Raw genomic sequence first — 144179 nt, 5'->3', positions numbered from 1 at the left:
TTCGTATTTGCATTGAACTGAGGTCTTTTTCTGTGTCTTTTAGGTGCCGCGACGTTTTCAGCGTGGATGCCGGTTATGAAGAACAAATGCGGTGGGTAAGCGCAGTATGCGGCGCCTCTAGATGTTTCCACGCTAACCTGGAGTGTCTTTTCCCTCTTGCAGATGGATGAGAAGTTCCGGAGACAGAGTTCCTCCCAGAGCGGCTGGGATTCAGGTAAGCGTTTGAAGCTCGTACAGTATTTAAAAATAAGCGAAGATTTGCAGAATGATTCCTAATGCCTTTTTTCTGTTCTTTTCCCTTTTCCTTAGGAAGCGGCTTGCCAGGATGGGAATGACACCGCCGAAGATGCCCGCAGAACAGAAGTAGCGATGAATGATGGGCAGAAGAGCCGCAAGGTAAGGCTGTTCCTAACGATGTTCTTGTTCTTGCAGGAGCTGAGCGCAGAAGAAATTTGCAGGCCTACTGGAGACCGATCCGAACACGGTGAGTGTCACGCTGCAGGTGCAGAAAACGCAAAGCATGTTACCCAGCCTGGGTGTGGCTTAAATAGTCTTTGGGTATCCTAGGTGTCACTGGGCTGAACCATACCCAAAAGACTAGACCGCACATGCAGTTATGGGAACCGAAATATGTGGGGGCATCCATCTTGTCCCCATGAATGCACTACAAGTCCAATTCCCAATGTTATCCTATGGGAGTGAGTGAGTCTGGTGCCACAAGCACCAAGTCTGACTCCAAGTGGGTCTTTGGAGGGATGGAGAGGCCCTTGAGAGCCATGTAGGTGATCGTGGCATGGCTCCAGCCTGACATCTTGGAGGGCTGGGGACATGAGGGGCAGGAATCATGACAATACCGAACTGAAGCAACACACCATCATTACAGCCCTTACAACTGTGCCCTGGCGAGAGAGTCTACATGATAACAAACAACAGCAAATGAAGAGAGCCAGAGCTAATGGGACCGCACAAGGTGGTGTTCGCCACACCAACAGCAGTGAAAATGAAAGATTACCACACTTGGGTACATCTAACTGAGGATCAAAGGGACATTAACACAACTTTGGAGCCTCAGCAAGAAGCAGACACATGAGAAAGAATCAGAAACCAGCATCACAAACCAAAGGTGAGCAGACCAGAAAAAATGAAAAACTGTACAGACTCAGTGCACCCATTTGGGCAAACAGGAATACAGAGGTCAGCACAGATTTCTGAGACACAAACAGAGAATAGCCAAAGAATGAAGAAAATGTACATAGGGATTTGTTGTTTGTTTTTCTCGCCTCTCTTCTCTTACTCTATGATTAAATAATGAATTTAGGGATTAGGGGTAGGAGGAATAATGGAACCAATGTAACACATTTTACAGCAATGGTTAGAAACCTTGTGACCAGACAACGAAGAGAAATTAAAATAGAAGAGAATACACATGCTAGTATCATAGATGAACACCATTCGGAAGAGATGACTGTGTGATATGACCCTATGAAGGAAATAGGTAGAGACCAAAATAACGATTCATGCTACATTTATGGGTTAATACTGCATGCATATGGCACCCCTAGATTGTACTGAAGGAGGTGTTACCCTTAGAGGCACAGTACTTGGCACACTTGGTTCTCTGCAAGATACATGGGCAGTTCCAGGGACACACAGTACAGGCAAGGTTGGAAAAACAAAGACGAATGTACAGGGGAAAAAAGGACAAGATTACATATGTTGTACAATCAAGCCACACATATACATTGAAAGACCAAATTACTGGAATAGAACATGGGAATACGAAATGGGTAAAGGGGCAGTCAGTGTTCAAAGCAGAGGGACTGGTGAGATATACAGAAGATGTGATAATGGCTGCAAATGAAAAATGCAGAAGTATGTGAACCTCACATGTTGCTAGATTAACAAGTTTGCAGCAGCATGAACCGCCTGTAAGGCACAGAAGCTCACTCGATCTTCATTCTTTTTCAGAGGCAAAGGAAGTATGCCAGTGGGACAGAATCATGAAAGTGCATAATCCATTCCACGACACTGGAAAGTGGAAATAAGACTTGATCCCACACTGTCAGAAAATATCCATTTGAGTGTGAGTGCTATCACGTTTGATTACTTTCACTCAATAACTTGTGGACAGGAATGGAAGTTGAAGAAGGAATCACCAAAGAGTCATATTTTTTGGCCAAATTATTTTCCTGGATGCCAAAGTGGCTAACCATCATATGCAAAGGCTACTTTTCCCTATTCCTGTCCTCTTCATTTTTATTCTGTGTCTATACTAAGCAGTACTGACCTATTTTGTGTCCCAGGAAATAATATAAGAGTGCTTGCAGTAAGAACAGGAGATGCCACTTCCCTTCATAAAGATGAAAACCCCCAGACAGATGAGATTGGCATAAAAGCAAAGCCAAAGATGGTATGCATAGAACACCCTATAGGACCCTCAGGTGGTGTTTGTTCCCCACCACCAGATCCAGAAAACTATCTAGCATGCTATATCGATCCTGCATCAGATGGTGATTGTAATTTCCTGGGATGCAGCCCCTGGGATTATATTAAGTGGGGAGGAAATTTAAAGTGAACTATGCAAAATAAGGGTGCCAAAGACTATCTACGAATGGGCAAGGGTGCACGAACTGAAGGACATGTTGTTAATGAAAGAGGTCATTTTGGAAGGAACGAAAGGGGGGAATGTTGGGATGCACCCCAATGCCCCAATCATGAGAGTAAGTACACATTAAGAAAATCCCTATAGAGTGGACTAGGGGCCTGTTAAAATGCTAGTGGCCCCAGTTACAGGCACCCTTCCTGCTTTTTGTGAGAAGCAAGGGTGAGAGATGCATTTCTCAAAGCACTCCATTAAGAAATGTAGGGCAGTAATATATAGCAGAAACACACATTGGCCCTCATTACGACCCTTGCGGAAATCAACCGACCGGACCGCCATAGCGTAAATAGCGTTTCCGCCATTGCACGATGGAGCAAAGTGCGGCTCATTCCGACCCATCGGGCACGAGCACCACGCCATGGCGGAAGTGCAAAGTCCGCGATGGCGGAAATGACCCCAAAACGGCCCATACCGCCGCCGTACGGCGCCCTAGGTGCAATACCGCCACCCATCTCAGCGGACACCACAGTGAGCGCCAACCGGAAAGTACGGTGACCGTAAATATACGGAAACGGAAGTAAAAGCATGGTCCCGGAACGGGAAACATCCCGCCGTACACCTATAAAACCACAAAATCCACACAACCATTAAAAATACTACCCTGAGACACATCCCAACCCGTCATCCACCCTAGTGAAACCAAGAAAAATGGGAAAAGTAGCGAAGAAAGCGTGCGACCGCAAGCGGCAGGTCCACTTCTCCCGTGAGGAACTCACCGTGCTCACGGAGACCCTCCAGGAGAATGCTGCCGCCGTCTTCTCCACGCAAATGACCAGGACGGCACTTGCGAACAAGAAGGCCATATGGGCCCTGGTGGCACAGCGGGTAAGTGCGGTGGGGACCGCACCCCGCAACCCACAGCAATGCAGAAAGCGATGGGACGACCTGCGGATACGCGTCCGTAGCATACTTTCTGCCAACCGCAACATTGCCACAGCTACCAGGGGAGGATCGGAATCACCCATCAAGTTGACCCCCTGGGAAGAAATCTGTGCCTCCACCATTGGAATGGAGAGCATAGAGGGAGTCGGAGGGATGGAGAAAGGAGTGCAGACATCCGAAGATTCAGGTAGGTGTCCCAAATAAAACAATGCCAAAACCACAACGTCCAATCATGTGAAGTACCACGTGCCCACATAGTGCAACAGGAACACATGTCCAGGAGAACGTCCACATACATAGGCCTGATAGCACACTTTAAAACTCACATCAAATACATAAATAATTGAAAATCCTAAAAACACCCTCTACACGTGCAGCAGGCACACCCTAACTGCAGGCTGCCAAACAACTGCACCCACACTCCACACACAAATGAAACCACCTCCAAGGCCCCGACCCAAATCACCCTCAGGTACCACCCCAATGCATGTGATACATTGCCATTCCAATTCCCACAGACCCATTAATAACGCTCGGCCTCCTTTACTCCACCACAGGGTCCGATCCAAACGACGAGCTCAAGGACACCCCTACCAGCACACCTGCAAAGAGGGCCAAGACCAACGGCCAAAGACCCTCCACCTCAGCTGCACGCATCAAGACACGGCAGCAGCACAAATCAAGTGACAGCACACAGGAGGGAACTCCAACAGGCACCCCAGCAGCCAGCATGCCCACAACACCACCACCACAGGTCCCCCCAATGGATGCCACAGTAGGCACTGCTTCTGGTGGCAGCAGCACCATAGGTGATACTGCATTAATGGCAGCATGCTCCGACACAGAAAACGGGGATGTCGAAGTTAGATCCATCCATGACCTGTCTCAATCCCCCTGTCTGTTCCATCCCGTACACCATGAGGATACCACGCAGGGGCACCCACAAGACGACGACTGGCCATCCCCCACAAGCCCTGTGGCAAGGCAACATGAGGTGACCAGCCCCTCTGTGACACCACCGCAAATGGCCATGGCCCAGCAGAGGCAACAGTCCCTCGACCAGGTAATCGTGCAACAGCAGCAACTGGCCACGCTCCTCAAGGACCATGCCGATGAATGTGGGGGCACTAAGGCAGACATAGAAACATCAACTGAGACACTTAGGGCAGAAATGGAGAGAAGTACAGAGACACTAAGGGCACAAATGGAGAGTAGCACCGAGAGCCTGAGAGTACAAATGGAGAGAAGCACCGAGAGCCTGAGAGTACAAATGGAGAGAAGCACCGAGAGCCTGAGGGGGGAACTGCATGCGACGTCCAAAGACGTATGTGCCGAACTTGCCGCAGTGCGCCGTGTGCTCACTGAGCTCTCACAAACCCTTAGCGACATGCATGGACGTGAGCAGGCAGAGACATCATCCGTTGCAAGTTCCGTCCAGGGCAGACCCCAACGTAGATCTGGGAGGAACCTGCGCTCCACAGGCAGGGGTGCCCCTGATACCCGCAGAGGGGGCTTGCAATAGCGACTGCCCACTGACAATGAGCATCTTTGGACACTGGTGTTCGGGGGGGAGGTAGGAGGGTGGAGGGGGTGTGTTGGGCTCACTTGGGTGGCGGGCCGATAGGGTGTTTAACATGATATCACATATGCCATAAACAATGCACGATCATGCAATGCGATGTGTGGACATTGATCTTTGTGTACGAGGCCATTATAGGCGTACAGTCCATATTGTGCATGTTCCAGACACACACAGTGCCACGAGTCCCGTGTCCATGTATCAGCCACCAGGCGTGAGTGCTAGAAGCATGCATCTATGAGATGCTGACGAATGTCACGGCCCTCCTGTGCCTCGCAGACTCCTTGAGGTGCTGCCACATCCCCACCCTCATCATGACCATCATCAGGTGCTTGCAGTTCTGCGTCAGGGGGCATGGGCACATTTCTACGTACGCACATGTTGTGTAGCATGACACATGCCATGACCATCTTTGCAACCTTCACATGGCGGTACAGGAGTGCCCCGCCAGACCTGCTGAGGCAGCGGAAACGAGTCTTCAGTAGGCCGAATGCCTGTTCTATGACTACACGGGTACGTGAGTGGGCATGGTTGTAGTCCTCCTCATGCTGGTCCCGTGGGTTCCGGACTGGTGTGAGGAGCCATCTCTTCAGTGGATACCCGGCATCACCTGTATGTGGACAAGTAAGGAATTTTGAGGAATGCCATTGCTACGTACGCACCCCGCCCCCTTCCTGCCAGGTCATTGCCGCATCACATACCCCACATCATCATGCATGAAATGAGACTCACCGAGTAGCCAGGATCTGTTCCCTGCGTGTCGCTCCATGTAGCGTGGTATAGTAGAGTTCCTCAAGACCATAGAATCATGGGTTGATCCAGGAAATCGGGCACAACAATGTGTAATGATCCTGTTGGAGTCACACACCATTTGTACATTCAGAGAATGAAATTGTTTTCGGTTGCGGTACTGGGCCTCCATGGCATGTGGGACGACCAATTCCACATGGGTGCAGTCGATGGCACCAATGCAACCCGGTATGCCGGCAAGTGCATGGAATCCCACTTTTGTGTTGGTAATTTCCTGCTCTGAGCGTGGTAGAGAGATGTAGTCGTCTGCGTGCTTCAGGAGGGCATCGAGCACTTGCATTAGTGTCCGTGAGAACAGTGGCTGTGATATGCCATGCAACTGTCCGACTGTGTGCTGGTAGGTGCCTGTGGCCAGGAAGTGGAGTACAGATACCACCTTCAGTAGGGGTGGGATGGCGGTTGGGCTATCTATCATGCTGACAAGGTCAGCCTGTGTCATGTCCACAATGGCGGTTATGGTGTCCCGGTCCAAACGGTAGAGGGTGTGGATCTGCTCATCAGTGAGGTTGAACGGATGTGCTCGGAGGCGTGGGATTGCGGGCTGCCTGCGTGGTGGTAGTGGCTGTGCTGGCGGCCCTTGCTGGCCCTGCCTTGCCCTCCTCCTCCTCCTGCGTCTCCGCCGTTCGGCCGGTTGTAGTTGGTGTTCGTCTTCTTCTTGAAGTTGGAGTACTTGCAGTGCTATCAGGTCCCCCAGGGCCAACATAGCTAGTCCTGCCGGTAGCATTTCGGAGTGGGTGTGGTTGTGGGAGGAGGCTGGGTGTGCAATTTATGTGTTTTCAGGCTGTATGGCCTCCACCTGTGGTGATTCATTCCACCTGTGCAAGCTGCACTCCCCTTTGGGCGAGCACGTCCCGCACACAACGCTGCAATTCGACGAATGGCATCCTGCTATTGCAATCATGTATTTGTACCCGATGGCAGTGTAACATTGGTTGATATGTTCATTCGGCTATGGTCCCATTGTTTCACATACTATCTTTGCAGTCGCGAACAGACTTGTGAAGGGTCAGTGGAACGTAGTACTCGAGTAACGGTGGACCCTCATGCAACACTGTACCGAGCTTCACCGACGGGCGGGGCGTCCCATTTGTGAGTGAAGGCAGTTGCCATTTTCACACACAGCCGCACTAGATGGATTAATTTGTGATTTCAAGCGGCCACAGTTGCCTTTTCGACGTGATGTTGCAAATGAGGAATTCGAAGGGCGGCGCTTTCGGTTTTCAGCTAGCGGCGAGGAGATGCCCACAGGTCTGACTGCAAATATAACGTTCTATTGTTCAATGTCCTTGGGACAGGGGCCATGGCGAGGATGCAATGATTGATATGAATAGTTTGGGATGCGCAATAGCGACGTGGGCGATGAGGCCGGACGTTCCCAAATACATGTTACTTCACAACACTGGAATTACGGGCTGGGGCACAGTGGATTTTGCAGGCTGCATAACGCACAGACTCAATGGAAATTTCACATGTTATGTGAGTATGGAGACAGGCGTTTTCATTACGGGATGAGGGAATGATGTATGGATGCATGGACAGATGATTTGATACAGAGTTTGCCATGTACAGGGCTTCTTGGAATCTATCCGCCTCCCTTGCGCTATGTGATGCAGGGCTGCCATAGTGGGACCATCGTCTATCTGGCCTTGTTGAGCCCTCCCTGTCTCGACGCGCCTTCAGACACTTGTGTCTATGCACGTTACCAATCCCATCAGATGGATTCTGTTTTAACAGACGCATGCACAGGTACACTCGTTTGTGATAGTGTTTTCACCTCGATATAGATAGTTATGATTCGCAAGTGGTTTTTGGGTGGTGATGATCCTTTGGAGTGGGCTAGCATGCATATGGCTGTGGATTTGGTGTGATCATTGAAGTGAGTAATTCAAATGTAGTTCTGATGGCCATACTATTCTTTTTCATTTCATTTGGTTGACAGGTATCTCCTCCCCTTTTGCCACTGCCATCTGTATGCCACTCCTGCAGATGGATTTTACTCCCGACACCTGCTGCTTCGTGTTAATCAGTGGAGCAGCATTACGATCTTATGGGACGATCGCCAATGGGCCACATGCCCTTACGCAGTACTAGTGGCTAGGAGCAACATTTCGGCCTTTCAGCTGGACTAGTGCCTCCCTATTGGGACGGCCCTGCGGTTCTAGGCGCTTCCATGTTGCCTTTTCGTACGGGAATGTAGCCCCTGTGTACCATGAAGGAACAGGGCGTCACACAAGAAGAAGCTGGTCATTTATTGCGGATGCAGCCCACAATAATGTAATATATTTTGGGGTTCATGGCCTAATGGCTGTATGGGCTTGGAGAATTTATTGTGCATTAAATTTCTATTCTGATATGAACCGTGTAGCGTTCTTCTTTGCAAGTGATGTGGCATATTACTATTTGGGGAGTGATGTATTGTGAGGAGATCTGCATTGGGTTCCAGCTTCGGGGTATAGTTGCGTGGTACTGTGCTGGGCGCGTTTGCCTACGAAGCCCAGTGAGGTCAGGGATGAGGGCTGCCATTATGACTGTTTTGATGATGTCATGCTCAGGGGCGGGGGATTAGCTTTTGTGTAACAGATGCCGGTCAGCCAGTTGGATAGGTGGAATGATGTGATTATCGGAATATTGCTGGTCACAGGTGCCTGTGTTTGCGTGCGTTTCTTGGTGGGAGACTGAGGTCATGTCCATTTGTATGGCTTCTGTATTCGTGCCATCTGTGCCCTGCAGCTCCCATTGGGCCCTCTTGAGATTCATTTGTTCGTTGGCAGGCATGGATGACTAGTACATTTCACTGGTTGCATTGTGTGACTTCATTGCACCTACGGGGGGTTGCACAATGTGGCCAGGGAGCGGTGTACAAGCACTCAGTATGGCCGTTTACGGTTGGTTCGCGATGCCGTACTTCTCACCATGGCGGAATGGTACTTTCCGCCGTGCTTGATGGCGTTAGGTGCATGTCCGCTAGGGTCGGAATTCGCGTACCGTTGCGCCATGGTGCTAATTACGGTTTGGCATGGCGCGCGCGCGCGTACTTGGTGCAGTTAGCGTTGGCGTTCACTACGGTGTCGCTAATGGCATCGTACTTTGCGGTGACGGGTCATGATCGCACCGAGCGCTATTCGATGGCGGTATTGCATTTCCGCCATCGTTTTTCGATTTCCGCCAGGGTCGTAATGAGGCCCATTGAAAGTAAAGCCCATGTCACATACTGTAGTATGCCAATATTAGGCAGTAGTGCATTAGGTTTGACTCATATGTATAAGGAGAGAAGCTTTTGTTTAGTAATGTCACAGGTAGTAACTACAAAGCACAGTGCACATCTGTCTTACAGCATATTTATTGCAATAGAATTTAGAGTGCACATACACAACTATGGGCCCCATAATATATGCAACTTCCTGGACCATTGATAAGTTATAAGGCCGAAGAAGCACATGGGTCTTTCCTCACAATAAAGTTCACTTGATTCAAGTCTATCTTAGATAGTGCACAAACAAGGTCAGAACCTTCAGAGCTAGAGGCAAAAAAGCCACACAGGGATTGGTCAGAAGCGCAGTGTGAGGAAGGTCCCCAAGTTCTATGAGAGAGAAAATATAACAAATAGTGTTCTTACACAGTAAATAAAACATGCAAGTTGAAAGCCACAGTTTGATGAGAACAAGAAAGCATGCAGAGTAATAGACAATTACAGCAGAGTAACACACTGCCCCATGTTGAAAGAAGGCCAATTAGACTGAAGCTGCAAGTACCAAGCAACAAGTGTACTTCATCAATAGAGGCAAAAAGACACCTGTTCAAATGCAGGGAATGAAGTAGAGTGTCATGGAAGGGTGGAGGAAATGAGTGAGCCTACTGTCCCACTACCAAACATATTCATAAAGCTTAAATAAGACAGACACACACACACACACACACACATAGATGTATAATTTAGATTTGCACGTGGTCCTGGAGTAGCACAATAAATATGTCCCCTGAGATCATGTTGGCACACGATGGAAAAGGAAGGAAATGTTCTGAAAGGTGAAATATGTTTCTGAAGAGATGTCGCAATATCAGACATCATTTTTACAGTCGCAAGGCTGAGAATCATAAGAAGGGGCCAACATTTGGGTACCATGAAAAAGTGATGAGGTATTCGTTTTTTGTTGCCACACTGTCTACACCTCACAAAATGATGACACGTTGAATGATGCTTGTATTATTCCCAGCCGATACTGCATTAAATAAACATTTGTTTTTTCTTGCTACTTTTGCACTTTTATTGCTCATTGGATTGATGTTTTGGCTAATCAGGTTTTTGGGCCTACCTTATAGAAGGCAACATATTTTTTACATCTGTGGGAGTCCGATTGTTGTGTCCCTACGTGGTATGATATGGCCAGTCAGATATCACAGCAAGCTAAGCGCTTGTTTCTGACATCTGTGTCTAGCCTGCTGATGCAGGTTCAAATCCCGGCAGGGCCAACTCAGCCTTTCATCCTTCTGGGGTAATTAAGACAACTATTAATACAGTGCTTGGTTGCCCTCAGGTGAGCTAGCACTATATAAAAACTTGCATTGTTATTATTATGGGGGGCATCCAGTAAGCTGTTGTCAGACAAGTGTTGTGGACAAGTAACGTGGGAATGTGCGTGGTCTACTTTGGTGGGAAGGGTATTCATCATGGACCTCTACAAACAAGATGGTTCAGTGGATTTTCAATCAAACATTTCACATTTCATCCAACTCCTGGTGTCAGTGCTGTGCACTGTAAGAGTGGACATTGGGGTGATTGGTTTTTTGGGGTGCATTACTGTGATGTGGTGCCTTGTTGTGGCAGGTACTGTGTGGGAGTGTAGTTGATGCAGATTTCGGGGTGCAAGTTAGTTAGTGGGGGTACTGGGACGAGGGTTGACTCGTGGGTGCTGCCTAGATGTAGGGGTTTGGGTGCAGGATAGTGGGGTTACGGGGATAAGGGCAGACCTGTGGGTGCTGCCATAGTGTAGGGGGCTGGGGAGCACGTTAGTGGGGCAACTAGGATGAGGGCAGACGTGTGAGTGCTGCCTAAATGTAAATAGGTGGGGCGTAGATTAGTGAGGGTACTGAGAAGAGGACTTGTCATTTGCAGGAGAGGAATAGAAGTAATGGTGGTTGCTAGTAAGTAATCCTTGATTACTTCTTTTCCATGGGTCCAGTGCAAAGGTTGTTCAACAGTGCTATGTTCTGTTTGCCATGGGGGGGTGTTGTTGGTGTTCTGGGCACCACCTGTTTTTCTTTATGCTGCCTGTTTCTGTGTGGATTTAAGTCCATGAATCTGCTCCCAGCACTGTACATTTGGTCCACGGAATGCCCTTGCTCACGCTAACTTCTTCGCTCTTTTTTTGTAAATTACGCCATAAGAGTATCTATTTTGGATACCAGAAACTCAGAATCCCTTCAGCACATTGAAAAAGATACTCTGGGAAGGTTTGACACTCCTCGCCTCGTGGATCTACGTAAAGCTCTCATGTGTCTCTAGAGCAAGGGGTCAGGGAACTAAAATACTGCTCATTCTTCAAACTATCAGCTGGGATCCATATTTCCCTGAAGTGGTACCAGAGAGAGAAAAGGGTGGGTAGAACAGGCAGAGAGATTACCACAGGAGATGAGAGTAGGAAGAACACACCAGCACCACTCCTCTGTACTCCCCTTTATCTCACCCTCAGAAACAGAATAAACTGCCAGAGCTGCTGCTGCTCTCCGCTGCAGGTCAGCAGCATTTTAACATGGAGCTCAGGAATCAGGGATCCCCAATTCCTGGTGCACCTCACACTCGTATACTCAAACACAGCTTCCACACACAGGCTGTCCAAAGTGGCAAGGCTGCAAATTATGTTAATTAATGTTAATTGTTTAGTATTCATATGTAATTTCTTGTCAATTATTGCCATTTTGTTTGTCCGTTAGTTTTGATTTATGTTAATTTATTTTCGTATTCAAATGTTATTTTGTATTATGTATTACTATTATTTTTATTAGTGTTGCCTATTATGCGTACTAAAATTAATTTGACAATATACTCATAACGCATGTATACTTCTTTTTTTTCTCTTCCAAATAAATAGAAACATCAATCAAGATTCAATTTGCTTAGAAGCCAAACTGAGAAATGGCACCTTAAAACAAGCTTGAAAAAGCAAGAAAGTTTCACCTCCATAACAACAAGCAATCTGGCCCAGTTTGGGTTCAAACCATCCAAATTCCTCTTTAACAGTCTATTGTAGAAGTTGCCTTTTAGTGTTCCTTGTGCATGCACTGTTACTTGACCCAGTAGTGCACAAGATGATAGTGTTCCTGAGCCTAAGGCCACCTCGCATGTGAATCATGGGGAAAAGAAGGGGCTGCTGGTGTAGGGAGACAGTCTTATGGGGCTGAGGCCAAAGGAAAAGGAGCGCAAACTGCTAAACCCCAAGAAGGTACAAGCTATGGTTTCCAACAAGTTAATTTTGTCAGATAAAGGCATGAATGGCGGTGAACATGAGGAAAAGACAAAGGAAATTCATTGCTCACCATCACCTCATCGATGCTAGAGATAGTCTCTGGAGCCCTTCAAGTCCTTGTAGAAGGAAGATGAAAGAATTGACAATTCATTCTAGTTATGGTGATTATGGTGATAACTCGGGTGCTCTCAGTCCTGGGCATTTAAGTGAAATTATGACTGAGCAAAATAAGCTCAAGATATAGCAAACAGTGTCTACCGTAGCTGCCAGTGACATTTCTCACCCAACAAAATAAATTAAGCCAAAGTTCAGAGCAGAGTAACAGAAACAGACAGAAATCTAACACACCTTGGGGTCCAGGATTCTTTTATGCGCATTGCATCTGCCATCATCTACACCAAATTAAGAAGGAGTGCCACTGGGCCTCATTACGACCCAGGCGGTAAGTTACCGCCTGGGCCGTCACTTTACCACCATGGCGTAAACTACGTTTACGCCATGGTGGTTGGCGGACTTACCGCCCCATTCCGACCTTGGCGGGGCGGTAAGTCCCCAATCCCCATTTACCCTTCCCCATTCCCATTTTTGCCCCATAGGGCATAATGGGAGTGGGGAAGGCGTTAATTACGCCACCGTAAATTACGGTGGCGTAATTAACTCCATGGTCCCTTAGCGCCATGGATTTTAACACCCGCTAAAAGCGGGTGTTAAAAGCTCCATGGCGCTAAGGGACCTCGTAATTGGCGGTAAGGGGTCGGCGCAGCTAACGCTGGCGTAAACCCCTTACCGCCAGGGTCGTAATGAGGCCCACTGTCTTTGCGATGCTGAATTGCCCACAACACGAGCTTGGCATTTTTTCCACCAATGATAAGAACAAAGACTGCATTGCAATTTGCACTTTCTGCAAAAAAGGTTGTGTATTGTAGGGACCCCAACATAAATGATGGCAACAGGAGACTGTGGAGTCATTTTTAAGGCTCATCAGGTGAAGAGGAAAAGTGGGTTGGCTGCTGGAAATCTCGAAGAAGCAGTGCTTACCGTGAAGGAATAATGGAACCAATGTAACACATTTTACAGCAATGGTTAGAAACCTTGTGACCAGACAACGAAGAGAAATTAAAATAGAAGAGAATACACATGCTAGTATCATAGATGAACACCATTCGGAAGAGATGACTGTGTGATATGACCCTATGAAGGAAATAGGTAGAGACCAAAATAACGATTCATGCTACATTTATGGAATAAGGAATAAGATATAGATGTAGGAGCAGTCACAACACTTCCTAATCCAAATTTGAACAGGTCATCAAACCCCATGCCCCCCACATCCTCTGAGGCACAGAGATGTCACTGTTGCTTGTTTGTGGTCATCCTTTGTGATCCAGATACCCCTCAAGCCAGTACACTTGTGTAGCCTCTTAAGCCAGTATCAGTATCAAGACTTTTCAGTATCAAGATTTCTTTTTTCAGAAAGTCTACAAATGTACCCAACACCATATTTTGGTGCATGAATATTTACAATGGGAAACTGGCCAAAATGTTGGCAGTTCAGCGACTACTCTATGCTTTAGCAGACACAGAAGGATTACAGGAATTTGTGAAAGCTGCGTGTCCATATTATCAAGTACCCACCCTCACACACGTTTACACAGTTGTAGTGCCTGATTGTCACAAACATCTTTTACGAACCATTGGAAAGCCACCGATGGAAACCACCATCCACACCTTCCATGTGATAAGGGGCATGTTGACCAGTGGACAGGCAACAGACTGTATGTGCAGGAATTAACGTTTCGCTTAATGTACTCAACGGCATTGTGAGGAAATGGGATATGTACCTCACTATATTGTTTGAATATCAGCTATTAAGTGCTATAGAAAAAGAGATGAATATGTGCTACTGTAGCTCACATGTCGTAGGCCCTCTGTTAGCCATACTCCATGCCATCCTATACATTGGACATTGTTGCACTTCTCCAGCTGTTCCAGGTAACATGAAATATTATTTTAAGGGGTATGATCATGCCTTAGTACAACATACAAAATATTTACTGTTTTCTCACTTCCACACAAAAGATGCAAAAAGAGTGTTCAGTCAAAAATAAATAACTTAGAAACGAAATGTAAAACAATGAAACACCAGATCTATAAAATGTAACCCATGTTGGAGGCCCAATCTAGCTTCTTCTCAATCCGAGTGATCATGGATTGCAGCTGAACCCTCATTGGCGGAAACTTCCCATTTCGTTTGCTCATGGTTTTGCACCAGAGAAGTGGCGGGGAAACTGCTGGATTGATGTTGAATTGTACTTATCGTCATCATTCTTGATGGGGGTGTTTCAAGCTGCTATGTCAGCAAGTACTATTTAGCTTAGAATATATAGCATATAGTATAGTTTATAGGTTAGTATATAAAACATCCTGTTATCAACAGAGTACCTACATGCACCTACATCTCACGCCCAAAGCAATACTTTAACATGGTATTTGCACAGTGCTATTAGGAGATACAAATAATCTTGTACAGGATAACATTTTAAATCCCTGGTGCTATGTCCCCCAAAAATCACTGACAGTAGTTCTCCCCCAAGGGCTTTCATGGTATGCATTTACGGTGACTGCTGCCTTCCACTTCCTTCTCCCTCTCTCCCACTCATACTCTTGGTCAATAGCTTCACCCCAGCAAATTCAATCTTCAACAAATGGTAAAGCAAAATTAGAAAGAGTTAGGATTTTAGGGTTTGAGGTTTACAGTTAACCTTGTACAGTGTATAGTTTACCGTTTTACAGTTAAATACAATTTTAAAATGGTTTCAAAAGTTAAAAAAGCCAAAGTGGTTCACAACGTTTTAGGGTTAAATGAAACACACGTCACATTTCACATCTTCTCACTAACTTGCACCTTGTCCTGCTGTTGAGGATCACTTTTAAAAGGTGCGTTTCAGGTCCGGCTCATAGGGACGCATATCATTGCAGTAAAGGTGCATTGCACTCTGGTATGTATTTCTCCCATGTGATCTTCCTATACTGGAGAGGGCCTTCATTCCTGCACTGCTCCAGAATTATGTGCATGAACCTGTGCATCTTGCCAGATAACAAATGAGGCAAGCATCCTTCATCTCATCTCTTAGGGAGCATCTCAGAAAAGGAAATACACAGCTTCCATGGACAGAGGCCGTCACCCAGAAATAGTCAGGGCAGGAGGTATTGCTTGCATGGCATATAGTTTATAGCTGGATTTCCCAGCTAGATAGGTAGAACGCTTATCCCTATCCCAAATCATTGTCTTTTTTTAAAAGTCTCAGTACATTTTGTGGCCAGGTTGTCCTCTGGCAACAGTGCACATCCGATATCGTCCAACAAATGGTCAATCTCACTGTGCCATATTTTCAAAGCTGGAAAAAGGTATCTATTACCATTTCGATCACTAAAATTTGAATATATGGAATCAGTGTTGCCAGCATTTCATCTTATTTTGAGATATAGGTTACAAGCTGCAATCATTTTCTGGTTAGTCAAAAAGATGAGACCCAGCTCAAAGCATATTGCTTCTGCTGGTAAACACTGAGGTAGACCCAAGGCACTTCTCCAAAGTTTCCCTTCTAAGAGTTTCAGCCAGTCAGTCTCTTTGGCAGAATAAACTTCCAGCCCATAGAGTGCACTAGGAACAACACAAGTCTTGTATAATTTCAGAAGGCCCTCTACAGAGTGTCCACCAGATTTCGATATAAAAGACAGGTAGCCTTAAACTTTGTAGTGGTTTTACAGATAATATTTTTAGATAGGGTTTCTTTGTTTAAGTTGTTCGTAATGTGCATTCAAAGATACAGGAAGCTGTCTACTTCTTCCAAGACATTATCATCAATTGTCCATCTAAATCTCTTTATTTATTTATAATTAGATTTAATCATCATGATTTTAGATTTGGACAGAGTGATCGCCAGACTGTACTGTTTAAGTATACGGCTTATTTATGCAGACTGTGTTGTTGACCTATTGCAGTCTGATGGAAAATTACAATATCATCTGCGTAGGAAAGCAAGACAATGGGAAAGACACCTGTGTGAGGAGGATGGTTATTGCAATCATTAAAAGCTCTTTCAAGGTATGAGAGATAAATGTTGAAAAATATAGGGGCCAGGGTACATCCCTGTTTTAAACCATAATTAACAGGGATTAGTTCACTCAGTTTACCCCCTTGGTCAATTCTAAAATGTATCATATTGTCAGTATACAGTGATTTGACAAAGTATTATATTTGAGAATGTAATCCGCCTTTCTCCATCGTTTCCCAGAGAATTTGACGGTTAACAATGTAACAAATATACATCATTTTACTTTTTGATAGCAAAGTGTACGTATAAACTGGATTAAAACCCAGACATTAGACATGGTACTGTAACCCTTTTTCGAAAGCCAGATTGTTGGCTACTGAGTACCTTGTTTTCTACTAACCATGCATTTATATAATATAAAAACAATTTGCTAAAGATTTTGGCACTGGAGTCTATAATTGCCAAAATTCTGTAATTAGACAGGCTGTCTCTAGCTCTTTTTTGTAAATAGGGATTAGCACTGAGAATTTCCAGGACTTCAGTATTTGTCACGTGCATAGGATCTCACTGAAAACTATATTCAAAATTGAGGCCCATACATCTATGTTTTCCTTATATAACAAATTTGGTAGTTCATCATGGCCAGGGGCCCTTGATGGCTTCATGTCCCCGATTTATTTTTCAATTACAGCTACCGAGAACTTGAAAACTTCTTTATCCCCTATATTCCAATAATCGCTGCTAATCTCAGTGATTTGCTCTCGATAATAGAGAGACAATATATAGGTTTTCCATCAATCAATAGAAATAGGGTTGATCTCTCAAATGCCTAGCATCCCAACCATCAACTAAATCTACCATGGCCTCCCTGCTGCCGCCTATATATGAATCCCAGCCCTGTAGCACCAATGAGAGAAACAAAAAAAGACTCCGCGCAAGACATACAGTAAGAACATCTTGACTTCCTAGTGATCACAAAATCTTGGCTACATGCTGTCGCTGGACAAGACCTCGCTCTGGCTATCCCTAATGGCTACACTATTTTAAGATCTGACAGAACTGAAACTCGAGGAGGAGGCATTGCCCTCATTGCGAAAGATAATCTACCAATCAGTCTTGTGCCACACCATGACATTAAATCATGTGAGAATCTCACAGCCAAGCTTAATAAAAACAATGCCCAGACTCTCACAATCCATCTGATTTATAGACATCCAGGCCTTATCGGTACCTTTGAGGAGGATATCTCCAATATCCTATCTAATAACCTAAAAACTCGTCTCAAGTCCTACTACTAGGAGACCTGAATTTAGGCTTTGCTGACCCTACATGCATCCAATGTGGCCAATACCTTAACGGAACTAGGTTTCACCCAGAGAGTGCTCCACCCCTCCCATAATAAAGGAAGAACACTCGACTGGGTGGCAGAATACAACTGTAATGGCTCCATTTCATCCATATCCCCTCAGATTTGGAAAAACCACCACCTTATAACCTTCTCCTTAGCAACTGAAAAACCTCTTAAATAGGCACGCCCACAATCAAGGATTAAAGCAAAGCCTAGGCAAGGAAAAATACAGATTTAATATAAGTATAATAGGTATAAACAGTAAATATAAGGTGATTGTTGTATATGCTTCACCTTGTGGTACTTTCTATACCCATATCGCTAGCTCCACCTATTCCTACAAGTAACAAAAAGAACATTACCTACGACAACGTACTCCCTCTTATTCTCCCTTCACTCAACGAGCTCCCTGAAAACATGGGGCCTGAATCTTTGGTTAAGGCATATAATCAAGTTATGTCCACCTCACTAGATGTAATAGCACCACTTAAAATGAGACAAAGCAAACCTAAAGCACATCCCAATTCCTGGTACACACCACACCTGAAAACATTAGGTACAAAAAAAAGACAATGTGAGGTATCCTGGAAACTACTACCATCCGAGGAAAACAAGACTAACCTCAGTAATATATCAGCTTTATACGAAAGGGAAATACTCCTATCTAAATGTGAAACCTATAACATCAGAATATCACAGGCCAAATAAAGTATGTAGGAGCTATTCATCATCCTGAAAGAGCTAGAAGCCCCTATCCCAGTGCCAGACAACTGTATAAAAGATAAACTATAGTGCTCTAACATAGAGCAAGCACTGGCCAATAAAGTCACGACCTTACAAACAAAAATTGCTAAGAAAAAAGCAGCACTAACCAGTACTACTCCACCTATAATCACCCCTGCACCACCCAATATCAGCGCAGATCCACTCCGCTTTAAATTCTCTAAACTCACCATAATCGAAACTGAAAAGATCATATTATCGCTGAAATCTTCTAATTGTCAGGGTGACCAATGTCCAGCACAATTTATAAAAGATGCCACCAGAGACTTGGCCCCATTCATCACAAAACTCATTAATGCCTCATTCTCATCAAGTACTATCCCACCTAATCTCAAGGAATCATGGGTGCTCCCTTTATTGAAAAAACAGACCCTAGACCCTTTGATTCCTACCAATTACCGCCCGATTACCACAGTCCCTTTTCTTCTGAAAATGTTAAACAAAATGGCCTACTCACAAATTCAAAAATATCTACAATCTAACCTTATGCTAGGTGCACAGCAATCCGGTTGTAGGCCTCAGCATGGGACCGAAACAGCTCTAATAGATCTGAAATCCCAGATTGACGAACTCAAAGATAAAGGGAAATCAGCCCTTCTTCTGCCCTTGGACTTATCGGCCGCATTCGACCTTGTGGACCACAAGGTCCTATGTAGCCATTTGGACTCTGCAGCGCACTTCTCAGCAGAAGCTACAGCGTGGATACAATCCTTTCTAAGCAATCGGACTATGAGAGTCTTTTCACCTACTCCAGCCGCAGACCATATCCCCATCACTTGTGGAGTGCCTCAAGGATCTTGCGTCTCACCTACCCTATATAATATTTTCACGAAGCTCATTTTCGATGATCTGGATCATCTTGGTATCACCTACACCAACTATGCAGATGATACAGATGACATGTTTTTGGCCTTGGTAAAAAGGCATATCTCATCAATCAGGCATGGATGGCCACCCATGGACTATGCCTGAATGATGACAAGACTGAGATCATCATCCTGGGCACGACCTCATCCGTTAATAAATTGAGCCCCAATTACTCTGATTTCAATATTGATAACAATATTGTCACTGTCACCAAAGACGTGAAAACGTTGGGTTTCTACTTGGACTCAACCCTATCTTTCAACAAGCAGGTCAATGCCACGGCTTCGGCTACAGCATATACCTGTAAACTGATTAGAGCAAGTAAGCCCTTCTTGTCTAACAACAGCTGTATTACCCTTGCCAGGGCGCTCATTTTGTCAAAGCTTGACTACTGTAACCCACTGTACATAGGGGCGAACAAACAAATGACTAAGAAGATTCAACTCCTTCAAAATAATGCCCTTAAGGCAGCTTTGGGAATCTCTAGGAGAGAACATATCTCTGAGATCAGAAGAGCGAATAACTGGCTTTCAACATATGACAAAATCAAATTAAACGTCGCCTCACTTACATACAAATGTTTGAACAATGCGGCACCGTGCTACCTGATAGACAGATTCACCATGAAAACTTCTTCAAGAACCGCCAGACTATCTAATACCAATTGCCTCTTAGTCCCTAGAATTAAGCTATCTAGAGTAGGGGGGAGTAGCATCCAGGTCAAGGCAGCCCAATTATGGAACACTTTACCTACCCCACTGAGGGCAGATCAATCTTACCTAAACTTCCGTCAGAGTATAATAAAATGGCTCAAAGAGTCTGACAACTAGGCCTACCTGCACACCTGTATATGTATGACCAACCTGCTCTGCCTCGCCTCTCCTGTAAAAATGATTGTTCAGCTACCAGCCTTATTTGGACTGTCTGTTTATCTGCTGTATCTATCCTCTCTTAGGTCTATGTCATGTTGTATTTGTATCTGTCCTCTTTTAGGACTATGGGGGTCATTACGACCCTGGCGTTAAGGGTTTAACGGAGCCGTAAAAGGTGTCGGCGCCGTTAAACCCTTAACGCTTGATTACGAGGTTCCTTTGCGGGACCCGACCTTAACGGCTGGTTTTACCAGCCATTAAAGTAGGGTGCCACAAAGGGACCTCGGTGCTAATTACGGTACCGCAATTTGCGGTACCGTACTTAGCGCCTTCCCCAGTCCCATTGAGCCCTATGGGGCGAAAAATGGGAATGGGGAAGGGCCATAGTGAAATGGGGAAATACCGCCCCGCCAACCTTGGAATGGGGCGGTATTTCCCCATTCCACCATGGCTGACTCGTTACAACACCGGCACCAACCATGGTGCTAATAGCGCCATGGTTTAGCGCCGGGGTTGTAATGAGGGCCAATGTCACTTCGTTGTTTCCATTTGATTTCTATCTGTGTGCTCACTTTCCTTGCTCTGTATTTTTCATATGTATTATGTTATCCCTATATTGTATTGCATTATCCTGATGTGTAACCAAGCTGCAAATTATCTTATGCTATGCACCCTGATACCTTTGGGTCTGATGCACAATACAAATAATAAAACAAACAAACAAACTATATCATTCATCATTTTATCAGTGCGACTCGTACTCTTACTCTGCACTCTACTTATATTTGCTATGTGCTCCCTAGGAGGCTGGACCCTCGCAAATTAATATGCAGGCTCTCAACAAAATGGTGCCTGTATCATGATGAGTTCCGCTATAATGTGTGATACCCAGTGTAGTACAGCCCAATTTGGGCCCCAAGATGACCACAGGATCTCAACTCTTTAACTCATGGGATGAAATCTTGCTAAAACCTGGGAATTGATGAAGCAATTCAAGCATGTTAGAGCGTTTTAAAAAAGGACTCACGGTGGTGGTGTATATATCTGTTACCAAAATGTTTTCTGTACACATAGAATTTGGAACATCATCAAGGTTCAGCATCGAGTTTTTTAAAGGCAAACTTATCCCCGCTTTAGGTGGCATCTGTTCATCTCCCTCCACCAAACAGTTATTTGCAGGAATATATTCAGGTTGCTCAGTGTCTGGAACCCATTGTACAGTGCCACTAGAGCGACCTGTATCATCATGTCCCATTCTCGTATTTTGTACTGACTGTAGGAAATTGGCGCATGTTTGCAAAGCTCCAGCCATGGACTGTTTGTTAAATAAACTGTCCAAGACAAGTTTTAAGCCGGTGATATAACTCTGATCTTTTTTAGATTGTACCTTCTCCACAATTTCGAATCCCTTGGGGGTTTCAATACAGGTCATACTCTTGTGGAAGACTGTAGACAGTGCCTGGGCTGCTATCCCGATATTGTGGGGTTAGCACTGCCAGAGTTAGCATTTAATTTGTTATGTTTCTATTTTTTAATGTGCTTACTGCCAGGAGTGGGGACCGTCTTACCACCTTTCATTATCGGATTGTCCCGCTGATTATGTGTTTTTTGCTCTGTATTAACAGTACAAGGGGACCTTATTAGATCCTGAGTATCCAGTATAGTCATGGTAGGAGCACATATTGTCCCCCTCTGGGTTGAGCTTCCCGGATGCTTGTACTTTCGCTGGCTATTTTACAAATGTTTCAAGTTGGGATTTAATAAATAAATAAATAATTGATCCATATGAATCATTTTCCTCAGGTCAAGCAAAGAGCAAAGAGTTCAATATAATTAAAAATTCTCCATACGACAAATCTCAGGTCCAGAAGAGTCTGGAGATAAAGGACTCTCGTGGATATCCACTGATGATTTCGCATATGCGTTCTGGGCAATTGCAGTAAAATTTGGGGAACGTGTCAAATCTGCAATAGAATGGTTTATGGCCATAGCTTGGTAAAAGTTGGAGGGTATTGATAAGTCCATATTTGATTCAGCCTCTAAACTCATAGGGCCTCATTACACGGACGGCGGTAACCATGGCGATATTAGCGCCATGGTTGTCGCTGGTATTTTACTGAGTCCGCCATGGTGAATGGAGGAATTACCACCCTATTCCAAGGTGTGTGGGGCGGTAATTCCCCATTCACCATGGCACTTTCCCATTCCCATTTTTGCCCCCATAGGGCTCAATGGGAATGGGGAAGACGGTAATTATGGTACCGCAAATTGCGGTACCGTAATTACCTCCAAGGTCCCTTTGCGGGTCCCGACCTTAAAGGCTGGTAAAACCAGCCGTTAAGGTAGGGTCCCACAAAGGGACCTCGTAGTAAGGCGGTAAGGGTTTACCGGCACTGATCCCCTTACCGGTAAACCCTTAGCGCCATCCGTGTAATGAGACCCATAGTGTAATCTTGAGTTGTGGTAAGATCTGAGGCAGCAGATGTATTCAGAGGAGGGCTGTTTTTTCTATTGGGGTTACAGTTATGTTTTACAAAAGGTGTTATCTTTCCTCTTTGACACCCCTCAATGACATTCAAGTCAAAGATGGAATTGGTAATCCCCACCATAGTGGATTTTGCTTGCTTTAGGAATCTCTTAGTTGCCTGTTTTTTTAGGTCATGTGCAGTGTTAAATTGACCCATGCATACAGCATGATCGGCAGAACATAATGGGCGGCTCCTAGTAACCGCAGGCATATTTAGTAGTACAGGAGCACGTGATAGGAAATTATGCTTAATCAGATGGCTTAATGCAGGAGTGTATTCAATGCAGCAGCGTTAGAAGCTCCAACAGATATTAAGGCTCCAATGTACCAGTAACAGTGGTAGCCCTTTGAATTCGGTGGATAGTCAAATTAACGTGTAATTAGAAGGCTCCAAGAGGAATGTCACCCTGCGGTCACCTTCTTGAGGCTGAAATGCACCATATGTTGTTTGTGCGCGTTGATTAAAAGGACTCCATGACTTCAAAGGAGAAACGAATGTGGGCACCAACATTTAAAAGCCTTGCGGTTGCCTTTTAAATGTAAAGAGATGAATAAAGCAGCAGTGCAGCAGTGGTAAAGTTCAACTTCGGGGGAGCTAAGAATGCCCTCATCAGGATTTAAAAGTGGAATTCAAGAACAATGTTGTTGTGTCCTAGTTCCACGGACACGTTTATTTAAAGTTTCAGTCCTCTCTTAATGTTCATGACCGGCTGTGGCGTGGCCACAGGAAAAGGGAAGAGGCGGGGTTACCGCCTCTAACGCCAGTACTGGCGTAGTTAATAAAGTGTGTGCATCTACTGATCTGGCTCCCGCGCATCATTACATGACTCATTGTCGGAGCCTGATTTAATTTACTTTCGCTTCCGACCGACGTCGGAAGCCAACACTGGCGACGAGGAGTTTCGACCCACGCCCATCTACAGGCAACCCCAGCGTCGCGCGGGGACTGCACTACACCGCCTCTGCCTCCGGCATCCGCCCGCCTGCAGGCAACTTCAGCGTCGCGTGAGGGCCGCGCCGCATTCACTGCCTTCGGCGCCTGCTGCTCGCCACCGGCCCGCCCACGCTCGCTCGCAGAAGACTGCAACGTCGCGGAGGGGCAGTGAAGGAGCACAGCAACCGTCGGCTGCACGCATCAGCTGGCAGCCTGCATATTACGTGTGGCTCATCGACCACAGCTGCTGCCTGGACACGGCAGCCCCCCTTATCAACCTGTTTTATTTCTCAAGAAGGAACTCTGCAGCCCGACATCCAAGGGCCTACTCCTGCACATGATGCCTTCATGCTGCCAAAGTCACCGCTAGCCCCTACGTTCAGCGGGCGCGACCGAGCCGCTACAAGAAGTGTCGCAGGTCCCTCAACACAAGCCATTCCCGTGAGTACAGCATCACAACAGAGCAGCCAGGCTACATCATCCACCGACATGTTAACGGACAATATTGACAGTGGCCTACAGAGCCCCCAAGCCAGCTCCACTCCGAGAGCAGTCAATAATGGAGAGGACACATCCTCTGAATCTCTGCAGCTACAAGCAGTCCCTCATTTCGACATGACGGACACCAACAGCCTGGCGCCCAGATGGGCCAGGTGGCTGAAAGAACTTCACATTTATATCGACGCCTCGGGTGTGCGAGAAGAACGCCGCTTGAGGGGCATCCTACTTCACTCTCTGGGCCCTGTGGTAAGAGACATCGTCTTTGAAATGCCCGAGGACAACACCAACTCTTTTCAAGGCATAATTGACGCATTGAATGCATACTTCGCACCCCTACGGAACGTCGACTATGAGAGACATGTGTTCCACACCACGACGCAAGACAAAGATGAAACCATGGACAACTTCGTCATGAGACTGAGAAAAAGAGCTAAGTACTGTGATTTTGACAAATATTCTACCGAAGAAGCCCTGAAATCCCAAGCCATAGCAGGATGCGGCTCTCCTGATTTTCGCAAGAAATTACTACAAAAGAGCAGAACACTAGAAGAGATTCTTCAAATTGCAAGAGCCGATGCTGCACTAACCCTTCAAACAGAGTCTCTAGGCAACATTTCCATCACGCATAATGCCAAATCAGCCTCTCTTTGCCCCCTCCGCACGCCTGCCAGCCCGTCGGACCAAAAAAAATGCTATCGTTGTGGTTTCCGCTTTCCACATACAGGCCCGTGCCCTGCAATCGGACATCAATGTGATAAATGCGGAGGGGACAACCACTTCCACTCTGTCTGCAGGAACATCAAATTCCTTCAAACTGCGGGAAGCAGCAGAGAAGGCGGACGCCCAAGAAAGGAAAGCCCGCGCAAAAACTCACATCGAGGCTCCACATACGGAAGGAGGCGCTCTCACAGCTCATCCAAAGAACAAGCGCTTTCGTCAAGGAGGCGAGAAGAGAGGAGAGAGAGAGAGACGTCCACCCACCGAGAGAGCAGACGCCACTCTCCACACCGCAGACCAAGGCACAGGATAAGGTACGTCGATGACTCGCCGCAGGACAGACAGCCTTTAAGGTCATCCTCATCCAGTGGAGAAAGGAAAAGAGCATATGTACATGCCATTGGAAATGCCACAGCGGCCGAATACAGCCCGACCCTACTACTCCAACTAAATGGCCAAAACCTAGAATTCCTGATAGACACCGGCGCCACTGTGAACGTCATCAATGACATAATATACAAATCGCTGGAAGTCAAGAAAGACCTGAAGACAGCCGACACACTGATATACCCCTACGGATCCAACAGGCCGCTAGATTGTATCGGAATGTTCACTGCACGCTGCAGCTACAAGGAGCAGAGCCAGAAAGTAAAGATATACGTAATCAAAGGTGAAGTCCCGGGAGGAAGCATCCTGAGTTTCCGCACAGCGATACAAATGGGCCTCATCAGCATCATGTATCAGATCATGTCCGCATACACCTCTGGCGCCAAAGACATGATACAAAAGATATTCCCGTCACTCTTCAAAGGACTAGGGTGTTTAAAGGACAAACAAATCAAGCTGCACATTAATCAGCAAGTAAAACCCATCGCCCAACACTACAGGGGCATTCCCCTCAACATACAACGGCAAGTGGAAGATGAGATTCACTCACTGCTCCAACAAGGCATAATTGAACCAGCGTCGGGCCCGACCCCCTGGGTGTCACCCATAGTACCGGTACCCAAGAAAGACGGCACCTCCAAAATACGCATCTGCGTAGACATGCGGGCCCCAAATGTAGCCATTGAAAGAGAACGACACTTGGCTCCACGCATGACGGACATGATACACCTACTACACGGAGCCACCGTCTTTTCGAAGCTTGATCTAAACAAGGGCTACCACCAACTTGAACTTCACCCGTCCTCTCGATACATAACCACTTTCTCAACCCATCTAGGACTTTTCAGATACAAGAGGTTAAGCTTTGGCGTATCATCTGCAGCTGAGATCTTTCAGAACGAGATACATCAAATAATAAAGCACATACCGCACTGCTTGAATTACAGCGATGACATTCTCATCTTCGGCACCTCCCAAGAAAGCCACGATGACACGTTACGAAGGGTCTGCATGGCGCTAGAAAACGCCAATCTCACGCTCAACCCGGAAAAGTGTGAGATCAACAAGACCACCCTGAAATTCTTTGGCCACATCTTCTCAAACAAAGGCATGCGCCCCGACCCTGAGAAAGTGCAAGCCCTGGTGGATGCCCCCACTCCCATTTCGGCATCCGGCATACGGTCGTTCCTGGGCATGGCCAGCTATTGCACGAGATACATTCAAGACTTTGCGTCTGTAAGCACCCCGCTAAGAGCCCTCACCGGGAAAGACCAGGCATTTGAGTGGACAACAGAATGCGAGGCAGCATTTCAGGAAATCAAAAGGCGCATATCCTCTGCGTCATGCATGGCCTACTATGACCCCAGTTATGACACGGAACTCACTGTGGACGCCAGCCCGGTAGGCTTAGGGGCCATTCTAGCCCAATCCAGACCGGGAGCGCCGCCCAATGCACCCAAGCGCATAGTAGCCTACGCCAGTCGGAGCCTATCAAAGGCAGAGTGCGCATACTCGCAACCCGAAAAGGAGAGTCTTGCCGTGGTATGGGCGTGCGAGCACTACCACCTTTTCCTATATGGCCGCCCCTTCACGGTCGTGACTGATCACCAAGCGCTGACAACGATATATGGCAAACCCACGGCCAAAATGCCACCCCGAATCGCCAGATGGGGTCTACGCCTACAGGAATATTCCTTCAAGATCACACATCGCCCGGGCAAAGAGAACAACCCAGCTGACTTTCTCTCCCGACACCCACTACCTGCTCAAGTAGAACCACAATCCTTGAAAGCAAATCAATACCTTAACTTCCTAGTCAACAATGCACTCCCCAAACATGTCTCCATTGCTCAACTTGTGGAAGCCACCTCTACTGACAAAATGCTGCCCCTCATAAAAGAATGCCTGCGAACAGACCGGTGGCATGTCAAAGACCTGACCGAAGCCGAACAGGCTCAACTCCGCGTTTTCAAACTAATACGACACACCCTATCTGTGTCCCCAGAAGGCCTGCTGCTCAAAGAGAACCGAATTGTAATACCCTCCAGCCTGCAGAAACAAATACTGGACATAGCACACGCCGGACACCGCGGAATAGTGTCCACCAAGAGACAACTGAGGACAAAGGTCTGGTTCCCCAAACTAGACGAACAGGTGGAACAGATCCTAGGCAAGTGCCTTACCTGCCAAGCGGTGGGTCACCGAACCTTCCCGGCACCCCTACAGCCGTCGGAGATGCCTCCACAAGTGTGGGACCGAGTGGCTGTAGATATGTTTGGACCACTGGCAAACGGGAAATACGTGCTGGTAATTGTGGACGAAATGTCACGATTCCCGGAGGTGCACCTCATTCACTCAACAAGTGCTCAAGCAGTCATACCCGCCCTGGACAAGACGTTCGCTGACTACGGCATTCCATCGGTAGTCAAGTCGGACAATGGCCCCCCATTCAGCGGGCATGACTTCGCAATGTTTGCGGAACATCTTGGTTTTCAACACCGAACAATCACACCGTTGTGGCCGCAAGCGAACGGAATGGCGGAAAAATTCATGAGCTCTCTCAAGAGAACCCTCCAAGTATGTTCCATCACGAATCGGTCATTCATGCAGGCCATTTGCACCCTCCTACGTGAATACCGGAACACCCCACACAGCACCACAGGGGTGTGTCCGTCCACCCTAATGTTCGGGCGCATCCTACGAACCCAACTGCCCCACAATCCTCACGCCCGTCCGTCACCAACGGCCGTTGAAAGGAAGCGCCCCCAAGTTAGCACGATCCTCCCCGCAATGGGAGACAATAATGGACACTCCCGTAATGGGAATAAGGCCAAGACAGAGTGCGGGTGAGCGTAAGTGGGAGTTTATCAAAAGAATATGGCATGCAAAGAACTCTGCAACCTCCGAGAGCGCTCTGTCCGACAATAGCAAAGACAGGCGTATTTCTAGTACAAAAAACGTCATCAGAACCTACACACTATAGGGGGCACAAGTTAATTGGGATTGGGTGGCGTCGACTAACTATAGGTGTTGCTGCAGCTTGGTTGGTCCGGGTGGGAGGACGTCACTGGTCAGCCTCGTGGGTAGGGTTGGGCCTGCCAGGCCGGCTTGAGGTCATCCGGGCGGTGTTGGTTCGCTGGGGCAGCCTGTGACAAAGATGAATACCTTCCCTGACTTGGGTGCCCTAGATCATGCACATTGCAGTTGCTTAAAACCCCATATCTAACTTCTACAGTAAATCTTTCAGTCAATGAAATACAACACAGGAGGAATGCACCTTGTGAGGGGTCTGGTGGTCATCTATTGGATTTACCGGTATTCTGACGTCTGGTATTTCAGGTCGAGGGGCTGGGCTCTGGGGCCTGGGCCGAATGATACATGTCTGTCTGCTGCGTTAGAAGTTATTATATAAATGGGTCTCTGTGTCTTGTCCCAGCGTTGGGGGTCGTCTTTGCACAGGGTCATGATTCTTGGGGTGGTCTAGGGGGGTTATGGGATTTACGAGAGGGTGCTGGTAGATATGTGGATTCAGACGTGGGTTTATTACCGTGCTGTAAATAACACAAGTGGCGGGCTGTGGCCTTGGGTGCGGTACTGGGGCCTCTGACTCTCTGAAGCGGTTCCAGCTTGGTTGGGGGAGGTGAGGGAGCGCGGCACATGCCTTAGCTTCTTTATCTGGCAGGCTTCGTAGGGTGGGAGGGAGAATGGCCTTGCATATATTCACAAAGGTTTTTTCCTCGTGCGTTGCTGACTTTTGAATGCAGAACTTTTATAATATTTTGCCTTATTTTGATCTTATTTAAACACACATCTATATTTCGACTTCGTTACACATTTCTTTAATACAGTCGATTCGAGTACCTTTTCATTACATGGTATTATATGTACTGCAGTGTTTAAGTATCTATATACATTCGACGGTACATGAGGTAGAACTATATTATGGACCACAGAGATTGACGGTTGCCACTATGGGTGACTTAAGGAGACATATAGGGGTTCATGTGTCTACATATGACTTAAAGACACTTTCTCTGTGATCTAGCAGCATTAGTACAATCACAATGTGAAGTCATATAAACATTTCACTTTTATGGCTAATTCATGGTTTGCAGATTCTGTTTAAGAAAAGTAGTTCACTAATACCACTATTTGAATTCATTTCTGCGTTGCCCTGGCCTCGCGGACCAGGTCGCACGGGATGCAGTATTACATTGTGAACGACGAAATGTTACAGTGTTAGCATCTCGGGTTTTCTCATACCCGGCTTTCTCATGGGAACGCGCTCGCAGCGGATCTACCATAGTGCTGCGGCGGCAGGGATGCTTGGAAAGCCCTCCAAAGGTGGGGGGCCGCGCTACAGTGTGCTAAACTCACGCCATCTTTGCTAGACAAGATGGCTTCTAGGCCTAACTGAATTTTTGTATATGCAGGGAACGGATACGTGTGGGCAATGTCGTCGGCGGGTGAACCCTCCTCCACCTGGGCCCGGGTGGCATGAGGGGACGCCCATCGAGTCATGGTCCTCACCTGGGGAGAAGGCTGTAGGTGAGGAGGGCCTCGCGGCCAGTCCTCCCCTACATTTCCCCCCTTTCGTTACTAAAGTAACGAATTCTTTAGCTCTTCCAATCTTCTACATTCTTGTTCCTTTATCACTGCGTCATCCCATGCAGGTGTTCCTTTTCTAGGCATCCATGCCCTACATACTCCGCCTCAAGCTCTCACCTCTTCTAGCATACTCGTCTGGTGTACATGTTAAATATATACAGTCACCACTTCCTTCCAAGTCTACCCAGACCTCCTCATACCATTCCAGTTCCACATCTCGGGGTTCTTTGATAGTGGTGTGCCATAGTTTGTCTACTATGTACTTATCACGGTACATAGGCACTAACTGGTACCTGGGAGTGTTATCTGTTCCTGTCTGTACATGCACTTCTTGTGTCGCCTTAATTGTACCACCAGAGTTGCCCATTGTCACCATCATCATTGCGCCGTTAGGGACCGCACTTGCACAACATCGGAGGCCCACCTGGCACAGGCAGAACGCCACGAGGAGAAACACCGCAGCTGGTACCAGAAATTTAATTGTCATTCCAAGCCAAGAGGGAACCCAGGAGAAGATATTGTCGAACCACGTGCTGGCTTCTGCTCCACCTTCCATCTTCATCTTCTCTCCCAGATTGTGTACTGCTTCGATCACGTGGGATAAGGACCCATTCTCCGCGTCTTCAGAAGGTACGAAAGTGCAGTAGGCACTTCCTATTTTTCGGCAAACACCTCCGTCCATCGCAGTCAACAGGTCCAGAACATACCTGTTCTGCATGGTCATCAGACGTAGAGCTCGCAGTTCTACTTTTATTATGTTGAACCCTTCTTCAGTGTCATTGGCTAACTGAATTAGTTCCCACCGTGTTATCTGGAGCCATTTTGCATTTGCCCTTGCTTGGACACTTGAGATCAGCGAGGCAAAGAATGTTTCTACAGAGCTGAACAGTCGGTACCTGTCTGGGATCTGTGCCAATAAATCGGATGAAGCTTGGGATATGTAATTTGATGCCCGTCTGTTCCGTGATAGCTCTTCTCCCTTCCCTCCGGAGGACAGGACATAGAGGTGTGATTTTGCAGTAGGAGGAACCACACCCTGGGGCATGTTCTCTGGCGTCCTTTTATTTTCATCAACGTGGCTTTCGGGAATCACCATTAGGGCCGAGTGCAGTGTGGCCATCGAGCAGCTGCCGCTCCATGCCTGGGGAAGGTGCAAGTAGGCCTGGTTCCCACATACCCAGTATGTGTCCATTAATGCGGCTGTTCCTTTTCTCATGTCTGGGATGGTGAGAGTCTTGTTGCAGCTTTTATTCGTCCCTATTGCCACTTTTCCTTCTCCCTTAAAACATAGTTCGTTCTTGATCTCACTTTGTAGTTTGAAGGGTTTCTCCATTGCTGTTACCCATGTCAGTTTGGAAATGTGCTCCTTCCATACTGGTGTGCATGTTTCTTCTATCCATCGCATCCTGGCTGGTTGGACACCTCTCAGTGCTTCCGCTTTGCACAGTACTTCTTCATCTTTCCATTTGTTTTCAGAAAATAGTGTCCCTTGTATCGCAAAAAATGGTTCTTTGAGACATACCACTCCAGCTGCTTTTGGATAGCACGTTTTTTCCGTCTGTATAATCTTGAAAGTGACGCTGTGTGCCTGGAAGGTGTTTTTTATTCGGCATAGCGTGAGATGAAGGAGACACTGGGCATCTACAATGGGCAATTCTCTGGGCAACAACACTTTAGGTGTGCCTGATGCATGGGGAATAAGCGAGCAGACATAACAGCTCTCATTTGTCGTTTGTTTTGCTGTGGCACTCATATCAGCATACCATTTATTTGCTTGGTGGGGGTGCCGGGGGTCTTCCATTTTGTCTAAACCTAACCCATAGTACTCATCATACCCCCTCCTGCTTGTCTCTCTTTTCCGCCTACTATCCTTGCTTCTCCTACGTCTGCTTTTGGTAAATGAAAAAATGGGCCCCCCTTCCTCCTCCCCACCCCCCTTGTCAAACTTCTGATATGTTTCCTTAGGTTCTGTCATAGTTATAACATTCCCATCTTCCTTAATAAACAACAAATCACTTTCTTCTAATGGGGTGGGGAGGGTAGTGGGGCTGCTATACATTTCAGGTGTGGACATTGTGTTGCTTTCCATCTCTGTTTGTATACCTCTTGAGTTTGACAGGGCGACAGTTGGTGGTTCAGTGTAGTAACCCCATACAAAGTGTGATCCATCCCATAGTAAAAAATCACCTTCTTTTATATTTACACTTGTAGTTGTATTGCTCCCCAGAGCTCGGGTGATGTTACTCCCCCCTCCCCCCTCGGTCATCTCGATAGAGATGAACGCTATAAACCAATACGTCACCAGGCAAAACATTGATAGGAAAAATATAATAACACAAATTGACAATCCGCATTCGTATGAATATGTAAGTCTATCTATCAACACTTCTCTAATCCTAACAAATCTATTAGTTGCAGGCTGCCCATTAGATGCCATGGTAATTCCTGTTTGAGATACAAAAGTGCATTAAGTACAGACATGTAAACATTTCCCGGACGTTATTAACTTTTTTTTTTTTTTTTTTTTTCATAAAGCATGGGCGTGGGTAGGGGAAGGGTTTGTTTCCACAGACAAGGGTATTTGCAATCAATACGTTTAGATCATTGTACAATATATATAAAATCTTCTTCAAAAGAAAGAAAAATTTCAAGAAATGAGAGAACAAGGTTTTTCTTTTTTCGTACGAATGCCATGTGATCATTTGCATTCATTGTCAATCGCTGCACATACACAAAATCACCCTTACTCATTCTCCATAACACCACTGTCTGCTGTTGCCTGTGCCTCGTCCTGCACCTCACCTTCCACGGCGCTATAAGCTCTGCGTACGTCTGTCAAATGCACCCAGTATCTTAGGCCCTTTACCTTTACTGCTGTGGGCGTGCAAAACACTACCTCATAAGGGCCATGGAACCGTGGCGCATTCCACCTTCGTACAAAACTTCTGACATATATAAAGTCACCTGGCATTAGCTGTAATTGTTTGTCAGGCAGTGGTACCCGTTCTGTTGTATTCCCCTCCTCTCTTGTAGAGGGGGGAGCGAGTTGTTTCGCTATAATGCGTGCTGCCCGTGTTAGTTTTTTCAAGTACTCTGTGAACTCCTCTCCCAATATTGCTGCGCTTCTGTGTGCATCAGAACGTTCACGGAGAGGCGAGTGCGCTGTGTGCATTCTCCTTCCCGTGACGATCTCATGCGGGGACAAATGGTGGTCTTTGCTTGGCTGATTGCGCAATTCGAACAGGGCCAAGGGTAGGCAGTACATCCAGGTCTTTTTAAGGGAAAAACACAGTTTTGACAATCTGCTTTTTAGCAGGCCGTTCATCTTTTCCACTACGCCATTACTTTGAGGATGATAAATCGAGCATAATTTGTGCTTTATTCCCAATAACGTAGTCACTTCTTTGAACAGTTCATTAACAAAATGTGTGCCATTGTCTGAGCGAATAACTTCGCAAATTCCCCAGCGCGGGAACACTTCCCGTACTAGGAACTTTGCGGCGCCCTTCGCATCAGGACGCGCACAAGGACCTGCCTCCACCCACCTTGAAAATGGACATACAACCACAATCATGTAGCGGGCCCCATTACATCTTTCTCCCATGTCTACATAATCGATGTGGAGCTCTCTGAATGGGCCATTTGGTTTTGGTATCGTACCCCTTAGTGTGCGCAATGTCATACCTGAGTTATAAATTTGACATGTCGTGCATTCCAATGCCAGTCGTGTGATGTGTTCCTGGAGGCAAGGTGCAAACCAATCTTCTTGTATCTCCGCCATTATGTGTTGTTTTGCGTTATGTGCGGGGAAGTGTAGTTGTTGAAATGCTATTTCTAACAATGTGACTGGCATCACTGCTTTTCCTGAACTTTCTTGTCGCCACAATAAATCCGTCGGCGATTTGCTGCATCCCCTCTTATTCCACAACACTTTCTCTTCTGCACTTGCTCCCTCTTGCAGCTCTATTATTTCTTGTGTAGGCATCATGTTGTATCCTGTGGGGACCTCTTGGCTTGCTGTGTGGTGTAACATGTACTCTCCTACCTCACCTTTCTGGAAATATGAAGCTTCTTTGGCGGCGGCGTCTGCTGCCGCGTTCCCCAAAGATATAAGATCTGTATTTGTAGTGTGGGCTTGGCATTTTACGATGGCCACTGCCGTGGGTTCTTGCAGGGCCTCAATCAGTTCTTTCAATAATTCTGCATGCTGAACCGGTGTTCCATCTGCTCGTCGGAACCCTCTCCGCCCCCACCGTGCCAGCCCTCCGTGTACTGTTGTTGTCATGTATGCTGAGTCTGTATATATTGCCACTGCGCATCCCTTAGCTGCATGCAATGCTTCTATTAGTGCTATTAATTCTGCTGCTTGGGCTGAATAGTGTGATGGGAGGCGGTGTTGCACTAGTGTCTCGTATTCACCTTCCTCTAATCGTACCACTGCCATACCCACATGTTTCTCTCCTGTCTCCATGTCTATTGAGGCTGACCCGTCCACGAAATACACCTCTCCTTCGTTGAGGGCATTCTCAAAAATCACCTGGTCCTGACCTTCGTCACCTGTGTATGTTGCACAGTTGTGGTTGTGCATGTCTTCTATGGTGCACGCCTCTGTGATGAATGTGGCTGGGTTCACTGTTTTGCATCTTACTATATGTATGTTTGCACTGGACAATATTATTTCATATGCTGTGGCGCGTTGTGTTGTCAATGTGCTCTTTGATCGCTCTAATATTGCAAAGAGTGAGTGTTCCACAAATAGCGTCACAGGACAGCCCATTACTATCGTGGCACTTTTTTCAATGGCGAACGCGGCTGCAGCTAGTGATTGCTCGCACGCGAAATGACCTTGCATTACTGCATCTTGGGTGCCACTATAGTAAGCCAGTGGCTTGTGCCCTAACGATGTCTTTTGTGTCAGCACTGCTGTCATCAGTGTTCCTTTGCAGTGCGAGAATAGGAAGAATTCGCGCCCATAATCTGGATTTGCCAGTACTGGAGCGCTTGATATCAGCTCTTTCAGTGAGTTAAATGATGTGTTCATTTCTTCTGTCCATTCTATGTGTTTGTTCTCCTGCTGGGCTTCTTTGAGTGCCTGTAATAAGGGCCTTGTGTATGCTGCATAATCCAATATCCATGCTCGGCAGTAGTTGCACATACCCAGAAATTTCTGCATCTCTTTTACTGTTTTGGGCTCCCCAACTGCTCTAATTGCCTGTGCTCTGTCTGGTATAATCCGCTTGCCATCCTTTGATATCAGCTGTCCCAAATATAGGACCTCTGTCAGGCAGTATTGTAACTTGCCCTTGTCCACTTTGTACCCTTTATTGGCCAATAATATCAGGAGTGTTATTGAATCCTTTCTACACTCTTCCTCAGTTCGTGCACAAACCAACAAATCATCAACGTACTGAATCACCGTGCTTTCTACAGACAAGTTCCCCAGATCTTCATGTAGTATCCTGTTGAATATGCTTGGGCTCTCGCAATATCCTTGTGGTAATCTGCAATGTTCGAACCTCCTCCCCCCTAGTGTAAACGCTGTTAAGTACCTGCTCTCTTCTGCTAAGGGAATCGAAAAAAATGCATTTTTCAAGTCAATGACCGTGAAGTGGGACGCTGTCTTTGGAATATTGCATAGTATTGTCGCCGGGTTCGGGACTAAAGGGAACTCCTTCTGAATCACATCATTGAGTGGGCGTAAATCTTGTATCATCCTCCATGAACCTCCCTTCGCCTTTTTAATCGGATAAATGCATGTGTTACATGGGGAGTTTGAGGGCACTATTATTCCTTGCGCTAACAGTGCATCTATTGTCTCTCTGATCCCTTCTTCTGCTTCGCGTGACAAGGGATATTGTTTTACCCGGGGTAGAATTGCTCCCTGTTTCAGTTTTATTACCACAGGCTGAACCCCATGTAATAACCCCACATCATGGGGGCCATTTTGTCCATATGTTAGTGGGTACTAACCTCATGTCGTCATCAAAAAATGCATGTGGTGCTCCTACTACTGCCATTAATTCAACTTGAGTTTTTCTGGCTGTAACTACAATGTCGCACGGCATTGCTAGTTCCATCACTATTTCGCCATCTCTCTCAGTGTCGGAAAATAGCTCCTCGTCCGATAGCTCCCGCAGTGGGATATTTGCATTTGTACACAGTACTGTCCGCCACTCGCATCCTTCCATGTCAATGCCAATCACACATATTCTGTTTGCTGACACGTGTACTGCGTGTAAATCCAACGATAGCACTGACCCGGGAGCTGTGTCGGCGCTCACTATGGGGCGAAAAAGGAATTCGGCTGGGATCCTCCAATCCATCCTTTTTAGTTCTGGTACTATAAGAGCCAATGTTCTCATGCCCTCAATAAACATCTCCTCGTTTCTTGGTAACCCTCTGATCTCATGCATGATTGTGTGGCCATGTATTACTGCCATTATGCGGAGGGGACATATGCCAGGTGTTGAACATACGATACCACTTTCTGTGAATGATATTGTCATATTTAGTTTGCTTAAGAGATCTCTCCCCAGCAAATTAATGGGCGAGCGTTCATAATACAGTAAGGGTGCTTTCACTGTTTTACCCCCCACTGTCACATCCAATGCCTCTGTGTAAGGAACTTCAATTACAGCCCCAGAGAACCCCTGCGTCTCTAAAGTTTTATTAGATAACGGGAACCGGCCCTCTTTAATGCATGATTTTTCCGCTCCCGAATCCACCATGAATATGAATTGCTTGTCTCCTATCTGCGCTCCTACCAATGGTTCCTCTGATGCATTGTGGGTCGTAGATAGTACCGGACACGCAAGTGCTCTCTGTGGGCTGTCCTATGCGGACATGCCCCCCCTTGATCAAAAATGTTCCCCGAAACTACTGACACGCCGCTATAAGGTGCGGGGGCAGGCGCTCCATTAGCTACTGTGGCGAAAGTGTTACCTGGCGTGTATTGTATATTGTCATTACTCTGTGGGTGGTTTTGTGTTCTGTACTGATGTCCGTGTAGTTGTGCGTTACTTCTTTGTCCTGCATTTTCTGGTTGCTGGTATTGTCCCATGGGGAGGCCGTATGGGCTTCCTGGGTGGGGGTGACCGTACTGCTCTGTCTCCTGAAACCCGTTGTTTTGTCTGCTTCGGCACTCCCTTGAGTAATGTCCCCATCTCCCACAATTCCAGCAGCTCCCCTGTGGACTTCTAGGACCCTGCCACCCATTTCCTCCCATTCCTCCATACCCTTGTCCTCCTCTTCGGCCCCTGTACCCACCTCTACCCCCTCGTGGGGCCCACTCTTGCCACATTGGACCTCCGTTCTGCTCCTGCTCAGTCCACTGTCGTTGTCCTTGCCCTGCCCAATTTGCTGCTATTCTTCCTTGTATTGCTATTTGCCCCTCCTCTCCTTCCTCTCCCTCCCTCATGAGTGGGAGCCCTGCTACCGCTGCTGCAACCTTCACCAGTTTTGATTGTACCAACTTTGCCTCGTCTGCCAACCTTTTCTGTGCTACTTCCCTCTCTCTCTCTTTTATCCTTTTACAATGGTGCACTATTATACTTTGGATCTCTGGCCACCCCTTTGCCTCAACGCCCGCTATCTTATCGAGTGCCTTCTGCACCTCTTTTGGGAGCCCCCTCTTAATGATAAAATAAAATAGAGATGTGGATTGGTGCCAGGGTGTGCCCGTTTCCGCTCTCCACATCTCCTGCACCCGGAGAATGTAATCCATAGCATCCTCCCCGTCATTCATTGTACACTGCATTACTGATTGTAAATCTGGAGTATCTGGGAACGTCTCCCGCAGCGCATCCCAAACCCGTGCCCGCACTGTATTAAAAGACGCTCCATCATGACGGTCACAATCTAATGTCACGGCCGGGAAACCAGCCTTAACCCATACTCTGTCTGCTTGATCTCCTACTGCTGATACTAGTAGGCTTTTCACATCGCCTACTGCCAGCGGTATGCCGGCAGTATGTTTCTCGAATGCATATATCCACTTGCTCGCCCCTCCGGACAACGGGGGCAATAACTTCATCAAATTAGCTTTATCCATCTGGGCCCAGGGTATATAATTTGGCCTTCCTCCCCCTCTGTGTATTAGTGGAAGTTGTAGCTTTCCTTTTAACGTGGCGCCCTCACCCACTTTGGTCGTTGCTGACCCCAATGGCGCCATCCTCCCCACTCTATTCCTTAGTCGCCCCATCCACTCGTCATCTATTGTTCCTAGTGAGCATCCACCGTCTAGCTCCTCGCTTTCCCCTCCTACTGCCATGCTCAACCTATCACTCTCATCTACTTCGCCTCGGACATCACATAGCAGGTCCTCTCTGATCCCTGTCTGCCGTGATACATCACCGATGCTCCCCTCTGGTGTTTCCACCTGTATTATTCTTGTCGGTTCTTCCTCTATTCTGAACAATATTTCACCCTTTTTCCATCCTTCCTCAATTTCTCTACTTTCACTTGATGTTCTGGATACACGTCCTGATCGAGTGGGAGTGCCTGCTGTACGCTCACATATGTCTTTTATTCTTGAGAGTTCATCCTTTGCTATCGAGAGCCTTGATTCTAAATCGCTCGTTAGCTTTTCTATGTCCCCTCTTTGCGCGCTTCTCTGGGCACGCTCTCTAGTGCTTTCGTATGGTGGGGGGGCTGTTGGTCTTAGGGGTGTAGTAGTTGTAGGGGGAGGCACATAAGTAGGATCACTATATCCTGCTGCGGGGGCCGGTTTATGTAATATCGGGTACAAACTAATCACCTCTACAGGTTGTTCTGTATTTAGTTGTTCCTTCTCCTCTCTTGGAATCATCAATGGGTTATCTGTGGTGGAAGGTAGATCGATATTTGGCGCCGGAGCTTTGGGTGGGGGTATTTCCTCAAATAGTCTCCAGAGATCTAATATCTCCTTCCTGTTTTGCCACTGTTTGCCCTTGTACTTGAGGTGAATGCACGTTCGTACCATATCTAGGACGCTTTTTTCAAAAGACCCCCCCTCAGGCCAAATCTGGGGCAATCCTTCCCCTTTTAATTCTGTTACCCATTGATCGTGGTATTTCTTGATTCGTTCAGCGTATCCCGGTAAGCTCGTACAAATATGTGACAAGGGAGTTTCTGCCCCCATATTCTAAATCAATAGCACTGACCGTGTTCACCTACTTTACTTTTGAGTACGTATAGATATGTCTACGTATATTTTTATGGCCCAGGCAAGAGCAGACTTCTCAATGATATCACGCAAGTTAAATTCACTACTAACATTCTTTCTTACTCGCCATTCCTCATTCTCTTCGCATCCCTGTTCAAACCCGCGCAATTTTCATTCACAATCAACCACCTGCTAGTTATGGTCCACACTCTCTGGCACCCCCTCGCGGTCAGTCGTTCTTCTTCACTATTCACACGGTGCGCGCACCCCTCACAATGCTTTCCCACTCACACCTCACTTTTCTCCTCCCTTTCCTCCCTGGCCAGCTGTCCCTGTTTTTCTGCTATGGTTACTGTGTTCACGTCTGTACGTGCTACTACTTAACCCCCACTCCTACAAATGTGCTCCCTACGTTATAATTCTTCTACAAGTATATTTATCTTATACCCTTTTCACTTTCACCCCTTACCCCGTAGAACGGAAACAAAAGAAATAGAAAGAGTAGCAATCACTAAAAGTATCCTAAGTGTCTCCCTTTGCCAGACACCAATAACTTATTTTTTACTTCTTCATAAATTCCCAGTACTAGTTTAGATAGCACTATGCGGCGCCGCCTTCCACCCCCTTTCGGAGCTAGGTTTCCGTCACTTCTACTTCTTCATTCACTTCTTACTCCTAATGGCCATATGCAAAGAAAAAGATAAAGAAATTTTCAAGACCCGTCTTTAGTAGACCCCCATTATTCTTCTCCTCTACCTGTCCCCGTTCCTCTGTTCACAATTTCCCCTCCCTTCCCCTTTACGATCGCTCGCACTCGGTACTCACGTGCCCGTCTTGAGCCGATAGTCTCCGAAACTGGGTCCGTCCAGGCAGTGTCACCGGTAACTCAACGGTCAGCCCCTGGCTCCGGCGAGCGGCACTCAAAGGGGATTTTTTTCCAATCGGGATCCCGTACCCTTTCTCATTGAGTGCGCACTTCTTATTGTGCCGGTCGCCGTTGGCGGGCAGCCTCCCGGAGCCGGCTCACCGTGCGTATCCCTTCTCGACCGGAGATTCTCGTGCCACAAGGGGGTCGTTAAAAAGGAGTTAGGAAAAATAATTTGGAGATATCACGCTATCGGGGTCACCACTGAAAGGAAGCGCCCCCAAGTTAGCACGATCCTCCCCGCAATGGGAGACAATAATGGACACTCCCGTAATGGGAATAAGGCCAAGACAGAGTGCGGGTGAGCGTAAGTGGGAGTTTATCAAAAGAATATGGCATGCAAAGAACTCTGCAACCTCCGAGAGCGCTCTGTCCGACAATAGCAAAGACAGGCGTATTTCTAGTACAAAAAACGTCATCAGAACCTACACACTATAGGGGGCACAAGTTAATTGGGATTGGGTGGCGTCGACTAACTATAGGTGTTGCTGCAGCTTGGTTGGTCCGGGTGGGAGGACGTCACTGGTCAGCCTCGTGGGTAGGGTTGGGCCTGGCAGGCCGGCTTGAGGTCATCCGGGCGGTGTTGGTTCGCTGGGGCAGCCTGTGACAAAGATGAATACCTTCCCTGACTTGGGTGCCCTAGATCATGCACATTGCAGTTGCTTAAAACCCCATATCTAACTTCTACAGTAAATCTTTCAGTCAATGAAATACAACACAGGAGGAATGCACCTTGTGAGGGGTCTGGTGGTCATCTATTGGATTTACCGGTATTCTGACGTCTGGTATTTCAGGTCGAGGGGCTGGGCTCTGGGGCCTGGGCCGAATGATACATGTCTGTCTGCTGCGTTAGAAGTTATTATATAAATGGGTCTCTGTGTCTTGTCCCAGCGTTGGGGGTCGTCTTTGCACAGGGTCATGATTCTTGGGGTGGTCTAGGGGGGTTATGGGATTTACGAGAGGGTGCTGGTAGATCTGTGGATTCAGACGTGGGTTTATTACCGTGCTGTAAATAACACAAGTGGCGGGCTGTGGCCTTGGGTGCGGTACTGGGGCCTCTGACTCTCTGAAGCGGCTCCAGCTTGGTTGGGGGAGGTGAGGGAGCGCGGCACATGCCTTAGCTTCTTTATCTGGCAGGCTTCGTAGGGTGGGAGGGAGAATGGCCTTGCATATATTCACAAAGGTTTTTTCCTCGTGCGTTGCTGACTTTTGAATGCAGAACTTTTATAATATTTTGCCTTATTTTGATCTTATTTAAACACACATCTATATTTCGACTTCGTTACACATTTCTTTAATACAGTCGATTTGAGTACCTTTTCATTACATGGTATTATATGTACTGCAGTGTTTAAGTATCTATATACATTCGACGGTACATGAGGTAGAACTATATTATGGACCACAGAGATTGACGGTTGCCACTATGGGTGACTTAAGGAGACATATAGGGGTTCATGTGTCTACATATGACTTAAAGACACTTTCTCTGTGATCTAGCAGCATTAGTACAATCACAATGTGAAGTCATATAAACATTTCACTTTTATGGCTAATTCATGGTTTGCAGATTCTGTTTAAGAAAAGTAGTTCACTAATACCACTATTTGAATTCATTTCTGCGTTGCCCTGGCCTCGCGGACCAGGTCGCACGGGATGCAGTATTACATTGTGAACGACGAAATGTTACAGTGTTAGCATCTCGGGTTATCTCATACCCGGCTTTCTCATGGGAACGCGCTCGCAGCGGATCTACCATAGTGCTGCGGCGGCAGGGATGCTTGGAAAGCCCTCCAAAGGTGGGGGGCCGCGCTACAGTGTGCTAAACTCACGCCATCTTTGCTAGACAAGATGGCTTCTAGGCCTAACTGAATTTTTGTATATGCAGGGAACGGATACGTGTGGGCAATGTCGTCGGCGGGTGAACCCTCCTCCACCTGGGCCCGGGTGGCATGAGGGGACGCCCATCGAGTCATGGTCCTCACCTGGGGAGAAGGCTGTAGGTGAGGAGGGCCTCGCGGCCAGTCCTCCCCTACACCGTGGACGACGCCATCACAAAAGACACGAGGAGCAAACAGCTGACCAAGACATACACTGATCAAAAGAGACAGGCCAAGCCGTGCCACATCCAAGTGGGCGACGTGGTGCTGGTGAGGCAAGAACAAAGCACCAAGGACACTCCTGCATTCAGGCCCGAACCCCTAGAAGTGACGCACGTAAATGGCTCCATGATAACAGCAGCCAGCCCCACAGGGACTATTACGAGAAACTCGTCATTCTTTAAGAACTTTAAGGGACACTCGGAACCGATCACCGACCACTCGATGACTGACCAGGAATCCTCAGAAGTGGAATCGGAATATCAGGTCGAAGTGGAAGACGCGGACGACAGCGACAGTGACACACCAGTGCGGTGGGAGAAGACCCCACGGAAAAGCCCCTCCAAAAGGACCATTCGCCGACCCCCTCGGTGGATAGAAGAAATGTAAGGTTATGAGCTCCTCATTTAAGTGGGGGGGAGATGTTGTGTCCTAGTTCCACGGACACGTTTATTTAAAGTTTCAGTCCTCTCTTAATGTTCATGACCGGCTGTGGCGTGGCCACAGGAAAAGGGAAGAGGCGGGGTTACCGCCTCTAACGCCAGTACTGGCGTAGTTAATAAAGTGTGTGCATCTACTGATCTGGCTCCCGCGCATCATTACATGACTCATTGTCGGAGCCTGATTTAATTTACTTTCGCTTCCGACCGACGTCGGAAGCCAACAAATGTACAATTTCTAAGGCAAAAGTATCAAAAATGCAAATGTGCACACAATAGGGGACCAACATGCGTGGTCGGCTCCTTGCTGTCCACAGAGCTCTTACTTGTCCTGCATCCCAATCACGGACCACCGCTGACCACCTTTCAGCCAGGTGGAAGGGGCTTAAGAAAACGCATGCAGGCATAAATATCAAGTGGATGCTGCACCCACACCCTAAGAACCCAGCAAAACTCGGGCTTGAGACTGCAGCCAACGGGGAAGGACCGATTAGCTATTCCAAGGGCAACTGAGAGGGCGGCAAAGAAACACACAAACACCCAGACACAGGGAACAGAAGAAGGGAGCAGAGGGAGCGGGAACGAGGGTGCACAGCACACAGGGCACGGCCCACTCAGGGAGTGAAAAGAAGGCTGAAACAGACTCACCGCCAAAGGAAGCGGTCAGCCGGCACCTGGAGATGACTACTGCAAGATAGCCTTGAGCGACAGAAGGCAAGCTGTGGCTGTCGCGAACCAGCAGACAGCACTTAAGCCAGTGCACGCGTGCCAGTGTGCGCGCAGTGCCTCTTAAATGGGATAACGAGGTCAAGGGGTGTCGCAAAGTGTAGCAGCAACAGAAATGCTGTTATTTCTTTTCGCTCTTGCAGGAATATTAAAAAAGGGGTCGAGACGGCAAACAGGACTTCTCCAAGCACATCCACCGGTCTGCGCATGGCAGTGTGCGTGCGCTGCCTCTTAAATGGGATAATGAGGTCAAGGGGCGTGGCAAAGCATAGCAGCAACATACATTCTGTTATTTCTTTCCGCTCTTGCAGGAATCAAATAAGGGGTCGAGTCAGCAAAAAGCACTTATCCAGGCACTTCCGTCTGTGAGTGCCCCAAATATGAATGCGTGCATTTTCTTTGCCAATAAATGGGCTTTAACCAGAAACCAAGTTCTCGCGTGTGGTTATGCGTGTCTATTTTCCGCTAAACGTACCTTGCCAGTGAGTAACTTCACAAGGGGGCTGTACTTTAATTTCCAGCACAACTATATATTTGTGAACCATGATTTTCAGCCACAATAAAATTGTCGGCAAATGTCAACCACTGCATGAATGCTCACAGACAACCCTTGCTGTCGTCATACCTGGATAACCCCATGAAACGTTGCATAACAGGGGAAGCGGGAAATGTACACAATTACGCAGATGGAAAAAAAAACTTTCCACACCCCAAATACTACCCCCTTACAAAACCACTGCATTAATAAATAATACATTAAATTCACTGAAAATAATCGGCCTGTTTGTTGTGGTTATGTAGGTGCTACACATTGTAATTGTAAATGAACAGTTTTTACAATTCAATGCAAAGAAATTAAGATCCATGGATGACGTAGAGCGGCACAGAGGACGAACCACATGAGAAGAAATAGGTTTGATCCATGATAGAAAAAGGTCAAACTAATTAAGCATGGGATCCAAGCTAAAAGAAATACCCCAGCAGCGGCAAGCGCGCCAGTAACCTTATATTAAAAAATCTTTATAACAGGGATTACATGCTACTAATCCGTCTTCTAAAGACCCATTCATTGCTCAAAGGTGAATACAAGCAACCGCAGCTGGAACGGAGGAATGCCAATAGAAAGGATTGCTGCTGTCTAATGGCAGGTTTTAATAACCATCCCCAGTGTGGCACACAGCCACACAACTTTCAATGCGACTGCCAAACACTCAAAGGAAACCATCCAACGTGACGGTTTAATTAGGAGGTTTGATGAACATTTGCCTCTGATGTTAGCTTCTTCGCAAGAAACCAACGCACACACGACTTGCGAAGAGATCAGTTTCTGTATTCATCACTGTGAAAAGGCAATTAATTAAAGATAACTCGCCTGTAATTGATAGTAATAATGGGTGTTCCAACAGTTTAACATCTTTAGTATATTTAGTACTGTACAATTAGAAGTGACCAGGTGTAGAGTATGAAGTTAAACAGGTAAGTTGTTAGCGTTCCAATTGTTGACTGAGCAGAGTGAGGGAGGTTGTCCAGTCTGTGGGTGTTGTTAAATGCAATCACGTGAGAAGTCGTTAGGATGCTGAAAGAAGGGGGATGACGGGATTAGAAGGGCATTTTTGCAGTAAGGTCTTGTTTTGCCCTTGGTACATGTTAAGGACTCAGGGATTTGTAAGGTATATAGGCTTGTATATGAACTTGTACGTCCAACACAAGCCCTTTAAGACAAGATAACAATACTTTTAGATAGATGGGTTGCAGAATATACTCAAACAACAATAATCAAAATGACTCAGGAAGTTGGCAAAGTACGTCTGTTTTAATATCAATTGTCTAAAACAGGGAGTTACAACGAACATCAACGAACTCGCTCGATCTTCTCACTCAACGCATTTCATAAAAAATGTAGCTTATATACTAAAAACTCATCATCATTTACATCAACCTATGTGGCAAACTACAAAAAGCTACTTGGGAAAGTGATAGGTTTACAGGGAACATCTAGGTATACATTCCTTGCTTGTCAGGGAAGGTGAATGGGTCTATAACATACCGTGGGGCACCTAAGCCCTCCTCTAGTGCAGGTTTCTATGAATGTCATCAAATACACAAAGTCCCATTGGTTGTACAAACTATAGGGCTCTTCTACGACATGGCCCTGTATAATTGCTTGGCACCCTCGTACCCCTCTGCAATATTCCACGCATGCAAGCAGCATGCAGGATGTCATCCAGGTGCTGGTGGGCTGGTCATGACTATAGCTCCTACCAATTAGCCTGCCATCTATTATCACTCTTGCCTTCTGCCAGTCAATTAAGGCTTTAAACTTGGCATTGGAAATGTTCTCTGCACCTGAGAATAAGAGGGAGTATAGTCACACTCTATCTCTCGGATTAGCTCATCCCAGTGTCTTATTTTCACCAACAACGTGACTGCAGACCATGTTTTAGAGTCTTTCTACATTTAAAATACTATTAAATGATGAACCTCTGACGTCTTCAATATTCCCGCTCCTCACCTAAGAAAGGAGTTTTGTTCTTTTCGCACATTCTGTAACAACTGCACGAACATTCAGGTTCACAGTGGCCTTGACTTCCTGGTGCTGGGCCAGCCAAGCCTTTCTTTGATCCACCTCTGTAATTCAATTGCTTTCCAACTGCGACATACTAAAAGCCTTTCTGCTCACGGGATCCAGCTCTGCTAAAATATGCTGTGGAATCCTCCATAGTCCATACATTCTTATGCATATATGGTGGCGCATCGCCGCAATCTATTCACTACATAGCCAGCCTTTAAGAATACTTTGTCTACTTGCATTACTGCATCTGAACATTTGTAAAGTGACTTGATGTCTTCTTTATTATTTCTGTAGCAGGAGCATCTCCATCTCAAGCCTGAAATGTTGCTCATCTTTGACACCTCCTCTTAAGCGCCTCTTAAGAGCCTATAGAATGTCTATGGTCTTCAGCTTCTTGTCTCTATTCTTAGTGTGTCGGCTCTGCTTTTCAAGACATCACCAATGTTCTCTTTTGCTCAGTTTTCACACTTCCTACGGGATTTCAATCAAATGGCCATCATATTGTTGTGAATGCAGGTATGGCCTCCTCAATGGGAACCTTACTTCCAAGATTCTTTTCGGTATAGGTATTTTCACTGGTACTGCACGTGTCTCACACTCTGGCTCTGAACATAAAGGCAGCATGGGGGAGGAGCTTTGGGTGTGAGTACTTGACTCCACATCTACATATACTTTTGAATACATTGATAAAACATTACATTAAGAAAAAGCAACTTTTTTTCCTGAAAAACTCTACTTGCTTAAGGTACCAATGCAGAGATATGTCACTGATGCATTATAAAATGTAATTGTATCTGTAGAAAGTCAGTATTCAAGTCCATAAATATAATATGAATGCCAGCGGATAATAATCTGAATATGTATTTGACTTTTTGCCTGTGATTTAAACGTCAATGTGACGAAGCTCAGTTTCCAATAAACGAACCTCCCATCTGTGATGGCAGTAAAAATAGGGAAAGCTGTAGGGGTTTCAACGGTAAAGGTCTCGCCAACATGTAAGTATGCCTGTTTCATATTGTAAACAGTGTGCAAAAGCATACATTAAATGTTATATAATCCCAAGATTTGCAATGTTTGCAAATTAGTTATCCAGTGAACACAATAGTAAATGTGTCTTATAGTCCATGCACACAAAAATGGCAAGCTTTGTCAAAGCATATACGTCCATCTTTTTCAAGTGTATTTCTTGTATAGTGTATGACTGTTGCATTAATGGAACGGATAGTGGTGTTTGGCAATTATTTTTGTGTTTGGCTAGGTGTGGGCATATGATTCCCCTCAACTGGTACCGATAAGCACATGCATGGTTGAATTTACATCTCAAGATGTGTATTGCTGTTGCAATGTAGCCAAGCCACAATGACCAGGTAGCCTCATCATTAGGACTCGGTACTCTACTTATAAGTCAATATTGACATTATATGGCTGTTTTTTTATAACCATGTCTATTGTCACCTCGTTGTCAGGTACTCCTAATACATCCCAGGTATTGGCATCAGCCATCTCATGTCGGTATTGCTATCAAGTTCTCAGGGAACACGTTCATATGCCAGGTGTATCAGTTATATGCGTGTACCCAGTAACTACAACCATAGACCTTGCATTGGCATCACATACACGAAAATGTGTATAGTATATCCATGTAGTGCCATCATATGCCCTGGTACTGCCTTCAAATTATATCTGGATATTAGCTAATTTACCCATTTATAGACACTATTGCTTCCATGTAGCGGGTAGAGACATGATGATATCACCAGGCACACACACTATATTCACGATTTTGAGAACATCTTCCCAGGTACAAGCATTATTTGGCATGAACTTCCATAGTTTGCCCATATACTCACACCATATGTCTGGCATTAACAATATGGACAGGTTCTTGCAAAACATGGCATATAGTGCTGTTATATGCAATGACACTATTGGACACTTCTGCAATATGCCAAGAATTACAAACATGAGCAGCCTTCCTGACAGTGTTTGTCTGATCAACAACCATATGTTTTTCTTTTGAAAGATTCTAAAAATGTACACTAGCTGCTTTCCTTGCCAGGGCTCGCTTGGAACACACAGTGCTCATGATGCATTCTTTGTTTCTCTAATGCCACGATACTACCGAAGGAGACAGTAGCGTGATATGATAAGGTCGTCCCTTCATATCGGCCTAATAGTCCCTCATATGCTCTACATATATACTCAGCAAATAGAGACTATTCACATCCATACCACAGGTTCCCTGCCTATTTGCATGCAACCCCTACCACTCACGAGCCACTTGTAGCCACATTCGTTGCAATTTTCACACTACCTTTTGTGACTTGGTAAAACATACATCCCTATCAAATTTAAAGAATGTCTCATTCACACACAAAATAAGTAGTGTGAATGTTGGAAGCACTGTGATGTGGTGCAAGCAGTGTGTTAGTAAAGGAGGAGCCTGAGGGGAACATTGTAGATATGTGATTTACCAGCATAGCAATGGGATAGAGGCAGAGTGAGAGGACAGCTGCAGAGTGTTGTTGTGCATTAGCAGACAGACGGAGGGAGAGAAAGATGGATCACAGATAAAGACATTGGGCTGAGTAATTGAGAAGGTAGGGACAAGGGATACAAGGGGTAGGCATCAGAATTGCCATCTGGCAGGGGTATAGGAGCCCTGGCTTTATGACTTTTATTAAATAATAAAATGATGTGGGTAATTGATCAGATTCCCCTTTCATAAACTCCATGCCAAAAGCATAGTGTGTATGTGTACCCTGCTTCATCAGTATCCTAATTTGCAGTACCTGCTCTACCAGTGGCATAGAGCAGGTTCAGAGGTCACAGTTGCCCTCTTAACGGCGGCATTGACAGCCAAGTATCAACTGCGCAGGAAATGAATTTAAGATATGCACCCTGTTCCAAAAACTGCACAACTCTGGGAATCCTGGCCTGGTGGCACGGTAACAGTACATATAATCTATACCTGAGTTAGGGAATGGTGGCCAGCATCTCCCATAGTTATCCCCACCACATTACATTGACATCATCCATGTGTAATTCATGTGGGCCCAGTTCAGCTGTGGAATAATCATATGTATTCATTCCAGACAAGGCTCCACCTGCCCACCTTTAGGACTATTGCCTTGGGAGATTGCCTCGCTTTGTTGCTTTGTAAGGGAAGGTAACAGCCTTTCCTCAGAGACAGCCACTCCACAACAAACTGGCCTGGCAACAGGATTCAAAGGGCACACCCGTTCACCAAGGGCTAGGCCTCACAATAGGGTGCTGCATATCTAAAGGCTGTTGATTCCATTAAGAACAGAAGGGGATGGATGAATGTAGGCAGAGACTGATCTGTACAGTTGCAAGAGCGTTCTGCCAATGTGGTTCTCTCTGACTAATTTTCTCTTTCCTGTCCCCTCCATTTCCTGTGGCACAAAGCTCTCTGGGTGTAATGTCAGAAGGGCAATGTCCAATCACTTTGAGATCAGGGATTTGACCCCTGGAGCAGGCTAGCTTTAGTTAGTCCAATCACCTGTGGACCTTTCCCTTTAAAGGAAGCGGTCTCATACCACTTCTTGGACTCATCCTTTGGATCCCAATACTGAAGGAAGATTTTGTTGAATCCCGCTAGGAAAGCATCCCTTACAGAGTCCTCCAATTGTGAGGTGAAGGCAAGTGTCCCCTAACAATCCTAACAATAACAGCCACCCTCTTGCCTGGGGCTTCACCATTTTGCAGGGCCCCATAAAATGGGTGCCAGCCTCCCCCATGTTTGGGAGCCCAACAAAAGGAGTAACGTTGGCTCTTTAGACCTTGGAGTGAGACTCACAGCACCTCAAAATGTGAACAGCCAAGATCCCAGTTGTCGATGTCGACCCCCTGCATGCTGTAACTAGGGCACGCTCAACATAAAGCCAACTATCAGGACCTTTCGATAATGCCTTTGGCGTTCATTGTTCTTCGAATGTTGCATGCCTGTTCGACTCCATTCGCTTCCACACCGTGCCAACTGAAGAGCGTTGTTGCCTCAGCAGAAACTAAAAAAGCACTGCTGCCTTGCATTGCTAGAGTCTCTGTCCTAAGCACCAACCTTATCATCAATGTGCCTGTAAGTTGACTGACCCAATCCTGGTGTTTCCTGAACAGCAACCTCCAAGCCCCTGCATCCATCCTGGTGACTGCCCGAACCACATTGCACAAGTAGATAATTCAAGAACACAGCCACCTTCCGTTCAACCCCGAACCAACGCCAGGTTGCCACTGGACCACCATGCCTGCCGCATCCTCGAACTGTAAAGAAACTGCAAGCGAGGCTGAGAAGCCTTGTTCTACCCAGTCGAAACACCAATACTTTTTCAAGGGTATTATTGACTAGTATCTGCCCATCCTCCATATTTGGACCCTAGAGACTGGATGTATCATTTTAATTCCTTTTGCAACCCCAAGAACATATCCTTTTAAAAAGTTGGTCTTTTGTTGTTTTTTCCTCCCCTGTCTCATTACCCAGAGTGCTCCATCTATTCTAGAATTGCATATTTTGTGTTCTTTCTACAGGGGTGGGGTTCTGGTTAGTTATTACTGTAAATATTGTGTTTAATAAAGTATATATTTGTATAGAGCCTTGATTGGTCATTACTTTATTTTGGACAATTATACTTCGCTGCTTGGGTTGCTACTGAACCACATTCACAGCCCTCTTAAGAGCATATCCTTCCTGCAACCCACGTAACCACAAAAGGCAAAGGAGGTATATCTCTTAACTATGCCTGTTTTACCTTTATGATGGTTTATGCTCTTGGTTTGTAGAAGTGTGATGGCTGAGTGGGAACTTGAGCCTCTACTCATCCTCGTACTTCTGCTGAGCAGAAATCAATTAGTCACAGAAGGATCAGCTTTAGCAAGAGGATAGAGGTACAATGAATAAGGAAGTAGGGACAATGTCGTTGAGATGGTATGGACCCAAGTGAGCAAGCGGTCTGGGGCACAGAACATGTAAAGATAAAGGCAGAGTGAGAGAAGATAGTAGCTGAGTGATGATTTAAGAGCAAATTAAGGGTAGCAGCAGTGTGTGGGAGTCGACACGGTGTGCAATATGGTATGAGCAGATTAAAGATGCAGGAGATGATTGAGAGGGTGAGAACAGTGTGCCATGATAGAAACCGTGTAGGAGATGAAGAAAGTGAAGGGGTGGATGAGGGGTGAGGTGGTATTATCAGATTGATGGGGTAAGATCAAAGTGAGCCATAGGGGCACTATGAGGTTGTAGGAAGAAATGAAGGTAGTAGTGACAGAATTATTAGTCATAGATGGTGTGAAGGAGTAGCAGCAGGGTTGGCAAGATGAGAGTAAAGTGGCCGGGCAAAGTGAAAATGTAACTGAAGCACGAGAAAATAGTAAAAGAGCAAGATAATGGTAGTGGAAGAGCAGAACTAGAAGTATGTACATGTAGAGGGTGTTGGAACAGGGGTGGGAAAGTTGAACCTTTTGAGTGAGCTGGGCATAGGAAAGAAGAGAGTGGTTAGGAACAAATCGAGGTGTCTATGTTCAATCAAGGAGGTGGGATCAGAAATAAGTGGTAGAAGCTAAGCATGGAGCATCAGTAGAGTGTGATGTTAGTGAAATGGTAAGGGCAGTGTGAGGTGGTAGGCCCTGAGTTATGGTGGAGCAGCCAGAGTATATTAATGGAAATATCATTTAGTTGAGGGCCTAATCTGACATATATGGAGTTTTTCATCTTGCTCCTGATGTGTGACATAATGCCCCCCGCTGTATCTATTGGTGTTGCTGTTAGAGGTGGATAACTCACTCCTGATGCCTCAAACTTGACTGCCACGCAGCACTACCACAGCAAAGTAGAGCTTCTTCTGGTTAGCTGGCTTTGAGGGCCAAGCCTTTGCCCTCTAGTAGTGCATGTTCCCTTCAGGGGTGGTGGAGGAATGTCAATTAAATAGGATTGTGGAATGGCTACTGCTCTACAGGATTACAGGGATGGACAGTGAGTAAATCATCTACTCAGCCCTGCACTACCATTAAACTTGCACTGAACCCAATCATAAAGATGAAACTGGCACATCCACACAGGTATCTCACCTTTGCCACTTTTGGCCCGATGGCAGGCTATAACATTCAGCAGGTGTTTAAGAAGTAGAGAAGCAATCCAAACAATAATAGTACAGTGGTACCAAAATAAAGGATGGTCCAAATAAAGAACCAAAGTTCTATAAAAGGATGTAGGATCTTCAATTAAACCAACAGAATTGCGCACAGCTAATCACAATCCTGGCTAATCCCTACATGGAAAACATAGAAAAGCAACATTAAAATTAGAGGGTAATCTGGTCTTTGGGTGTAGGGCCGGCTACCGCCTGCCGGCGTGAATTTTTGGCTCTATAGGAATAAGAAGGGCCAATCGCAGCATGCGATAGGGGTAAGGACAGCAACATTAGAGAACAAACACAACAACACATAAATAAGATGCTGACACACTCATTCTCATTTATTTTTATACATCTAAGAGAACAAATTAGCCAAAGCAAGTGAAGCAAAAACATTGCAGGCATTGCTTAATTTGTACCATGAACAAGCAATTGGGCCTTGAATTTTAGATAAAAGATGAATGGCAAGTGGGTGCCAACTTGACTTATTTAAATTGCAGTGGATTTTTTTAAACATTTGAAAGTTTTTTCGTCAGATGCTTGTGTTTTCTTTTTGTTATTGTAGGTATGATGCAGCATGGCAGCTAGTTCACATGAAGTATGGTATAGGACAAGTCAAACTACAATGTCATTTTATTTTTTAAAAGCCTCCCAAAATAAAACCCAATCACAGTTAGGCAAAGAGTACTCCTCAAGCTTGGATGTTATTTTGCCAGCATCATTTTGTTAACCACAGGCCTTTAAAAAAAAAAATAGAAAAATGTATATTATTTTTACATTGTCTACACCATGGAAGCTACCCACATGCCAAATTTACGGTTTGTAGCATGTTGGGAAGTATGGTGAACATTTCAAACAGACACACACACGTATCCACACATATCCCCACAAAAAATAAAACAAATTAGATAAAGATACATTTATATATCTGTTTTACTTTTTACATTGTCTACACCATGGAACCTAACCACATGCCACATTTCAAGTTTGAAGGATGTTGGGAAGTATGCTCAACATTTTACACAGGCACACACACATATCCAAGCATTCCAGGCCGCTTAAAAAAAACGCTGCCATATTTCTTCTTTGAAAATGTTCATGTTATGTGTCTTACATTATCTACACCATGGAACCCTGATGCTAAATTTCAGGTTTGTAGCATGTTGGGAAGTATGCTGAACATTTCAAACAGACACACATTATCCCCCAAAAAATAAATTAAACGTACATTTATATTTTATACCTTTTACATTTTCTACAACATGGAAGCTAACCACATGCCGAATTTCAGGTTTGTAGCATGTTTGGAAGTATGCTGCATTTCAAACAAACACACACACACACACACACATACACACATAGCCAAGCATTACACACCGCTTACAAATAAAACCATACAAAAAAATGAAAATGTTAATGTTATACTTTTTACATTGTCTACACCCTTGAACCTATCCACATGCTACATTTCAGGTGTGTTGCATGTTGGGAATCATGCTGAACATTTCAAACAGAAACACACACATAACCAAGCATTACAGCCCGCTTTAAAAAAAATGCTAAAAAAAAACAAAATTAGAAAAATGTATATTATTTTTACATTGTCTACACCATGGAACCTAACCACATGCCACATTTCAAGTTTGAAGCATGTTGGGAAGTATGCTCAACATTTTACACAGACACACACACATATCCAAGCATTCCAGACCGCTTAAAAGAAACGCTTTCATATTTCTTCTTTGAAAATGTTCATGTTATGTGTCTTACATTATCTACACAATAGAACCTACCCTGATGCCGAATTCCAGGTTTGTAGCATGTTGGGAAGTATGCTGAACATTTCAAACAGACACACACATATCGACACATTTCCCCCCCAAAAAAAAAATCAAACGTACATTAATATGTTATACCTTTTACATTGTCTACAACATGGAAACATGGAAGCTAACCACATGCCAAATTTCAGGTTTGTAACATGTTGGGAAGTATGCTGAACATTTCAAACAGACACACACATGCACACATACAAAAGAACACGCTTTGCGTAAACTGCACAAAACTAGGAAACATTTCAGTGGCAGAGGAACCATAATGCTGATTTCAAGGACAGGGCGAAAGCAAATTCCACACTTTTTGCTCCGCAGATGAGCATTTCACTCACCCCTAGCCTTATCCATGAGGAAATCTGAAGCATGTTTTACCTGGGGCAGAACTGAAACAGACTAGAAGGGGCATACAATAATTTCCCTGCCAAGTCCATGGAGAGGTAGGAATTGGGGGGTGGGTACCAACATTGGACACTGATCCCAAATAGAATGCCTTTGCGTTATTGTGGGACATGCAATATTGCTTTCTCAACATATTTAAAACCAACCGAAATCTTTTTTGTAGTAGAACTGATACCATTTCCCTGTGCACAGCTTGCAATGGCTCATACACTATCACCAATAGAATGATAATAGGATGTTGTAGCTTGTTAGTGAAATGTCCTGTTTTTACTGTATTCAAAGCTGAGTGGGTTTACATTTAAATAAGAATACAATGCCTGTTTCTGCCATTCTTTGTGCTGTGTGTGCAGTATAGAAAAGAAAGCATTTCCCAAAACAGAGAGTGTAACCTTTTGTAAATCATAGATAAATACCTTGAATCCTGCTATTTTTTACATGTGTAGCATGACACTGAATATGTGAAAGTGTGTACAGCTTCCACATTTCCAAGATCGATTGATAAACTGCAAACTTTGGAAGCCTAGTCATTTAAAAAGAGATATTTGTCTGAAAGGGAAATTAGCTAGTCCATTTCCAATGAAAAGATGATATTTCGAATGAACATTACAATTTCACTAATGACATTGGCCCTCATTACGAGTTTGGCGGCAGCCATGGAGCTATGAGCTCCATGGCTGCCGCCAAACTGGGCTCGTTTACCAGGTTCCTGCAATGAGGAATAACCAGGTCATTCCAACATTGGAGGACCCGGTAATTCCTCCTTGCAGGAACCATTCCCTATTCCCATTTGAGCCCCCATAGGACTCGATGGGAATGGGGTTGGAGGTAACAACTGGCACATTTTAAGTGTCCCATTGTTACCTCCTTCTTCCACTCGCGGGACCCGGAAAGTATGCCTGGTTTTACCAGGCGTGCGATCCGGGTTCCAAGATGGGAAGCTTGTAATAGGCCCTGACGGAATGAAGGGGGCCAGTCCCGTACTGCCCCCCTTCATTCCGTGAGCGCCAGCCTTATAATGAGGCCCATTGTGAAGAAGTGATCGGACATCATGTTAGATACACCCAAATCCTTCAAGAGAATTAGGGGGGTAGTTGTCCTTTCAAAAAATCATAATGTTTGGTAGATACATGGATCGATAAATCTATATTCTGTGTGTTCAAACGTGTTAGCACAGCTTCTATAAACACAAACCTGCAGACTGAGATGCGCTCCACAAGAGCTTATATTTCATTTACATGCATATCTTACAAACCAATCACAACACATAGTACATGAGAGCACTTTGCTAATGGGAAATATCTTTTCTATGCAACCTTTCTCTTGTAGCAATACTTTCTATTGATATTGGAGAAAATAAAATACATTTTAAAACCTGTCTTTTTAGTAAAGAAAATCAGCTGTTTATATGTTGTGCCACGTATTCAAACTCACTGGCCAAGAAGCTGTAACGTAATTATGCATTTATCTTTTGCTGTCTAGAAGTTACAGCATCTTAGGTGAAGTAGATAGTTAGACATATAATTAATGGATTCAAGGAATGACTGGATGCGTGCACTGTATTTTATTAAGATTTTCACATGCAGGCCATTTCTTATTTCTATAAACCAGTTAGCAATGGCTAAATATTTCACTGTGCTGACTTGCCTAGCATAAAGTTTGAGAACCACCTCTGGTACTGTTTTATGTAAATAAATTCGAGTTTCAACTCCAAATACAGCCAGTTTCTTGTCCCAGAATTTCTTGTTGTGGTCTGACAACAGGGAGGTATGAAATCAGCAGCTGCTCCTAAGCGATATCTATAATGGGTTCAACAAAAGATCTTAAACATGACTCACCACATCCACAGGTTACAGACACACTGCTGAAGAAGGTGTGCACACTTGAAGCCATCTATACTCTTCCCGCCACAAGTTCAATATGGTAATAGGATTAGTCAAAGAAAGATGGGGAACCTCTTTTGGGGGTATCCTATGGTGGACCTCAGCGCCCTTGTTTCCTCGAGATCAACTCCTTTTCAGGGTCGCAAGGGATAGGTAACAACAGAGTCTCTGGCTCCCCAACTCCGTTCAAGTGGAATAAACTGTTATATGCTGTTACGTTAGCAGGTTACCCATGCGCCCACGTTTTACCGAAAAAGAAGGCTGATGACCCCTTTTTCAGTGTTGCAGTTTGAATTTTAATGCAAAGTGAAAATGCCCTATGTGATCAAACGTGTTTCGATGGCACGCCCGTCTTTCTCAAATCAGGGCTAGTGGTGGTGAACAGATGCAAGTAACCGTATATTTTTTGTACGCTGTAAACTAACATCAAAAAATCATTTATATGAAGTAATCAGATAAACAGTGATTGAGAAAACAAAATTTGAAAGGCATTTGAGCAAAACAACCATGTTTGTAAGTTCATTATTCATAATAACATAAAGTAGAGAGAATGGCCGTTAGGGAGGGGTAGGGGGTAGGAGTGTTAGGGGGTGGTACAAAAACCATCAAAATAAAAGTATAATGTAAAAAAAAAGATAAAAAGAAAAAGAAGAACATTATTGTCGGGCGCCGTTTTTCTAAAACGCGGGCGCATGGGTAACCTGCTAACGTAACAGCATGTAACTGGTAATAGGCTTAGCATGTGTTTGTGCTGCCCAGTTGCTGTCGCAGATACTGCACCTACTGTGTTTTGAGATAGATGAGTAAACATGCTTTCCTATTAGCACTTCTATATTAAATGTACAGAGTAGAGGAGTAGTGGTGACTGCCGTGTTACAAGTGGTGGGTAAAAAATTCACCTGTGAAGTGGGATTTTGCCTATAATTCCACTTCACTTAATTAATTATTGTATGTGTTTGCCTTTGGGTGTGCAACTATTTCAGTAATTTAGGAGGCTGACAATTTTAAAATGGCTGAAGAATATGCACGCCCAAAAGCCAAAAAAACACAAAAAGCAATATTGTGCATTAATAAAATGGCTAGCATCATTGTTCATCAGAGTGAGAGGATTTTGCTAGAGGTCAGCCATTATATCTGTGGGCCAAATCCACAATGTACAGGAATCAAACTGCTGGCATGGGCCCCTCTCAATGGCAGATGGCATCGCACACAAAGTCATGATAGTTAAATGGAATTTTAGATCTTTCAGATTTAGGGATATGTCTCAAGTCATAGGTTGATGCTTTCACCCATAAACTAACGTAGGAAAGTCCAAGCCACCTCTTCCGTTAACAGTCTGGAGTGTATGGTCTGGTTAGTCAGTGCAACAAACAATCCATGAGTACATGTCCCCTATGGATGTGTTTTGTCAGTCATTCTTACAGTGGTCCTCTCAGAAATGTTGTATGATGATTGTTGTAATTGTCTTAGGTATATATGTACATTCCCCTTTCTAAAAACATTGGTAGGGGGGTAACAATGTTGGTGTAGCTGGACATAGAGAGCTATGGGATTGCTATTGTTTGGTTGGCTTTTGAAGGGTTGGGCCTCGTTCTGTAGCTATTCAGTAATTTACAAATCTATCAACCTACCATCTTTCCCTTTGGTAGAGGCTTGCAATTTATGCTTTGCTCTCTATGGGTTCTGGACTTACACTCTCATCAGCCCTAACCAGTGTAGTCAATTATGAGGGATCATGGGAGTTGTAGTTCAAAAAATATGAAGAGCTGGCTCATCTAGGCTAGTACCCCATGGATACCACACGACCTTTTTATAGCATGCATGCATGTGCATTTATTCATGGGCCTCATTCCATGTGTTCCATCTGCCTCATTTATTATGTGAAGTATCATGTTATAAGACCTAACCTGCAATTTGTATGACGTGTATCAAGCGTTACCCATTTGCACATGCTCTAATACCACCTTCATTTCTTCATGGTCTGGCATTTCACATTTAACAGGAGCTCTGCAGCTTGAAGTGCAGTCCGTTTGTCATCCTTTGTGGGATGTGTGGAGAATGAGTTGGTCCATCGTGATTGCTGCATGCGATCAATGGAGTGTCAGCGTCTTGGTGCCTGCTCAGTGTTTTTTTAATTGGGCCAGCATATCTGTAGATGGATTGTATATAACTCTGCTTCTTCCATCTTGTGCTTCTTTGCAAGCAGCCTGGTCACCCGTTATTCGTTTTTGATTCTGTGCTCCCACCTAAATAGACCAACGATCAGAAAACCCCTACATACTGCTTGGAATGGCTGGCACAGCCTGCCACTTCAGCCGTCTCTCCACCAGCGTGCACGTTTAGAGTCTGAGTGGCACAGATGATGTGTACTATTTTGCTTAATGATGGCTATTAGGAATTTCTATACCACTCCTTAGCCATAACGAGAGACTCACCCGCTTTGCGTGGGACTATGATATTGTACAAAACGAAAGGAGGTGGAATACATTCTAAATGTGCCTTGACTCATCAGAAACAGGGCTAAGGGACCATACACTAACAAAGTAGGTAGAGAACAGCCAAATGTTCAAGACTTTTTTTACCCCTTTAATTACCCTCAGGATGTTTTATGTACCCTAATTTCCATTGGACCGAATTGATGTCCCCGAAGTGAAATGATATTAGACTGTAAGGGACGTGAATTTAAATCACAATGTGATGGCAGGAAGTATACCCATGAACAAGAAGCTAAGGTATAGGCTGCATTGGAAATGAGCGTAGTATGATGAGTTCCATCACTTGAATGGACAGGTTGGATAAGGAGATGATTATCCAGGAGCTCCTTCATCTAAACTGGGCCAATCCTGAAGATGCACGGATGAACCCAACTCATGACCTTAAAGGAGCTATAACCTTTGATTGTCAGCCAGTGTAGGGATGTCTAGTAGGGATGTGTAGTGGGGATGTGTATGTTCTTAGTTATGTCATATCAGCAGCAAAGATAGATGGGCAGATGAGTTGTGAACATTTCGAAAACTTTTCATCAGTCAAATGGGTAACTCGACCAAGACAGTAATTATGTAGCCTATACACACAGATATACAGGTGCAATCAACTTGGCCAAAATATCATCGTCAGCAGGGAATACTAACTTCTAGCAGGCCGTGTGATGTGGTATGTAAAGAATACGGAAAGGAACCAGGAAACTGAAGCAAAGAGAGTGGTTGAGGTTCTTGACCTAGAATCGAGGATCCAGTTAAGGTGTTGAAGGACCCATGGTAATAGATTGTGTTTTAAGTTTGAGCTGTGCATCTTCCCTATTTTTCTCCCATGTGATTTAGGACTAGGTGCACCAAGATGCCTGCTGCAGGGAGCACCAGCCCATTCCTGGGGACAATAATGTTTCTTTATGTTAACATACTATTAGCATCCCGAGACCCACGTTTACAGGAGGGCTTGGTTGTTAATGGCCATAAGAGCTCTCCTAGGTCCGAGCGGCCCTGACCTGTGCTAGCTGGCAGCCAGCCAAGCCCTCCTTAACTGCATGTCCAAACACTACATTAACGTTTCAAAAAGCGCTTATAGTCCCATTCGATTGAAAAATAGTATACTCTATATTTTCCCCTTAACATTTTAAAGGACAAGAGATGTTTGCTGAAGCATCCAATCAGGAGTTGTATAGCACCTGGCAAAACTCAACGTTGCATTACATTGCATAACATCACTGCACACAATTTGTAGCATGCCCCTTCTCTATGATCCTTTTTGAGACACCTCCTATTAGAATAACTACCATCCTAATTGCAAGACCCAGTTTCTGCTCCAAGGTCGAGGTGCATGTAGCCACAAACTAACTGATAATAATAATTGGTGTTCTCATATAGCGGTTCATGCTGGATTCCTCTTGCTTCGAATTGCTGTAATAATTGCAATTGGTAATTTATAACACACTTAATACCCAGAGGTTTCTAAGCGTGGACCCGAACATCGAAACGTTGCTCTACCGTCATCTTGTTTCTAAGGCGAGCGAGTTGCCCCTGAGCTCTCCTCCCGAGAATAACATGCATTATCATTATGCAATTTTTAATGGTACTCAATGTTCAACCCTAGAACGATGTAGGGTGGAATTAGCACTGTCACTGGATTAGAACTTGTGGAATGCAAAGTGGCCAATGTTGGAAGCGAGTGCTGAAAATGTGTGAGGACTGTTCTGAAGTCAACAAAATCCTGGAGCATCTCCAGTATAGAATCCATGGGACAGGTAAACGTTCACTAAGTGTGTGCGAATGGGGCCGGTCTCTAGGGGAGGCCCCTGTTCCTGTCAATACTCAGCTCTTTCTGGAGCATATTTCCATAAATGGGCAAAAATCTCCTGTCTTGCATGAGACTGCAGCTAGTGTCACAGCTGTCAGGAGACAATGGGTGAAGGAAGCTGCGTAGCGGTGCAGTCTGGGCAGCGTTATCCCGGTCTTTGGAGCACCTGTTCTGTTTTTTCTGCTCATTGTTTGGCTGCCTGGCAAAAGAAGGAGCAAACCTCTTATAAACATCTTCAGTCCGCAGAGCGGCGCAGAGCTGCGCAGAGGTACAGTCTGGGCAGTCCAGGCAGTCATGCTGTTGGTCCAGCACCTTCCATCTGGTAAGACCCTTGACTGATTTTGGGCAGTGTTAATGGGCTTTAACATCAATCCAGTTTCGTTTGAACATGTATGACCTTCGGCGCAGCAAGTCCAGCATGCATTCTATGCCAAACCATGCGCTTATATCAGACGAGCAAATACTGGAAGCGATTAGGCTTCCGTTCCCACTCTCGCCTGAGATGATTAGATTTGTCTACCCATTGTGTATGAAAGCAGGAAATGTGGGTAATGAGTCTTGTCCTGCAACGTCTGTTATTGACAAAGCAAGCAGCAATGTCACGAAAGAAGTAACGAAAGCTTCTTCTGCTAATTCCCCAAGGAAGATCACAGCATTTTACCCGATTAAGGACCAGGTGGTTGTAAAAGCTTCAAAAGGATTGGTGCCCACTCAGCTAATACAAACTGGCTTTCAGGGGATGATTGAGCAAGCCCTTCAGCTTTGACTATGGATACTAACTTGCATAGGTGTCTTGACTCTCCCCCGGACATGGGTCAATTATACGCTCTGGATTTTGATTCTTCTTTCTCATCTATTGGCTCAACATCTCATACTGTGCCCTTTAGAAATTTTTCCACCACACAGTCTAAGTTACAACTTGATGGGCATTCTTCTGTGGCCCAGTCATTAGTGGAGATTAATCAGGTGCTGTGCATTTTGGTTTCTCTTTACAAAGGAATAAAAGCAGAAGCCAAGGTCAACAGAGTTCTCTTGGAATCTCTACTATCTACATTTGATAATATTAAGTTGCACGTGTTTGCAAAGGAATTTTTGTTTAACCAGTCACTTTTTAAAGCAGATGTTACTGCATTACCTCAACCAGCAAAAATACCTCCGAAAACAGATATTGGGAGGGCCTGTGATCTCCCACTTGTACTTCGAGGAGGTAAGCTCACAGACTATGTTTCCAAAGGAGCTTGGGCAAAGTCAGTGCAATTGGACACTATTGGTGAAAATCGTTTAGAGGTGGTTACTTCCTCAGATCCTGCAGACAAAGTTGTCCTTATGAAAGCTCTGCGCCCAAATCCAATTACTACTGGTTTGGCCGTTTTCCACACCTTGACAGTGCCTTCAAATACCTCTGATATTATATGTGTCGAAGAGTCCTCGCCCCTCCAGGTGAGGGAGTTGAGACTCGGCCCCACAACTGTATGAACACCAAAGGGCCTAGTGGGGCAGCCACCATTCCTGCGGAAAAGAGAGGCCAATTGAGGAAAATATGGCAAATAAAATACAGGTTTGAAGATGAACAACTCAGCATCCCGTCAATTTTTGAGACCTTTCTTCAAGCATCCAGTAGTGAAAACGTCTCTGACCCAAAACATCAATGATATTTTGAATGTTGGCCAGTCAGATGTGGTCTTTGTTGGTCAATCTACAACCTAGGCTATTCCCCCGACAAGCTTGAAGGTGACTAAACAGCTGGAGTAGGTCACTAAATTGGCCTCTGCATACTCTTTGACAAGCATAGAGGACCAGGTAACTCTAATGATGTTCCTTTTCCTGCCGCCAAGTCGTAAGCTTTGGCTAAGGCTGTTGAAAATAGTCCAAAGACAGCTTTGGATCGTGGGTTCGGCCCAGCTCTGCGCTTTGTGGAATGATAGGAGAAGTCTACGACAAGGTTAAACTTTGGTGGTGTTGATTCATCTCAGCGTTGGTTGCCCTTTGGGCCCTAGAGCATTATTAACTTTGTATAATCATGTTAAGGGCATTCTACAGGAAATTAAGGAGTCAGCTTATCCATTTAGGATGTTGTTGAATGTGTTCTTCCTGAGAATAGATCTTTGGTCCTTGACCGCTCTAATATTCTTCACTTACTCTCAGAGGTACCTAGCTTGACAGGTATCTCTTCGAGTGACTTTCAGCGAGTGGACTTCATTGATCTCTACAGGACTGAAAGGGCTGTGGTTTATTTTAAATCTAAATTAGTCCATGATCTTATACTTCAAGAATGTGAATCTTTCCAGGCATTTGGTTTTGATCCGTCCCCCTTATGTTGAGAAGTCAATAACTGATGTTGTAACTAAAGGGTTTGTGAGTTGAAAAATGCTAGTGAATGAAATTCAAGCCCTACATCACATAATGAAGGCCTCGGAGGAAACTTTGGATTGGTCTTGGCTGTTGAGTGTGACGAATTGCAACTAAGGATCAGCTTCCAGTTTCTTTATCTGAGCGGGAGTGCCCACTCTCAATTTATTTACTAGGAACACTCACGGTCACACACATTTGTTTAATAACCCTGCAGTAGGTCTGGGATTCAGGCCCCACACAATTGTTTGTTTACAGGAAACGTGGCTATAACCTCCTCCTTCTATTGATGGTTTCATGGTGAATTTTCAGGCTGCTAGACGAAGCGACATGGGTCGCCTGTATGGGGGTCTCTTAGTCCTGGTCAAATCTGGGAAGGATATTCTTGTACAATCGCTCATGCACTCCTATTTTGGTGTTCTAATATCTCAGGAAGTACATCTATTGCGATTTTAATCATTAATTTATATTGCCATGTGGGTATGTCTGGGTTGATCTATATCAGTCCATCATGACGACTGCAGATGCGTTAACGGCAGCATTGTTCGCAGCAATGGCTGCTGTGGTCTCCCCAATGGCAGTAGCAATGGCCCTCCTGGTGTCCTCCCCATCGGCAATATACTGCCGCATTAGATCAAGCATTGACTCCTGTCGTGCCTCCACCCTGGACAGGCGAGCCTCAAAGGTGTCGCTGGTAGCCGGAGTGCTGGTGTCCGGGCTGGTAGTAGCCGCGGTGGTGGTAGCCGGGATGGTGGTAGCCGGGGTGGTGGATGGCGCTTGTGTGGGGCCCACATCCATGGTGCTGTCCTCCTCGAAGAGGCACATGTCGGAATCTCCGAGGTCGGAGTCGTGGAGGCAGGGACCGTCAGTGCTGTCGGCCTCCATATGGGGTGGGGAGGTGGTCAGGAGGCTTGGGGTGGGTGTAGTGGACACGACTGTGACACCCTCGTTGTCCACGTTTGCATCTGCAACGTCCGCAGTGGTTGGTGGTGCAGGAACGGAAACCCCTCCCACTGTTGTGGGTGGCTGCTGCTGGTCTTGATGTGTGTGGCCCACACTGCCAGCAGATGTTTTTTGCTGGGTTTCAACCTGGTCTGGCACACTGCGTGTTGGTCTGGCCTGTTTCTCTGGCTGGGGATGGTGGTGGCAGTGGCCCTTGTCCCATGGCGTGATGTTGATGCCCTTGTGCCCCTCCCCTGACTGGCATCTTCCTCATCGGTGCCTGGGGGTTGGAAGAGATGCAGTCATCAGTGATGGTGTCACATGCCAGCGACATACTACTGCACTGTGATATATTCATAAATTCTTGCATCCATTTATTACAGGAGTGTGGCAAATGGTGTTCTGAGGGGGCATGCATGCCATCAATGCATGGCAGGTGGCATGCCATTGATATGGGGTCTGTGTGTTGAGTTACTTGGGCACGGTCATGTTATGTTGCCCGTGTGTTGGGATTGGGATTGGCACTCAGCATGCATTTGTGTATGGCAGGGAGTGGCACGCATTATTGACTGGATATGTTGATGTGGGTCTGGGACATGCATTGGCTTGCCTAGTGTCACTTCCACGTCACTTGTGCTATGTCATGGTTTCCCCTACAGGGATGTGCAGGGTCACTCACCTCCTTCTGGGGATGATGCGGCGCCCATCTCCATCTCTCCGAATCCCTCTATTGAATCTGGATCAATGAATGAGCTGGCAGTTTCCTCCCAGGGCATCAGCTTTGCTGGTGAGTGTGGCCCCCCGCCTGTCGCCAAGGCCGCCCTCCTGTTGACTGCCAGGATGTTCTTCACCCTCAAGCGGAGGTCGTCCCACCTCTTTCTGCAGTCACGCACAGTGCGTGGGGTGGTCCCCACAGCCAACACCCTCTGGGCAACCTCCTGCCAGATTTGCTTTTTCTTCATCTGGGCAGCATGCTTCATGTCATTTGACTTGATTATGTCTGCATGCTGGGCCAGAGTGTCCGCCAGCATGTTGAGCTCAGCGTCAGAGAAACGCTGTTTCCGCTTCCGGGGGGTCATCTTCTGGGTAGCCTTGGACATCCTCAGGGTTTTCTGACGCAGCACGACATGAAAAGACTGGTGTTTGGGGAGGATGGCAATGGATTATGTTTTTAAAGATTGCCACCGGCCCATTTCCGGTTCCTGCCCGATGACGTAATTTCCGGGTCCGGTTTTGCAAACCTGGTATTAGCATGGTGGTATTACTGTGTCGGTATTTAGGGGTTGCTCTGAGGCGGTGCCGGTATCGGCGGGTCCCGCGATGCCCCTATAGGGGGGTTGGAGGGCCTTAGGGGCATGCCGGTATTGCCATTACCGGCATGGGGCTTTGCACGTGCTCGCGCACTCGTAATCACCCGCTATTGGCGGGTTCATACGAGCACGAACCCGCTCTTACCGGCATGCCGGTAAAGAACCCGTTTTTACCGAGCTACTCGTAATGAGGCCCTATGTGTTGTAATGTTCTGAGGGCGGAATTGAGAATAGAGGTCCATTATAGGCTGCTGTTGATGTTCCTGATTGGTCTGAAGTCATCCGTATCACCTGCTGAAAGTTCCCTGGGCTTGAAGGCATATTCTAAAGTGAAGCAAGCTTGGTTCATGTGGGTGTATCTTTAAACCAGCCGATGGGCACTGCGAAGAGTTCACACTCCACCGTGGCTCGTCCTATTTAGACTGGGCTAGAAGGCTGCAGATAACTTTATGGTCTGCAGTCTCCAAAATCCACTTGCATCAGTATGCAGTGCGTGTTGTTTATTTCCTCCTACTGAAGAGTGATTGCAAACACAGTGTTTAACTGCAATCAAAACTAAGACCTAGTACCTGCATCCCACCTACCCTCATCTCAGCAACACAGGTGTCTCTTCCCGTCCGACAAACACTATAAACAATTCATGCTTAGAAGTGAGGTGTGAGGTTTAGTTTTCGTTTTTAGGGAGTGGTGCAGCACCTTTTAAAGTCCAATAACACTGCAATAGCGAGAACAAAAAAAAATAATTTATTGCAGCCAGTGTCTCTCAGGACAAGAGATGGAGCCACGTGTGTCAGTGGAGCTCTCAAAGAAACAAATGTGTCAGTGCAACGCACTCCACTGGTAACACACCAAACCTACTGCAACAATGAAGATTTCAAAACACAGGGCCACCCCAGACGGGGGGGAGCCTGCTCCTTGGAATGTAGAGGAAACTGTGGTTGGGGTCCCAGACGCTTAAAGGCTGCCAGTCGGTAGCTAGGTGGGTAAATGTAATCCCAGAAATGCACCCACCCTCGTGGGAGGCCACAGTCAGTTTCTGTATGGGGGTGCTCAGCGGGTCCCATTGACCCTCCTGCCTCTTCCAGAAGAGTATCCAGAGGAACGCACTAAGTCGCCACCACTTTCCCATTTGGGAACATTCAGTGACCACCCATCACCCCTTTCCTTAAGGAATTGCAATCGCTACCTCTTTAAGCAAACATCACCTGCAAAGCAGTCCCTCACAAAACCTCACTCTAGCAAGGTGAGCAACTCACCATCGTCAGGGCCAGAGAGCACCTCCACAAGCCACAACATTGCCAGACCTGAACCAAAGTATTGCAAGCGGGGAGAACAGGAAACACGCCTTTTCCTGCTATGTATACTGTCTTTGGAACCATGCAAATGGAGCCAATATGGTGCCCCTCTTTCCTGCACATTATAATTGTTTTTTTATAACGCGCTTAATACTCAGAGGTCTCTAAGCACGGACCGCGGATCGAACGTGCGTTGCACCACGTCGTCTTGCTTTCAAGGTGAGCACGTTGCCCCTGAGCTATCCTCCCGAGATTAGGAAGGACCCAAAGTCCCTACTCTTCAAAGAAACACCTCTCTGATCGTTGATCACTCCTATTTACCCAAGTTCTCCCCCTACTCCCCTGATATTCTCATCTCCTACTTGTAAACACCTATGGCGCACCCTATGTTCAGCACTTTATTGCTTTCCTGATGAGATGGCACTTTATAAATCTCATGCATCCATACTTCCCCCTCTGTCAATGGAAATGGAAAGTTAATGGCAAACTTAACAATTTGACAGGTCCAGCTTTAAAAATGCAATGGTGCGCTGTTTCATGGCCACCATTTGGGTGCTTAGCTGCAGCCGCTGTATCCATTTCTTTAGGTGCATCTCATTGTTTGAGAGACTAGTGGTGCCTGCTTTGCTAGGAATGTGGACTGGGGGTCTCAGGTGAATTTTATGAACAATATGTAATTTGTTAAATGTATGACCTAAATGTAATGCTTATGATTTTTTTTGTAAACAGATGTTTTTCACTTTAGGAAATGCTGCTTGTCAAAATCACACCTATATGTGTTTGTGAGATTTGTACCAATGTATGTCTAGGATCCATTTTATAGTTCTACGATGTTAGTTAAGGTGGTTGTGTGTTGTGCATTTCTTAAACTGTTTGGTACTTTGTTATAACACAGACTTGTCTAGCTGGGAGGGGTCCTAGTTTATGTGCTTGCCACGCGTACTGGAGGCGAAAAATGTACTGCTAGACACACAATAGGTGTATGTAGAAGCGTCATTGGGTAAGTTAATACAGAGGTCTAGTCCAGGAGAACATGTGTGCTAATGTTGTGCTGGTTTATGAAAGCATGCACCTCAACAAGACAGACTCTAAAATAATGTAAAATACTACGGTTGTGTAGTCGTTGAATACACATACACGCTTATTTAGCATCTAACACACAGGGATATCCGACCTGCCGAAGAGGTTGCAGCATGAACCCTGATATGCCCGCTGGTACAATTTGAAAATACAAAACAATTTCATTGTCATGTTCTTGGAAGGCCGATGTCAAAATCATTTACTCGCGCAATCTATTTAAAACTCGAGTTGATATACATGTACTACAGACCACAAAGGCAATTTAGAACAATTTAAGGATTCATTACCAATACTTCCAAACATGCAGTAAAAATGAATTCTGATTGGCAGGCTTCTAAATATTGGACCCGTCAACGTGCTGAAATGAGTTCCTTGTTTCAGTCCATTAACCGCGAAATTCATCAATTCTAGTTTTACTTTAAGGCACATGTGTGGCATAATACTGCCCTCTAGCGGACAAGAAAAAACTGAACGCAAACGCCACTGGTGAAAGTCAAATTTATTTTGAGATATGTGTGCCAGAAGAGAATGCTGCATAGTTTGAAGAAACGGATGGGCTATTATTTCCGGAACGTCCAAAAGCAGGCACCACCGTCCCAAAGTTCGCATCTCTAATGTGATGATGTAATTTCTTATCCGATTCTTGACGAAAATTACTAAACTTAATTCTTTTGATGTTAAAACGTAAGCTCTACGATTGGCAAGAATTGAAAAGAAGGTGGTTCATTTAACAGCAAAGAAGAATCATTAAATAAATCAAGCAAATAATTAAAATAACAAAGTAGTTATTGAAAAACACAAATACAGCAACGTTTGCGATAGGCATGTATTAAAGGTATCAAACATGATGTTTTATATGCAAAAGGTCGGCATGTTGAATCTTTTTTAACTGTATTTTTTATTTTTTTAAACTTTTATTTATTGGCAAACATGACAGAGTACACTCGGTTACATGCGATCTTCAAAACGAATAGACAACAGCTTGCGGTCGTGGGTATCCCACATACATACAGAAGCCGATTCATGGAATAATTAGCGCGGCGCATGTGGCCAAAAACGTGCGATTCGCAGTGGAATAGCGAAAATCGCATTGCAAGTGCGAAAATCGCACGAAAAGCAGCGCACATCGATTCATGGAAGTCCGTGCGCGAGAAAACCAGCGGATGTGCGATAAAAAAGTGCGCGGCGCACGTTGGCGCACAGGCCATCTAACAGCATGCGCCAGGTCACTGCGAAAATCGCACAGGCCACAGCGAAAATCGCACATAGCGCGGCGCACGCAACAAAAGTAGGCGGAACACGGGCGTAACACTCGGAATGGGGAACAACTTGCCAAAACGTGGGCGTCACGGGGGAAGTACAGGGCACAAGTGCGCGGAACGCCAACACGCTCGCCTACAACACGTATTCATGGAATAGAATAGGGCAAAAAAGCGCACGCTCAAACCAGCGCACAGGCACAAACACGACCGCCACAAGAAAGCAGGCGGTAGCGTCTCTGCGGCTGTAACAAATGTGCGCCAAAAGGTGCGCCAACAAATAGCACCTATATACTGCCATGAAGATTGTCCTTTACTGTGGCCCTCCAGGACAAATGGCGTGCAAAGGGGTACCCACAAACACGGACACCCGCTGACAAAAAATATGTGTGCGTGTATACCGGGGTGCGCGGGAAGTCTCACACGCGATTTTGCCGGGTATGTGAATTTTAGGGGTGCGCGGGAAGTTCCACACGCGATTTCAGCAGGGTACGTGTATTTCAGGGGTGCGCGGGAAGTTCCACACGCGATTTCAGCAAGGTATGTGTATTTCAGGGGTGCGCGGGAAGTTCCACACGCGATTCCATCAGGGCACGTGTATTGCAGGGGTGCGCTGGAAGTTCCACACGCGATTGGCCCAGTGCGAGCAGGGTACGTGTATTTCAGGGGTGCGCGGGAAGTTCCACACGCGATTTCAGCAAGGTATGTGTATTTCAGGGGTGCGCGGGAAGTTCCACACGCGATTTCATCAGGGTATGTGTATTTCAGGGGTGCGCGGGAAGTTCCACACGCGATTTCAGCAAGGTATGTGTATTTCAGGGGTGCGCGGGAAGTTCCACACGCGATTTCATCAGGGTACGTGTATTGCAGGGGTGCGCGGGAAGTTCCACACGCGATTGGGCCAGTGCGAGCAGGGTACGTGTATTTCAGGGGTGCGCGGGAAGTTCCACACGCGACTTCAGCAAGGTATGTGTATTTCAGGGGTGCGCGGGAAGTTCCACACGCAATTTCATCAGGGTACGTGTATTGCAGGGGTGCGCGGGAAGTTCCACACGCGATTGGGCCAGTGCGAGCAGGGTACGTGTATTTCAGGGGTGCGCGGGAAGTTCCACACGCGATTCCAGCAAGGTATGTGTATTTCAGGGGTGCGCGGGAAGTTCCACACGCGATTTCATCAGGGTACGTGTATTTCAGGGGTGCGCGGGAAGTTCCACACACGATTTCAGATTTTCAGGGGTTCTGGGGAGTACCACACGTGAATTGGCCGTGTGGGCCCTCCCAGGTGTACGCTCCACAACCTCCACGGACCCTGCAGGCAGCCCACACCACGGGGGACTACCCTGCACCCCTGCTCATGTCCCGCAGGCAGCCCATCCACCATGGGCATGCCCCCCAGCCAACAGACATGTCACCTTGCACTACTGATCAACAATGCATGTCTACCACCACCCCCACCCCCCTGCCACCATGGGCATCCTCCACCAGGCCCCCACTCATGTCCCCCTGCACCCCCACCCCCCAGCAGTGCAGGGGCAGCCTCCACCAGGCCCCAACTCATGTCTCCCACCACCCCCACCCCCCAGCCACCAGGGGCAGCCTCCAGCAGGCCCTCACTCATGTCGCCCTGCACCCCCACCCCCCAGGAGTGCAGGGGCAGCGTCCACCAGGCCCCCACTCATGTCTCCCACCACCCCCACCCCCCAGCCACCAGGGGCAGCCTCCACCAGGCCCCAACTCATGTCTCCCACCACCCCCACCCCCCTGCCACCATGGCCACCCTCCACCAGGCCCCCACTCATGTCCCCCTGCACCCCCACCCCCCAGCAGTGCAGGGTCAGCCTCCACCAGGCCCCCACTCATGTCTCCCACCACCCCCACCCCCCAGCAGTGCAGGGGCAGCCTCCACCAGGCCCCAACTCATGTCTCCCACCACCCCCACCCCCCAGCCACCAGGGGCAGCCTCCAGCAGGCCCCCACTCATGTCCCCCTGCACCCCCACCCCCCAGAAGTGCAGGGGCAGCCTCCACCAGGCCCCCACTCATGTCTCCCACCACCCCCACCCCCCAGCAGTGCAGGGGCAGCCTCCACCAGGCCCCCACTCATGTCCCCCTGCACCCCCACCCCCCAGCCACCAGGGGCAGCCCCCACCAGGCCCCCACTCATGTCTCCCACCACCCCCACCCCCCAGCAGTGCAGGGGCAGCCTCCACCAGGCCCCCACTCATGTCTCCCACCACCCCCACCCCCCAGCAACCAGGGGCAGCCTCCACCAGGCCCCCACTCATGTCCCCCACCACCCCCACCCCCCAGCCACCAGGGGCAGCCTCCACCAGGCCCCCACTCATGTCTCCCACCACCCCCACCCCCCAGCCACCAGGGGCAGCCTCCAGCAGGCCCCCACTCATGTCCCCCTGCACCCCCACCCCCCAGCAGTGCAGGGGCAGCCTCCACCAGGCCCCCACTCATGTCTCCCACCACCCCCACCCCCCAGCAGTGCAGGGGCAGCCTCCACCAGGCCCCCACTCATGTCTCCCACCACCCCCACCCCCCAGCAGTGCAGGGGCAGCCTCCACCAGGCCCCCACTCATGTCTCCCACTGACCCCCACCCCCCAGCAGTGCAGGGGCAGCCTCCACCAGGCCCCCACTCATGTCTCCCACCACCCCCACCCCCCAGCAGTGCAGGGGCAGCCTCCACCAGGCCCCCACTCATGTCCCCCTGCACCCCCACCCCCCAGCATCCAGGGTCACCCTCCACCAGGCCCCCACTCATGTCTCCCACCACCCCCACCCCCCAGCAGTGCAGGGGCAGCCTCCACCAGGCCCCCACTCATGTCTCTAACCGACCGCCACCCCCCAGCAGTGCAGGGGCAGCCTCCACCAGGCCCCCACTCATGTCTCCCACCACCCCCACCCCCCAGCAGTGCAGGGGCAGCCTCCACCAGGCCCCCACTCATGTCCCCCTGCACCCCCACCCCCCAGCATCCAGGGTCACCCTCCACCAGGCCCCCACTCATGTCCCCCTGCAGCCCCACCCCCCAGCAGTGCAGGGGCAGCCTCCACCAGGCCCCCACTCATGTCTCCCACCACCCCCACCCCCCAGCAGTGCAGGGGCAGCCTCCACCAGGCCCCCACTCATGTCCCCCTGCACCCCACCCCCCAGCCACCAGGGGCAGCCCCCACCAGGCCCCCACTCATGTCTCCCACCACCCCCACCCCCCAGCAGTGCAGGGGCACCCTCCACCAGGCCCCAACTCATGTCTCCCACCACCCCCACCCCCAGCCACCAGGGGCAGCCTCCAGCAGGCCCCCACTCATGTCCCCCTGCACCCCCACCCCTCAGCAGTGCAGGGGCAGCCTCCACCAGGCCCCCACTCATGTCTCCCACCACCCCCACCCCCCAGCAGTGCAGGGGCAGCCTCCACCAGGCCCCCACTCATGTCCACCTGTACCCCCACCCCCCAGCCACCAGGGGCAGCCCCCACCAGGCCCCCACTCATGTCCCCCTGCACCCCCACCCCCCAGCCACCAGGGGCAGCCCCCACCAGGCCCCCACTCATGTCTCCCACCACCCCCACCCCCCAGCCACCAGGGGCAGCCTCCAGCAGGCCCCCACTCATGTCTCCCACCACCCCCAACCCCCAGCCACCAGGGGCAGCCTCCACCAGGCCCCCACTCATGTCTCCCACCACCCCCACCCCCCAGCAGTGCAGGGGCAGCCTCCACCAGGCCCCCACTCATGTCTCCCACCACCCCCACCCCCCAGCAGTGCAGGGGCAGCCTCCACCAGGCCCCCACTCATGTCTCCCACCACCCCCACCCCCCAGCCACCAGGGGCAGCCTCCACCAGGCCCCCACTCATGTCTCCCACCACCCCCACCCCCCAGCCACCAGGGGCAGCCTCCACCAGGCCCCCACTCATGTCTCCCACCACCCCCACCCCCCAGCCACCAGGGGCAGCCTCCAGCAGGCCCCCACTCATGTCCCCCTGCACCCCCACCCCCCAGCAGTGCAGGGGCAGCCTTCACCAGGCCCCCACTCATGTCTCCCACCACCCCCACCCCCCAGCCACCAGGGGCAGCCTCCACCAGGCCCCCACACATGTCTCCCACCACCCCCACCCCCCAGCAGTGCAGGGGCAGCCACCACCAGGCCCCCACTCATGTCTACCACCACCCCCACCCCCCAGCAGTGCAGGGGCAGCCTCCACCAGGCCCCCACTCATGTCTCCCACCACCCCCACCCCCCAGCCACCAGGGGCAGCCTCCACCAGGCCCCCACTCATGTCTCCCACCACCCCCAACCCCCCAGCAGTGCAGGGGCAGCCTCCACCAGGCCCCCACTCATGTCTCCCACCACCCCCACCCCCCAGCCACCAGGGGCAGCCTCCACCAGGCCCCCACTCATGTCTCCCACCACCCCCACCCGCCAGCCACCAGGGGCAGCCTCCACCAGGCCCCCACTCATGTCTCCCACCACCCCCACCCCCCAGCCACCAGGGGCAGCCCCCACCAGGTCCTCACAATCCCCAATCATGTGCGTAATGGTCAGCCTCCACAGCCAAAAAGCCCTACCAAGTAACCCATTCACCCACATGGAAATGGAAATCACATGTTACACCCCCAATGTTCATGAAGCTAATGAACCCATGCCCGTCACACACAATGGTTGCAATTGAATGGGAAAACACACAACATGACATGCATGAAACCAATGAGATGATACCACACAGTGAAGTATGGAAACAAAATTGTATTGAAACAAATAAAGAATGCTAAACAAAGAAAACAAACTACAATGTGAATGAGAAAAAAAGAGCTGCATGTCCGTATTAAAACACAAAACTGCAAATCAGAATCCAAAAAAAATGAGTCCAAAGTCAAATGTAAAAAAATCTCCATGCAATAAAGAACTATGTACTAAACTACCAAGGGTCCATGAGCCCAACTGAACAAAGGAAACCTACTAAAAAGCTACCTAAAAATCAACTATATACAAAAAGTGGAGCAGTGTCCGTCGACTCCAAATCACAATAAGAAAGTAAGGAAACCTAAAACTAAAGAACTATATACAAAGGCGGCGGGCAAGTCCAGCGGCTCACTCCGTGGTGTCCGGGCCAGGGCATCATCGAACTCCTGTTCGATGTCCCGGAGGCGGTCCAGTTCCATGGCCCCGAGGGTCCACAGGGACGACGCCGTGTCCTCCTCCAACCCCCTGCGGATTGCCTCGAGGCACTCGGCCCGCCCAGGGCCCTCCGCATGTAGTTCTCCGCCCTGACCATTGTGAGCCACACCTCTTCCGCCCGCCGCCGCTCCGCACTTATGGTGTGGCCCAACCGCTGCCACACGGAAGACACTCTCTGTCCTGGGTCCCCCTGCCCTACGGCCGATGCCTGCCCCTCCGATGTCGAAAGCCCCGAGCCTTCATGTCTCCCACCATGTTGCTGCTGCTGCTGCTCTGCCTCGGCCCGTGCACTGCCTCCTGCTGCCTGCACATCCTCCGCCGGCTGGGGTGCAGTTGTTGATGTGGCCACCCCTGCTGGACCGCCGACTCCCGACTGTGGCAGGGACGCCTCCTCCACGAGCCTGGCCGCACCGTCAGAGGCAGCTCCACAGGGCACCCAGGTGACTGATGGGTGGGAAGATGGCACAGAGGACGACTGGCGCGTAGGGGGTCCAGTTGAGGAGGGGGTCGGAGCAAGCCCCATCAGACGGAGGAATCCGGCCTGGGTGACCTGTCCCAGCAGGCTGACGTGGTCAACGAGCCATTCGAGATGACGTGCAGTCTCTCCATGAAAAGACTGCAGGTCACCTCGCATAGCCCGTTGACGCAACGCCACACCAGCCAGGACAGGCTCAACCCGGACCTGGATGGCCACGTCCGCAGGCAGAGGAAGGCCAGTTGACGTCAGCTCATCCACTGCCTGAAAACGGGTCTGGACGTAGGCATCCCTGCTGGTGCAAGATGATGCAGGGACAGGATTGGGGACAGGATTGCACACAGGCACCTCCGCGGCCGCCTGTGCTGCCTCCTGTCCCTGGTCCTGCACTGCACCACTAGCACCAGTGGGATCCCCACCTCCAGACCCCGTCTCTGGTGCTTGCACGGCCCCCTCCTCCACCAAACCCCCCACCAACCTGGATGACTCCGTGCCATCTTCCCCTGTTGGGCCCTGTGGGGTCCCAGCTGCCCCTTCTGCTGCCGAGGAGTCCAACTGCAACCTCCGCCTCTTGGACCTCCCCCCGGCAGCTGCGGCCTGGGACGCGGCACCGGACTCCTCACTCCCCGACGAGATGACAACACGGGAGGGGAGCCGGGCCTTGCATCTCCGGCTGGCGGTCGGATCCCCGCTGCTGTGCTCCACAGCACCTTCTCCGCCCTCTTCACCAGTTGACGCTGCAGACAGGGAGAAACAAAACACAGGCATCAGGGCACTGTACAATGGACACATACACGCATGACAGTTGCACATGAGTGGCATTGGCAAACCACAGACATGTCATCACAATCCCCAACACACATGTCATTGCAACTCGCACACATGAGCCATACCACAGCCATATCGCAACTGCCACCACCATCCCTACACATGCAACAGCATCATCAGCCAAAGGGGAGTCAGACATCACATGCAACACACGAAGTGCACCACACATGTACACACACCACCACACTTGCATGCATGTCTACACCTCTGCCAAGTGTCGCACTGTTCAGATGGGCATCCATTTCACATCTGCCAATCAGGCTTCCACATCCCGCTGTCACATGCATCCATGTTGCATCACTGTTGCACCCTTGACAAATACACACACATGCACATGTACACAGTGCTCATACATGCAGCCGAAAACAACATACATGCCTGACATCACGGACATGTCTACTTACATACACATTCATCCAAACATGTGTGCACGCACAACTGCATTTGCCATGCAAGCCCACACACACAAGCACCATCCATGTCTCACACATTACAGCCCTCGCATGTGTCAGCCCCACGGCCCTGTACACCCCCATCCATACTCGACCCCATACAAACAGATGTGCAACCGGCACAATACCGAATAATCACCACACGCACTGCTCACAATCAGGATGCATGTACACTCACCGCTCGACTCCAGACGGGTCTGCTTCTCTAAGACCTGGACGTGGAGCGCTGGGGATATGCGTTCCAGGACCCCCATCTGTTCTTCCGACAAGTGGCCCCGGCGCCCCTTGGCATCCGCTGCCTTCAAGAGGCGCCGGGCCTTGTTCAGGGTCCTGGACCTGAAGTCCTCCCAGCGCTTCCTGACATGTTGTAAGTCCCGGACTGCCACCCCCTCCGCGTTGATGGCAGTCACGATGTCAGTCCAGATCCGAGTCCGTCCTTCCTTTTTGGCGCGGGAACTTCCGAAGAGGGCATCATACTGCCCCAGGACTTGCTCCACCAGGACACCAACTTCGGTGGCACTGAAGCTGGTGCCCCTCTGCCTCTCTGGCCGGGGGTTGTCAGTGGTCACAGATGGTGTTTGCCCCGACATGACAACCCCAGAGGCAGGAGTGGGTGGGCAACTGGGTCCTGGGGCTGGGCTGTGGAGCGATGGAATTCCAGTCGGGAGTCTTCGGTTCCAGCAGGGGTGGTCACAGCAACAGCACCCCTGGCTGATGTGCAGGCAGCAAATGGCAGTGCACGTGGGCAGCAGGCAGTCAGGCAGCAGCAGATGGCAGGTGGGAGCGTGCTCGGGGCTCTGGGGGGCAGTAGTTCGGCCTTCTGGGCAGGAGCGTGGTCTTCCGTGTGCTTACGCGTGGCCAGCTTGGTACGGAGTGATTTGGCACGTGAAAATCCTGCACGTCAGCATGAAAACCGAGGAAAGGCCCTTAGCGTGTAAGCGCGTCAGCACGCATACGCGAATCTATTGGACCAAAGGCCCTCAGCGCGTAAGCGCGTCTGTGACGTGACCCGCACGGGTGTTTCCCACACAGCACGTGATGACAGAGCACACGTGGAAAGACTGCACGTCAGAGTGTCATCGCGTGTAATTGGACAGCACGTCAGGGTGTCATCGCGTGTAATTGGCCAAAAGTGCACGTACACGCGATTGGCCTATGTACGTGTATATCAGGTGTGCACGGACACTTACACACACAAGTACGTCAGCGCACCTGTATCCCGGTGTGCGCGGGAATTTCCACACGCTATTGGACTGGGTACTGGATTTCAGGGGTGCGCGGGTCACACGCACGCCTACAACACGCGCAACGCATTAATTTGCGTGCTAACAAAATAACAAGCTCAGACCCAGGATGAACATACTGTTCCTAGCAGCAGTGGGCGTGGCCTACCAAAGGAGGAGGAGGAGGATAGTCAGGGCCAGAATATTCACACCCAGAACCTGCCTATTCGGGATGCCTGATGACCAGGTGCATGGGAGGTACAGGTTTCCACCACACATCATACTGGACCTGGTGAGTGAGTGGGAGGATGAACTCACATCACCCACCCTGTGCTCCCAAGCACTCAGCCCCCTGGAGAAGGTCCTCAATGTACTGCACTTCTTAGCCACTGGATCATTTCAGCGGAAAAGTGCCATTGTGGGTGGTGTATCACAGGCCACCCAGTCACGCTGCCTACACCAGGTCTTGAACATCATCACTGCACGCCCATCAGTCCGCAGGCACATATACCTGCCCAGAACCCCTGCAGAAAGGCATGCTGCCGCACTGGATTTTTACGCTGTGGCACGATTCCCCAAAGTGCTAGGTGCCATTGACTGCACCCATGTGGCTCTACGTCCCCCCAGGGCATCTGAGCACATCTATAGGAACCGCAAGCACTGGCATTCCATCAACGTGCAGGTAGTATGTAATGCCAAGGGAATCATCACCTCAGTATATGCCAACTATCCCGGGTCAACCCACGACAGCTTCATTTACCGAATGTCCACCCTAAGCCGGGACCTAGAAGCTGGGCGGCATGGCGATACATGGCTGCTTGGTGAGTATGAATGCCACTGCACATGCATGCATGTCAGATACTGAGCAAGGTCACAACCCCACCAATGATACCAATCACCACCTCCACAGGGGACAGTGCCTACCCTCTCAGCCCCCACATGATGACGTCAATTCGGAACCCCACCACGCCATCCCAGGTAAGATATAACGCAGCCCACATTACAACCCGGGGCATAGTGGAGCGCACATTCGGAGTGCTGAAGTCACGCTTTCGCTCCCTTGACCGTTCTGGCGGGCAGCTGTTGTACGCTCCCCCAGTAGTGTGCAGGATCATAGTGGCAGCATGTGTCCTGCACAACGTTGCAACACGCCGGGGCCTGACCGTGGACATGGTGGTGCCCCCCCATCCCCAACCACATGCACAGCCGCTGCGCATGGGAGGGGAAAGGGCACGGGGGAGGCAGCCCGTACACAGCTAGTGGCTAATTACTTCACATAGAAATCACACCCCTGTGGAGTGCACACTGCCCTGGCACATTCCATCTGACAATCAATGATGACTCAACCTGACACTGATCCTGAATGTCTGGAGAAAGAACCGTGAAAACCATATCAGCCTGAGATTGTTCACCTGGAAGTGTCACAATGTGTGCATCCCTACCCACACAGACACCACCAATGCAGTTTTGTGAAGTTACACATTCAAGCAGCTAAAATGAATACCCACTTGCAAAATGCAACAAGAGGACAGTGCCATGTCAGCCAACCCAACCCCAGCACCGTCACACGACACACCGTGCCTTGTCATGCTATTTGCAGGTAAACAAAGTAATCCCCACAACATGACACTAGTGTCACAACGTACATTGTCCCTATTAGAAACTTGCAACACCTGAAATGCTCACAGTAATGCCGGACCAACAACAAACTTGAGCACGTACTACCATTAACATGACATCACTAATGTTAAATATTAGTAGTCTCACCACCTGGAAATGCCTGCACTCCCACCACTACCAACTGTGCAGTGTTGGCGCCATGTAGAGTTGTAGGTGCACTGCTGCCTTCATGGACCACATCTCCAGACTAGAGGTCCTTGTGTAGACATGAGGAAGGGACCTGCAAATTGGGAGGTAGACACAGAAGATGAGTTACACATCAATGCAACATGCAGTGTACAACACAACAGCAATATGCACTAGGAATGTATACACAGTATTGACTACAGACTGCCCACACAGCTCATGGGAGTCCAACGTCACTGTGTAATTCACTGTCACTTGGGCACACCCTTTGCAAGCCCATGGGAACGGGAAGCAGGAGGGGTGTGTGTGACTCAAACCCAAGCATCTGAACCAAATACATTACAAGCCTGCATGTGCCCAGCCACAATGCAGCGTATGCCCACAGGAACCACGGAAGCCAACAAATCGTCCCAAAAAAATTGGGAATAAAATAAATAAAAATAAAAAAAAAAATTAAAAAAAAAATAAAAAATGGCCGTTGAAGGGCCCGGGGGGGTTGGGGAGGCCACCCAGGAGGTCCGAGGACAGGATGCACACCAGAACCCACCTGCGTGGATCCTGGGAAAAAAAAACACCTCCATGGGCTCATGGCCCACATGGCTACCCTATTGTGGGAGTATCACTGCTGTCGCTATTATCACCCTGTGCAGCTGCATCCGGAGGTGGTTGCACTATGGGAGGCAGCCCACGCAAGGCCCTAGTCTGCTCCTCCATGGCTGCAAGCATGCGGGTGTGGTAGGTCTGGTTCTGGAGGATGAGTGTGCGGAGGTCCCCATGCAACAACTCACGGGATGCCCGGACCTCCGCCCTCGTTGCCTGCATCTCAGCTGAGAGCGTACGGGTGAGACGCTCCAGCTGCTGTTCTGTCCTTTTGTGTGTTGAAGCCTCAAGCTCAACAAGAGTCGTCCTGAGGTGAAGGAGCTCCTGCCTCAGGGCTTCCCTGTGGCCCTGGGACTCAATGGAGATGGCCTCCTGCAGAGTCGCCAGTGCCGCCCGCCTGTCCCTGTTGGACCCCAACATGTCCTCCCTGTGTGACTGGCAGATGGAGTCGGTTGCCTGCTCTAGTCGCTCCATCAGCCTTTCAGGGGGGACAATGGAAGTGGCCACCCTATACATGGCCTGAGCCATCATCTCGGATGATGCTGCCTGTTGGGTTGCCATACCGTAAATGGATTGCTCCTATGCGGTATTGCCAGGTGGCGTACGGCCACCACGTCGGCGGGCACCACACCTGTCTGGGGCAAGGCAAACTGCCCCTTGCTGTGCCGGCACTGCCTGAGGCTGCAGGACTGCATTCCCCCTCTGATCTGCTGGCCCAGGAACAGGATCAGATGTCGCGGAGTGTGACCCTGCATCCGTAACCACCAAAGGCGTAGCTGCCAACACTGACATCCCCATTGAGGGTTCTGACCCTGGTGCAGGTGGGTGAGACAGAACAGAATCCCTCCCTGGAACACTCACCTGCGACGGCACGTAGGTCTCATCCGAATCAACACCTGAGTACAGCTTGGGGGAGGTGCAGCCAGAGACACCCCTTGAGAGCAGGACCTGCAGCACTTGTGGGTTCTCACCCACCACCACACCACGTCCCTCACTGGTGGTTGGTCGGCCCTCGGACCCCTCCTGGGTCTGCACCATCTCCACAACCCCAGCAGTATCAGGTGCGTCTTCCCCTGCAAAGACATAAAAACAAAGAAATGGAAACAGGCATTAGCACCATGGCACACAATGAGGGCTGAGAAGCAAGAGAACCAGTACTTGTTTGACACATGTCCCACATGACTAAAACCCTCCCATGCATGCACCCTCACTGCGTATGAAGGGCAGGCTAATGGCACACACTGATGACACCAAGATGGAAGATAAACACATTTTCTGCATGCTGCCTGGCAGTGGCATCACACATTGGCCTGTGATTGGCAGGTGAAACACACATGCCATCACACAGATGGCATGTACCATTGCTATTGAGTCAAGATGGAGAGGAGGGCAGCACCTATTCATTCAGTCCAGTTCCCGCATGTAATAGCTTTTATAATTCAAACAGGTCAGATTCTTCACCTGGAGCTGCCAGTCCGAAATGGTGCAATTGCACAGGGACATGTTTGAACAAATGATATCCAGGTAACAAAGTCACTCCACTTTACCATAGCCATGTCAGACATGTGACTAGAGGACAGCGACATGCCTAGTAAAAGTGGTGGAATGCAAACAATCTGACTAAATGAACAGTGAGAAATTAAGCAACAATGTTGTGGCAAGGTGACACTTCAAGGGCAACTGGCGTGCAGTTGGGCTAGATGTCTACTGTTGGCAGAAGGGATACTGCTATGGCCAAATGCAGCTGCGCAGGATGTATTGCATGAAGCACATGGCTGACCCATACGACTCAGGCGCACACACTCTCACCTGGCACACAAACAGAAGCCCTCACACACACCATGCACATGGATGACACACACATGCATGTGCACTCACCGGACAATGCCTCGTAATCAGCCAAATCTCCCACGCCTTGGATCTGTTCCTCCGTGACGTAGGTCCCAGCGACTGACTCATGTGGAGTGAGTTCCATGTCTGCTACTGGAGACCCACCTCCAGTCACTAGAGTTGCGGCATGACTTGAGGCCAGCTTATTCTTTGCCCTGCGCTTTAGGTCATTCCAGCGCTTATAGCAATCATTGGCTGTGCGCCTCACGATTCCAAGGGCACTTACGATGTCCGCAACGGTCTGCCAGTGTGCCTGGCGTTGTGCAGGTGTGGTCTTGGATCCTGCAACAATGACCATCTCGTTGTCATGTGCGGACACATACTCGACAAGTGCATTCAGTTCGTCATCCGTGAAGCTGGGCTTCCTGGACGGGCTGGACTGTGTAGCTGTGTCTGGGGCATCAGCCTGTGCCGGACGAGCACTCTTCCTCTTCCGCTTGGAAGGTGGTGGTGATCCTGAGTGTCCTGCGCCGCTCTGGACACTAGGGGCAGGAGCCCTGGTGGACTCTGTATCAGGAGTGTGGTATTGCACACTCAGCATGGGAGTTGGTGCAGGCATTGGCTCTAGTGTGATGGTGTCAGGGGGAATGTCAGCAGCATGGACTAGGACCGACACTGTCCGGGCTGGGTGTGTGAGGGCTGGGGTGGATGGAGCCGCAGCTGCCCCTGCAGCCTCTCCGCCCTGCCGACTTGGTGCAGCAGATGACCTTGCTGCCCCAGATGCACGTGGCATGGTGACATCAACGTGCACCAGCGCACGTGTCATAGGCCTGCTGACCTGGAAGTCAGCCATGGAGTCAGCCAGGTCTGGTGCCACAATGGGCTGGTCCAACAAGGGCTGAGCATGGATGGTGTCAGCCACATCAGCCTCAACGGGAGGGGGGGGGATTATGGGTGCCCTTGACTGGTCCTCCACACATGGGGGGACAGGCTCACCCTGCAAGTAACGACCACGTCCCCTACCGGATCCACCACGGCCACCACTTGTGGCTCTTCCACCTTTGCCACCCTTACGGAATCCTCGCCTCCCAGCCATGGCACTGATGTTAATGTGCGTATGGGAGTGGCTGTAAAATATTGTCCTGGGCAATTGGGGGTCAAAGGGGTTGGGTACCAGATGGTAATTGTACCCTAGTGCTCTTGCAAGGCTGATTGTAACCCCTGGGGAAAGATGACGGGTCACGCTACGCACAGGAGCCCCAAAAAAGGGAGATGACGTGCACGCAACCCCTCCTAGACCACGTGTGCAGAAAGAAAAACCTGCACTACGCTGTGGCACCCAGTAACACAAGAATGAACGTATGCGTGTCACACGCAGCCTAGAATGACCTCTGAAGGGGTAGGCTACACACGGGGCAAGCACAGATGTTAGATACGTGCGTGACTCACCGTCTGCAGGTAAAAGAGCGTGAAAAAGGAGCGCGTTTGGTTGGCAACACCCCCGCCAAAAGAAGATTTGTACGCTGTCTGAGGAGACAGGACAACAGTAGAAGGGAACACTGTTTGAGGGAACAGGCCCAGGTAAACCAGTAAAAGAGGAAAAAGAGAAAAAGCTGTCAGAGGTAACAGGGAATCCGAACTTGAAACGCCGTGAAGTAAATTGCGTGTGAAACGACAAGAAGTACAGAATTCACCCACTCGCTCTCCACGAAAAGCACGTACAAGGAAATGGTGTTCGACGCGTACCTTTTATACAGGCCCACACGTCCAGCGTCACTTACGCGGCGTGTACGCGCTAGGGCCATTTCCACCAATGACACGCTTTGTCACTTATGCGTGTAGGGCCATTTCCACCAATTACACGCTTTGTCACTTTTGCGTGTAGGGCCATTTCCACCAATCACACGCGATGACACTCTGACGTGCAGTCTTTCCACGTGTGCTCTGTCATCACGTGCTGTGTGGGAAACACCCGTGCGGGTCACGTCACAGACGCGCTTACGCGCTGAGGGCCTTTGGTCCAATAGAATCGCGTATGCGTGCTGACGCGCTTACGCGCTAAGGGCCTTTCCTCGGTTTTCACGCTGACGTGCAGGATTTTCACGTGCCAAATCACTCCGTACCAAGCTGGCCACGCGTAAGCACACGGAAGACCACGCTCCTGCCCAGAAGGCCGAACTACTGCCCCCCAGAGCCCCGAGCACGCTCACACCTGCCATCTGCTGCTGCCTGACTGCCTGCTGCCCACGTGCACTGCCATTTGCTGCCTGCACATCAGCCAGGGGTGCTGTTGCTGTGACCACCCCTGCTGGAACCGAAGACTCCCGACTGGAATTCCATCGCTCCACAGCCCAGCCCCAGGACCCAGTTGCCCACCCACTCCTGCCTCTGGGGTTGTCATGTCGGGGAAAACACCATCTGTGACCACTGACAACCGCTGGCCAGAGAGGCAGAGGGGCACCAGCTTCAGTGCCACCGAAGTTGGTGTCCTGGTGGAGCAAGTCCTGGGGCAGTATGATGCCCTCTTCGGAAGTTCCCGCGCCAAAAAGGAAGGACGGACTCGGATCTGGACTGACATCGTGACTGCCATCAACGCAGAGGGGGTGGCAGTCCGGGACTTACAACATGTCAGGAAGCGCTGGGAGGACTTCAGGTCCAGGACCCTGAACAAGGCCCGGCGCCTCTTGAAGCCAGCGGATGCCAAGGGGCACTGGGGCCACTTGTCGGAAGAACAGATGGGGGTCCTGGAACGCATATCCCCAGCGCTCCACGTCCAGGTCCTAGAGAAGCAGACCCGTCTGGAGTCGAGCGGTGAGTGTAGATGCATCCTGATTGTGAGCAGTGCGTGTGGTGATTATTCGGTATTGTGCAGGTTGCACATCTGTTTGTATGGGGTCGAGTATGGGTGGGGGTGTACAGGGCCGTGGGGCTGACACATGCGAGGGATGTAATGTGTGAGACATGGATGGTGCTTGTGTGTGTGGGCTTGCATGGCAAATGCAGTTGTGCGTGCACACATGTTTGGATGAATGTGTATGTAAGTAGACATGTCCGTGATGTCAGGCATGTATGTTGTTTTCGGCTGCATGTATGAGCACTGTGTACATGTGCATGTGTGTGTATTTGACAAGGGTGCAACAGTGATGCAACATGGATGCATGTGACAGCGGGATGTGGAAGCCTGATTGGCAGATGTGACATGGATGCCCGTCTGAACAGTGCGACACTTGGCAGAGGTGTAGACATGCATGCAAGTGTGGTGGTGTGTGTACATGTGTGGTGCACTTCCTGTGTTGCATGTGATGTCTGGCTCCCCTTTGGCTGCTCATGCTGTTGTATGTGTATGGATGGTGGTGGCAGTTGCGATATGGCTGTGGTATGGCTCATGTATGCGAGTTGCAATGACATGTGTGTTGGGGATTGTGATGACATGTCTGAGGTTTGCCAATGCCACTCATGTGCAACTGTCATGCGTGTATGTGTCCATTGTACAGTGCCCTGATGCCTGTGTTTTGTTTCTCCCTGTCTGCAGCGTCAACTGATGAAGAGGGCGGAGAAGGTGCTGTGGAGCACAGCGGCGGGGATCCGACCGCCAGCCGGAGACGCAAGGCCCGGCTCCCCTCCCGTGTTGTCATCTCGTCGGGGAGTGAGAAGTCCGGTGCCGCGTCCCAGGCCGCAGCTGCCGGGGGGAGGTCCAAGAGTCGGAGGTTGCAGTTGGACTCCTCGGCAGCAGAAGGGGCAGCTGGGACCCCACAGGGCCCAACAGGGGAAGATGGCACGGAGTCATCCAGGTTGGTGGGGGGTTTGGTGGAGGAGGAGGCCGTGCAAGCACCAGAGACGGGGTCTGGAGGTGGGGATCCCACTGGTGCTAGTGGTGCAGTGCAGGACCAGGGACAAGAGGCAGCACAGGCGGCCGCAGAGGTGCCTGTGTGCAATCCTATCCCCGATCCTGTCCCTGCATCATCTTGCACCAGCAGGGATGCCTACGTCCAGACCCGTTTTCAGGCAGGGGATGAGCTGACGTCAACTGGCCTTCCTCTGCCTGCGGACGTGGCCATCCAGGTCCGGGTTGAGCCTGTCCTGGCTGGTGTGGCGTTGCGTCAACGGGCAATGCGAGGTGACCTGCAGTCTTTTCATGGAGAGACTGCACGTCATCTCGAATGGCTCGTTGACCACGTCAGCCTGCTGGGACAGGTCACCCAGGCCGGATTCCGCTGTCTGATGGGGCTTGCTCCGACCCCCTCCTCAGCTGGACCCCCTACGCGCCAGTCGTCCTCTGTGCCATCTTCCCACCCATCAGTCACCTGGGTGCCCTGTGGAGCTGCCTCTGACGGTGCGGCCAGGCTGGTGGAGGAGGCGTCCCTGCCACAGTCGGGAGTCGGAGGTCCAGCAGGGGTGGCCACATCAACAACTGCACCCCAGCCGGCGGAGGATGTGCAGGCAGCAGGAGGCAGTGCACGGGCCGAGGCAGAGCAGCAGCAGCAGCAACATGGTGGGAGACATGAAGGCTCGGGGCTTTCGACATCGGAGGGGCAGGCATCGGCCGGAGGGCAGGGGGACCCAGGACAGAGAGTGTCTTCCGTGTGGCAGCGGTTGGGCCACGCCATAGGTGCGGAGCGGCGGCGGGCGGAAGAGGCGCGGCTCACAATGGTCAGGGCGGAGAACTCCATGCGGAGGGCCCTGAGGCGGGCCGAGTGCCTCGAGGCAATCCGCAGGGGGTTGGAGGAGGACACGGCGTCGTCCCTGCGGACCCTCGGGGCCATGGAACTGGACCCCCTCCGGGACATCGAACAGGAGTTCGATGATGCCCTGGCCCGGGACACCACGGAGTGAGCCGCTGGACTTGCCCGCCGCCTTTGTATATAGTTCTTTAGTTTTAGGTTTCCTTTCTTTCTTATTATGATTTGGAGTCGACGGACACTGCTCCACTTTTTGTATATAGTTGATTTTTAGGTAGGTTTTTTAGTAGGTTTCCTTTGTTCAGTTGGGCTCATGGACCCTTGGTAGTCTTGTACATAGTTCTTTATTGCATGGAGATTTTTTTACATTTGACTTTGGACACATTTTTTTTGGATTCTGATTTGCAGTTTTGTGTTTTTATACGGACATGCAGCTTTTTTTTTCTCATTCACATTGTAGTTTGTTTTCTTTCTTTAGCATTCTTTATTTTCTTCAATACAATTCTGTTTCCATACTTCACTGTGTGGTATCATCTCATTGGTTTCATGCATGTCATGTTGTGTGTTTTCCCATTCAATTGCAACCATTGTATGTGACGGACATGGGTTCATTAGCTTCATGTACATTGGGGGTGTAACATGTGATTTCCATTTCCATGTGGGTGAATGGGTTACTTGGTAGGGCTTTTTTGCTGTGGAGGCTGACCATTACGCACATGATTGGGGATTGTGAGGACCTGGTGGAGGCTGCCCTTGCACTGCTGGGGGGTGGGGTGCAGGGGGACATGAGTGGGGGCCTGGTGGAGGCTGCCCCTGCACTGCTGGGGGGTGGGGGTGGTGGGAGACATGAGTGGGGGCCTGGTGGAGGCTGCCCCTGGTGGCTGGGGGGTGGGGGTGGTGGGAGACATGAGTGGGGGCCTGGTGGAGGGTGACCCTGGATGCTGGGGGTGGGGGTGCAGGGGGACATGAGTGGGGGCCTGGCGGAGGCTGCCCCTGCACTGCTGGGGGGTGGGGGTGGTGGTAGACATGAGTGGGGGCCTGGTGGAGGCTGCCCCTGCACTGCTGGGGGGTGGGGGTGGTGGGAGACATGAGTGGGGGCCTGGTGGAGGCTGCCCCTGGTGGCTGGGGGGTGGGGGTGGTGGGAGACATGAGTGGGGGCCTGGTGGAGGGTGACCCTGGATGCTGGGGGTGGGGGTGAAGGGGGACATGAGTGGGGGCCTGGTGGAGGCTGCCCCTGCACTGCTGGGGGGTGGGGGTGCAGGGGGACATGAGTGGGGGCCTTGTGGAGGGTGGCCATGGTGGCAGGGGGGTGGGGGTGGTGGTAGACATGAGTGGGGGCCTGGCGGAGGCTGCCCCTGCACTGCTGGGGGGTGGGGGTGGTGGGAGACATGAGTGGGGGCCTGGTGGAGGCTGCCCCTGCACTGCTGGGGGGTGGGGGTGCAGGGGGACATGAGTGGGGGCCTGGTGGAGGCTGCCCCTGCACTGCTGGGGGGTGGGGGTGGTGGGAGACATGAGTGGGGGCCTGGTGGAGGCTGCCCCTGCACTGCTGGGGGGTGGGGGTGCAGGGGGACATGAGTGGGGGCCTGGTGGAGGCTGCCCCTGGTGGCTGGGGGGTGGGGGTGGTGGGAGACATGAGTGGGGGCCTGGTGGAGGGTGACCCTGGTGGCGGGGGGGGTGGGGGTGCAGGGGGACATGAGTGGGGGCCTGGTGGAGGGTGGCCATGGTGGCAGGGGAGTGGGGGTGGTGGTAGACATGAGTGGGGGCCTGGTGGAGGCTGCCCCTGCACTGCTGGGGGGTGGGGGTGGTGGGAGACATGAGTGGGGGCCTGGTGGAGGCTGCCCCTGGTGGCTGGGGGGTGGGGGTGGTGGGAGACATGAGTGGGGGCCTGGTGGAGGCTGCCCCTGCACTGCTGGGGGGTGGGGGTGCAGGGGGACATGAGTGGGGGCCTGGTGGAGGGTGGCCATGGTGGCAGGGGGTGGGGGTGGTGGTAGACATGAGTGGGGGCCTTGTGGAGGCTGCCCCTGCACTGCTGGGGGGTGGGGGTGCAGGGGGACATGAGTGGGGGCCTGTTGGAGGGTGGCCATGGTGGCAGGGGGGTGGGGGTGGTGATAGACATGAGTGGGGTCCTGGTGGAGGCTGCCCCTGCACTGCTGGGGGGTGGGGGTGGTGGGAGACATGAGTGGGGGCCTGGTGGAGGCTGCCCCTGCACTGCTGGGGGTGGGGGTGCAGGGGGACATGAGTGGGGGCCTGGTGGAGGCTGCCCCTGCACTGCTGGGGGGTGGGGGTGGTGGGAGACATGAGTGGGGGCCTGGTGGAGGCTGCCCCTGGTGGCTGGGGGGTGGGGGTGGTGGGAGACATGAGTTGGGGCCTGGTGGAGGCTGCCCCTGCACTGCTGGGGGGTGGGGGTCCAGGGGGACATGAGTGGGGGCCTGGTGGAGGCTGCCCCTGCACTGCTGGGGGGTGGGGGTGGTGGGAGACATGAGTGGGGGCCTGGTGGAGGCTGCCCCTGGTGGCTGGGGGTGGGGGTGGTGGGAGACATGAGTGGGGGCCTGGTGGAGGCTGCCCCTGCACTGCTGGGGGGTGGGGGTGGTGGGAGACATGAGTTGGGGCCTGGTGGAGGCTGCCCCTGCACTGCTGGGGGGTGGGGGTGGTGGGAGACATGAGTGGGGGCCTGGTGGAGGCTGCCCCTGCACTGCTGGGGGGTGGGGGTGCAGGGGGACATGAGTGGGGGCCTGGTGGAGGGTGGCCATGGTGGCAGGGGGGTGGGGGTGGTGGTATACATGTGTGGGGGCCTGGTGGAGGCTGCCCCTGCACTGCTGGGGGGTGGGGGTGGTGGGATACATGAGTGGGGGCCTGGTGGAGGCTGCCCCTGCACTGCTGGGGGGTGGGGGTGCAGGGGGACATGAGTGGGGGCCTGGTGGAGGCTGCCCCTGGTGGCTGGGGGGTGGGGGTGGTGGGAGACATGAGTGGGGGCCTGGTGGAGGCTGCCCCTGCACTGCTGGGGGGATGGGGTGGTGGGAGACATGAGTTGGGGCCTGGTGGAGGCTGCCCCTGCACTGCTGGGGGGTGGGGGTGGTGGGAGACATGAGTGGGGGCCTGGTGGAGGCTGCCCCTGCACTGCTGGGGGGTGGGGGTGCAGGGGGACATGAGTGGGGGCCTGGTGGAGGGTGGCCATGGTGGCAGGGGGGTGGGGGTGGTGGTAGACATGAGTGGGGGCCTGGTGGAGGCTGCCCCTGCACTGCTGGGGGGTGGGGGTGGTGGGAGACATGAGTGGGGGCCTGGTGGAGGCTGCCCCTGCACTGCTGGGGGGTGGGGGTGCAGGGGGACATGAGTGGGGGCCTGGTGGAGGCTGCCCCTGCACTGCTGGGGGGTGGGGGTGGTTGGAGACATGAGTGGGGGCCTGGTGGAGGCTGCCCCTGGTGGCTGGGGGGTGGGGGTGGTGGGAGACATGAGTGGGGGCCTGGTGGAGGGTGACCCTGGATGCTGGGGGGTGGGGGTGCAGGGGGACATGAGTGGGGGCCTGGTGGAGGGTGGCCATGGTGGCAGGGGGTTGGGGGTGGTGGTAGACATGAGTGGGGGCCTGGTGGAGGCTGCCCCTGCACTGCTGGGGGGTGGGGGTGGTGGGAGACATGAGTGGGGGCCTGGTGGAGGCTACCCCTGGTGGCTGGGGCGTGGGGGTGGTGGGAGACATGAGTGGGGGCCTGGTGGAGGCTGCCCCTGCACTGCTGGGGGGTGGGGGTGGTGGGAGACATGAGTTGGGGCCTGGTGGAGGCTGCCCCTGCACTGCTGGGGGGTGGGGGTGGTGGGAGACATGAGTGGGGGCCTGGTGGAGGCTGCCCCTGCACTGCTGGGGGGTGGGGGTGGTGGGAGACATGAGTTGGGGCCTGGTGGAGGCTTCCCCTGCACTGCTGGGGGGTGGGGGTGCAGGGGGACATGAGTCGGGGCCTGGTGGAGGCTGCCCCTGCACTGTTGGGGGGTGGGGGTGGTGGGAGACATGAGTGGGGGCCTGGTGGAGGCTGCCCCTGCACTGCTGGGGGGTGGGGGTGCAGGGGGACATGAGTGGGGGCCTGGTGGAGGCTGCCCCTGCACTGCTGGGGGGTGGGGGTGGTGGGAGACATGAGTGGGGGCCTGGTGGAGGCTGCCCCTGCACTGCTGGGGGGTGGGGGTGCAGGGGGACATGAGTGGGGGCCTGGTGGAGGCTGCCCCTGCACTGCTGGCGGGTGGGGGTGGGGGTGGTGGGAGACATGAGTGGGGGCCTGGTGGAGGCTGCCCCTGGTGGCTGGGGGGCGGGGGTGGTGGGAGACATGAGTTGGGACCTGGTGGAGGCTGCCCCTGCACTGCTGGGGGGTGGGGGTGCAGGGGGACATGAGTGGGGGCCTGGTGGAGGCTGCCCCTGCACTGCTGGGGGGTGGGGGTGGTGGGAGACATGAGTGGGGGCCTGGTGGAGGCTGCCCCAGCACTGCTGGGGGGTGGGGGTGCAGGGGGACATGAGTGGGGGCCTGGTGGAGGCTGCCCCTGCACTGCTGGGGGGTGGGGGTGCAGGGGGACATGAGTGGGGGCCTGGTGGAGGGTGGCCATGGTGGCAGGGGGGTGGGGGTGGTGGGAGACATGAGTGGGGGCCTGGTGGGGGCTGCCCATGGTGGCAGGGGGGTGGGGGTGGTGGGAGACATGCATTGTTGATCAGTAGTGCAAGGTGACATGTGGGTTGGCTGGGGGGCATGCCCATGGTGGATGGGCTGCCTGCGGGACATGAGCAGGGGTGCAGCTGCCTGCAGGGGCCGTGGAGGTTGTGGAGCGTACACCTGGGAGGACCCACACAGCCAATTCACGTGTAGTACTCCCCAGAACCCCTGAAATACACATTCCCTGCTGGTATCGCGTGTGCAACTTCCCGCGCACCCCTGAAATACACGTACCCTGCTCGCACTGGGACAATCGCGTGTGGAACTTCCCGCGCACCCCTGAAATACACGTACCCTGCTCGCACTGGGACTATCGCGTGTGGAACTTCCTGCGCACCCCTGAAATACACGTACCCTGCTCGCATTGGGACTATCGCGTGTGGAACTTCCCGCGCACCCCTGAAATACACGTACCCTGCTTGCACTGGGCCAATCGCGTGTGGAACTTCCCGCGCACCCCTGAAATACACGTACCCTGATGAAATTGCATGTGGAACTTCCCGCGCACCCATGGAATACACGTACCCTGCTCGCACTGGCCCATTCGCGTGTGTAACTTCCCGCGCACCCCTGAAATACACGTACCCTGATGGAATCGCTTGTGGAACTTCCCGCGCACCCATGTAATACACGTACCCTGCTCGCACTGACCCATTCGCGTGTGGAACTTCCCGCGCACCCCTGAAATGCACGTACCCTGCAGAAATCGCATGTGGAACTTGCCGCGCACCCCTGAAATACACGTACCCTGCTGGAATCGCGTGTGGAACTTCCCGCGCACCCCTGCAATACACGTTCCCCGCTTGGCGTTTGCTGTTTGCCAGCCCGGTGAACTGGTCCAGGGTTAGCGCTGCCCTTTGCGATGATTTAGCGATTTTGATGGCTTTTCCTTGCGCTAGGGCGTTCTTGGGGGCGTTACTGGCGCTGCTGCAGGGTCGCTGCGATTCTCTGCGCCACGGCTGGTTTGGGAGCCTGAAATCCATGAATACGCTGTGCGCGGAAATCAGTTTTAGCGCATGTGCCTGGCGCAGTCAATCGCACGCGGACACTCTGCGCCAGCTGCTTGCGACACTTTTCTGCGAAATTCTATGAATTACCCTGAAAGGGTGTTTCACTCTGGAGATATTTGATTAATGATAGTGTCTTGCTTGGTTACATTGAATGGGTGAGGTTAGATAGGTATATTTGATGAGGTTTAATATTTGATTTTATTTGACACCAATAGGCTAAAATAAATATACAAACACAGTCACAGCAACCAATGGGAAGCAGCGATATAACCGTATACACCGAATGTAGAATCTTTTTCAAAGCAGCGACTTTCTAAGCTGGATGGATTTGCTGTAAAGTTGGAAAAAGTACTGATAAATAAGGACCAGATTAGTATCTTTCTTTGTCTTCTTGTAGGTGCTGAATGAAGATGGCTAAACATAGAGAAGCAGGCCGTATAGTTTTGTTATTGTGTGATGAATTTCCATCAGGCAAGATTGCGAAATCCCTGGCTTTTTTAAAATTTGTATTAAATAATAAAGTGATGCAGGTAATTCCATCTCTGAAAAGGTAATCTGCTGATCAGATTCTCCTTTAATAAGATCAATGCCAAAAGCATTGTGTGTAACTGTGTCCTGCTGCATTAGTATCCTGATTTGCAGGTCCTGCTATACAAGTGGCACAGAACAGGTTGAGGTCAGAGCAGCACATTTGACAGCTGCAGTGACAGTTAAGTCTCTGCAGCGCAAGGGCTGCATTTAATATATGCACCCATGTACCAGAACTATGATGTTCATAAGTAGCCCAAGCCAGTGGCGGTTGGACTCTAAATATAAGCTATGCATGAGTCATGGTGCATGACACTAATCAATTTGAAATCATGCGTGTGTTAGCTCCTATGAAACAAGCGCAGCTGTTGAAGTTGATGTTTGTTCTGGTCAGACAGGCTGAGCCTGCCAAATGACAGGACAGGAACCTGAAAGGCCATGTCTTTTCCTTGATCCCTTTGTGAGGGCAGGTAACACCCTCTGCAAGCAACAGCTGCACAACAGGCATTTGACCTGGACCCAGGCATCAAAGACGCACACCCATTAAAAGGGAGTAGCCTCACAACAGGGTGCTGCATTCCTAAAGTCCCTTTGTTCCTAGTGAGAAGGGAGGGGAGGGGTTAAAGTAGACAGGAGGGCTCTGTACAGGGGAAGAAGGCTCACACTATCTTGTTTCTCTCTGCCTCTCTTTCTCCTTCCTGACCCTTCCACTTCCTTTGGACCAAAAACACTTTGGGTGTGATGTCGGAAGGTCAAAGCCCACTTCTTTCAAGAACAGATATTGGATGACTAAGGCAGACTAGCTTTAGTTCAATCACCTGCAGACTTCCAACTCTCCACCCATCATCATCTTGGGAATCATCTTAAAATCATATTTTGGTCTCCAACCCTTAAAGAAAACTTTGTCTAGACACTGCTGGAAGAGCAGTCATTTCCAGAGTCCTCCAGTCCTCCAGTTGTGAGTTGAAGGCAGGTGTTCCAAGGCAGAGGCGAGTTATGTCCCTCAACAATTCACAGGGACCATTGGGGTGAACCTGCTGCTGGAACAGAGCCTGCCTCTCTGCCAGCCACAGTGATTTCCAGGGCCACACTGTGTTGAAGGACCCCTGCAATTGTGTGCCAGCCTCCCTTGTGTTTGGGAGCCCGAGAACAAAGACCCATCTTGTCCCTGAGTCCCTGGAGTGGGACTCACAGCAACCTGAGAAGTGATCTACTGCTGGAGCAAGACCTGCCTCTCTGCCAGCCACAGTGCTACCCAGGACCTCACTGTGATGAAGGACCCCTGCAGTTGTGTGCCAGCCTCCCCTGTGTTTGGGAGCACATTCACAAGCAGCCTCTTTGGTATTAAGTGTGCTATAAAAAACAATTATAATTATAATAGTATATGAAAAGGACTCATCGTATCCCGTAGCCCCTGGATTGGAACTTTCTGTATCCTGAGAGTCAAGACAATGGGGATCCTAGTGTTTATCACAGCTGAACCATTCAACACATTTGAACCACCAGGACCTTCCAGTGCTGCTTTTTGCTGGGCCTGAATACAGTTCTAGTCAATGCAGACACTGTTAATATATGGATTATTACAGAGAATGTATTTAAACATTAGATGGGACAAGTCAAGTAAGCCAGTTCACAAAGATGTGTACAAATTGATCAGCACATATATATGTGTTCATCCACGAATATGTGCCAGTCCCCAACTTGCAAGAGCGCTCCATGAGACGATGAAAACTGCAAAAGCTGCATTACATTTTAGAATGTGTGTTACATTAGTCTTTTGGAATGAGCAACATTGAAATCACGTCTCTATCGAGGGGGAAACGGTGAGTGAATGGAAAGCATTGGACACGTTCACAGCTAAGCCTAGAAGCCACATTTTAGGGCAAAGACAGAGGCCAAGGAGGAACAAAGGAGTGGGCATAGACAGAAGACATGTATAAATGTCAAGTGCAATCGGTGCAAGCTCTTTGGAAAATAAATGCAATTCAAAGTGCAAAAAGACAAAAGTATTTTGCCATTTTTCACGAAAAACATTCCAAATGCCAAGAATGTCAGGCACAATGCTTTTCAGCAGGTCTCCAGTGCCGACATCAATGAGCATTAACAAAGACAATAGTTTTGGACGTCATATGATGAACGCAGTTTCTGAGTCCATGCTCACAGGCAGACTTTGGCAGATGGGGTACATGTAGTGGGGAAACCAGGAAGAGTGGTAAGAGGTTGCTGAAGGGTGTATGGACGAGGACGAAGGTGAGGATTGATATACAAGAGTGATGGATGATGTGTGAGTGAGTTATTGTATGCATGAATGAACAAGAAAGAGTATGATCCTGGAAAGAGTAATGCAATATTCTGAAGATGAATGAATGAATGAACGAACGAACGAACGAACGAACGAACGAACTAACGAACGAATTAATGAATGAGCGTTTTAGGGTACACAACAGTGTGGGGATGCATTGACAAATAAATACATAAGCATGATATGGATGAATGGAAAATTGTATACGAACATAGGGATTGTTAAATGAGTGTGGGGAGTGGTGAATGCGTGTGAGGATGGATGGTTAATTGAATGAGTCGAGGATGAGGCAATACCTGAGAAGAAAAGAAACAATAAGGGTGCACAGTTAGGAGGAAATTGAGATCACAGAAAGTAGAGGCATAAAACAGCAAGCAGAGGGAGACTAGAGCAGTGATGTGGAACATGCAAAGGTGGGGAAGAATGCTAAAGAAGATTTGAAAGGGAGAATGAGAGAGTGAATAGAGGGAGGGGTAGTGAGCGAGGGAGAGCAGTTAGTGCAAGAGAGAGAAATAATAAGAATGAGAGAGATATAAAGAAAACAAAAGGCGCAAAGTTTAAGTCGTGGGCCTTGCAGGCCACCCACCTCGGCCTTGAGAAGAGACTCTGGAAATAAGAGGGATCAAGAAATGAATGACAGTCCAAAATGGGGGAGCCTTCCCTCTCCAGTCAACCAATGGACACGGTTGTTAACATTTTGTATGCTCCTCTATGCAACCCCTGAAAATGTCTCCCCACTGCCCCTGCAGTGTGGTTGGCCTCACCACCCTGAGTCCAGGGGGGGTCCCGGTCCAGCCCTCACCCTGGGTTTAAGTCAGGGTGACCTGACTTTAAGTCAGGATGAGGCCTGGACTCGAGCCGACTGCAACTTGTGCAGGAAGGAAGCACTTCACCTCTGGCTCACTGCGCAACTCAGATATGAAGCAGGTTCCCTGCTTCCTGCTTCCTGTCTACGAGCTGCACGTGAGCCAGAGTCCTGGACATAAGAAGGAGCATTGAAACCTTTTTGTGTAAATGTGGATGTGTGAGTGTATGAGACAGTGCCTGTTGTGATTGTGTATGTATTTAATGTTATCTATGTATGTATGTATGTATGCATGTACATGCATGCATGCGTGTGAATGGTGCATGTATTTATGGGTGGTAAGTGGGTTTATAGTGATAATATTGAATACAAAAATGTCAAAAGTCATAATTTAAAAAAAATATTGTCAAAAAAAATTGAATTTCTTTTTCACTATGTTTTTTATTCGAAAACGGGGGGCTCTCCCCAACCCCCTTTTTTATTTTTTATATATAAATAAAAAAATAAAGAATTCGATTTTATTTTTTTCGACATTATTTTTTCTAAATTATTGTCTTTCGACATTTTTTTTCTCGATATTATGACTGAACACCTGGTAAGTGTGACTGTCGTTTAATTGAGAAAGCAGTGTAAGTGGGTGCTCCTGTGGAGACTATAGTGTGAGTGAATGTGAGAGGTGCATGGGTGAGTGACTGGTGAGTGAATCAGTATGAATGTGAGTGTGTGTGTGAATTTCTGCGTTGGTGCTCAGGTGGAGATTGCAATGTGAGTTAATGTGATTGAAAGTGTGTTGGTGAATGGGTAAGAATGTGATTGTGTGTATGTTCTGGGTAGGTGCCTCTGTGTGGAATGCAGCGTGATTGAATACGAAAGGTGTATGGATGAGTGACAGGTGAGTGAATGAGTATGAATGTGAGTGTGTGTGTGAATTTCTGCGTTGGTGCTCAGGTGGAAATTGCAATGTGAGTTAATGTGATTGAAAGTGTGTTGGTGAATGGGTAAGAATGTGATTGTGTGTATGTTCTGGGTAGGTGCCTCTGTGTAGAATGCAGCGTGATTGAATGCGAAAGGTGTATGGATGAGTGACAGGTGAGTGAATGAGTATGAATGTGCATGTTCTGGGTCAGTGGGTGAATATGTGGAGAATGCAGTGTGAGTGGATGTGAGATAAGTTTTATGGGTGGGTGAATGAGTATGTATATGATAATTTGTGTTTGAATATTCTGATTCGGTGCTTGTGTGTAGAATGCAGTGTGAGTGAATGTGAACAGTGCATGGATGAGTGATAGTTGAGTGAATGGGTATGAATGTGACTGTGAATGTTATGAGTAGGTGGGTGCCCTGTGGAGAATGCAGTGTGTGTGACAATGAGAGAAGGTGAGTGACAGATGAGTGAATGTGCATTAATGTGACTGTGAATGTTGAGGGTGAGTGCCTGTGCAGAGAACGTATTGTGAGCCAATGTGAGAGAAGATTATGTGTAAGTGACTGGTGAGTGGATTAGTATGAATGTGATTGTGGGTGCATGTTTGGATAATGCATTGTGAATGTTCTGGGTGCATGTTTGAGTAAATGTAAGAGAAAGTGTATGGGTGAGTGACTGGTGGTTGAATGGGTATGAATATGTCTATGTGTGCATGCAAGTCACTTGGGGCTCGGGAAGCACTGGGACAATCATGTCCTTTCCTTAAGTTACATGGCATGAATTACTGCCATTTTTGGACAAAGCCAACTTGATTTGGGTTATTACGTGGGTAGACTGGCATTGTGTGCAGCCAGTCTAGCCATTGCTTACTGTGGATGACTTTTTATGGGCATCTATAATAAAGCAAGCATGATATGTGTTATAATGTGGCTAGATTGGCATTTTATTGCAGCCTTTCTAACCATTTCATAGTATGTCTTGACATTTTGTACCAGGCATTTATGATAAAGCAAGTGTGATATGTCTTATTGCATAGCCAGACTGGCATCTTGGTGCGCTCAGCCTACTTATTTCTTACTGTGGCATATTACATTGTTATTACTGGGTACCTATGATAAAGCATGCATGATAAGTGTACATTTATAGAATTGCCTACATGGGGTCCAGTTTGGCATGTTTTCTTATTGTGATATGGCATTTTTAATAGCTATGCCAACAGGAGTATGTTCTTACCTGGGGGTACTGGTATATATTGGCAGAGTAAGCTTGCACAAGGTTTCTTATATTATCATTACTGGTATTAACCGTAAAGCACACATGAGTATGTGAGAATACTGGCATATATTAGAGCAGACAGCACGGAAATGTATGGGCAGAGCGAGCGTGAACATATTTATTTTTTATTTTTTATACTGGTATATGTTGTAGGGAAAGGCATGAACATGCATTGGGAAATGTTCATGTGCACTATTGGTTACTTGCATCTACTTGATTTGTTTACAAGTTTTCCAACAAAACGAATTGATAACTGTAGGATTTGTACACCATTTTTCTCAGAAAGTGTGCTTTATAATGCACTATTTTAACCCATTATTCAAAAATGTTTCTCAGGGGAGAAATTCACAAACCCCTCTTCCTGGGTTCAGGCTCCCTTGCTCCACTCAGTCGCTCTTGCATACATGTGGCAGATATTTACACCCCTCCAATAAAAAAAGTCACCAGGTGCCACTGGTGGCTAGTACATTTGTGTGACAGAGGCCAAGCGTTAGGGAGAATTCTCCAAATGTCCTAATTTCCATTACCTTTTGAGACCCCCAGCAACTTTGCTGGATTTCTAGGATTTGATTTTTTTACCTGAAAAGAGTGTGAGCCTTTTTTCCCACTCTTTCATGTATTTTGATGTGTGTTTTAATTTTGTGTTCTTTGGTTATGGACTTTTAAAACAAACTCCAGTGGCATCATCTTTTTCTGTGCGTCACATAGCACCTTCAGTGCAGTGGCACAGGGGTGTCTTTCAGACTCCCCAAGGTTTAAATACCTTCTCTGGGACTGAATACCGTCTCCCAGAGGCTGTAAAGTCAATTTGACTTCACTAGTCTCTTTAAATTTACTGACCAAACATACCCTATCTTACTATAGAGTGCTGGAGGGGTGTCCATCTTCCCCCGAGTCAAAACACTCATGTTACAGTCAAATGTTACCCTTTCCTACTTTAAATGGCTGGTGGCAGTGGTTTGATCAACTACCATGATTTTTCCCGACCGCTAACAACGGTAGCTAAAAAACGGGTCAGCCATGTTTTTCAATATAGCGCCCAAGACCTATCTGTAAAAACAGACTCCGGTCACCTTTTTTCGCCATTTCTTTTAGGAAAGGTCCTTCCTGTGTCTGTATCTGCGCGCCAAACAAGGTTTGGTCCCTTTTTTCGGTGGCCTTTGGCGGGCTTCAGTGTTGAAGCCCTCCTCTGGAGCCAGGGTGTCTGGGGTGGACAAGATGTGAGGCAGGTGCTCGAAACTCCCTGTGCTTAGTCTCCTAGGAGACTTGAATGCACTCTGGCATGATTGGCCGGCTGGCTGTCCGGCAAGGACAGCCACCCTGATGTGTGAGTGACTGCCAGGCTGGAATGAATGGGGGGAAAACTGTTTAGTGGGCAGTGCAGAAACCTCCCGACATCCTCCTCCTTGTCCCCACGACTGAAGCTCAGGAGCAGAGAGATCTGCTCAAACTGCTAGGAACAACTGCCCCAGCTACAGCTTTCTTCATTGACAAGGTACTGTGCAAACGCGGTCCGGAAATCTTTTCGGCCATCGAGAAAGTGCGTGGAACTTTCCTCAACTACGAAGGCTTGTTCTTCCCTAAACATTCATCAAACTTTTCACCTAGCCAAATCCTTGAAACATCTGTGGCAAATCCTTTAAAAATCTGTGGCAAGACTTAACTGTTATCTAGCAGAAGCCCCCACCAACCCTCAGCTGCAACCCAGAGGAGCTTGAAAAATTGCTCATTGTCGGAGCAAACATGCAGACCGCCACAACAGCTGATCCTTACCCTCGAGTGGATCGGACTGCCTGAGCTGTCCTCGCCTTATCTGCACATTGCTTTGTACACTTAATGATCCCACAACCCAGAGCCACAAGGAGCCAAATCCTGGTCTTCTGCAGCATTTTTTCAAAAATGCAAAATGCCGGGCGCTTCACGGGCCGAAACCGAAGCTTGGTTTGTGCCGCGTTGCTAGGCAACGTGTTGTTTTCTTACTTGACCAACTTCCAGTGGCAGGCAGAAAGCCGGCGGCCCGTCTAAGGCCAGTAAAAGACCCTATTAGCCCCTGCCCCCCGCACACTCACCCAGCAAGGTGGAGAGGGCAGGAGCCCCCACCAACCCCAAGCCACAACCCAGAGGAGCTTGAAAAATTGCTCGGTGTCAGAGCAACCATGCGGACTGCCACAATAGCTGATCCTTACCCTCGAGTGGATAGCACTGCCTGAGCTGTCCTCGCCTTATCTGCACATTGCTTTGTGCTCACACCTGATGATCCCACAACCCGGAGCCAAAAGGAGCCAAATCCTGGTCTTCAGCAGCATTTTTCAAAAATACAAAATGCCGGGCGCTTCACGGCCCGAAACCGAGGCTTGGTTTGTGCCGCGTTCCTAGGCAACATGTTGTTTTCTTATTTGACCAACTTCTGCCAGCAGGCGTTAAGCCGGCGGCCCGTCTAAGGCCAGTAAAAGGCCCTGTTAGCCCCTGCCCCCACACACTCACCCAGTGAGGTGGAGAAGGCAGGAGCCCCCACCAACCCCCAGCCGCAACTCAGAGGAGCTTGAAAAATTGCTTGGTGTCAGAGCAACCACGCGGACCACCCTTGAGTGGATCGCACTGCCTGAGCTGACCTCGCCTTATCTGCACATTGCTTTGTGCTCACACTTGATGATCCCACAACGCAGAGCCACAACAAATACAAAATGGCGGACGCTTCACGGCCCGAAACCGAGGCTTGGTTTGTGCCGCATTGCTAGACAACGTGTTGTTTTCTTATTTGACCAACTTCCGCCAGCAGGCGTTAAGCCGACGGCCCGTCTAAGGCCAGTAAAAGGCCCTGTTAGCCCCTGTTTGCGCATGGATGCACTCGAAATAACATTTTCGTTTTGCACAGGAACTAACTAACTCTAGCCACACTTATTTCTGGGCCATGAAACGCCAGAGCTCAAACCACGTGAGCCTTTCATTGCTGCCTCCTGTTCAAGGTAACCGTGCCATTCTAAATGTATAATCAAACCACATAATATTTCTATGCAGAAAATGCCTAATTACTTCTCTGACCACTAGACTGTGTCATTAATTTGGGACCTACCTACTGCAGTCATTTTTGCCCAGTGTGTCGTTAATCTGGAACCTGCCTACTGCAGTTCATTTTGCCCACTGTGTCATTAATTTGGAACCTGCCTACTGCAGTCACTTTTTTCCTACTGTGTCGTTAATTTGGAACCTGCCTACTGAAGTCACTTTTGACCACTGTGTTGTTAATTTGGAACCTGCCTACTGCAGTCACTGTTGCCCACTGTGTCGTTAATTTGGAACCTGCCTACTGCAGTCCCTATTGCCCATTGTGTTGTTAATTTGGAACCTGCCTACTGCAGTCACATTTTCCCACTGTGTCATTAATTTGGAACCTGCCTACTGTAGCTACTTTGCCTAATTGTAGTCAATCTTCTAAGATCACTATCAACTGAAGCTCCATACACAAATCGCTAACGGCATTCTTGTAACCGTGCTAAATAATTGCTGGTAGTTGACACCCTGCATTGTCATTATTACCGCCTGCTATCTTAGACCCTCGTACACTATGATACCCATAGACATAAGCAAAGCCCTCACATCCCTCCCTCTTACCTCTACCACCTTGCTTACTCTCCTACTCACACTATCCATCCTCACCCCTCAAACCACACTGACTTCTTTGCAACGTGCCTCAGCCACCTACCACCATGCACGCTTCTATTTCATTGCAACAGTCCTACCACTCTCACACAGCCACATCCTCTCCTCCGCCGCACCTCAGCACAGCGTGCAGACTTGACCAACTCAGAGCTCACACTCTACCTCTAGAATGCAGCCTTCACCCCACTCCCACTGCTTCTAGAAATACTAGATTAGGCTCCCGCTCCATCTACAGGTACACCCCCCACAGCGAACATTCCAATACACTCAATCACTCACACACTAATCACAGTAGGCCCCTCCTTTCTACTACACCTGCCACGCCAGGCCCAGCCTCCACCCCCACCATCACCAACACAAAAACCTACCCACATCACATATCAAATGCGCCCTCTTAAATATTCGCTCCCTCCCAGTGCATGCATTAAAAATTAATGACCTCATTACCAACAATAACATTGACCTACTGGCCATCACAGAAACCTGGTTACATGAAGCCTCTGGCCCTCTGTCGCTCTCGCACTCCCACCAGGCTTTACATCTTCAGACAAGACAGACCAACCCCCGTGGGAGGCGGAGTAGCCCTCAATTTCAAAGAGAGACTCCTGATTCGACTTATCAGTCACCCCTTGACTAGAAACGCAGACATTTCATCTGCTAAGCTTGCACTGTCCCCCAACAGCACCATCAACATTCATGTGCTATACCGACCCCCATCTCTCCCGTTAGAGTTTCAGGGACACCTTATCCACCTACTCAGCAATAACATTAAAAGCTCCACCAAGACCTTCTTACTTGGAGACCTAAAGTTAGGATTCAATGATTCCAAAGATAAAGCTGCTGATACCTTCACAAAGGAACTCATGGACTTAGGATTCACACAAAAAGTTTTGAACCCCACACATTCCAAAGGCCGCACCCTAGATTTGGTCCCAGACCATAATTGCCACTCCACTATCACTTCCAACATAGCCATGCCATGGACTGATCACAATTGTATTGAATACACTCTACCGAGCACCGCAAGCCACAAAATTCTCACCCCTGCAGCTCAAGTGAGGAGCTCCAAGAAACTCAATGATGACAACCTTCGCCCACACCTTAACATCCCTGAGCTAGACCCACCTTTCTCCAACGATCCCAACACCCTAGCAGATATTTACAAGGATATTCTCTCCAAAGCCATTAATGCAATGGCACCTCTTGAATGTAAAAAAGAAAATAAATCCTTACACTCCAACTCCTGGTTCACTGTAGAACTACAGTCCCTGCGCTCCTGCAAAAGTGATGCACAAAAGAACTGGCAAATGTACCCAAATGACAGTACCAAAAAAGGCTTTAACTTACTCTCCCGCCACTACAAAGCAGCCATCACCAAAGCCAACGCATTTAATGCACGTATTTCTAATGCCAAATCGCACTCAAAGGAAATCTTCACGATTTTCAATGAGCTCATCGTGCCACCCAACACCCCAGACATAATTGTCAAAGATGAAGCTTGGTGTGCCAGTATCCAATCTGCCATGCTAAACAAAATCAATCTTCTTCAAAAAGAAATCCAGGATCACTGCAAAGCACTACCTCCTCAACCTGGGCCTATGAAAACCAACTCAACTTCCGCTCCAACTAGCTCCATCAAACCCGTCTTCACCTTCAGTGACATCACTGAATTAGACGTAATGCACCTCCTCAAAAACCTCAAACCCTCTATGTGCAAAGGTGACATATGCCCTCCTAACCTCATCAAGGATTGCGCAGACCGTTTTGCACCTCTCCTAACAGTCTTCGTGAATGCTTCCTTCAGAACAGGCATTATCCCTGACAGCCTCAAACAGGCTTGGGTCCACCCCCTTCTAAAAAAGCCTACTCTCGACCCTCTACAACCAAATAACTACTGACCCATAACCACTGGGCCCTTCCTCCTTAAGATATTGGACAAAGCTGCCCACAGCCAGATCCAACACTTCCTATAAAAAACCCACTCTATCCTCGTGACTAGGCAATCTGGCTTCTGAAAAGGACGCAGCACTGAAACAGCTCTGGTAGACTTAAAGAACCAGATCACCCAAATTATGGACAAAGGCAAGCCAGCCCTATTGTTACTCCTAGACTTCTCGGCTGCTTTCGATCTGGTGGACCACAAGACTCTCACTTCTCTCCTCACATACTCAACTAACTTCTCCAAAGAAGCAGCTCTCTGGGTCACTTCCTTCCTCGAAAGCAAAGCAATGAAGGTGTTCTCAAACATAGCCAACGCTACTCCCACCACCATTCACTGCAGAGTCCCACAGGGCTCTTGCACAGCACCCACACTATACAATTTGTTCACAAAGCCCCTCTTCGATAAGCTTGACTCTCTTGGTATCGCGTACACGAACTACACTGACGATACTCAGGTACTCCTACCTCTCTCTGGCTCATACCATAAAGACGCTGATGCACTCCACACAATTTACACCACCATCCAGGCCTGGATGGTGGTCAAAGGCCTTTGCTTCAATGGGGACAAGACCGAAATAATTATATTAGGTCAAAAAACTACTCTGGTCAAACTTGATAAACTGTACTCCAACGTTTCCATTGATAATACAATCATCCCTGTGTCTACATCTGTCAAGACACTTGGGGTCTACTTAGACTCCACACTATCCATGACTAGACAGGTCAGCGCTATCACATCCTCATCTGCACACACCACCAAGCTCATAAACGCCATAAAACTATCTTATCCAAACCCAATTGTCTATCAATAGCTAGAGCAACTATTGGTGCCAAATTAGACTATTGCAATGCTCTATTAGCAGGTACATCTGAAAAAAACCTATAAAGATTACAAGTCACGCAGAATAATGCACTTCGTGCAGCTTTAAGCATCCCTAAAAGGGAGCATATTTCCCAAGCCAGACAATCAGCTCAGTGGCTCCCAGTCAAAGAGCGAATCATTTTTGAAATCCTCACCCTCACACATAAATGCCTCACCCTCTCTGCACGATCATACCTCACAGAGACTATTACCAAATCCTCCTATACATGACCCACCAGGACACAATACACCAACCAACTTCTCATCCCACGAATCAATAGAGCCAAAGCTGACAGGCTAGGTTTCCCATACATTGCTGCCAAATACTGGAACGCACTACCCACAGACAGAAGAGCAGCAAACTCGCTCCTTGCTTTCCGAAGAAAACTCAAAACCTCACTTTCAGTACTGTAAATTGCAACTGTCTTAATGAACTGTGACTATAAACTGTCTGTAACAAAAGCAACCATACTGTAAATTGCAAATGTCCATCTACCTGTAACTATGAATTGTCTGTAACAAGCGCCACGATGCCCCAGGGTGGCTGTGCGCTCTACAAATCAGAATAAATGATAAATAAATAAATATAAAAAATAATACCAGAACTGTGCTATACTATACAAAAGACTGTGAACCATTGACTTTGGCCCAGGATCTGAACCTAAGAATCTGAAGTGCCGTTTTGCTCCTAATTCATTTTTGAGCTAAACTTGTTCATTTACTTACGGGTTGGATTTTTGTGGTGTATTAGTGTGTGGTATTGAGCTGCTTGTGCTAGTGTAATGTTTTATAACTAACTGAGTAAATAAATGTATATTCTTTTACCAAGAAACCTTGAGTAAGTGTTTACTTGAATCACTGTATTTGTGGGTCCTTTGTGTAACTTGTTCTACTGCTCACTTAAACTCTTGAGATACGTCTGGCTCCTCAGCCATTGCTACCCCTTTACTATGTAGTACAGGCTTGTACCAAAGGTGAAATTGTGCTTACACTTGTAGTCCTAATTGCCTGTAGTGTTCCCAAAGGGTACCGCAGGTGATTCTGCCTAACACCAGGCACTGCCCTTTTTTTCTACACTAGATGAAAGATTAAAGCTTTGATTAAAAAACATATATTCAATTGACAGAGTGCGTGTGTGCCCCTGCAGTAGCATGATCATCATGGACATTGTGCACGGATGGTGGTCCAGGCCAGCCTGGACTGTGCCACATCCATGGCTTTGTTGAGGAGCTTAAGGGCCAGGACAGGCTCAGCATGGCTTGCAGGGGGACCCCCTTATTTTGTGTTACACCACTACCCTCCTCACGCTTTACAGTCCAGCTTTACCCAAACACATCCCTATTTATCCTGCATTTAACATCACACCTTCTGACGTCCACCCAACAACCATCCATATACCTATAAACCAATCTACTCGTCTCTCAAGCACTCTAACCATCCTCTGAACTCCATTTTTTAAGCAACTGTACCATGTCCCGTCCCCATAAACCCCAGAGACATTCAATGCTGAAAGCTGGGAGCACTCTACCAGAAGGTAAACCTTTCAATAACAGTGATACTTTAATAATGTCCAGGCCCCTATGTGAATGGCAGACTCCCCTATTGTGGCGCCCTCAGCATGCCCAGGCTCCCCTTTCTGAGAATATCTGAAACCACCAATGGGCCATGCAGAGGCATTGAGGTCAGGTCTTGTCATTACCCTGTAAAGTGGCCCACAAAAATCACTTCTATGTCTTACCTGTTGTGGGGCCAGTAGAGAACAGGATGGCGCTGATCCCATGATGTCCTCCTCCAGAGATGTAATGGGAGGATCCCCAGGTTCTATCATCTCCAAGGGCTTTTGACTTGATGTATCACAGCATGTCCCCAGTGGCTGCAGCACCATCTCCTACTCAGCTATCATCAGCAGGGAAAAGGGGTGTTAGTGAGACACACCAAAGCACTGTAGATGTGAGGTGTGTGTGTGGTCACCGGAGGCAGGCCATTGGAAATGCAAGCAGATGTTGATCTCAGAGACAGGCCAAGTTTACTCCCAACTGACCCTAAAACAAACAACCTGCTCCAAGTGCAGCCTGCCTGTCCCACACCCACACCTCTGTTGACTGGATGGAATACTTGGCCACTCTTTACTGAAGCAGATGGACTGCAATCTTTAACATATAAGGACAAAAAACACTTCATAACAAAGCGTCAAAGCAAGCTTCAGCAACCAAATAATGATGCTGGATTATAAACAAGGAATCCTGAAACTAAGCAGGGCACATTTTCTGTTTATTTATGTTATATTGATGGGCTGAGAAGGGGAGTCCATCACCACAGGGGCAATGTTAATTTTGTTTAAAAGGGTTTGGGTGGGAGGGAAACTAAACTCAGGGTGTCATGTTTATAATACTGCACAGTGGCATGACGCAGGAGGAGGAGCAAATGGTGCTTCTGGATTGGGATATGATCAGGATGTCACATGAACCTAAGGAGAAGGGAAACCATGACACCCTCTCAGTGCTTAATTAAGAAATGGGTGTGAAGTCCCTTCTCTTGACCCTCCTGCTAAACTGCCAATCCTGGCTCTGTGTATATAAATCTCTTTAATTGCATAATTAGTATGAATGGGCACATTAGGCATCTATTTGCCTGGGGGTGGAGGCGGGGGCAGGGGGCATGGTTAGCATCATGAATCATGTGATAGAGCATTCATCCAATCTGGTGTGCCTGATGTTGTCAGGGAGGGTCTAGGCAAAACACGCGGTTGAATGAATGATCTACAGGAAGGAAACAACAAAACAAAGCAATGTTGTATCTTTACAGTTAGACAAGTCCATACTTCCACACTACAATGGAAAATATGGCCAAGGTGGCTATGTCAAAATTCAACCAACACTACAAATCATGACTTCCCTTTAAATGCAATGGGCCTCATTACGACCCTGGCGCTAAGTGTTTAACGGTGCCGTAAAAGGCTGCGGCACCGTTAAGCACTTAGCGCTTTACGACGAGGTCCCTTTGCGGGACCCGACCTTAACGGCTGGTCTAACGGCTGGTCTACACCAGCCGTTAAAGTAGGGACCCGCAAAGGGACCTTGCTGCTAAGTACGGTACCGCAATTTGCGGTACCGTACTTAACGCCTTCCCCATTCCCATAGAGCCCTACGGGGCGAAAATGGAAATGGGGAAGGGCCATGGTTCAATGGGGAATTATCGCCCCGCCAACCTTGGATTGGGGTGGTAATTCCCCATTGAACCATGGTGGACCCGTTACAACACTGGCACCAACCATGGTGCTAATAGCGCCATGGTTTAGCGCCGGTGTTGTAATGAGGGCCAATAGGTTTGGAGGAATCTATATGGGTAACATGTTACTATTTTTAAAGCCCAGGTTTTAAATATACAATGGAAGATTTAGCACATATAGCCAATTAAAAGGAACAGACATCCTGTTTCTGACACATTTTCCATGTGGGTTTCTTGCCAACATGTCACTCTGTTATATGGAGATAACAAGACAGCCTGATGGTGGAAGGAGGCACATGTCTTGATCATCATCAGCTCAAATAACATTTTGACAAAGATTGAAAACTGCATTGTACAAAGAAAGGAGACCTGCATATCAGTCTAAACGTCTATCCCTTTCAAATCTAGGAATGTAAATCAGTCTGTATTCATGGGAGAAAAAGGCTTCTGTATTACACAATGTAACACAGAAGAAACAAGCTTCAAACAACATAGCCAAAGATAAATAAAGACATAAGAAAATACCAGTTTTTTCCCTTCCTTACCTGGATTGCGTGGGCTGCACACAATCATCTGGCTGAGGGCAGTGACAGCCGTACTAATTGCTCATGGAGCCACCTCCAGACCCATATAAAGAAGAACGTTGTGCTGAAGTGGCGCGCTGTTGTTTTTCCTTCCTTATCTCGATTGCCTGGGCTGCACAGTCGTTCGACTGTGGATGGTGATTGCTGGGCTTAGCCACAACAGCCCAAACGAGCACCCCCAAACTAATTTGTAAGTACCTGCCCCTGCTCCCTTTCCTGCTTGTCATTCCTGGTTTCGTCCACCCCCTTAATCTTGTCCCATTGCCCCCCCATAACAGTATCAAGCGAACAACAAATTGTGGGGGGGGAAGCTGCAGATGCTTCATCAGGCTGGAGGTAATTTAGAGGTGTTCCGTTCTCTGCAGCATAGCATCAGGGTTCTGCTCTGAGCTGGCACACTTACACATATTTAACCTTTCCCACATGAACTCATTTTGAGAACAGAGGCCTTTCAGATTTCGTAACCTCTTACACAATTCCCTGTTTACCAGGTGTCTTGACCTCTTACACAATTTGCACAATTCCCCAGGTTACTTGTCCTCTTACGCTGATGCTCCTTTCCCTGAGGTGTCCCCGTGCCCTCTACCATTGACCCCCTTAAACGTTTCTCCTGCTGACTTGTCCTCTTCCCCACTTGCTTGCTTCCAACCCCGGGTGTTTTGCGTTCTTGCCAGTTGTTCCCCAGGACCATTGTCCTCATATATGCTTTACTTGTTTCACCGGTTCTACTGCCCTCGAGGTGTTCACCCACCTTCCTCCACCACCTATCTAACTAAGTCCCCTCACCCCGGTACTCTCTCCTTGTTACTTAGTCTTCTTTGTGCCATATCTCAGTTGCCCTCGCTTCCAATCCTTCCCCCCAGCCAGCCACACTGTTGTGGTGTTCCTTAACTTAACTTTGGGATTGTTGCTGTACCTCATGCTGCCTTGGCTCCTTTTATGATATCACACTTGATGGATTATGCTTTATTTGCTTGATGCTGGTATTTATTTCTCATTACTGTGTGTACAGAATGTCCTTGTACAGTTTTCAAAATAAATAAAACTAATACATAAAAGTGATGATTAATCTTTGTCTTTTGAAAATGAATGAGACTCTTCAATGACCTACCATGTAAAGCATCAAACCTTTTCTGCATCAAGGACATCACTCCCAGGTCTGGCTGTCGTTACTCCATTTGCAGCAGCAAACTTATTCGGGAAAAAAATTGAAGCTCACTGACACCATTCAAAAGGAAGCTTGCACCATCTCGAGCAGCTTTAGCCCCCTCCAAAAGTTTGCAGAGCTCTCGCTTTGGTACAATTATATGTCTAAATCTGGTGGGGTGATTGGCATCGTTAACCAGTTGTTGTATATCAGCCTGGAAATATAGCACAATATATAATATTAACACAAATATTCATGACGTGTGAGTACAGATTGCATTATAAGCAGTGATGTTTTGGTACAAAACATGGTCAGGTGAATTTACCTGCATAAGAAAATTGATCCCTAGACTATTGGATTGATATAAATCATAACATTTTTACTTTATGAATCAAAGACCCTTTTAGCTGCTTTCTAGACTTTCACTTTGGCCGCCATGGCACACTATGCATGAACTGTAGGAGAACAACGTTCCACTGCTAGGATGCGTATATTGTTTATGGAGTGGTTGCTGGTGAATAGCAGGAGAGTAGAGGCACAAATTAATGGAGTGACTGCAAGCATTTCAAATAGAGTCATGTCTACAACTATGGTGCAAAGATCCACCATCTAGGTGATGTTTTATTTTTTAAGCTATAAATGAAAAAATGGGCCTGGCCAGAATATATGCAGAATATTGCCTCTTAATTTATATTCACACAAAGGTTTGGTTATACACTGTAAGAGACCAATACATTAAGGAATGCAACCTGGTTATAAAGGAATATCACCTTTTGTTTTGTGGGTGATCTAGTGTCCATTTCCGACGACTTCTCTGCTGATTCCGGGAATGAATCGGTCCTGATCATAGCTGCCAGTAATGCCTGCAAATGATGTATTGCCAACTGATTGTGTCTTCGCATGGCTTGTAACTGTTCTACAATTTAAAATAAAACAAGAGTTAAAGGCACCTACTTTCTTGCCATCACATGCAAATTAAAACAGTGGATGAGGGGTGGATGGGCCAACATCAGCATTATTACTCAAAAAGTTACAAATTGTGAGGAAAGTGTTATGCAGATAAATGAAATCTGGAATGGAAAGTTTTCGCTGTTCCAACTTCTCTGATGTACAATTACAGGTGCTAGCCTTATAGATTGGTTACTAGATATTGGGTTACTAGATATTGGTCAATTACTGCACTAGTTACCTTTTAAGCAATGGTTCTCTGCACATACAGATGTTATTTCTGCACGTAATTGTGCTTTATGTTCAGTGTGATTTTTTATAGGACAATCCAATGAATAAGTGTCATTTTCATACACTAAAGGGAACGAATTATGCACCATTTCCTTGGGGATTAAAAAAAAACACAATTAGGAATAGAAAATTGTAGCATTGGCAACTGGGCTATTAAAACAGATAATGTAGGTGTATACCCTAGTGTGAAAAGTTTGCATTTCTCCTTTTCCAAAGCCCAAAGATTCATCAGAATGTTGCAGGCCAGCCAAAAGTGAAACCTGAAAAATAAATATTGCCTAATTAACAAGCAATGATCTGCTTCGAATAAACATTATCTTGGAATCATTTATGCATGATTTGAATTAATATCAGTTGTTTTTAAAAGTGTTATTGGTTGAAGTAAGTCTTAATCATCAAAGTCGTTAGTCTATGTACTAGATGCAGACAAATAAACCCATAGCCCAAAATGGGTGATCAATATTAGTACAGGAATGAGTTTTAAGACCTATGCAAAGTCAGTGCAGTGACTAATGAGTCACTCAAAAGTCACATTGCTAAGGTGTGGGGAGTTTCATAGGAGTTAACTATTGCATGCATAACATTTACTTTCATTTGGGCTTTCACCCCCACATACAATAGAGCCTTCATTGTGGGGTGCCTGTTGTACATCCACATCAATCCTGGATCTAGCAAACAGGCGACTGTCCTTGGCTTTGTTTCGATCTTCATTTGAGTTAGGATTTTTTAGAGGAGTTGAAACAGATTGTTGCGGGCAGGTAAAAAGTATTTTCTGTATTTTCCCTTGACATGGTGATAGGTCTGTGCTGCTTATTCTGGCACTAGTGGGGGCTGACACAGCAACCAATCTCTGTTGTTCGGATGTTCCCAATTCGTCATTTTTAATGACTGTACTCTCAATGATTGAGCAGGTACGTGGGAACATGTAGGAGTCACTTTGCTGTCTAAACAGGCATGACCATCATTCTGCAACAAGGACACACAATTGAGAAGACGTGGTGATAGAGTTAAGCATGTCAAATTAGATCTATTCAACAAAACATTTGCAGCAGACAAGTCATTGTTATTTGATAGACCATTATTTAGTAGTTGTTGCACAGCTGCATCTTTCAGAACTGCAACATGGCACAGAGACATCTGCTGATTTATTGCTGTGTCTTCATATTGTCCAGGTGATGTGACAGAGACGGGATCTGAGGAAGGAATGAATGCAGAATGAAGAACACTAGCCATTCCTGCCAAAAGAGTTAGGTTTTCCAGCTTCTTTTGTGACTGTAACTGTGAACAGCCATTATTAAGTTTAGCAGTAGTCAGGTTCCTCCCATCAGATTTTACAATATAATTCTCTTTGTTTTCTTTAGTTTTTTTGACTGTATCTTCTTCTTGTAGTTCAAGCAACACTCTTCTAATTTTTCCAGCACTTCCCCGATTGCCAGATTCCACTAGTAGCTGCTTTTCCTCCTCTGCCTTTCTTTCTAAAGCCTGACCTAGACCCTCTGTATCACTGCAATAGGCTTTAATTATTTCTTCAAAGGTTTTCTGAGTCTTAATACACTGTTTCTTGACTCCAGGTACGAAAATGGCAAGTTAAAACCTCAAAATGTGACTATCAATACAACAAAAGTGTCTGAATCATGTAGGGGATCTATACTTTAGATTTACTCTAGAGGATGTGGAGATGCTGTGAAAGAGTGGTGGGCATTGTGCAGCACTCCTGTATGTTTGAAAAAAGGAGATGCCTCAGTGCAAGGATGTCAGATGTACCCTCTCCCCACCCCCCAAACATCAAATGGACAGAAAAAACACTTTGCCCACCTGCTGATTGGAAAAACCCTATTGCTTTGAAATCCTTTTCTTCAGGTATTTCTCTTCCACTTTCATCAAGAAACTCTAGCAGCCATTTACAATTAACTTCCTCAGGAATTGTCAATGGCTCAAATTCCCCATCCTTTCTAATACACAGAGCATTGTCACTATCAAAGAAAAGCATATTAAAGAGTGCCATTATTTGAATTATTAACTAAAAGAAAAAAATAATTACATTTAATATGTTCAAAGTATTTTTGTGAATCTACTCTGTACTTAAGACCATTAACGTATAGTCTGCTTGCTGTGGACCTATTCCTGCCTGAAGCGTCCCTATTTGTGAGTGAAGCTAGTATAGTATGTTGGTTTAGTAACTGGAGATTTGTCCTAAATATGCAGCACCTGAATGGCTCGCTGTGTCCTCATTGCAACATGACCAGCATTCAAACCACCATATTATTAACTTTTTAAATATGTTCTTGGAATTTTTTACACCAGCAACACTGTTGTAAAGCCTCGGCATCCTACCTCTCCCCACATATGCATTTATTCTGATATTTCTCACTATGCCTCTTGCAAACCGGACGTAGCCCCCATCACCATGCAGTGAGGCCTTACCAGACCGTACCGTTACCCAAATGTTTCTTATAATGTGTTGTGCTTCATGCGCTCCTGATGTAGCCGCCCGCACGATGAGATGACGCTTTACCAGACTGCTGTTACTCAAACGTTTCTTATTATGATTCATGCACTCCTGATGTAGCCCCTCATACCATGAGGTGAGACTTTATCAGACTCTGCTACTACACAATAGTTTCCCACAACTTGCCGGTAACTTACCCGAATTTGTCCACCTCCGCCTCGTGCTGCACACATAACTTGCCTGTAACTCACCTGCTCATGACCTTTCAGCCTACTGCTGCAACTATAATCTGCATGTGACCTACCCAACTGGGTTTTCAGCCTTGTGCTGCAGATATACGGGCCTATTTCACCTGATAACACCATATCCATTATAACTAGAGCCAAGATGCCTCAGGGTTGTGTGCGCGGCTATGAATAAAAAATAAAATAAGCAAGTGCTGCAAGCACATATGGCCTTCCTAATATGTCAATTGGATATACAAAACCTGGTCTGGCCTTTGTCTTTAAGGGCCAATGCACAGTCCCAGGAGGACAACTCTTGTGGCAGGCAGGCCCATGGATTCTATTACATTCACCACTCACATTCACCTTTCAATGTTTTGCTACTAGCTGCTTACGCACATATCTATAAAATGAACTGTGACATGGATAACGCTTGCAGTGATGTGATACATTAGTAACCCACGTTACATGGGAAGGGTCGGACTGGGACATCAAACAAGACCGGGTATCAAAACAAAAGTGGCCGACAAACAAATAAGTGGCCCACGTTCAAGATTCAAGATTCATGACAGCTGGCATCAGAACACATAAGATGGTTGAGAGGATGCTCTGTACACTTGAAAAAGCAGTGCTAAAATTAAAATATTCACTTGCTACCCTCAAGAGCCAGACACACACCTGGTTGTCTGACCTCATGCATGTTCCCAAGCCCACAAACAAATAGCTCCAGTGTGGGCTGGAGAATCAAAGGAGAGGTACAGAAATGCCTTCCTCGAAAAGGCCCAATTGCACGAGGGCAGTGAGATGCAATGATGGATTCCACAGTAGAAGCCATAGAAGCATTGGATAAGAAGCCACCCAAACTACAAAGGACGCCAGGTAGCCAAGTACACAGGAACAGTGGAAACCCTGCAACACACTTTAAAACTTGCTGCACCCAAAGAACAACAAGACAGGACTTCTTTGCCCTGAAAAACACACCCTCAGGCTGGTTGTGCCCAACATCACAAGGTCTGTTTCTCAATAAAAAACAAGCAAGCATTTCCCTCAAACACATTTCATCTTTAAAGTCTGAAAAGTGTGGCAAATGCCTGTGGATGACAATAAATCCAGGATGCATGACACCCTGCTTAGAAGCATAGGTGAATGGCTCTGCGACCCCTGGCAGTTGTGTGCATTCCCAGAGCCTGATTTGCAACAGTATCAACCATGCACAAGGAAATGAGTGCAGTACGTGCCACATCTGAAAGCACATTCCTTTGGCAAGTAGGCTTGCATTTTCTCGCATCCTACATTCTGGAGATGCACTGCTTCACAACAGTGAATCGGCATGCACAGGGCCATGTCTGTGTGCTCTGCATAAGGGTATTTTACGAAAGCTGCCGTGAATTTGCCTACAGAATCCTGGTACAACAACACAAAAAAACACCACTTCTTGGCTAAACAGAATGTACTGTATGGCAAGCAATATATATACGGGTACTGCTGTCCACTGCATTTTTGTCTCAGCCAATTGCTTTTCTGTATATAACAAACTAGATCTTTCAGCAGCTGGCAGCTAGCCCCATTGGACATATGACTGAGGTCTGGCTGCAGGATGGCCTGTTGGACTGTAGATGTCCATAAAGGTGCCCTGTGGAAAATGCATTTCTTGTGCATGTTGACTTAACAAAACAAAAGAGGAGATGGCTGGAGGTTTAAAATAAATGTTAACCTCTGGCATTGCTCTGGGCAACCCTCCAGACCATCGTGCTTCTCCTGCCAAGCCATTACAAAAGGGGAAAGACCATATGCAAATCAGGCTTGGTCCCATCCCTGAAGGGGTAGTCCAGCCCGAACTGCTTGGTCACATCCCTTCTGCATGAGACCACAAGCAAACCCAGACATGTTTCAGCCTTGTTGAGCGTCATCAGTGAGGAGTAGCTTGTGTCTCTAGGCCCAGCAGGCACGGGACCCATGTCTGGGCATACCCATCCCACTCGGGATGACAATAGCAAAACAAAAGATAAATGTTAACCTCTGGCATTGCTCTGGGCTTGTTGACTTAACACCTACTCAAACGCTGTACTAAATTTTTAATTTCCCATAAGAAATATTAATGTCTCCACATTTACATTCATTCTGCAACTTGTGATGCCTTACCATCACATCACAACAAACCTCTCATTGAATATTGAACGTATATTGCCAGATACCCTCAAAGATAAAGGTAAAATGGCCCTTCTCTTCCTATTAGACCTGTCTGCAGCATTCGACCTTGTGGACCATAAAGTCCTCTGCAATCACCTAACGTCTGCTGCACATTTCTTGGACAAAGCTAACACCTGGATCCAGTCTTTCCTCAATAATAGATCTATGAGGGTCTTTGCACCTTCAGCCTCTTGCGAACCAACAGCTGTCACATGCGGTGTCCCCGAAGGATCCTGCGTGTCCCCTACTCTATATAATGTTTTCACAAAGCCACTGTTTGATGACTTGGATTATCTGGGTGTCACCTATACCAATTACGCTGATGACACCCAGATACTCATCCCTATTACGGGCGACTATGCAACAAACAGTAAAACTCTCAATGATAGTATTCTCATCATACAACCAGGGGTGGCTAAGCATGGACTCTGTCTTACTGATGATAAGACAGATCTGCTCCTCCTTGGCCCCCCAGCTAATTTGAACAAACTGGATGATCAATTTTCTGCATTCAACATTGATGGAAACGTAATCAAAATCCCTAAGGACGTAAAAACTCATGGTAATTACATAGATTCTGCTCTCTCACTAACAAGACAAACTAACGCAATTGCCTCTTCGGCCCGTACGTGCAAACTAATCACTCCCTACAGACCATTCATAACTATGGCAAATTGTGTCACGTTAGCTAGAGCCTTAGTCCTGTCCAAAATTGACTATTGTAATGCACTTTATTTAGGCACCTCTCAACAGTACTTAAACAAAATGCAAGTCCTTTAAAACAACGCCATCAGATCAGCCATGAATATCCCGAGATCTCATCAACCTGAACTGGCTCTCTATCAAGCAAAAAATTACACTTAATACATTATCACTGACTCATAAGTGTCTTGCTGACCTGGCACCTAAATACCAGTCCAATTGCCTTGTGTAAATTATAAAGGAAGTTGAAGGTGCTCCTTTTGATCCAACTACTGAAATGCTCTTGGGCCTTGGTGTGGTGGCGTTAAATATGAGTATCCCCCAGAGAGCGTCCATAGACATATTGGAAGATAAACTAACTACTATTAGATCATACAGTAAGAACTACCCCCATCTCCTTCATACTGTGGTGCGCAGAAATTAGTCTGGTAGAAAGTTATTTCCATTTCAATGGAGACTTCTACCAACAAACCCATGTGACTGGCATGGGCGCGACTCGGGCACCCAGTATTGCCAATTTATACAAGTAGGCATTAGAACGGAGCAAAATCATGTACACAAATAATCCTTTTGCCAAGAACATCCATAGCTGGAGAGGCTATATTAATGACATTTTAGTCATCTGGCAGGACTCTACACTAGAGCTACATGATTTTCTCGAATGGGTCAATACTCAAGATTTCTAAAATGTACCTCAAACTTCAGCACGGAAATCCTCAATTTCATAGACATTACCATCACAGTAGATGCAGACTCCAAGACAACCTTTGTCAGACCATCCAACAAACCCACAGACAAGAACTCTGTACTACACTGTGACGGCTTCCACCCCAAACATGTGAGGGATAACCTCCCGCTGGGCCACTAAAACAAAACAGCATTAAAAAATCTGACTTCCTCACAGAAGCTAAGAAAAAGGAAAAACAGCTGCACTTAAGGGGTTACCCACCAGACATCACTGGGAAAGCTCTCAAAAGAGCAACAAATAACCACTGCAATGCGTTGCTAGAGTAGAAAGACCGGTCGTTGGAAAAAGAGACACCACAAAAATTGGTATTTGTAAATACATATAGCCACATCTCCAACACCATTAAAAAAATAATTTTGAGAAATTGGCACATTCTGGAAAAGGGTGATACCCCAGTACCAAGGCCGGTGATAGCCTTTAGACATAGCAAAAACATCAAGGAACCACTGACAAGGAACGATATAAGCCTTAAACCTTCCAGACAGACCACACTGACACAACAATGGGGACTTCCACCTGTCATGGGTCATTTTCCCTGTGGCCAATGCACCTATTGCCGCTTTACCTTCAAAAGCACTGAGGTGAACCTGGGACAGCGATTCCCTTGGAAGCAGAATTTGCACACTAAATGTAACACATCCATGGTCATATATGCAATCTGGTGCCCTTGCAATCTGATATATATAGGGAAAACGGACAGAAAAATCAAACTGAGAATTGGGGAGCACGAAAGCTGCTTGAAAAATTATGTTGCAAATGCCCCTATGGTGGACCACTGGATAGAAAAGATGCATGCACCCGATGACTTTAAATGGTCAGTAATTTACAAACTTAATCCAAGCATGGACACTAATAGAGATAAGATTACTCTTTTACATAAAGAACAACAACTTATTTTATAAGAGTGCTGTGACTGGCCTCAACGAGAAAATTGAATGGCTGAATTAATGAGACTAGACCTGTTTTTAACATCTCAGAACCATGTTTTGTTGAATTTGAGATGCAATATATGTGCAAGGAGAGTAGACTAATATATGTGTCCTTGTTCTCGTACCATGCAGGCTCTGCCCAATGGCATAATACTGTATTACACAACTCATGCACCATTAATTGGCCAGCACCTTTTGGCTACCATTCGTGAAATAAGGACAATACTTTGAGCTAGTTTATTCCACATTTACAGCCCTCTATGAGATGGTGGCTGACTGCAACAGGCCACAGTATTATTTATACCTGTGTGTGTCTTCCGTCCACCAGCTGCTTCCACTTCCTTGATGGATTTCTCTGTCTGTTGACCAGCGGTGACTAATTACGGCACACGCAGTTAGAACACGCTAGACCAATAGGTCTGTCATGTGATCCGATACGGCTTACAGCTGAAGGATCACAGACGGAGCTCGGTTTCCGAACCTGACGGATCGCGGGTAAGCGCTTGAATCTGTACAATTGCCAGTGTTGCCAGGAAGGATATCTTTACTAGACCAAACCTTTTTCTAAACCTAGCTTCCCTCCTTTGTCATTCATAGAGTGACCTTCGACATCACTAGCTGCAGTATTGCCATCTGAACACGCATTTACTCCAGCAACGGGGATAAGCCACTGCTCTACCCCAACGTATCGAGGCACTTTACACCTCGAACTTGCAGAGCCATGACCAGTACTAGGCATCCTTAATATTATTCAGTTCAGGTAATTACCGATCCCAGGCCACTTTGGCTAAACTAACTCCCCTCAGGGGTGCCTGATCTGGTCATTCCAGACACGGATTGAAAGTTAATCCACGAAAGTCACTGTCATATCTTATATCTCCTTGACAGGTTATTGTGCATACCAAACCGGACCCTCGGGATAGACAACAGCATCCGGCAACCTTCACGATCACACGTGACCTTCAATAGCTGCGTCTACTTTGGACGGCAACATGAAATCCTTAAACGGAGATAACCGCTACTGCTTTCTTGCACTATCTGAACATCAGTAAAAGTTAGAGTTTACGCATTTCGGAGACCCTTTATGCTATCTAGTTGAGCCACTTTCACTAGTGCTTCACCTACCATCCGTCTCCAGTACCCCCTACTTTCCATAACATTCCCTTACAGATCACTGACGCAGAGATGTGACAAATACACAGAATCACCACCGTATCTGACCTCCAGCTCACACTACAGTGAATAAGCAATAGCGCTTGATGACGGTAATGACGGGAAGAACAGACTTGTCTTAACCACACGCTGAACTTTCGTTACCTACTCTCTTATTCCCAGTAAGTTGCAGGATTAATCTGCATCGGAGTAATAAGGGTACCTATGTGCATTTTCTAAGTAGTTTCCAAGACCTAAACAGCTTTGTTTTATGACAGAGAGGGTTTTGCCCTCCATTGTATGTCTAAGCATATGATTGTTTACCTTACACAAAAGAGAAACGCTTATGTTCTTTATTAAGTCTACTGCCTGATGTTGCTTCGACCATGCCAGTCAGAGAATTGCTATCTCCATTATGTGGCATCACATCTAATTATTAAAGACCTGTACATCACTGATCTATTGATTAGTCAACCCTATAGACATATGGACACTTATACCAATGTCTGTTCCATTACAGGTGATGCCCTCGATTGCTCGTTTTTAAGAGAACACTGATGGACCTCCCGTAACCTTTTCCAAAGCCTTGAGTTATGCGGTCACACAGTTAATGTTGAGAACAATTGAAGTTGTCGCCTGTGTTTCACTGAATAGATTGATTTGAACATCAGCACACTCAGTTGATTACAGACAGTCCCTGATGAATTTCCAACAAATGTGCATACACCATATCAGAAAGAAACATGTTGGAATAGTTGATGAGAAAAAGAATGAGTATGAGTGATTGTGAATCAGTATGATTGGAGTGCTTGATGTTATTGACCGCCTGTACTTGCACAACACAAGAATCTTTCTCAGTAAAAATAGTTGTAGGGTTGGATATTAGTAGCCCATAACACAAAATTACTGTCTGCTACATTGTCGCACTGTGGAATCAACCTTTTCATTGAGGAATGGTCAGTTATTTAACTTTTGTAAATTGGCAATTGAATTGCATTTTTTAAGATTGTTTTTGTAACCAATAAATGTATATATATTTTTTGTAATCACTGCTTCATGAGATTTATCGAGGTACTAGGTTCTCGTAAACCACTACATGCTTTTTTGGCGCTGATCACCATGCAATAGAGTGAACTGCCCCCTAACACTGGTTGATTGTTACTAAAGGTTTTTTAACCTATTTGAGGGTTTGTTAGGTGTTGGCTCTGATTTCCCTTGCACCTCTCTTTATTTTGTTGTTCTGACAATTTCCTCGTACGCGACATGCCAGCCCGTCCCACCAGATCTGCTCAGACACACTGCTTAGAGATTCCCAGGTTCAATCTCCAAAGAGCTGGAGGGAGTAGCTTCCCTGATCTTGCTGCTCAAAACTGGAACGCTCTCCCCATAACACTAAGAGCAGAACCTGCCTACCATTTATTCAGAAAAATTGTTAAATTGTGGCTGCGTGAACAAGAATGTAACAACTCTTCCTGACATTGCCTACCCTGAACTCGCATGCTCAGTTGCTGTATATATGTACTAATCTTATATACTCTTCCATTGTAAATATTAACTTTGCTAGATTTTACTGTTCTCCTGCCACGTGTTGGTCTAATGTAATGTATACTTATAACATTGTAAACTGTATGATAAATGTCTGTAACTATGTAACATGTAAGATGGCGCCCAGATGCCTGTGGGCTGGGTGCGCTCTACAAATAATAAACTAAACTAAACACTGATGGAAGACCCACAGCATATAAAAATTAGAAAGTTAGCGTAATTATTTCTGAAAGATGTCCCACGTGTGCCGCAAGCCAACAACCCGCAACCATACCTTAGCATGTGCGTTTAGCGGTTACCAAAACTGCGGTCCTGTTTGTTATACATATTGGGCCTCATTACGAGTTTGGCGGTAGCCATGGAGCTATTAGCCGCCAAAACCGGGCTCCTTTACCGGGTTCCCAGAATGGGGAATTACCGGGCCATTCTGAGTTCGGAGGGCCCGGTAATTCCTCCCTCTGGGAACCTGGGCCCAGACCTTCCCCATTCCCATCTGAGCCCCCATAGGGCTCAATGGGAATGGAAGAGGGACTAACAACGGGCCGATTACGACCGACCCGTTGTTAGCTCCCTCTTCCCCTCGTGGGACCCGGTAATGACGCCTGGTTTTATCACGTGTCCTTACCGGGTCCCGCGAGGGGACCTCGTAATTTCGCGGGACGGGTTTAACGGGTCCGCCTCTATTAGTGGAGCCCGTTAACCCGTTCCCCGAAACTTATAATGAGGCCCATTGTCTTCCAACGTTGTTTTACCCAATTGCTTTCAGTTCTAGGGCTCAATATAGATTGTGCGGATTGATCCGCCAAATGAGATTCCCGCTGGGACTCGGATCAAAGCCTTGAGGGTTCCCACTCAGTTCTTCACTAGTTCACATGCTCTTAAATGTTCTTCTCGTTTCTGACTTTGTACCTCCCTGGTTTTTAGCAAGGTAGACATCCTGCTAATAAATTCTCCTCTAAACACTACCTGAAATCCACACACTTTACAGGACTTCTGAAAAATATATGTACGCGTTTTGACTATGCCTTCCAGCAAAATGCTATTCCATTACTTCTACGCCATTTATTTTCTTATTTTGGCTCCCAAATAGCCTATTGGAAATGTATTTGGAAGGGGCAAGTTTGAAAATTACGCTCTAGGCTGTTCTAATAAGTTCAGGTTTTAGGCGACAGAGTTTCGAGTTTGGAGGTAACCAAGTTTGCCTCCCAACTCGTCCCAAATCCGGCCTGGTGAATGGAGTAATTACTGGTCCATTCCAAGGTTGGAGGGACCGGTAATTCCCCATTCACCAGGGCCCTTCCCCATTCCCATTTTTGCCCCCACAGGGCTTAATGGGAATGGGGAAGGAGGTAATTACGGTACCGTAAATTACGGTACCATAATTACCTTCAAAGTCACTTTGCGGGTTCATTTTTTTTAACGCCTGCTAAAAGCAGGCGTTAAGTACCAACTCGCATAGGGAACTCGGAATAGGGCGGTAAGGGTTTAACGGCACCGGTCTCGTTACCAGTGACCGTTAACCCTTACCGCCCTTCTCGGAATGACCCCCAGTGTGTCTTTGTTTTTGTCAGCCCTTCACTTGTGAATACACCACACTAGTGACCTGCTTTGTATTACAGAACTTCTCACGATATAGGCAGGCTGTTGGTCCAGAGAAAACTGGATTTGGTGCAGGTTGATATGAAGTGAGGGCATGGTTAGCATTGACTTCAATACATGTCTGAGGAGGTGCTGGAAGATTCCAGAGGATGAGCAGACCATGTAACATTTCTCTGGGACCATTGAATGGCCAGTTTCAGCTAAACTTCCTGGGTACATTCTGCTTACTCTCCTCTATTAAAGGGACAAGGGTGAGCAAGCAAATCCCAGGTGGCTGCTGTGTTGCCGGGTGCCAATGCCCAGCTCATCAGACTGTAGCATGGACCCGGGTTGTGAAATCTGTTTGAATCAACACCGTGTATTCAGGGGGTTTTCAGCCATATCCATGCATCAAACTAGCCATGCTGGCTCCAGTTCTCAATTCAATGCAGGAGGAGAAAGAGAAAGAAAGCGAGAATGAGAGAAATGGAAAGAGAGAGGGAGAGGGACACAATGGGACTCTGATGATGTAAACCAGGAATGTATAGACGAGGAGGGACAGATGACTTTCAACAGAGACTGACAGGACTTTGGGACAAAGAGTGATTGCCATATTAGCTAGGGCGTTAGGGCTGGAGTTTGGCTAGAACTCAGGGTAATCCCTAAGGAAATCCAGCAAAGGGCACTTCCAACTTTTCTTGCTGGCCTTTGTGTGTTTTTTGAGACTATGGGAGACGGCATGGCTGTGCGTATGGAAACCAGGGTGCAGCCAGGTTCGGATTGGGGCAGAAAATTGTCTCGGGCATCAATGAAAAAGTGGTGTACACTTGCAAATGGCAAATCATTTCTTTAAAGCAGACTCTTTAAGTAGAACCCAAGGGGGGAGTTTTTCGATCAAATATGATGCAAATTGTGCATTTTAAAGAATATGTATTCAGTAACACTGGTCAAAACTATTAGCCGCATGGTGAAGTAAATCATCAAACTGGCCCACACTGGCCAAAAAAGTGACCCAATTTGACACAAAAAACGGGCCCACAATAGCTTTGGCGTTTTGGTTTCAGGCATTGCCCTATAGGCCAGTCCAAGCCTGAGAGCAGCATTGGGACAGTGTGTCAGAATACTGGAACAAGACTCAGAAATCTTCAAAATAGAGCGTCCAGAAAATACTATAGTAAACATTGTCTGGAAATAGCTCTAGATAGCATTACGGATTCAAGCAATGAGGAAAGAGAAGTTGAAACCATAAAGTGAGGAGTAGAAAGAAAATAGAACACCAGAATATAGTTTAGGGTTTTGCTCCAGTCTGTTCCTCTTTCAGCTGAGGCCCAGCTGTGCACACGCCCAGTGTGGAGCTTGGCACATTAGTGTGTGGGTGTCCTACACACAGAAGGTAACGTGCTCTGCGATCATATGTAGCCCTCACTGTAACCCTGCCTTCAGAATCGTGCGTGCAATATTTCTTGATCAAATATTGTACGGGGGTAGGGTCGGGGGAGGGTGTGTGTGTGAGAGAGAGGGAGAGAGAAAGAGAGAGAGAGAGAGAGAGAGAGAAAGAGAGAAAGAGGAAGAGAAAAAGAGAGAAAGAGAGAGGAAAGAGACAGAGGAAGAGAGAGACAGGAAGTGGAGTCAAACCAGAGAACATCCAAAATCATGCACCTATCTCTGGGAAATGGAGCCTTAGTCACTCATCGTCTGACATACTAAAGATTATAGTCTCTACCAAAACATCTAGAGCTCCTTGCCCAGACGGAATCTGCAAATCCGGCTAGAAACTGAATCCTAAATTATGAGCAGCCATTTTGAAACATCCTTTGAACACAAAGATGAGAATGCACTGAGCTTTAGCCAGATGACACAAGAAAAATAAAGCGTTAGTGCAGCTGCTGAAAAAACTCTGCAGAAATGCAAGGCTTTTCTGCAGCTATCCATGTGTATGTTAAGTAATCTGAGTGGCCCACAGTAAGGACCATTTCTTACAACTCAAGTAGTTCATCTCCCTCCCTCGACTGCCTTTCACTGTCAGCGTATTTCTTTATGCTCACACTTCAGACTTATCAACTGCACGGTTCTTCGCCCTCCTACACTATCTGGCCAATTTCTGAGGCATTGCAGGTTTCTTGCCAATATATCATGTTTTTAAATGGCGAAAATAAACACTTTACAGCACAATTCCCCTCGAAAAGGGATTTAGAAACGGCATGTTTTACACACAGATAAAATAACCTGGGTATTCACATTTGTCGTAGCGTGTGGGCTGTTCATGCGGTGCTATTTTACTGACATAACCAGTATTATTTCTTCAGTGGCACCTTCAGCTTGTAAATAAAACGTTGAACGTAATTCAAGTAGACATAATTCCAAGATTATTTTAGGGTTGTCTTAAAAATTCCTAAAGGGCAGTTAAATAGGGCTCGATTCATGGAATATATGCCCGGTTCAAAGTGAATTTGCACTGCTGAAAAGGGACTTTGCACTGCCGACACAAACCCTGATTCATGGAATCTTGCAAAGTCTATTTTTGCAGTACAAAGTTGGGGCAAAGTCAGCGCGTAGTCATTTTTGCAGTACAAAATGACTTTGCCCGGATTTTTCATGGCAAAAATACACTTTGCACTGTTCCATGAATCAGGGTTTAGCATAAGTAGTTGGGTTCTTTCCTTATGTGGACTGGCAGATTGTTCCAGATACCTGCTGTAATGACTGGGAAAGATTTTCCAAGTCCAGATTTACGTTTGTGAGGCATTACTGCGATCCTACTTTGATCCGAGGATCTTAAGGCGCGGCTTGGGGGCATAAGGACGTACTTTCGATTTTAGATAGCCTGGTGCCTTCCCGTGGATGCATCTGTGGGCTATTGTAAGAGCCTTGAAGTGGGTTTCACTCTCAACTTTGAGCCAGTGTAATCCCTTCCTGGATGTACTGATGTGGTCAGATTTGGATTTGCCTTTGATTATCCTGACTGCGTTATTTTGGATAATCTGGAACGCCTGTATGCTTTTTTTGCTGGCTCCTAGCATAAGTGCGTTCCCGTAATCTAACCGAGACAGGATGGTTGCTCTAGCCACTGTGGCACAGTTGTTCTCTGATAGATACGGTCTAATATCTCTGAGGAGTCTCAAGTAATAGTTGCATGTTTTTTCCCCCTTAAAGTCAAATTTAGCTCACAACCCATTCCATATGAATAAAGGGACCCTGTGATAGCAGCAAAAAAACTAAATATAAAGTGTTCCATACAATCAGAAACCGATATCCATTGATCCCATTACTCCGAACTAAAATAATTTATTATCAATAAAAAAATACACATTCAGTATTAAGGGATTGTACATAAAAATATGGTCCTTGACACTTTGGCACAGTAAATTTGTTTTCTTTGTTTTATCTGTACAGTAGTATTAGTATCCTAGACATGCCATTTAACCAGCACACATATAAAGATGGCCTCTACTATGAATTGGCACACTAAGCCTATTTTGATTTTCTTTCCTACATGAGAAAAACGGGCCATTTAGTTTGCTATATTAAGTAGATCTATTATTATGACTTCTTTGTAGCTGCATGGCAGTAACCATGTAAATATGGCGGCCAGCTAACATGTATGCAAAGAGTGCCACTATCATTATTCGAAAAAAAACAAATCTGATTTCATTGGTTATGGTGCTGAGTAGAAATTAGCAGCCTATTTTGCCATATTAGGAAAAGTTATTGGCATCACGTACATTGATTTGCAATATTTTATTTTTGTAAGATATAAAACCATCAAATTGTTAAATTAAATCCAATAACTGTAGGCTCTATTTATGTTATCAGGTGGGTATACATGTAAAGGTGGCTGTTGCCATTATTCAGCAGAGAAAGTATTTGTTCTGTGTTCATTATGTGTGGTAGAAAATGCAGAGACAGAGCGCTTAGTTCTATTCATAGCAAGAGGGCTGATATCATTTAACAGAATTGTAAGTCTGTTTTCACTGTTTATGCTGCTTGAGAGAACACAGGAACAGAGCCTGCTGTCTTATGTTTGTGAACAAGTATGCCACAAGCTGGCATGTCTTCTAAGATGCTAGCATGATCTCAGAAGCCCAATAAGTCATTAAAAAAATTCACATAGCAAAACATTTTGTTGTTCACCAGACTTCCTAATTCTATGTCAAGACCCGGAGGCTCTGATTATGCTTATCTCTAAACTTTACTTCTCGAGCAGCATCATTCAAAATAACAACTACAAAAAAATGAATAAACTACATTCTCCATGAGTTTTGAGACCTTTGTAGTCCTTAAAGTTATTGGTCCTCCCAAATGTGTGACTTTTCTTTAACCAATCATCCATTTCCAACCCTATTAAGAATGTCCACCATATTAACACCCACCTCCTCTTTCTTTGCTGCTCGGGCAGTCAGTTAAGTACATTCATGTGTACTCAATGGTTTATGTTAATAAGTGTACGTTTTCATACTTATACAGCGAACGCAAGCATAAGCAGGGCAACACAAGCAGAGCGTGAGGGAGTTGTGGCAGAACTTATCCGCAGGAATAGACGTAGTATATTTTTATTGCAAAGTGGGGTTTTTGACAGGACGAACAGTTCCGGCGACCACGACGTTCAAAATTTTTGAAACCACAACGTTCAAAATTGTTGAAAGGGGATGCTGCAATCAAGGAAGTGATCAGAGCACAACTGGAATAATTATAGTTCTGGCGCTCGTCGATCACGCTTCCGTGACCGTTGGAGTAGAGAATAGCCCTGGAGAGAAGGTGCCTGTTGGGAATCGAATAATCCACACAAAAAATTTGACAAGAACGCGAAGCGTTCCTTGTGAGGGAACAGCGGGCGAGCCGTGAACACTCTATGGAGTGCATCACCGCCACCTGGTGGCCGGAAAGATTGCTCTTGGGTTAGAGAAATTATAAATATGAATTTGACAGGCACAGTCCCCTGGAAAACCTGGGTGGCAAAGATTAGCCATGCTGAGAAATACTACAACTGCATAGATTCTCTGCCCAGATATATACATATAATTGGAAGGGTACATGTCCAAGAAATCTGTTTTTTGATTGTTTGGTGGCAAATCTCTCGTGCTGAGGTTCTAAGATGTCCAGCTCCAGTGAAAAAGGAAGGGTTCAGGACAGCCAAAAAAGAATTCAGCTCAGTATAGGGCAAGTGCTACAACAGGCTCTGGGAACCAGTTTGGGACATGGATCCCACCAGTTGTCCATCATGAGGACTGGTTGAAGTTCTCCAAAGGTATTAAAAAACTAATGGGAGCGAGTAGACAGGGGAGAGAGAAAGGGAGAGGAAAGAAAGCCCATAAGGCCAGAGAGGCCAAGACCCCCCAACCCCCGAGCACGCCACAACAAAAAAAGAGCAAGAGGAAGCCAGTGAGCTCTAGAGCAAATGAGAGCAGATGACAAGATGGAACCTCAGAAAGTTCAGAGGAGTACAAAGAAGACATCAGTCGTCAGATGAGAAGGTTGAAATAATATCCTCTAAAAAAGAGGAGCAGAAAAGAGCTTCCAAGAAATAGAAGGTAGAGGTCAAGAACAAGCAAGCCAGGGATCTTTTCAACCCAGACGCGTTGATTTACCCATGCTCCTCAGAGTGGGAACGGCCTGAAAAAATACTGGCATGCATAAAGAAACGTCTCAGGATGCCCTTGGCAAAGGAGGCCAGGAATAAGCTACGGGCGGAATGCCCGAGGCCACGTCTGCCTGAGGGGATAGCAGAGACTCCGGACATCAATGACCGGATGGTCACATTTATGGGAAGATATGTGAAAGACATTAAGAAAGGCTTACACAGGTCATGGCGCTTATGCCAGGACAAGATGCTGGACGTGATCGTCCCACTGGCAAAGATTATGGAAATGGCAGATTAAGCGAAAGAGAAAAAAGATGCCATGGACCCTGCAATACTGTCTGATGGGCTCAGGGAGCGATTTGTTTACTGACCAACGCTAACAGCGCGATTATAGCAGAGTGGAGCAGGTTGATTTTAGTGAAGATTGACCTGAAGCTCAATGAACTGGCCACATCAGAAGCTGCTGCAAAAGCCAAAGGGAAACTATTTGGTGACTCCTTCATAAAGGAGTTGACACAAGTTGCTAATTCCTATGCAACAACAGACAAAGCTCAATCATCTCTATAGAGGGTGTTCGTCAAACAGGTTTTTGGCTGGGCTGGAAGAGGCAGAGGCCCTACAATGACAGATACCAATGGAAACGAGACGAGAGAAAGCCCAACCCGTTCTTCCCTTCTAGAGCAAAAGAAAGGGAGAGAGGTTGGAGATAAACAGAAAACCAACACCAAGCTAACACAGGTGAGATTAAATATTCAGGCTTAAATGTTGAACATACAGGTCCCTGCAGTAGGCAGGAGAGTAGCACAATGCGGAGAGAAAAGGTGGCTCTTATCATCAGATGCTTTGGTTATAGACACAGTTCAAGGTTTTCATATAGATTGGCACATCCTAGCAATACAAGCGAGATGGCCAACCAAGTTAGTACACAGTATAGCAGACAAAACTCTGTTAGATACAGAATTAAGAGGGCTGCTTCTGAAAGCAGCATAGTTCAAGTGTGATAAAAAGGCATCACAAACTAAGACCGATTATGAATGTAAGAGAATTACACAGTTTTGTGGTATACAGACACTTCAAGATGGAATGGCATGCACCTCCTAAGAGACATCTTACAGCAAGCGGACTGGCTAGTAGGCATAGACCTCAAGGATGCATATCTGACTATACCCATTGCTGCAGAACAATGGAAATTGCTAAGATTTCAATGGAAGGGTCAGATATGTGAATTTGCATGCCTACCCTTCTGGCTAGCGTCAGCCCTGTGGTGTTTCTCAAAAGTGATGAAGCCAGTAGTAACTTTTCTGAGAGAACAAGGCATCAGACTGATCATTTATCTGGATGACATATGCTTAATGTGTCGGGACAGACTTCTAATCAAGGACAGGTGGACACCATTATAGATCTCCTGCTTCAACTGGGTTTCCTGATGAATTGGGAGAAGTCTATCCTTCAGCCAGAGCAGAACATGGAGTTTCTGGGCTTCAGGATAGATATAGTGAAAGGGACACTGAGTCTTCCCTTGAACAGGTAAACAACATCAAAAAAGTGATAAGGAGCATGCTAGCAAAGGAAATTATGTTGTTACGAGAAATAGCGAGAATGGTGGGATGCCTGGCAACTTCAATTCAGGCGATTCTCCCAGGCCTGCTACAGTACAGAACCCTCGTAATATTAAAAATTCAGCAGCTCAGGAGGGGCATTTCTCATGAAAAAAGAATAACCCTAACGCAAGATGCAGGGGAGGAGATGGAGCGGTGGCTACAGCACATGGATGCATGGAATGGAAGGGCAATGTTTGACTCATTCCCGGACCTGGTGCTAGAGTCTGATGCCAGCAGCTCTGCCTGCAGAGGGAGGTGTCAGTGATGCTGGAATATCTTCCAGGCCATCAGAACAAAGTGGCCGACTGGAACTCCAGATTCCTCAGAGATTCCAGTGATTTGAAGCTAGACGAAAGAGTGTTGCAGAAATTAATGACAAGATCGGGTCCATTTTGGACAGACCTTTTTGTGTCGAGATTGGACAGACCAATTGCTCGGTTCTTCAGTTGGAGACCGGACCCAGAGACGGAAGCAATAGATATGTTCCTGCAATATTGTGGTCCGAGCACAGAATATGCTTTCCCACCATTCACAATGATAGCGAGAACGCTGGCGCAGGTGAGGAGACAACAAGTGTCCATGATTCTGATTACTCCAGACTGGAGGGGCCAAGCATGGTTCCCAGATTTGTTAGGGATGTCCCATGACAATCTGATAGCTCTACCGAGCTTCAAGGTAATAGTTAAGACAGGCAGCCTCAGGTTCATTGCATGGGCAATTTCAGGGGATCTTGGTCTATGCCAAGATTATCGGACGAGGCTGAAGATATTACCCAGGAATCCTAGGCACCAGGGACCAGGAAGGTATACAGGTCAGCTTGGTCAACCTGGCATAGTTGGTGCATGGAAAGGAACGTACATCCCTCTGGAACAGATGTGGTACATGTAGCCAATTTCCTAGCACAATTGGTGGCAAAGGGCAAAGCATATGGGACTGTTAACACTGCATGCTCATTAATATCAGTGGGACACCCAAAGATAAAAGGACTGTCAGTTGGAGAACATCTGTTAATATGTAGACTACTCAAGGGTGTTAGATTAATCAGACATCTGAGGGAGAAATACGACCAGGTGTGGGACGCAGATAAGGTCCTAAGAATGTTCACTACATGGCCAGACAACAGTGATGTAACGAGGAAAGCTTTATCAGCCAAAGTTGCTATGTTTTTATGCTTATCGTGATGTAAGAGAGTATTGGATGTGAGAGTGTTAGAAGTCAGTATGAAATCCTTATCCCCTTGGGGGATAACCTTTCACATTACCAGAAGAATGAAAACATATTTGAGATCAGTATCATACGAATCCTTCCCAGACCAACCTAAGTTATGCCCATTGAGGTGTGTATCGGCATACAAAAGTATTACAAGAGACATTCAACCCACAGGGGTAACGCAATTACTCATTGCTCTGAGGAAACCCTTTGGGCAGTAGCTCCTATTACCCTGGCAAGATGTGTCAGATGGGCAATGACCCAAGCAGGCATCGATACTGACTCTTATGGTGCCCATTCAGTGAGGGGTGTGATGGCCTCTAAGGCTTTTTATGCAGGGCTCGATTGGAAGACATTAAGAAGGCAGCAGACTGGTCGAACGAGTCGACTTTCAAAACCTTTTATTTCAAGCCAGTAGAGAAAGTGGCAACGTTGGTGGTAAGTAAGCTTTGAACAAGCATAATCCAAGCCTCCAGGTCTTGACATAGAATTCAGATTTTCAACACATACATTATAGAAAGTCATAATTCTATTAAAGACAAAGAGGTGACGGATTATACCACCCGAGTAATTGAAATCAAGAATGGATAGTGAGATGATGTAATGTGATGTCATGATACAAACTGATTATGCAAATGTGTTTTTACTTGTGTTACAATTACGCACCCGATTAGACCAGATGTCGCAAATATGGTTTATGTTGCAGTTTCCATGATGGATAACAAGCCGGCAGGTTTATAATTAGCATGGAGAAGAACAGTTCAATCAGCGTTTACCGGTTTACAGTTGGAAGGACCAGCAAAAGAAAGAGGAGGTGTTAATATGGTGGACAGTCTTTATAGGGTTGGAAACAGACGATTGGTTAAAGAAAGGTCACAAGACCAATTACTTTAATGACTACAAAGGACTCAAAACTCATGCAGATTGTAGTTTATTCGCTTTCTTGTGGTTATTGTTATTTATAATGATGCTGCTCGAGAAGTAAAGTTAAGAGATAAGCATAATCCTTTGCCTCTGTGTCTTTAATAGAAGTATGACTTTCTGTAAGGTATGTGTTGAAAATCTGAATCCACCCTCTTTTGTACGTCTCATGGGTTTATTACCTTATAACACATGCTATACATTAATATCTCTATGTTAGCACGGGTCATATAGCTCAGTGGCAATGTACTAGTCTTTGAAGCAAGATGATGCAGAGCAACACAGGTTCGAATCCCGTGTCTGTGCTTATAAACTGTTTTGGTAAATAGGCGTGCTGTAAAAAAACAATTATAATAATTATAATCATATAAAAGCCATAAAATAATGTTCTTAATACAGGGTAGTTGTGACATAACAACTGACCTTTAATATAAAAAGTACATCACAACAAAACAAACCATTTAAAAGTATTGCTTTATATTTGCCTCACCCTAATGCATTGCAGCAAAACATACAGGGTAATTCATAGAATCCAGCGCACAAGTAGCGCACGCGGCTGGCGCACAGCGTGCGCCTGCGATAGTCTGCGCCAGGCACGTGCGCTAAAACTGATTTCCGCGCACAGCGTATTCATGGATTTCATGCTCCCAAACCAGCCGTGGCGCAGAGAATCGCAGCGAGCCTGCAGCAGCGCCAGTAACGCCCCCAAGAACGCCCTCGCGCAAGGAAAAGCCATCAAAATCGCTAAATCATCGCTAAGGGCTGCGCTAACCCTGGACCACTTCACAGGGCAGGCAAACAAGGAAAGCAAAGCGGGCAATCTACAAATCAGGAGTACGCGGGAAGTTCTACACGCGACTAGGCAGGGAACGTGAATTACAGGGGTACGCGGGAATTATCACACGCGAACAGCCAGGGAACGCGTATTACAGGGGTACGCGTGAAGTAGAACACGCGATAGGCCAGGGAACGTGTATTACAGGGGTACGCGTGAAGTAGAACACGCGATAGGCCAGGGAACGTGTATTACAGGGGTACGTGGGAATTATCACACGCGAACAGCCAGGGTGCGTGTATTACAGGGGTAGCGGGAAGTTCAACACGCGATTGGCCAGGGTACGTGTATTACAGGGGTACGCGTGAAGTAGAACACGCGATAGGCCAGGGAACGTGTATTACAGGGGTACGCGGGAATTATCACACGCGAACAGCCAGGGTGCGTGTATTACAGGGGTAGCGGGAAGTTCAACACGCGATTGGCCAGGGAACGTGTATTACAGGGGTACGCGTGAAGTAGAACACGCGATAGGCCAGGGAACGTGTATCACAGGGGTACGCGGGAATTATCACACGCGAACAGCCAGTGTGCGTGTATTACAGGGGTAGCGGGAAGTTCAACACGCGATTGGCCAGGGTACGTGTATTACAGGGGTGCGTGGGAATTATCACACGCGAATAGGCTGGGTGGGCCCTCACAGGTGTACCCTGTACACCCTCCACGGCCCCTGCAGGCAGCCCACAAAACAGGGGACTACCCTGCACACCTGATCATGTCCCCCTGCACCCCCATCCACCAGGGGCACCCTCCACCAGGCCCCCACCCATGTCTCCCACCACCCCCACCCCCCAGCAGTGCAGGGGCACCTGCCAGCAGGCCCCCACCCATGTCTCCCACCACCCCCACCCCCCCATCCACCAGGGGCACCCTCCACCAGGCCCCCACCCATGTCTCCCACCACCCCCACCCACCAGCACTGTGGGGCACGTGGCCAGCAGGCAGTCAGGCAGCAGCAGATGGCAGGTGGGAGCGTGCTCAGGGCTCTGGGGGACTGTAATTTGGCCTCCTGGCCAGGAGCGTGGTCTTTCGTGTTTGAACGCGTGGACAGCCTGATAGGGAGTGATTTTGCACGTGAAAACCCCACACTCAGCGAATCGCGCGAAAACCCGTCACCAGCATATGTGCGTCTATAGTTACCTGCACGTGCAGTGTCAAAGCGTGTGATTGGTGAAAATGGATCTACACGCAGGAGTGACAAAGCGTGTGATTGGTGAAAATGGATCTACACGCAGGAGTGACAAAGCGTGTGATTGGTGAAAAGTGAGCTACACGCAGGAGTGTCAAAGCGTGTGATTGGTGAAAAAGGATCCACACGCAGAAGTGACAAAGCGTGTGATTGGTGAACATGGCCAAGCACGTACACGCCGTAAGTGACGCTGTACGTGTGGGCCTGTATATAAGGTAGTGTAGAACACCATTTCCTTGTACGTGCTTTTCGTGGAGAGCGAGTGGGTGAATTCTGTACTTCTTGTCGTTTCACACGCGATTTACTTCACGGCGTTTCCAGTTCGTACTCCCTGTTACCTCTGACAGCTTTTTCTCTTTTTCCTCTTGTACTGGTTTACCTGGGCCTGTTCCCTCAAACAGTGTCCCCTTCTACTGTTGTCCTGTCTCCTCAGACAGCGTACACATCTTCTTTTGGCGGGGGTGTTGCCAACCAAACGCGCTCATTTTTCACGCTCTTTTACCTGGCAGACGGTGAGTCACGCACGTATCTAACTTCTGTGCTTGCCCCGTGTGTAGCCTACCCCTTCAGAGGTCATTCTAGGCTGCGTGTGACACGCATACGTTCATTGTGTTACTGGATGCCACAGCGTAGTGCAGGGTTTTCCATCAGCACACGTGGTCTAGGAGGGGTATTGTGCACGTTCCTTAACTTTTCTGGGGTGCCTGTGCGTTGCGTGACCCGTCATCTTTCCCCAGGGGTGTCATATAGCCTTGCCACTGCACTAGGGTACGAATACCATCTGGTACCCAACCCCTTTGACACCCAATTGCCCAGGACAATTGTGCACACCGACTCCCATACGCACAATAACATCAGTGCCATGGTTGGGAGGCGTGCAAGCCGTAAGGGTGGCAAAGGTGGCCGAGCCACACGTGGTGGCCGTGGAGGATCCACTAGGGGACGTGGTTGTGACTTGCAGGGTGCCCCTGTCCCCCCCAGTCTGGAGGACCAGTCAGGGACACCCATGCCCCCCCCCCCCCAGTTGAGGGTCATGTGGCTGATACCAACCCTGATCAGCCCTTGTCGGACCAGCCCATTGTGGCACCAGACCTGTCCGAGGGTGATCCCATCGCTGACATCCAGGTCAGCAGGTCCACTGCACGTGCACCGGTGCACATTGGTGTCATCAGGGCACGCGCATCTATGCCAGATAGGTCATCTGCTGGCCCCCGTAGCCAGGGTGTGGCTCCATCCACCCCACCTCTCATACACCCTGCCAAGACTGTGTCGGTCCTAGTTCATGCACCTCAGATCAGGCCTGACCCCATCCCACTACCCCCAATGCCTGCACCTACTCCCATGCTGAGTGTGCAATCCCACACACCCAGTACTGAGTCCACCACGGCTCCTGCCCCTAGTGTCCACAGCGGCGTAGGACACTCTGGATCCCCACCCCCTTCCAAGCGCAAGAGGAAGAGTGCACGTCCGGCACAGGCTGATGCCCCAGGCACGGCTGCACAGTCCGGCCCATCAAGGAAGCCAAGCTTCACAGACGCCGAACTGAATGCACTTGTTCAGTATGTGTCAGATCATGATAGGGAAATGGTCATCGTTGCAGGGTCCAAGACCACACATGCCAGACGCCAGGCACACTGGCAGACCATTGCTGACAGAATAAGTGCCCTTGGAGTAGTGAGGCGCACAGCTAGTGATTGCCAGAAGCGCTGGAATGACCTTAAGCGCAGGGCAAAGGATAAGCTGGCCTCAAGTCATGCCGCAACCTTGGTGATTGGAGGTGGGTCCCCAGCACAGGAAATAGAACTCACACCACACGAGTCCGTAGCTGGATCCTACGTCACCGAGGGACAACTCCAAGGTGTGGGAGATCTCCCTGATTACGAGGCATCATCCGGTGAGTGCACATGCATGTGTGTATTATCCATGTGCATGGTGTGTGTGTGAAGCATTCATGTTGGGTGCCTGTCAAGGGGGTGTGTGGCAGAGTTGATAGTGGCACCCATGTGCCTCATCCAGTATGTTCAGTGCAACACCATCTGCCCACAGCACTATCCCAACTGGCAACAGTGCACATATGGCCCTACACCATGGAAGTTGCCCTTGAATTGTCATTTTGTCACTACATTGTTGCTCATACTCCCCTGTCTATTCATCTGATGTCTTACATACCATTCCTATACTTTCCCCCAGCCAATCAAGTTACATCTTCACATGCCTGACATGCAATGATACCACATGCTAATGCGTCCTCTGTATATAAATGCCAACCAACATGCTGTCATACTGTGGATGTTGCCTTGACATCCACCTCCTACCTGTGTGCTTTGGTACCGTCTGGTTTCGAGCCCCATTCCCTCACACTCCATGCTGCTCTTCATGGTCTATCTTCCCTGACTTCTACAGTTCAGACCATCGTGCCCTACTCACGACACCTGCTTGCTAACAGTCAAATGAGGGCACCCTGCCCTCCAATGCGACCCACCCTATTGCTGACAAGTGCATCTGAGCCTACTCAAAGCCAACTCTCACTGACATCTGCTCATACATGCCTTTGCCTGTCCCATAGACCCTTCACATGGTCCCTGTCCTCTCTCCTTGCTCCTCTTCCACCATCAATGGTGGGACCCGTTGGGGTGTACTCCTGGCCTCCTTCCAATCCTCAGAGGCCACAATTGATGTGCATGGTAATGGGAGCATCTCAGTCCAAGGCCCTTAGGCCAACCTCATTCTCCTTGAGAAATGCTACCCACATCTCATCAACTTCCTTTCCTCTCCTGCTGTCCCCCCTCCTATCTCCTCATCAATCCTGTACTGCCTCCCTGCACCCTCCCATGATCCTTCTCCGCCTCCCACTCCAACTCCTACACATGCTGCACCTCTGATCTCTAGCACTCCCCGTAAGTCCTCCAAGGCTGTCAACCTCCTCCACAATTACACTCCTTTCACTGCGGCTGCATCAGGCATTCCTCCGATATCTGTCACTTACATGAGGTTATGCACCTTGACATCCTTGGTCTCATGGAAACATGTCTGACGGCCAGCTCTGTCTGCATCCTTCACACACTCCTACCTGATGTTCAGGAGACCCTCTCCTTGGCCCGCCACTACTGTGCAGGGGGGGTGTGCCCTTGGCTTCCCTGAGGGTATTCCTGCCACTGTCACTCCTACTTAGACCTACTCCACTCTGGAATGGCTTGTGTGACGTCTCTCTCTACCACACCTTGACATTCACAAACTGTGCGTACTGTGTCTGGGAAAACTGGTCAAATGTACTACTTCCTTTCTGAGTGTCCTCACCTCTCCTCCTCACTCATGTCCCCAGACACAGAAATCCTCTTCCTTGGTGCTGTACGCATCCACCTGCATGCTTGTTGACCCCCCCACGTGACCTTTCTGTGACCTCAGCAACTCCCTCTCACCCTCTAGACTCCCGTCTGTCCCTACTCATTCTGCAGGGCACACTCTTGATGCTCTGATCTCATCTGACTTTCCCCTCTCCGTCCATCTCTGCACTCCTCTCTCCTGGAGTGATCACATTCTCCTCTCCTCCCAGCTCACCCTCACCACCCCACAGGCAAAGCCACCCTCACCACTGTCACACACCTTCTTGGTATTCCAACCCATGAAGTGTGTGTCAGTCGAGGCTCATGCTGCCAAAATCTCCCCCCCATCCAGCTCCCCCTTAGGCTCACTCCCATCCTGACAGGGCCCACTCCATGCTCCACTCTATGTCAGGTACACTGGATGTCTTTGCCACGGTCATGACCACCTGTCTGAAGCCCCATGCCAATGCAGAGTCCTGGCATGACTCGGATCTTGTGAACCCAGACCACAGGTGCCGGGTGGCAGAGAGGGAATGTCCTGCATCATGCTCATCCTCTGGCAAACTGGCCTGCCACATGCTCCAAAGGCAATAGCGCCTCACCCTTTTCACCAAGATGAGATCCCCAATCCAAGGGCACATATCTGCGGCATGTGACAACTCTGCAGGACACATAGAAATCTGCAAGGACCTTGCCGAGCCAGATGCAGTGTGTACCTCCCCTGTCCCCTCCGAGCCCACAGCACTGCATGATTGTCTCTGTACCCCTATAGGCCACCCCCCCCAGCACTTGTCTGCGCCTAACACCATCTGCCCTTGACGTTAAGTCCTACTTACCTTGTACAGCACTTCCAGCCGCCACTTCCCCTTGCACTTCATTGTGCCACCCACCCCTGCACTTGCGTGACATGAATGACACCAGCACCAGTAGGATTGTTGACTGGCATCCCCTACTGCCCCACCACCCCTCAGTGCTCCGCTGTACCTTCATACATTTCTGGACCGGTGCTTCACGAATGCTATATGATTCCTTTACAGGTGATGGGGAGGTGGAATCTCATTGTTTACTGCATTTTGTTGATGTAGACAAGGCACTGTGCATCGTGGCCAATTTGGACTAGCAGATCCATGTACAACATGTGAACTTATTGATGTGATGATGCAATGTCAGGACCAGAGTGGTTGAAATCCAAAAAAGTTGCCCTCCTCTCCCTCTTCACTTGGTGGCTATGTCACATGCCATGTGTGTGATGGCATGTGCCTTTGACATGGCAATCACCGGCCAATGTGTGATGGCAGTGCTAGGCAGCATGGTGAGCAGGCGTTGCTCTCCAATCTGTACATTGTATACCCTGAGCCTCCCCTACAGACCCAGTGATGGTGAATGCATAGGAGGTCTCCCAGTCATGTGGGACATGTGTCGTAGAACTACTGCCTCTGTTGTTCATCAGCCCTTGTTGCATGCCATGGTGCTAATGCCTGTTTCCATTTTTCTCTTTCATGTCTTTGCAGGGGACGAAGCACTTGTTGATGCTGGGGATGTGGTGGTTGAGCCGTCCCAGGAGGGCAACCCGGGCCGACCTTCCACAAGTGAGGGACGTGGTGTGTTTGTGGGTGAAAACCCACAAGTGCTGCAGGTCGTGCTGTCGAGGGGTGTCTCTGGGGGTTCCTCCTCCGAGCAGTATTCAGGTGTAGACTCGGAGGATGACACCTATGTGCAGTCGCAGGTGAGTGTTCTTGGGAGAGAATCTCCTCTGTCCGACCCACCTGCAGCCGGGCCATTGCCCTCAATGGGGATGTCAGTGTCGGCAGCTCAGCCTCCGGTGGTTACGGATGCAGGGCCACACCACACAATCTCTGATCCTGTTCCTGGGGCTGCAGATCAGAGAGGGAATGCAGTCCTGCAGCCTGAGGCCTTGCCGGCACAGCAAGGCGCAGTCCGCCTTGCCCCAGGCAGGTGTGGTGCCCGTCAACGTGGTGGCCGTATGCCACCTGGCAATACCGCTTGGGAGCAATCCATCTACGGTATGGCCAACCAACAGGCAGCATCATCCGAGATGATTGCACAGGCCATGGATAGGGTGGCCACTTCCATTGTCCCCCCAGAAAGGCTGATGGAGCGACTGGAGCAGGCTACAGAGTCCATCTGCCAGGCACACAGGGAGGATATGTTGGCGTCCAACAAGGACAGGCGGGCGGCACTGGCGACTCTGCGGGAATCACTTTCCATGGAGTCCCAGCGCCACAGGGAAGGCCTGAGGGAAGAATTCCATCACCTCAGGTCGACCCTGTTAGAGCTTGAGGCTTCATCCCATAGAAGGACAGAGGAGCAGCTGGAGCGTCTGACACGGACGCTCTCGGCCGAGATGCAGGCAACTCGTGCGGAGGTCAGGTCATCCCGGAAGTTACTGCATGGGGACCTCCGCATGATTATAACCCAGAACCAGAACTACCAGACCCGCCTGCTTGCAGCCATGGAGGAGCAAACTCGTGCTTTGCGTGGGCTGCCTCCCATTGTCACACCATCTTCTGAGGCAGCTCCCCCAAATCCTGAGTCAGCTGCAGGGTCTGGCCAGAGCGATAGCGACTCATCTCCCACAACAGAGTAGCCGTGTGGGCCACGAGCCTATGGGGTGTTTTAGTTTCCCATGATCCACACAGGTGGATTGTGGCGTGCATCCTGTCCTCGGACCTCATAGGTGGCCCCCCCCCCCCGCCGGCCCTTTCATGGCCATTTTTTCTCAATTTTTTTTTTCTTTTCCAAGAGTGTTGCCTTGTGTGGGTACCTGGGCATACACTGTATTGTGGCTGGGCACATGCAGGCTTGTCCTGAGTTTGGTTTCGATGCTTGGGTACCAGACATCCACACCCCTCCTGCTTCCGTTTCCATGGGCTTGCAAAGGGTGTGCCCAAGTGACAGCAAATTACACGGTGACATTGGACTCCCATGAGCTGTTGGCCAGTCCATAGTCAATACTGTGTAGACATTCATAGTGTACATTGTTGTTGCACCTAACTATGCATGATGGTTTGATATGTGCCTCTACTTACATATGTTGCTCATGTTTTGCAGGTATTTCACACAGTTCTTCACACGGGCATACTCTCTGGAGTCAGACTACATGTCGGTAGATGTGCACTGACACTTTTGCGTGGCGCCATCACTGTACATCTGGACGGTGAGGACATACCAGCAGAATCAGGTAATGAGACTACCATTGATTACATGCATTGTGTCTTGTTTGGGTGGGCTTCAGGGTGGGTTGGTGTGTAATTTGATTGAAATTACTCTTACACAGGTGTGTAGTAGTGCCTCCAGCGCGGTTAGCTGTTCAAGTGCGGCTATGTTCCATTTGGGGCACTGCTATTTGTGACACCGGTGTCATGTTGTGATGGCCAGTTTGTTTGCTCTCACATACCATGACATGGTGTCCTCAGTGGCGGGACTGCGAAGGGAATGGGTGACATGGCAATGTTGTCATGTAGTGAATCGCCTGTGGCAATGCATATTTGATTGATGGAGTTGTGTCTTTTCGTTGTGATGCATTGCTGGTGTATGTGTAGGTAGGGGTGCACACATAGTGACACTTCCATGTTAACAATCTCAGGCTGATGTGTATCTGACAGTTTATTGTCAAGTAATTTTGTGACATTGTCAGGTAGTGTCATCATTGATTGTCAGATGGTATGTGCCAGAGCAGTGTGCACTAGCCAGCACTGTGATTCCTAGGTGAAGAAGTTGGCCACCAGTTGCGTACGGGCTGCCACCCCCCGTGCCCTTTCCCCTCCCATGCGCAGCGGGCGTGCATGTGGTTGTGGATGTGGGGGCACCACCATGTCCACGGGCAGGCCCCGGCGTGTTGCAACGTTGTGCAGGACACATGCTGCCACTATGATCCTGCACACTATTCGGGGAGCATATAACAGCTGCCCGCCAGAACGGTCAAGGGAGCGAAAGCGTGACTTCAGCACTCCGAATGTGCGCTCCACTATGCCCCGTGTTGCAATGTGGGCTGTGTTGTACCTTACCTCGGGTGGCGTGGTGGGGTTCCGGATTGGGGTCATCATGTGGGGGCTGATAGGGTAGGCACTGTCCCCTGCGGAGGTGGTGATGGGTATCATTAGTGGTGTTGTGTCATGACCCAGTATCTGACATGCATGCATGTGCAGTGGCATTCATGCTCACCAAGCAGCCATGTATCTCCATGCTGGCCAGCCTCTAGGTCCCGGCATAGGGTAGACATTCTGTAGATGAAGCTGTCGTGGGTGGACCCGGGATAGTTGGCATATACTGATGTGATTATTCCCTTGGCATTGCATACAACTTGCACGTTGATGGAATGCCAGTGCTTGCGGTTTCTATAGATGTGCTCTGTTGCCCTGGGTGGACGTAGAGCCACATGTGTGCAGTCAATTGCACCAAGCACTTTGGGGAATTGAGCCACACCATAGAATTCCTGGATGCACGTCCGCCTTTCTGCATGAGTCCTGGGGAGATATATGTGCCTGCGGACTGATGGCCGTGCAGTGATGATGTTCAAGACCTGGTGTAGGCAGCGTGACTGCGTGACCTGTGACACACCACCCACTATGGCACTTGTCCGCTGAAAGGATCCAGTGGCCAAGAAGTGCAGTACATTCAGGACCTTCTGCAGGGGGCTGAGTGCTTGGGAGCACAGGGTGGGTGATGTGAGGTCATCCTCCCACTCACTGACCAGGTCCAGTATGATGTGTGCTGGAAACCTGTACCTCCCATACACCTGGTCATCAGGCATCCCGAATAGGCTGGTTCTGGGTGTGAATATTCTGGCCCTGACTCTCCTCCTCCTCCTCCTTTGGTAGCCCACTGCCACTGCTGCTAGGAACGGTATGTTCATCCTGGCATCTGGCTTGTTTATTGAAAAGTGCGCAAATTAATGCCTTGCGCGTGTTCTAGGCGAGCGTGTGACCCTCGCAACCCTGGAATCTAGTTCCCACTCCAATAGCGTGTGGAAATTCCCACGCAGCAGGCATACAGGTGCGCTGACGTACTTGCGTGTGTAAGTGGCCGCGCACCCCTGAAATACACGTACATAGGCCAATGGCGTGTACGCGCACTTTTGGCCAATTACACGCAATGAAATACACGTACATAGGCCAATGGCGTGGACGCGCACTTTTGGCCAATTACACGCGATGACACTCTGACGTGCAGTATTTCCACGTGTGCTCCGTCATCACGTGCTGAGTGGGGAACGCCCGTGCGGATCACGTCAGACGCGCTTACGCGGTGAGGGACTCTGGTCCAATAGAATCGCGTATGCGTGCTGACGCACTTACGCGCTAAGGGCCTTTCCTCGGATTTCACGCTGACGTGCAGGAATTTCACGTGCCAAATCACTCCGTATCAAGCTGGCCACCCGTAAACACACGGAACACCACGCTCCTGCCCAGAAGGCCGAGTTACTGCCCCCCCAGTGCCCTGAGCAGCCTCCCACGTGCTATCTGCTGCTGCCTGCCTGCCTGCCTGCTGCCACCGTGCCCTGCCATTTGGTGCCTGCACATCAGCCATCTGCAGGGGTCCAGTTGCTGTGTCCACCCCTGCTGGAACTGAAGACTCCCAACTGGGATTACATCGCTCCACAGCCCAGCCCCAGGACCCAGTTGCCCACCCACACCTGCCTCTGGGGTTGCCATGTCGGGCACTTCCACATCTGGCACCAGTGGCAACCCCAGGCCAGAGGGGCAGAGGGGCACCAGCTTCACTGCCACCGAAGTTGGTGTCCTGGTGGAGCATGTCCTGGGGCAGTATGATGCCCTCTTTGGATCGTCCCGCGCCAGCAAGGAAGGACGGGAGAGGATCTGGGCCGACTGTGTGGTTGCCATCAACGCGGAGGGGGTGGCAACCCGCAACGTCCAGAAGATCAAGAAGCGCTGGGAGGACTTGAGGTCCAGGACCCTTGTGAAGGCCCGGCGCCTCGTGGAGGGGGGCCGGGGCCGCATGAGTTCCATCCAGAAGAGGGTCCTGGAACGCGTACGCCCAGCGCTCCACGCCCAGGTCCTTGAGAGGGAGGCCCGTCTGGAGTTGAGCGGTAAGTGTGCAAGCATTACTGTGTGAGACAGGGCATGTTGCGGTGTGCTGGTTCTATGATACTTGCCTGTATGTGTGCCATGGGCCATGTATGCATGTATGTGTGCAGGGACATCATGGTAATGCATGTGCGACCAGTGATGTGTGACCCACATGGTTGTTGCATGTGTTGAAATGCGGCATGGGGAGCCCTATGCAGATTTAGGACATGAGAGCATGCCAGTCTCTGTACCTGGACATGGATGGGGGTGAAGGATGGGTGCTGATGCCAGGTACATATATGGTAGCCATGTCTGTGTGCCTGACCTGCGTGTCTGTGACTTGTGCATGCCATGGATGCATGACACATGTGTGTGACAATGCACAGATTCAGTGACGCACCCAACTTACCCTTGTTTCGCCTGTGTTCGTTGTGTTTGGGGCCAGATGGATGTGACTGAGGTGAAGTGTGTGCATGTGATATGCATGAGCCATGATGCATGTGAGTTACATATCATTGAATGTTTCAAGAGTCAATTGGACATGCATGGAAATGTGCATGGCATGCACCATGCCTGTTACTGTGTGTGTTTTGCCTGGACTGACCCATGTGTTGTGGAGGGACATGATGGAAGTGTACTTTGACAGGGGTGCTCATCTGCTATTGCTTCCTGTCTAGGGGACCATTGTGCAGTACCCTGATGCTTGTGTCCTTTGTCTCCCTCTACGCAGCGGCTAGTGAAGAAGAGGGCGGAGACGGCGCTGTGGAGCAAGGCGGCGGGGATGCCCCCACGGCTGCAGTGGAAGGGGTGGGTGAGCCCCCACAGGGGCCTGCTACGGCGGGAGACGGTGAGGAGCCATCCAGGTTGGTGGTTTGCACAGAGGAGGAGGAGGCCGACACTGGTGCACACATGGGGCCTGGTGGGAGCATCCCTGCTGGTGCAAGTGGTGCAGTCCAGGGCCAGGGGCAGGAGGCAGCACAGGTCACCGTGGAGGTGCCTGTGCATGTCGCTGTCCCTGACCCTGTGAGTGCACCACCATGCACCAGCAGGGATGCCCCGTCCCAGGCCCGTCCGCAGGTAGAGGGGATGTCCATGTCAACTGACTCCCCTCCACCTGCGGCCGTGGGAACCCCTGGCCGCGTGGAGCAGGTCCTGATTGGGGTCGCGATGCGCACGGCTGTGATTCGTGATGACGTGCGTGCTTCCCGGGAGGAGCACGCACGTCATCACGAAGTGCACCGTGCCGACGTGGCCCAATTGGGATCGGCCATGTTCGGGGGGTTCCTGCATGTGTTGGCCAATCTGACGGCCCTCTCCTCCTCTGTGCAGGCTATCCACCGGTCGTTCTCCTTGCCGTCTTCCGGCCCAGATGCCACCATGGCCCCCTGTGGACCTGCCCCGACCAATGCAGCCAGCTCGGTGGGGATCCCATCCCTGCCACAGTTGGGAGTCGGAGGTCCAGCAGGGGTGGACAACACAGCAAGTGGACCCCAGCAGATGGAAGATGTGCCGGCATCATCGGGCAGGGCACGTGCACGACGGCGTCGGTGGTTACCATCAGCCTGGATGCCGTCGTGCTGGCAGAGGCAGTGGCGTCGGAGGCAGCAGCGGGCTCGACGTGGGAGGCATCATGGCTCAGGGCCATCAAGATCAGAGGGGCAGGCATCGGCCGGAGGGCAGGGCAACCCTGGCATGGCGGTGTGTTCCGTGTGGGAGGAGTTTGGCCAGCGGATAGGTGCGGAGCGGCAGCGGGCGGAAGAGGAGCGGCTCGCCATGGCCAGGGCGGAGATCTCCATGCATCGGGCATTGAGGCGGGCTGAGTGCCTCGAGGAGGCTCGCAGGGATTTTGGTGAGCACATGGGGTTGTCCCTGCGAGACCTCGGGGCCAGGACTGAGTCCCGCCTCCAGGACATTGACATGGAGTTCGAGGATGCCCTGGCCAGCATCACCAAGTGAGCCGCAGGACTAGCCCGCTGCCTTTGTATATAGTTTTTTAGTTAGTT

This window comes from Ambystoma mexicanum, chromosome 10 (assembly GCF_040938575.1).
Source record: "Ambystoma mexicanum isolate Mex_15411 chromosome 10, UKY_AmexF1_1, whole genome shotgun sequence".
Classification (NCBI taxonomy): domain Eukaryota; kingdom Metazoa; phylum Chordata; class Amphibia; order Caudata; family Ambystomatidae; genus Ambystoma; species Ambystoma mexicanum.
This window is presented reverse-complemented; position numbering follows the sequence as displayed.